The 144,179-nt window shown below is 36.0% G+C and overlaps 1 protein-coding gene across 1 annotated transcript; it reads left to right on the forward strand.

The window, feature by feature from the left end:
• Window positions 1–18,197: 18,197 nt before the first annotated feature.
• Window positions 18,198–113,242, forward strand: ITGB8 (integrin subunit beta 8). The gene is made up of 14 exons (XM_043462802.1): window positions 18,198–19,460; window positions 51,604–51,689; window positions 64,615–64,786; window positions 73,638–73,884; window positions 75,218–75,383; window positions 75,960–76,118; window positions 89,802–89,897; window positions 92,955–93,044; window positions 96,915–97,049; window positions 99,668–100,073; window positions 102,491–102,716; window positions 103,949–104,055; window positions 107,483–107,646; window positions 107,743–113,242. Exons 1-14 carry the CDS (start codon window positions 18,977–18,979, stop codon window positions 107,863–107,865), a joined length of 2,661 nt encoding a protein of 886 aa, XP_043318737.1. The 5' UTR covers window positions 18,198–18,976; the 3' UTR covers window positions 107,866–113,242.
• The last annotated feature ends 30,937 nt before the right edge of the window (window positions 113,243–144,179 follow it).

Raw genomic sequence — 144,179 nt, forward strand, 5'->3', positions numbered from 1 at the left:
TCTTGCTTTAGTTTATTGCCTAGACCTGCGGTTCTCAACCAGGAGTGATTTTGCCTCTCAAGGGACCTTTGGCAATGTCTGGACACAGTTAATTTTTGCCACAACTGCGGAGAAAACGCAACTGACATCTAGCAGGTAAAAGCTACGGATGCTGGTAAACATTGTACAATGCACGGCACAGTCCCTCTTACTCCAAAAAAGTATTATCGAGATTAAATAGCAGATTGAGGCCTTGGACCCTGACCTTGGCCCAGCAATGAGATACCCCATTCTTCCCCATGATTCTCTTCATTATATAGGTCTGGCTTTCTCAATAAGCAATGGAGGAAAAGGATGAACAGGGGCACTAGAGTTGGAACATCAGGATTATCTGTAAATATTCTCAACCTACACAAGTGAGACTGTGGTGCTTAAACCTGGCTATAAATTAGAATAATTTGTCAGGTTTCTTTTTTCTTTTGAAATACCAACTGTATTTAAATATCAGCTCAACCTCTAACTCAAGAGATTCTGATTCAAAGAATGCTGGATGGCAGGAGTTTTTAAAATTTACTTACGTGATTCTAGCATGTAGAATATTAGCCTCTTTACCTGGAGATTGTGACTCCTATATATATATGTATATATACATATGTGTGTGTGTGTGTGTGTGTGTGTGTGTGTGTGTGTGTGTATAGGTGGAGTCTAAAGAGTGAAATAGGAAAATCCTCACAGGTGATTATGTCAGCACTCCCCTTCCTCGTTGCCTACTGACAAACTTTGGCCTAAGCACTCTCGGGCACTTAGCCTGCCATGTTATGGCAAGAAAAGTACCTGTGCCAGACTCTCAGCTTACTCTTATGCACTTCTGTGGGACTGAAGCACATCCTAAGACTCAGTTAATGCTTGTTAGGCCAGCAAGAAGCACCATTTAGTAAATGTTGAACAGCCAGTTCAAGTATAATAGGATCACTCTGCTATGTACCTTTACTAGATTTTCATTAGAAGGTAGATATAAAAATATCAGTCAGTATTCTTAGAATTTTACCACCTTAATGTCAAGATCAATCAAATAATATATACAATTTACATAATTCAAGATGAGACAGAAGCTTTTGATAGGACGTTATCATGCTGTGATTCATCTCCTTCTACCTGGGACTTGTCTTGCCCCACCCCCCAAAAAAGAGACACTAGGTCAGTGAATGCATGGTCATCTGCCTCAGATGCTAAGCAATGGAAATCTGCTCATTAAAAAAAAGAGTTGGGTGGAGAAGGGAAAAAAGTGAAATAGGCTATTATTATAATAATTACTTTGGCATAACTGTGTTATTTTGTCATGACAATAAGCTTTTCTGAACATGTTATTATTGCATTACACTTGTGGTAAAAAGAAAAAAATCAAAACAATGTTTTTCTTTTAAAAATGTATTTGTTGAAGGAAAACACTAATTTAATAAATTAAATTTCTCAAAAATTATCAAGTTCTAACTTTACTGTTTTTAATTTTTCCCATTAAACCCAAAGCCAGAAAGAATCTTTAATGTGTTTTTTTACTGAGTAAAATTATTTTTTCACCCTCTTTAAAACACAAATGTATGTGTATATCTTGAAATCTTCTGTCCTAGGACCTGAAATAGATAAGAGAAAACCAAAACAGAGTAAGGTTTCTGGAATGGTTTTTCAAGCTCTTGCTATCCTTCTAAAGAAGGTTGTATGGCAATTATGCTTCGAGTTGTTACATCTCTCCCTTATCTAGAAACACATTGTTAGCTATCTGGGTAAAATGAACCTTTAAGTTCTTTAAACTCCTATTATCTTTTAACCTTTCTAACACTCAAAAAAAATACTTATAAATAGTTTCTTAAAGGTGCCAGGCCCAGTGTCTTACTGAACACTTTATGTAAATAACAAAACTTGTACAGACCTGTCATATGTATATCTTTGCTTGAGTGTCTGACACTTTGTGACCCCATGGACTACACAGTCCATGGAATTCTCCAGGCTAGAATACTGGAGTGGGTAGCCAGCCATTCCCTTCTCCAGGGGATCTTCCCAACCCAGGGATCAAACCCAGGTCTCCCACATTGCAGTTGGATTCTTCACCAGCTGAGCCACCAGGGAAGCCCAAGAATACTGGGCTGAGTAGCCCATCCCATCTCCAGTGCATCTTCCCAGCCCAGGAATTGAGCCAGCATCTCCTGCATTGCGGGGGGATTCTTTACCAACTGAGCTACCAGGGAAGCCCTGGGTCAAACTTATCTTGGTGCAAGTATCAAACTTAAATGTCCTCAGGACTCTGACATGTAACATAGATAAGCAAATCCAGTCTAGGTAAATGAAAAGCAGTAACATGATTACAGTGAGAAATGGTAACTGACTCTCAAAGAAACAACAGGGAATGGTGAAGACTGAAGCAAACTGGGGAGCCTCAGCTCCTTAGGTGGCAGCAAATATGCAATTCTAGCTCACTGCCTTGAAGAAATGTAAGCCTAGTTGTGCCCCACATTCTGATTGTCCAAGAGAAGCTGGAGTAGGGTTTTTTGAAATCTCTTGATTTTAAAACATTTCACACACACACAAAAAGCAATAATTCTTTGAACCACTCTATGAGTGGATAGTATGAGGGCCAAACAAAATGTGTTCATATTTGATGCTGAAACTTGTGTTTCACAGACTAGACGATTCAGGAAATCCAAGCATAAATAGGGGTGTATTTTAGAGGAAAAGACCTCAGCTAACAAAAATACAAAAGTGTAACCATCAGGCAAGGATGTGAAATTCAGACTAAAGAGCAAGTCTCATGTTTCTTTTGCTAATCTTGCCAAGATAGATTAAGACTATCTTAATAAAGCCACCCTCCTTTCCCTTGGTCATTTGATCTCTTTTAAAGCTAAATGTGTTGGATATTTTCCATTCACCCATCCAGCCCCCTTTTCTACCCTCTGTGTGTCCCAGAAAGCTGGTCAGTGTGGACTGCATTAAAGAGTTACTTCATCTCTGGCTTCTACAGTGTTTGTGTGGCAGGAGTTTGGAGGATAGGAAGAAACTGACATCTGGGCATTTATTTGCCTTGCTTATTCCCTGCTGGCTCACTGATTAGCTCCTTTCTCTTGATCTGGAGGCCGTCTATACACAGATCTTCCATGCCCTTTGTGGATGCATTTCTTGAACTATTTCCTCCTCCTGACCCTTCAAGACAAGGGTCCTAAAGGCTCCCCACTGTTATAAGGCCCAAGGGACTATACCATCACTTGCTCCCTTCCATAAAACCCATCCTGCAAACTTCAATTACCTAGCTTAACTGTGCTTTCTATTTCCTGCTGGGAGCCTGCCTTAAGATGTCATTTTAAAAGTCACAATCATTTCCCAGGGTTGGGATTTTAACTGGGCAAAGCTTCTCATCAAGCCCTTTAATTCTTATTTTTCTGGGTCCTTTGAAAAAAGCAAAGCTTCACCTTGGAAATTTGTTAAGGAAGAATCTTATTATTCAAGAATTTGAATAAATGTTTATGCAAATCTGTTTATTATTAAAGTAGCAGAAAAACAATAAACAATTCACATCCTATCTTAGGAGTATGCCAAGTCCCTGTTTTGTGTGTCCCACCAGTTTCCCACTATACTTTGCTCTCTGCCTTGAGGTGCTAGTCTTTCTAGAATCCACTACTGCCTGGCTAAAGGATGGGTTTTGCCAATTATGTGTCTTGATCAGAGAAGAGGGAGAGAATGAAGTAGGGGTAGTTATTCTTCCTGTCCCTCCCTGAAGATGACCTCAGGCTGGCTTTGACTTTTCAACAAAGATGACAGAACTTGTCAAGAAATATCCACACACTAAGTACTTCTGAGGTCCAGCAATACACCCTTCTTTTGCTCCTTGAAGCCTAAGGATAATGATGTATCTCCCCACAGTTTCTAACTCAAGGATAAAACACTATTACTGGACTCTATCCCCATGTTTGTGAATAGTCCTTTTATTGTCAAATACTCTTCAGATTACCCGGTTTAAGCATACTGTCTATTTCACTGCCAAAAATCTAGTGGAATCAGGAATGTATTTAAGTAGACTGAACTACAAACTCACTTAACAATAATATACAACATAGAAAGAGATTTACAACAAAACCTGTAAATCCAGTATGAACAAGACTACATAAAAATAAAGCAAATGAAATTCACCATGCAAATGTAATATGTTCTTCATATTTTGTTATAAAAACACATAACATTTTAAATAAAAATTTTCCTTTAAAGATTACTTCAAAGTGAAAAACATTTTAGATTATGCTTAGAGGAATCCAGAAAGTGGAGAAGGGAGTGACAACCCACTCCAGTACTCTTGCCTGGAAAATCCCATGGACAGAGGAGCCTGGTAGGCTGCAGTCCATTGGGTCGCGAAGAGTTGGACACGACTGAAGTGACTTAGCAGCAGCAGCAGCAGCAATCTAGAAAGATGTAGACATGGCAATAGAAATAATTCTTGAGAATAGAGTAGGACAAAGAAGAAAAATCAGGAAAAAAAAATGTTCAGCTGAGGGAAAACACTACAAAAAAACCAAGCAGAAGTGCTTGTATAAAACTCAAGATTCTGTTCTGTACAGCATGTAGCTGGAAACAGAAGGAGGCAAGGAGCATGCCACTGAAAGTAGTACCTAGAATGTGCTTTCAGAAAATTCAGAGTTTCATACCTGAGGCTAAGGGTCTTTCATGGCTTGGAGAGAGGTTGGGAATGGCATAAAATGAACCATAGATAGGTTTAAGAAAAGAATAACAAGTTTATTTACTTATTTACTAAATTATTTTCTCTTTGCCAAGAGTTTTATTTAATTTACTTTTTAATTGAAATACAGTTTACTTATAATGTTGTGCAAGTTTCAGGCAGGATGTATAGTAAAGTGATTCAGATATAGATACATACACACACACACACACATATATACATACATACATACATACACACACACACACACACACACACACACACATACATATTGCTTTTCAGATTCTTTTCCCTTACAGGTTATTACAAAGTATTGAGTATAGTTTCCTGTGTTATTCAGTAGGTCCTTTTTGGCTATTTGTTCTATATAGTAGTATGTATATGTTAATCCCAAACTCCTAATTTATACCTCTCTTTACTTTCCCCTTTGGTAAGCATAAATCTGCTTTCTATGTCTATAGGTCTATTTCTGCTTTGTAAATAAGTTCATTTATATCATTTTTTTAGATTCTACATATAATCAATATCATGTAATATCTGTCTTTCTCTGTTTGGCTTACTTCACTTAGTATGATAATCTCTAAGACTATGTTGCTACAAATGACATCATTTCATTCTTTTTTATGACTGAGTAATATACCATTGTGTACAGACACCGTATCTTCTTTATCCACTCATCTGTCAATGGATACTTCGGCGGGTTTGTCTTTGCTGCCATAAACAGTGCTGCTATGAACACTGGGTGCCTCTATCTTTTTGAATTACAGTTTGCTCCAGGTATACGCACAGGAGTGGGGCTACAGGATCATATGTTAGCTCCCTTTTTAGTTTTTTATGGAATTTCCATACTATTCTCTATAGTGACTGCACCAGTTTGCATTCCACCAACAGTGCAGAGGGGTTCCTTTTGTCCACACCCTCTCCAGCAATTATTATTTGTAGATTTTTTGATGATTCTGATCGATGGGAGATGATACCTTATTGTAGTTTTGACTCTGTTTCTCTTCTCTACTAATTAGCAATATTGAGCATCTTTTCATGTGCCTTTGGTCATCTGTATGTCTTCTTCGGAGAAATAACTTTTTAGACCTTCTACGCATTTTTTGATTGGCTTTTTTTTTTTTTTTTTTTTTTGCTGTTGAGCTGCATGAGCTATTTGTATATTTTGGAGATTAATCCTTTGTGGTTGGATCATTTAAAAATATTTTCTCCTATTCTATAGGCAGTCTTGTCATTTTATTTATGGTTTCCTCTGCTGTGCAAAAGCTTTTAAAAGTTTAATTAGGTATCCTTTATTTACTTTTGTTTCTATTTCCACTACCCTAGGAGATTGATACAAAAAGATACTCTGTGTTTTATATCAGATTGTTCTGCCTATGCTTTCCTCAAGGAGTTTTATAGTATCCAGTCTTACACTCATGTCTTTAATCCATTTTGCACTTATTTTTGTATATGGTGTTAGGGAGTATCCTACTTTCATTATTTTACGCATAGTAGTCTCGTTTACCCAGCACAAGTCATTGAAGAGATTGTCTCTTCTCCGTTGTATATTCTTACCCCCTTTGTCACAGATTAATTGATCATAAGTATGTGAGTTTATTTTCATAGAATAGTATGAAGTCAGGAAGCCTGATTCCTCCAGTTCCATTTTCCATGCAAATGGAAGTCAAAAGATAACTGGAGTAGCAACACTTACATCATACAAAATAGACTTTAAAATAAAGTCTGTTATAAAAGACAAAGAAGGACATGACATTATGATCAAGGGATCAATCCAAGAGGAAGATATATTTAATAACAACAACATAATTATAAATATATATGCACCCAACATAGGAGCACCTCAATATATAAGACAAATACTAACACCATAAAATGAGAAATCAACAGTAACACAATCACAGGGGGAAAATTTAACACCCCACTTACACCAATGGACAGATTATCCAGACAGAAAATTAATCAGGAAACACAAGTCTTAAATAACACATTATACCAGATAGACTTAACTGATATTTATAGGACATTCCATCCAAAAGCAGCAGAATACACATTCTTTCAAGTGCACATGAAACATTCTTCAGGAGATATCACATGCTGGGCCATAAAGCAAGCCTCAGTAAATTTAAGAAAGTTGAAATCATTTCAACCACCTTTTCTAACCACAATGCTATGGGATTAGAAATCAACTACAAGAAAAAAGCTTTAAAAAAAACACAAACATGTGGTGGCTAAGCCATATGCTACTGAACGACCAATGGATCAATGAATATAAATCAAAAAGGAAATCAAAAAATATCTAGATATAAATGACAATGAAAAGACAATCCGAAACCTATGGGATGAAAGAAAAGTGGTCTAAGATGGAAGTTTATAGCAATAAAACCTTTCCTCAGGAAACAAGGAAAACCCCAAATAAACAATATAATTTTACACCTAAAGGAACTAGAGAAAGAAGAACAAACAAAACCCAAAGTTAGAATAAGGGAAAAATCACAAAGATCAAAGCAGAAAGAAATAAAATCGACACCAAAAAATGAAAGAGGTAAATGAAATTAAAAGCTGGTTCTCTGAAAAGATAAACAAAATTGAAACCTTTAGCCAGACTCATCAGGGAAAAAAGAGCTCAAATCAATAAAATCAGAAATGAAAAAGAGAAGTGACAACTGATATCACAGAAATACAAATAACCATAAGCATCTGCTATAAGCAACTGTATGCCAATAAAATGAACAACCTAGAAGTAAAGAACAAATTCTTAGAAAAGTACAATCTCCCAAGATCAAATCAGGAAGAAGTAGAAAATACAAACAGTGCCAATTACAAGTACTAAATTTGAACCTGTGATTAAAAAGTTCCCAACAAACCAAAGTCCAGGACCAGATAGCTTCACAGGAAAATCATAGCGAACATTTAGGGAAGAATTATGCCTATCCTTCTGAAACTAAGCTAAAAAATTGCAGAGGAAGAAACACTTCTGAACTCATTCTATGAGGCCACCATCACCCTGATACCAAAACTAGACACAGATATTAAAAAAAGAGAAAATTATAGACTGATATCATTGATGAACATAGGTACAAAAATCCTCCACTAAATACTAGCGAACTGAGCCTAAATAATGCATTAAAAGTACCATACACTATGGTCAAGTGGGATTTATTCAAGGATGGAAAGATTTTTCAATACCCACAAATCAGTGTGATACACCACATTATCAAGTTGAAGAATGAAAACCAAATGATCATCTCAATATATGCAGAAAAAAGCTTTTGATAAAATTCAACATCCACTTACAATAAAAATTCTCCAGAAAGTGAGCACAGAGGAAACATACCTCAACATAATAAAGGCCATATATGACAAGCCAAGAGCTAACATCATACTCAGTGATTAAAAGCTGAAAGCTTTTCCTCTAATTTCAGGAACAAGACAATGATGCCCACTAGCCACTTTTATTCAACATAGTTTTGGAAGTCCTAGCCGCAGTAATCAGATAATAAAAAAAAAGAAAAAGAAAGAAATGGAATCCAAATTGGAAAAGAAGAAGTAAAACTAGTAGTAAAACAGTGTTGGCAGATGACATGATACTAAACACAGAAAATCCCAAAGATTCTTCCAGAAAACTACTAGAACTCATCAATTAATTCAGTAAAGTTTTAGGATACAAAATTAACATACAGAAACTGGTTACATTTCTATATACTAATAACAAAAAATCAGAAAGAGAAATTAAGGAAACAATCCCATTTTTACCACTGCATCAAAAAGAATAAAATACTGAGGAATAAACCTACCTAAGGATGCAAGAACCCTTACATAGAAAACTAAAAGACACTGATGAAAGAAACTGAAGATGACACAATCAGATGGAAAGATATACTATGTTCTTAGATTGGAAGAAACAATATTGTTAAAATGACTATACTACCCAAAACAATCTACAGATTCAACACAATCCCTATCAAATTACCAATGGCATTTTCACAGAGCTAGAACAAAAAATCTTAAAATTTGTATGGAAACACAAAGAACACCAAATAGTCAAAGCAATCTTGAGTTTAGATTTGTATTTTAGAAGGAAAACTCTCATAGCACTGTGGGAATGAGATATCTGGAAGTTCAAGAGAAAGATGAGAAAAGCCTGAACTAAGGCAGCAATAAAGGAATTCCACAAGAAGGAAAAGACTGCAGAAACTTCACTACGGTGGGATTAATAAAATTTGTTAACTAATGGAAGACAGGGGTTATACAGCATATATTTCTGAGAGAACAGTAATACCTAGGGCATGTCTAAAACAGGATACTCTGCTACTTTAGCTTTGAAAAGGGTTCTTTTAGTGAGTGAAAAACAGTTTGCATTTCGTTGTTGTTGTGATTTATATCATACTGAAATGTGCATCTTTATAAAAAACTTTATTTATGACTCTTTAGGAGGCAAATTTTCCAGATAGAAATTAATGTTTCAGATATTTTATCTCCAGGGGATCTCCCCAACCCAGGGATTGAACCTTGCTTTGTTTCCTGCATTGCAGGCAGATTCTTTACCATCTGAGCCAGATTTTATTCAGTTCAGTTCAGTTCACTTGCTCAGTCGTGTCCAACTCTTTGCAACCCCATGGACCACAGCACGCCAGGCTTCTCAGTCCATCACCAACTCCCGGAATTTACCCAAACTCATGTCCATTGAGTCGGTGATTCCATCCAACCATCTCATCCTCTGTCGTCCCCTTCTCCTCCTGCCTTCAGTCTTTCCCAGCATCAGGGTCTTTTCAAATGAGTCGGCTCTTTGCCAGATTTTATTACACGTTGCCAACTAATTGCAAGAAAATCTGAGTCAATTTACCATTCTAACATTAATGAGTTCCTATTTCAACCTTCTACTGTTAGACTAAGTCTTGTCATTTAAAAATTCTTTGAGCATTTAATGCGTAAAAATGGCATCTGTTTTGTCATTAATAATTTTTGGATAACAGATAACCCTGAACCTTCCCCCATGTTTTTAAGCACTTGTATTCCCTATCCTTAAAACATATGCTGATGCTTTTTTGCATATATGTCTAGTCTACTGTAGACTACATATTTTCTTATCCATTTGTATGAACATAGTCTGTGTTAAGTATTTTTACCTTTTTAAAAAATATTTATAAACACCTAAGTTTTAAAGAATCATCATCAAAATTGTTGATTTGTTCTTTTGAAATTAGATACACTATTTTTAGAAAGAACTTTTAGTACCAATGCCAGAAAAAAATATATATATGTGTGTATATGTTGTCTTAAAAGTTTTACACTAAGCTCTTTAATCCATCATGAATGCATTTTGGTATAAAGTAAGTTTCTAGTACGAAATAGTTAAGCAACAGGATATATTCTATAACACATGGAAATTTAGCCATTATTTTATAACAATTTTTTTTTTTGAAAGTCACTCAGTCGTGTCCTACTCTTTGCGACCCCATGGACTATACAGTCCATGGAATTCTCCAGGCCAGAATACTGGAGTGAGTAGGCTTTCTCTTCTCCAGGGGATCTTCCCAATCCAGGGATCGAACCCAGGTCTCCTGCATTGTAGGCAGTAGAGTTTAATACATAAAATATTGAATCACTATGGTGTACACCTGAAATTAATATAATACTGTAAATCAACTATACTTCAATTGAAAAAAAAGAAAGAAAAGGCTTAGTTTCACATGGAAAAATTAAAATGAAAAAATGCAATGTTTACAAATCCATGTTGCTTTTTTCTTAAATAACTCACAACTGTCCCAACACTATTTTTCACTCTCTCTGCATTGATATTCCAAGTATATTTTCTGTTAAATTACATTATCATGGTTATTAGATCCTATTTCTAAGCTATTCTATTTACCAACTCAGTCATCTTTTTTTTATTTTTGCATATCACTTCCAAATCAGGTTCTAATATCTTTGAGAAAAGGGACTGGGTTTTACTAATGCTTGTATTTTCCATAGGCCCTATCACTTTACATGTAGTAAATGTTCAATAAATATTAACATATTTATTACATAAATGTTTAAATTTAATATCCTGCATGCAATTTGCAAAGAATTTCCTCAGCACTGTAAAAGGTTACATTCTTCAAGGTGAAACATGAAGTAATTTTGAAATTGGAGAAGGGGGATGAAAATGGAAGCATTCCAAGTTTAAAAATGCCATGTGAATTTGATTAGAATAATTTAAATTTTGTAGTGACTTCATTCTCCAGAGGCGATGTGATCATGAGAAAATACTGAGAGAGGGAATTTAGTCGTGGGCTTACTCTGAATTACCAAAGCTCAGAAAAGCTTTAAGCTGTGTAATGATGTGCAAATCAGTCCACATACCATTGTGGCTCAACAGATGAACAATGTCAATGGTGAAATGTTGTCTTTACAATGTCTGCTGATACCTTTATTTGGGAGAACCAGCTGTGAATCCTTAACACTGCTATACATTTAGAGTATTGAGCAATAAAGCAATAAGATTTAAAATATATATTCATTTCTCCTCCTGAGTGCATTTGAGTTTAAACGTGCTAAATGTTAAATAAAATCAGTATTAAGTATGTTGTCCCTGTCATGTACAAATATGTGAAACTTTCACACAGTTATTATATCAAATTGTACAGGATGACTTCAGGCTGAAAAGACTGCGAAACAATCTGTTTGATTAAGGAGACATTAAACTAGACCATCATAAAGAATGCTAGGATTACAAACTTCTATATAAAGGCATGCTCACTACATCTATTAATGTGGGTAAAGAATTGTATAGTTCCAGAAAAGGAAAGTTATGTATTCAGCAAAGCCAAAGATATTTGATGTTATTTTTATGACAATATGCAAGTCTTGAAATAAGTATTTATGTATTTTCAATGTTGTTTACATTGTAAAATTAAAGCAACCTAAATTACCATTACAAAAGCTCTTGGGATAATATGTGATGGATTCTAACAGGTTTCATTTCCCTGTGATTCTCTTTTTAAAGTAGTTTTAGGTTCCCAGCAAAACTGCATGACAAAGTACAGAGGGTTCCCTTTTGCTCCATACCCTCCCATACTTTGCTTCCCCCACTATCGACATTCCATTTCACAGCACTCCAATGGATGAACCTACACTGACGTACCAGTATCACCAAAGTCCAAGGCTTACATTAGAGTTCACTCTTGCTGTATTTTGCATGGAATGTACAATGACATACATCCACCACTGTAGCATTATACAAAGAAGTTTCACTGCTCTAAAACTCTCCCATGTTCCATCAATTTACCCTTCCCTCCCCTTTTAACCTGGCAACCATCTTTTTCCTGTCTCCATACTTCTGCTTTGTCCAAAGCATACTGTATGGTTGGAATCATAGAGTATGTAGCCTTTTCACATTGCCTTCTTTTACTCAGGAACATACATTTAAGGTTTCCTCATGTCTTTTCATGGCTTGATAACTCAGTTCTTTTTAGTGCTGAATAATACTTCATCTGGATATACATCATGTATTTATCCATTCATCTGAAGGATATTCTGGTTGCTTCTGACTTTTACCAATTAAATAAAGCTGCTACAAATGCCCCATGTGCAGGTTTTTGTGTGGAGATAAAGTTTCCAACTCCTTTTGATAAACAGCAAAGAGTACAAGTGACAGATAATGTCAGCAGGGTGTGGTTTAGTTTTGTAAGAAACCACCAAACTCTTCCAAAATGGCTCTGCCATTTTGCATCCCCACCAGTAGTGAATGAGGGTTTCCGTTGCTCTACATCCTTATAAGCATTTGGTGTTGCCAGTGTCTTAGATTTGGAATATTTTAATAGAATTGTAATGATACCTGGTTTTAATTTGCAATTTTGATAGCTATTTTAATTTCATCAGTGCATAAATGAATAAATTCAGTCTCAGGGAAATTACATAATTTGCCCATGATTCTACAGCTATTAAGTAGCAGATTAAAAATTGTTTTTTACAGATTCCAAAGCCCTTGTGATTTTTATTCTGCAGGCTGCCTGTTAGCTAGACAAGAATAAAACTCAAATTCACACATGGAGAACACCACAGAGTAGTTTCCAGACTGATTATTACTTGTTTTAGTTTAGGTTCCTCCAGAAGAGGACCCTGAGATAAGGAAATATCAGGGAACAGTGGAGAAAGGAAGGAGGGAAAGGCAGTGAATGAAGGATGTTTGAATACACATATCTCTGTGGGCAACTGCAGCCTAGTCCTACAGGCAACCTAGGGAAATAGTGCTCAGTATTACTCAAAATACAGTGGGTGACAGTACCAGTGTTTGGACACATCCAGGAAAAATTATATATAAAAAGTAAAAGTAACAACTTAGAAACTTTGATAACAACTTGACATTTTTGTACCATCATTTTGTAATTCATTTTACTTTTTTCCAATCCATGATAGATTGAAAGTGAAAAACTGGCCCCAAAATTGTTTGAGAAGCACTAACATGGAACACAAGGCCCAATGTGACTCCTTTCAAGAAACAAGGGAGCTGGGGTATTTACATCTCACTTCCCATCAGGTCAGCCCTTGAGACAGTGTTCAGAAGTGTCCATTTCCCAGCACTTCTGGTTGGGTAGAATGAAGTGATATGCCTGTGGTGGCACATGAATGTCATTAACAATGGGGTCTGCTACAAACTTTATGAATACAAATTTTCACAAAGCTAATAAATTAATTAAAACATCACATCTCTATAATCACACATCACATCTCTATAATCATCCGGGAAATGAATTAAAGGTTAACTATGCTTTAATTTGCTACACGCTACATAGAGAAAGATAATAGGAAGCTAGAATTTGACTATGCACAGATAAAATATTTCATTCTAAAGTACCCATGAAAATAAATAATACTGCCAACCAAAGCATTGGTTAATAGGTAAGGTAGCTAAATTATAACCATACCATGAACAAAATCCAATTGTAGTGTAAAGGACTAGTCCATGGAATTCAGGCTATGTGAGTAATGAGTATTTGTCACTTTACAGGGCTTCCTTCATCAACCTAAGATAATTTTGTTATCAGCTTGTTGAAATATTTTATTTTCCACTAAGGAAGCTGAAGGCAAGAGTTTTTCCTTCCTTCTCTCCACTCTCAGAAAGCCAGAGGACTGGCATGTGAATAAAGACCTCAAAAATTAGATATTCTCAACCAGGATTCTGAACCTCGAAGCAAGTGGTCCAAAGACGAAAGGATGAAAATAAAGCATTCTTATTTTTTGGATACTTAACTGCTACTACTTATATCTTCCCTGGTTTCTGGCCTTATTTAATCTTAGGCTCTCACCCTTCTGCTGATTCTGTGAGCTCTCAATTTCCTTGCAATAATTTCCTTTTTTTTTAACTTATGGATAGTCCGACTCTCTTACTTGAAACCAAAAGTCATCACTGATGTGAGGTGGTGGTGAAGAATCAGAGCTCTGACTCATGCCGGCTCAGTAGTTCTCTTGAAGAAGTGAAATCAGTCTCTTCACCAAGCTGTTTTTTTTTGTTTCCACATTTCTACAATCGTTTTAGTTCAGCAGTGTTCTTTACGTAAAATTAGTCTGTGAGATGTTCCCTGAATAAAGGATTCTTCCTTTGGAGAATCTATTTGCATGTTGGCCTATTTAGTGATGGTTGCTCAGTTATGTCTGACTCTGCCACCCTAGGGACTGTAGCCTACCAGGCTCTTTGGCCATGGAATTCTCCAGGCAAGGATACTGGAGTGGGTAGCCATTCCCTTCTCCAGTGTTTCTTCCTGACCCAGGAATCAAACCTGGGTCTCCTGAATTGCTGGCAGATTCTTTACCATCTGAGCCACCATGGAAGCCTATTTAAGTTCCTGAAAATTTTTCCAGCAGAGGATTTAAGCTTAACCCAGCATCTCCTTAAACTCAATAATGGAAGTCTTATTTCCAAAAATATTAATGTCTCATACAATTAATATCCATAATATCCAGGATATTTTCATCCATAAATTACCTTGGAAAGAGACACTGGCTCTAGCAGTTCATTTTTCTTTGTCTTTGCATCTGACACTAGAGTTTATCAATAAGCACACACGAGTCCTTTGAGGAGTCTCTGCATTAATCTATCATGTTAGGGGCTCTTAAGCCACAGTATATAAAGCACTATTTGAGAAGTTAGTAACAATGCATATTGCTGGGCATCACACCACATCTATGAATTCAGTATCTCCTGAAATAGTACAGTAAAGAATCACTCTACAGGTGATTATGTTATAGACAATCTTCAGTTCACAGCATGAGGAACACTACTTTCTGTAACATTTCAGTGAGAAGTACTTCCTGATGGCTTCTATTCTTTATCATTGGAAGAATCTAGAAATCATAGTCAAAATAATATATCCCACTGGCTCAATCATTCATCATCTCCGAAAAGTTGTAGATGAAACAAGTTCACAGACAACATGTGAACATGAACTTAAAACCTCTGAATAAAACTTCGAATATCTTTGATCTCGACTGCAGGAAGATACAATATTAAAATGTGAATATGGCTTTGGTTGTAACCATGGGGTCAATGGGCTTCCCCAGTGGCTCAGCGGTAAAGAACCCACCTGTAATGCAGGAGCCACAGGAGACACGAGTTAGATCCCTGGGTTAGGAAGATACCCTGGAGGAGGGCGTGGCAACCCACTCCAGTATTCCTGCCTGGAGAATCCTAAGGACAGAGGAGCCTGGTGGGCTACAGTCCATAAGGTTGCAGAATCAGACACAACTGAAGCGACTTAGCAGAAGCAGCAATATCCAGTTAAAGGCTGAACACACACTAAAAGGAGCAGTCTCTCAGATGTCTCTCTCACTCCTATTTACTGTCTGCAGCTTATTCATTTCTCACCATAAACTGAGATATCAAGGTTAAAGGAGTAGGTTAGAAACTTAATTCATCCAATCTTATGACTTATTACAACTAAAGGATTCTGATTACAGGAAGCCCAAAATGAATAGCTAAAATGTTATTTTTAGACTATACATGAATTTCATTTGCTTTCATTAACACAAATAATGAAATATCAGCTGTCAGAAATTTCAAAGACAGCAGAACATGATAGAAACAAAAATTACTCAGGTCACTATCTTCTGAAACATTTTTTTCTTTCTTAGAATTCTTCAGGTAATATATGAAGAGAACAATACTACATTTATTCACAATAAATACTGTACATATTTTCTTACAGGAAAAAGGTGAGCTGTGGTGACAGTTTTTTGTTGTAAACAAGCAAACTTTGCCCCAAGCGACTAGCTATATGTGGTCTTAGAAAACCTTACAGCTGATTTGCAAGATTTGGGAGAATTCACTTTTGTCTTTATAGCCCCAAATGTACAGATAATTTGTTAGTAAATAGCTTGCAAGGATCACAGTCTTGCAGCTGGAATATTCACTTATTTTGATAACCAGGATTATGACCTCTTTGCAATTGGGGAGTGATGATATATGGAGGTGTGCTTATTCTTCCATGTCTCCATAAAACTGGCATCCTGACATATATTTGCATGAGCTCCATATAACACAATATGAAACTCTTTCCAAAGGACTTCAAATTTACAATCTTACAGATTTATATGTTTGTTTTATTCCTCTTGCTACACAGTTGTGTTGACTTAGTATATAGAGCATAGTGACATCTAACAATACAGAGTTTAAAAATTTCACTTCTCAATTTCACACTCATTATTTGCATAAATTTATATCTTATTTAATATGTAACTTCCATTTACATGTCCACATTAAGAGTTAGACTTTAAAATGTTATGAAACTCTGATGTGATAGTCACTCAACAATGCAGAGTGTACTTATATTAACACATCCTTACAGAGTTTATGGATTGATCTTTTTGCTTTATTGTAGTACTGGACTGTCTCAAAGGTGGCTGCATTTCTTAGAAAACCAAAAAACTAATCTCTGGAAAATACACATGCTGCTTCACCGAACAGTCACTAATCAGAGCTTCAGTATGTTCCTTTTGTGTTCCAATTTCAAATCCTCACCCCCATTCCAGCTGTTTCTCAGGATCTGTCCTTTAGGACCACCAAAGGCAAAACTATAGATGTTCAAACTTGGAAGTGAGGAAAGAAAAAATGAAGCTGGGCTGAATTTAATTTTATCTACTTAGAGTACATTTCCAATAGTGGAATTATATTTACAAGTATCATTTTTTTTCAAGTTTGGGTCATTCATTCAGTCTCTCAAAAGGACTTGCTTTGTAGATCCAGAACACTTGTAATTTTCCAACTAGGTTCCTGGCTTGCTTAGCTAATACCGTGGGCCCCAGTGTGCAGTCCACACCTGAAAAGGGGGAGTTTTTAACGTCGTGGTTTATTAACCAGGTACTTTCCATTCACTCAGTTAACAATTAGAAAAGAGAAAGAAAAAAAGAGAGAGAGCGAGAAACCCTCCTACTTGTTTTTTTACTCCAAATATGGAGATGGAAACTATTAAAAAAAATAAGAAGGAGGGAAACTCCCGCATATTTCACCTTGACCTGGCTGGAATGCTCTGAAGCCTGTAAGAGGTGGTGCTCTATAAAAAAAAGATCGGGCTGCTAGTGGAAAAAAGAGAGGTCAGACTTTACCACGGGGAACCTCTCCTGCCCCTAGAGGAAAAAGAGAACCAGCAGCCTGTCTCAGATTGGAAACAGCGCCTTGTTTTCATTCAGGGGGACTGGGTTCCCTCCCTCGGCCTAACGTCGTAGTAATGCGACCCAAAGAGGCGAGCGGCTTTCCCGACAGTTGCCGGGCATAACACCGCCTCCCGGCTTGTACCTAAATTTCTGAGCTGTAAACGCGCAGAAAGGCCCTCCCACCTCCTCTCCTTAGCCTCACTCTTCTGCTTCGCCGCCCTTTGTAACTTCTTTGTTCCGTTTATTCGGAAGGTGACGCTTAAGGTCAAAAGATCCATTGTGACTAGCAAAAGCCCAGGGCCACCACAAGACCCTGGGAAGAATAGGGCTGTCCAGCTCAGGGCTGAGGCTCCAAGCAGAGAAGGAGCCGTGAGAAATTTCAGCCGCAACTCCGGGTGCAGCCCCTGCGGACCGGCCCAACTCTCCAAGAGTTGGGAAGACGCTCGGCAATCTTGCGGTGGGGCAAAGGGTGAGCTACTAATTCTGCAAGCAAAACGGGCAGCGCGCACCATCGGAACAGAGGGTGTTGGGGGCAGGGAGAGGCCTCTAGACTCCACTTAGTCTGTGGTAGCGGCCGAGCAGTATCTCCCAACAAAGGGGCGCGCAGCGTCGGGGTCAGAGGCTGGGACTGTCGCGCAGCGCCACTCTTGCTGAGCGTGTCTCCGCGCTTGCTAGGCGAGCACTGGGATGCAAGGATTCCGGGAGGAGGGGGAAAGAGAACCGGCTGTGCGATTCCTGCTGCGCGGCTACGCATCAGGAGCTCTTGTGAACGATGGGAATGGCAACTATCAGAGCCAAGGGGGAGAAAAAGAGCTGGAGTGAGCAAAACAAAGAGCGAGTGTGGGCCGTGGTGACTTCATGCCTCACCAATGTCCCGCCCACGCTGCTCCGAGCTGTTGCTGCCGCCGGAGCCGCTGCCGCCGCGCCTGCGGGCGGCCGGGGCAAGGAGCTCTGTAGCGTGGGGCGGTTTCCTAGCAACTCGCCGCCCTAACGCTCCTTGCTATCCACACTTTGGGAGCCCCAACCCCCCTCACCCGAGACGGGGCCGGGGCATGATCATTCCTCCCCCTCCCCTCGCCAGCTTCGCCTCGCCGGAGTGCACCCCAGAGCGCGACAGCTGTCCGGGCTCTGGATGGCGGCACGCCTGAGCCGCACACTGGGGCCAAGAGAACCAGGGCACGAAGCTCCCGCCCCGTGAAACCAGGCTCCTGCGCCCCCGCGGAACCTCCCCTCCTGAGCTCTCGGTCGGTCGTGCGCTTCACTTCGGGTCAAGCAGGGAGCTGCGATGCCTCGCAGTGTGTCCGCCGACGCCGGCGGGGGCTTCTAGAGCGCTCAGGGGCCGCCTCCTCTGGTTGCTGGCACCTCAAGCTTCCTCCCTCGCTAACCAGGACGCTGTCGTTTCGACTTTGCCCGCTGCTCAGCTGACGAGGCTGCAAAGCTGCAACTAACTGAAGTTGGCCTCCCTACCCACCTGTGGAAGAAGCTCGAGCTGATTGATGCGCCATCGACTTTTTTCCCCTTCGGCCTCGCCAACGTCCCCTCCCACAGATGCAGCATCACCCACTGAATGTACATTAGGCTGGTTTTTCCCCCAGCTTCGGGCTTTGTTTGGGTTTGATTGTGTTTGGCTCTTCGCTAAGCTGATTTATGCAGCAGAAGCCCCATCGGCTGGGGAGAGACAAAAGCTCTTTTCTTTGTCCCAGAGCGGGCTGCGGAGCCTTTGCTCGCGTCGCCGCCTCGGGCCATTGGCCGTCAGAGGAGGTGCTTCTGCGGAGCTCTCGGGACCAGCAAGACTGCCGAGCTGGAAGGGCCGCCTGGGCCCTGAGATGCCGAGCTGTGACCAGGCCGGCGTACCTGCAACGTTTGCTCCGAGCCGCGGGGTCCGCCTGCTGGGCCTGCTGGAAACGTCCTAGTAACACTTGGCACTTCGCGCCGCGGAGCGCGAGCGCGCATCCGGTTAGCAGCCAGGCGGCGGGCGCGGTGCGGTGCGGGCTGCTTTGCATTATGTGCCGCTCGGCCCTGGTTTTCTTTACTGCCACATTAGTCTGCCTGCAAAACTGCAGGCCAGGTCCTGCCCCATTCCTCCGGGCGGCCTGGATGTTTTCAGTTGTTCTTGGACTGGGCCAAAGTGGTAAGTTGTTTTGTTTTCTTTTGTTTTCTTCCTTTTCTCCAAGGTCTTGGGCTGTCAAGAAGAGGCTAGGTAAGTGGCCGGGTGACAGCCTCCAACTGCGGAGAACTTAAGAAGGGCGGGTGTGTGTGGCAGTATTCTCCATCGCAGGCAGCCCAAGGGAGGCCAGGTGTCAAGCAAGTATTTCCTCCCTGGAGTGACAGCAGTAACTGCTTGTATCAGGAGACACCATGTGTTGCTCAAGGAGGCAGTAACAGAATGCAAGTTTGGAAAGGTGGTGGATATTTACAGAAGCCAGTTTAGGTGTTCCGCTTCATCTTTGAAGGTGTCCTCCTTGAAGGCATCCTTGAATATGCTCTCCATGTTTCTAGCATTTTGGGTCCACTACCCACTAGCTTGCAGTTGATTCAAGCCTGAGAATCAACTGGTATAATGAGAGTGATGGTCGGTGTTTTTGAGTCCCTGAAGGAAAAGGATAGCAGCACACGTTTATGCTACCTTAGTGCTTATCCTGAATTAACTGAACACATATGAAGAATATTCCTTCTTTAAGTCACTGTTTTCTCAGCTCAAAAAACAGCTGCCAGCTAAGTCATCCCTCAGTGAGATCAATGCCTGAGACTGAGACCCTGAGACAGAAGCCTAGAGCAAGACTGCCAGCTTTCATTCCAGGAAAGCCACTTTTGTCAGAATGACCTGATTTGGAGAGGATACTTCTTTATTATCTTCATTTTATAAATCACAAAGAACAGCTCAAGTCAAATAGTGCATGAAAAGGTGTTTTGGCACTTCTGAATTATATGCAAATTTAAGGTGGTATTACTGGATTGTTAACAAACAGTAAGACAAAGTAAGTAATAGTAATAATCATGAATTTAGGATGAGTTCTTACTGGCATTAAATAAAAGGCAAATATTTATTTTTACCAATGCAGTGATTATTGCCATACTTTTTAGAAAATGTTACTTTATCTGTGTTTGGTCATTGAACTTTTGAATTCTATTAGAGCCTTTCTCTCACCTCTCCTGTTAAAGGAGACTTGTAATTGTTTTGTAGACTAAACTGTTGCTCTATGCTTTGAATAGTCAAATTTCTATATGATTAAATAGAAATTAAAACCATGAAGTCATAACCATATAAATAAGAGTCTATAATGGAAAAATGCTATCAATTGGTTGCATATATAGCTGTCTGACATTTGTTTCAAAAGATTTACCCAGTTATGTGAAATGAGAGCAATTAGAATTAATTTTTAACTTGTGGCTGTTTTTTTGGCTTGTAAGTTAATTTTAAATAAGTGATACTTAAGGCAAAGGGAAATGTAACATCATTAATTGTCTCAAGTGAAATACTTGTTTGTTGCAAATTTTCTGGATTTTGTAAATACACACACACATATACATTAGTAAAATGATCAAAACTTGTGTCAACAAAGTATATTTTGTCCCCAGTAGGTAGATAAAAGAAAAAGTCATACATGCCCCCAGATTCTGCTAATAATAGTTTTTTTTTTTAAATATTCATTGTGTTTGTTAAGATTAGTCAGGTTCTCCTCTAATAGCTGTATTTCCATCCAGTGACTGTAGCTGATTTGAAGCAAATATTATGAATGGGCTCCCTTGCACCTGCAGTTGTGAAAAGGGAATGCTTATCTGAAATCAGAACAAGGCATCCTTTTCCCGGTCTCTGTCAATATACAAAGGTTTCTGATGTATACTGGTTTGCACTACAGTTAAAAACATGCAAAAAATTTAAATTATAGCCAGGACAAGTCAGAAAATTAGAGATCAGCGTAAACTGTTGTACTTTTGTGATATAGCTACAAGTCTCAAATTATATGTCTTCACAGTACAAATTAGATGCTTAAAGCAGAATAGAAATTTAGGTATCAGTTACAAAGGAAATCTTGTTCCCCTGCTGGGTAGTTTACACCAAGGAAATGTTGAGGGCAATAAAGCTAAACAACAGCAACAACAAAAACCATAAACTGCACAACTCTGGGTTTAATTTTCGAAGTAGAATTTACAAGTCCCAAATATAATGAATATATAGTGAGCAAGGGGGATGTTATTAGTAAAATCTGAACATTATTCTGATCTAGAAAAAAAATTATTTGAGTTTGTTTTTCAACTTTCATTGGTGGAAATTACCGACAATCAGAGAAACAATAACACCATAAAATGGTTAATGAGTAACTGGAAAACACTAAAGAATACCTAATGGTTAATATTTGCAGAGCTAATGTAGGGACACTGCTGTTTCTACCTTTGTTAGTTTTGAAAGGCTAAAAGTCACTTTAACCTAAATTTTTATATAACAATGAGAGTGAAAAATTTCAGAAATCACCATTTCTTTTTAAAAAATGGTAGCTATTACAATGAAATTTCATCTTCTGTGTATAATCAACTATTCTTTTACATAAAAATCAACTGGGTTACCATTGTTTTGTAAATGTAGTACTATTTTTACCTCAGAACATATTTTATAGAATACGTCTTTTCAGAATTCTTTATGCTTACCTAAAGTGAAAGGATATTTAAAAGAACCGATGCTTAATTTTTAAAAATCCAGTTTTCCAGATTATTTACACAATAAGCATGCAAAGTGCTTCTGTCTTAAAGTAACTGAGATACTTTTTGATAAAAAAAGCTTATGCTGTATATGAAAAGGGCTTCCCGAGTGGCTCAGTGGATAAAGAATCCACCTGCAATGCAGGAGATATAGACAGACATGAATTCTATCCCTGGGTCAGGAAGACCTTCTGGAGGAGGGCATGGCAACCCACTCCAGCATTCTTGCCTGGAGAATCCCATGGACAGAGGAACCTGGTTGGCTATAGTCCATAGGGTTGCAAAGAGTCGGACACAACTGAAGTGACTGAGCATGTACAAACACACGTATATGAAAAGGCAATGTTTGTGCTGTATATTTTCAAATCATATAAGTAGCTGTTATGATTTGGATAATGTTATAAAATTTATGAGCCCTCAAACTGTTCACCTATTATCAAATTATCAGAAATTTCACCATTTAATGGATTTCTTTGGATTAAGCATGGTATTGACACTCTGTTTCTTCTAATTTTTAACTTTATATTATGGAAATTTTCAAACAAGCACAAGAAGAAAGAAAGGTTTAAGGAATCACCATAGGTCCATAACCCAGCTTCATCAACTATCAACTCAAGCCAAACTTCTTTCATGTCTTCCTCCCACTCATTTTCTTTTCCCAACAAGACTCTTTTGAAGCAAATATCTCATATCATTTTGTCCTAAAATGTTTCAGTAAATCAAAATACTAATAGAGGAGAAGCACACAGTTAATCACCATAACATGAATTTTTTTGGCTGAAGTTTAGGGCCACAAGAACATCCACTATCTTTAAAGAATGTAGAAGTGAGGGAGGCAAGCAAAGACAAAGACAGTTTTAAGCATTTATTTTGCAGTGGTTCTATTATATAGCTCCACTAAAAATATTTGTTAAAGTATCCATGTATATGGGAAAAAAATGTAATTACTTTATTCTAATTGAATCACAGCAGGTATACCTTGTTTGAGTTTCAGTTTTAAAGATTGTTCCCCCTGTCTCTTGAATTGTCATTTTTCTCCTCTAAATCATTTATAGCATATGCATATCCATACATGCTGTAATAACTCTCATCTTTTATTCTCAGTCTCCTTCATAGCAAAAATTCTTGAAAAAGTTGTCCATACTTGCTATCTCCAATTCTCCTAACCTTCTCTTTTAAACCACTGCATTTAGGCTTTCTTTATCATCTCTGACGTTATGCCACTCTGTTATGATTACAGTGACCTTCCTATTGCAGATCTGATGATCAGTTCATCGTTTTCATTTTTCTTGACCTGTCATTGGTCAGCGAGTTGATACTGTTGATCACTCCCACCTTTGAGGCACTCTCCTTGACTTCCTGGACCCACATTCTCTTGGTTTAAGCTCCTTATCCATTCCTGATGTTGGTTCTTTCTCATGTTCCAGCCTCCAAATACAGGAGTGGCCCAGGATTCAGCCCTCAAATGTTATTTTCTAGATATATACTGGGTCTTAGGTGGAGCGATCCAGTCTTGGGTCTTAAATATCATTTCTATGCTGACAGCTCCAGTCCTGCCCTCTTATCGAATGTCCACAGGGTCTAGCAAACTGCCTATTCAACACCTCCACTGTAGGTCTGGGGCTTCCCTTGTGCTCAGCTGGTAAAGAATCTGCCTGCAATGCGGGAGACCTGGGTTTGATTCCTGGATTGGGAAGATCCCCTGGAGAAGGGAATGGCTACCCACTCCAGTATTCTGGTCTGGAGAATCCCAAGGACTATGTAGTCCATGGGGTCACAAAGAGTTGGACACGACTGAGCAACTTTCACTTCACTTCACTGTAGGTCTAAAGATAACCTTAAGATATTCAAAACTAAACTTCCCATATTCTCCTTCAAGTTTGCTCCTTTCACACTCTTCTTCATCTCAGTAAGTGATGTCAGTCTCCCAGTAGTTCAGGATAACACTTTGGCAGTGCCCTTGATTTCTCTAACACCTTCACTGTCAATGCCTGAGTTGGGTTGATTTCTCTGTTTCTCCCACATTCAACAGTCAGTTCACCACTTCAACTGCCTAAAAAGCTGACTTTGCGGTCTTTTTTTTTTTTTTTTTTTCCATTCAGAGTTGATAAAAGTTGAATTAATACTGTAAAATTTTTTTTAATATAGGATATCTTCAAATGGTAGAACCATATATAACACTCTATAAAGAATAAGAGGACTGACCAGGTAGAAAAAGTTCTTAGCATATTACCCGCTGATAATTTTTTTAAATGTATTTTTAAAAGTATGTTTAAGTCTTAAAGATATATTATTTATTCATGAATATATATATATGTACTAAGCTAATTAAATCTTGATTGGACTGAAAACATGATTAGTTAATAACAATAAAACAAGGGAAGTAAGAAGATATAGTTTAGCAGAGAAAGGGACATTGTTAAAGAGGATTTAATATAGACAATTAATAAGATAATCAGTTTCCACTCCAATTTGATATTTTTATGAGATGTAAAAGTACACGGTATATATGATATAGCAATATTATATTGCCTTTTCAGTTTTTCTGTACTCCATTTTGAATGATCCTTCCTTGAAGCAAACAAAGTATCTGAGATAATCTGGTTTGTGTTTAACAGTTTAGAGCCTTTTATGTCCCACCTGTTAAATTTCATTTATCCAGGTATAGTTTATGTTAAATTTCTTACTTTGTTCACCATGCCCTTCCCCAGGGCCATTCTGTTGACCACTAGATGGATGTCAGAGGGTACAGTTTTTATCTAAAGTTCTTTAAACTTCAATAAATGGGGCCAGGTATGCAGAGACAATCCAGTTTTCTTTAAAAAAGTAATAAACTATTTGCCTTGTGATACAATCTTTCTCTTGTTTGTACTTATTAAGCAAAGATGCTCAAAGCATTCTCCTTGAAAGTGTCTGTTGTATAGCATTCTCCATTATTTACATGACATCTTTTCACAGGTTTGATAGGTCTCAGTGAGGAACTTACATAAAAAAAATATTTTTTATGTTATTGAATCTTACCTTACCAAACTAACACAAGGAAATAGTCTTTTTAATATGTTCATTGAATGACCTGAAAACAGTCACAACCAATCCTGTATTGTTTATGCTCAGCCCTCCTTTGTCCTTAAAACTCTAGTCCCTGATGCAGCCCAAGTCTATACATTTAGAGTTTTGCCAGCGTGAGGACTGTAAGGCCCTAAGTATCTCCTCCAGTTCTATATGAAATATATTCTGTAAGCTATTTATTGATTATAAAAGAAGCTATAGAAAAAATAATATTTTATGCTTATGCATATTGCATTTTATTAAATCGAACAATTAGTGAGCTTCATAAGTAGGTGATCTAATTGTTAACCTCTAAAAATGTAACTTTTCCATTTGTATCCAAAAGATGTCATGTTAAGTATGGCTTCTATATGTAGTGGAAAGAAAGTGCAATGCTTATGTAATTTCACGAACAACTGGGTACTCTTTCTCTGTACCATGCACTGATATAAATGATTTAAATGATATTAATTTAATCTTCATAATAACACTGTGAGAGAGGTAGATTTGTTATTCCTGTTAAAGCAATGAGAAAACTGCTGAAACATAGAAGAGATAAGTAACTCATTCAAAATCACCTAGCTAGTAAGAAGAAAAGATGGGATTTGAACTCAGTTATGCTGCCTCATAATTCATTTTTAAGAAGTTTCTAGATGTTGCTTAAAGTTATACATTCATTGTGACTATCAGATAGAGGGCCTTTGTAAGGAGGCCCATGGCATATTTGGAAAAAGTTCTTTGATTCATCCCTTCTTAATTGTTGGTGTGCAAAGGGAATTGTGGTGGAAATCTGGGTGTTTTAGGGTTGTCCAGGAGGCAAGGAAGCAATGGCCACAGGTAAGGGCACATGGGAGGGCACAGAAGCCTAGAAAGAGAGACTGGGACTCCTTCCCTGGAGCCCGCTGGATGCCCTATAATGCTGTTGCCCTCACAAAATAAATGAAGAGAGGAGGATCAAGACTGGCGAATTGGGGTGTGGTCAAAATATGCTTCCAGTGGAAGCCCTCGAATACTCCCAACTCAACCCTAAATGCTTCTCACTGTTTTCGTATGGGAGTAAGAAACGGAAAAAACAAGTGGCCTTATGAGAGTAATCTGGAATGAAACTCCACCTCCCAAAGGATTACCAATGTGTTAAAGATGTGTATGACTTGTTATGAGACAGAAAGGAAAAGGGAAAGTTCGGTCAAAGAGTTCAAAGAAACAAAATCATAATACAAGGCATCACATAATTGATCAACATAGGGCACATCACATTCCTAGACACTTGGAGCCTCTCTGTTATACAGATTGATACTCTATATTGTTTAAAATATCATATTATTTTTTCCTCCCTGCAATTTTACAAAGTAGGTGTCCCTTCAGCTGTTAAATACTTGCAGTGATTAGTCACAGTCAATAGTCTAACAATACTGGTCATTTAGAGCGTGGCATTTCTTGTGTATGCCAGGCTCAAGGCATCTACTGCTACACTTTCTTCAGGCAGAAGTTTTTGCTGTTTTTTTGTGTGTGTGTATTTGAGTGTTTTCAGTTTTATAACTATTTGACAATCAGCAGTTAGTTCACATCTATGCTGACTGCCTACAGATTTCTGAAACCGGTGACAGGTATATAGGTAATCAGCATGTAGAGCTTGTTGAGTGAATCTTCACCCTTGTTTTCTGGACAACCACATATGGATATGGTATGGGACACTCCTTATTTTTTTGGTTCAGTCAGCTTTGTTAAATCTGGTATCAATGCAGATGTCTAGAGTTCCCACCTCTTTCATGGCAAATTTCCAGATATCTTTGAATGTCCAAAGGTCATGCTTCTTTTAAAGCCTACTCCATATATGCAGAGGATGCTGATGGTTTACTTTCTGGTCACCACCCCACTGATGGCAAGAATTGCCCTCTTGCTCACCAGTCTTTTCCATGGGAGTCATCCAAAAAGAGCAAGATACTGTGACTCTTCAGGCAGAAGTTTAATGCTGAGACATCAAAAGCTCTATCTAAGCACTAAGAATACAATGGTGCTTACATTCTAATTGAAGAGGACAAATACATATTCTATATCATGCATAAATGTGCATGATATACTAACATAATCACAATTTATAATATAGGATATATATCATACATACATGTATATGTGTATATATGTGTGTGTGTGTGTGGTAAAATGAAGAAAAAGCAGAGTGAAGACAGTGTTCTGAGAATGACTGGACAGACTATTATATACAAGACAGAGTAGGCCATTCTAATAAGGGAACACTAGATTTCTTAAATGTTTTTCTTTCTATGGTAAACTTAATACATTTTACAATCTTTCTTATAGTTTAGCTCCTTTTTGAAAATGGGAGGCAAAAAGATATGCTAGGATTTCTAAGCTGTTGACAGTAATAGGAATCTTTTCTCTTTTGCTATTAAAGGGGATCAACTTTTCACTTATGGCTAGGAAGAAAAGAGTTCAAAGGTTGTGAGGGGGTGACGAGATGATAAATAAGTGGGTGATTTTAAGATGACTAAAGGAAAATGGAGGTTTTTGGTTTTTAGCATCAATTCTTTGTTCATAATGGCTTATCAAATCTATCCCCTCCTTTTAATACAATGCCACTAGGGTAGAGATAGCCTGAAATAGCCTTCATTCCAGGAGGCAAATCTTTTGGCAAATTCTATACGTGTCCTAACCAGTCTCCATTATTTCAAACCTTTGTCCACATTTTATCTCCCTACTCAAAACCTTCCATAGCTTCCATTGTCTTCAGGCTCCTCTGTATGGTATGCAAAGCTCTTCCGGAACATCCCATGCCTAACATTGCGGCTCCGTGTTCATACCCTGTCTCCTCATCAACCTGTGACCTCCTTGAGAGGAGAAATTGTTCCTGTTGATTCTGTGTTTTCAATGCCTGGCACGCAACAGGCCCTAATAAATTATTTTTAGTAAATGACTCAATGAATGAGGTGAGGATAATAGTAATCAGTTTTAAATTGGGTAGGTAAGCAAATAAGCTGTATTTAGCTCTAATTCTCACTAGAATTTGATTTTTAAGAAATACTCTTTTCTTTTAAAAGTGAGTTCTACTATGAAAGGTTTAACATTATAAAAGATGTTTGTTTATGCATTCCCAGTCCACTCTGAAAAGCAGTCTCTTGACTTCATAAGCAAATCTTTAGAAAAGATCAAAACAGAAACTTGGTACTTTTTAATCTACTTTTTACAAATCTGTTTTGTTTTTCAGATTTCTGTGATTATTTTCATTTTTTTAATTAAATATGAAAAGTAACACTCATCCCTTATCCTCAATGTATTCTTTTAAATTGATAACTGTTTAGATGATAGAAACTGAAATTTATAGTCATTTTAACCAAATACCTAAAAAAAAATGTAATAAAAAGACCAATTATTCTAATAAATTTAATCATGATTCATCCAGATTTTCTTAAAGCATCTATAACTTATAGTTAACATTTACAAAGTATATTCTGTATGCAAGACACACTCCTATATATATAGTATGAAAACATATTCTTTAACGCCCACAACCCTCTGAGGTATATACTCTGATAATTGCCATTTTATAGGTAAGCAAACTAAAGAGTTGCTGAATAACTTGTTCAAAATCTCTCACTTAATAAGTAATAGAGCCAGAATTCAGACTTGCGTGTGTTTGACTCTGCACTCTAAATCATCGCTACAGACTATCTTCCAGGAGTAAGAAGAATCTTTATCATGGGCCTTTGGGGCCCTGCTCTGGCCCTCTCCACACCCAAGGAATGCATGGGGCATGCCAGTCCAAAGTCTTCAGTTCCCTTCTAGATCATCTTTAGAATTCTCTGCCCAAACAGCCCCAAACTACTTTCTTTAGACAGTGCCACCCATATGCCAATCCCTAGGAGAGGGGAAATAAATAGAGCTTGGACGTGCAGGCTGGAGTATCCATGCAGGTAAGTGATAGGCTATTTGTAATGCAGAATAAAGCTAGAAGTGAGAGAAAAGAGGGGCAGATTGAGGGCTGGAGGAATAACACACTGCCAAGTTCCCAACCAGAAATCTTAAAGAGTTCAAAATTCTAAATTGAGACCTAGCCTTCTAGGTCATTATCAATGCATGTTTATCAATGTAGGAAAACAGAACTTATTTTACTTAACAGTTTCTTAGCCTGGGTTTACTGTTTAATATTTAATCCTGTTATGCCTGCCATCATTTGTACTCTGGTTCCTGGCCCTAAAATAAGTTAAGGACAGGTCTGTCTAGTATATTAAATATTACTGGGGTGAGGATGACAGACAATGAATACACCATACATCACTCAATAAAGAGAACTACTTTATGTCAAGGTAGTTTTGGTAAAATTCTTAAAATATGTACAGATTACACTGAATTTTCTTGCAATTAGTGTCATAGAGGCTAGTGTATGTATATTTTTAATTTAGTTTTACTTTTTTATTTCCCCTTATTAATTTAAAACATTATAGAAAAGAACATTTTACTGACATGAATTAGCCAATTTGGTTGAATTATTCAGTTGGAATATATTTAATATCTATAAGCGAATTAATGTGTACAAAAAATTCTGCCATATTGCCTTTATGGACTAAAAGTGCTAGTTTTCAATTTAAAAATCAGTTTTAATGTGACTTTCTGTTTTGACAGAAAGTAAGTTAGTATAATTTACATATCAAAGGAAAATGTAATAAAAGTCAAAATGGTTTCCACTGGGATTTTATAATTTAATTAAATACTGTTCTACCTTCACCATAAGGACTGAAGATCCATCCTGGTGCTGCTGCTGCTGCTGCTCATGTTCAGCTCTTTGGGAACCTATGGACTGCAGCCTGCAGGCTCCTCTGCCCATGGGATTCTCCAGAAAAGAGTACTAGAGTGGGTTGCCATGCCTTCCTCCAGATCTTCCCAACCCAGGGATTGAACCCAGGTTTCCTGCAGATTCTTTACCACTGAGCCACCAGGAAGCCCTAATTCTTCGTGTTGGGAAACTACTAACATTAAACAAAAATGTATTAAAATGATCTTCTCTGACATTTTAAAAGATTCCCAACTGAAATTAGTTCAGGAAGAATAAGATCATTAAATTTAAATTGCAGTGTTAAAATATAATGGTCTTATTGGATATATACTCTTAAGATGATTCTAAAAGACACTTTTATTTTGAATACTGTTACTCAAAGTACTAACAGTTCATATTTTAAAATAGCACACAAAGTCTTAAAAAGTGGTCTTTCATGCTGACCTTATCAATGAGCCAAATATCATTACTAATGTTGTTTTGGAGACACTTGTTACTCTCTTTCCTAGGTGTTTTCCTTGATGCTTCATTTTAATCTACATATACTGTTACATTTGTCAGAGTCAGTTGCCATTCCAGATCAGCAGTGGTACATTTTGATTATTCTAGAGAACTGCCCCAATAATCACAGCCTCCATGTGGTATAGAATGAGGAACCAGAACAGTGACCAAAGGCTGTTTCAAGCTATAGTCCATGGGAGAGACTGAATTTGGAAGGGCTGAAAATGGGAAAGGCTGGCAATGAAGACAGAAGAACAAAAGACTAGAAATATGTCAGCCCTGAAGAAATGTGCCAAATACGTATTAGATATGTGAGGTGTGCAGTGGCTTTTGGTCAGGAATGTTTTGATGTTTTGGACTCAGCCTCCTTTTAGGATTGAAAGAGTTAACATGCTGATAGTAAAATATACCCACAGTCAAGGTACTGTTGTTCCAAATATACATGCGCTAACAGGGTTCTATCCTTAGAATTGAACCACATTTTCCAAGGCAGAAGCATTTTTCCTGATTTCAATGGGGGCCCATATATTCAGTATAATTTCCTAGTAACTGTTGCAGGTACTAGGTAGGGAAAAGAGCTTCATCCTTACACAATGAGGGATGACCATCATGCTCTGAAGGAACTTCAGAATATTATGAGTTTGAACAAAGAAAATATTAAAAATTCAAAATTCTACAGGATCTTAAAGAGGTCCTTAAAAAGTGCCAGACTAGAGAATGTCTTCTTTAATCACCTACTCAAGCCAGGCTTGGAGGTCGGGCTGGCTACACCCAATGGTATAAAGTATTCACTGACTGCAGTAGAACAAAGAATACAGGAGAGTTTTGGGGTGTGCAGGAATTGCTGTAGAATTGGCTGTTCTAGTTGAAAACAAAGAACTCATTGTAGCAGAACTGAATTATTGGCAGAAAAGAGACCTAGCTGGTCTCTTTCTTAATATAAGGCATACCTCCCAAGGTATCACTCTATTATTGTCTTTCGTGCATTTGGTTTTGATTTACACGGTGAACTGAGGACAAGTGAACCATAATTTGCAAAAGAAAACCCTCTAGAAATGATACATGAGGCTCAAGTTCCAAGAGAATTTATCTGGAAGATGATAACACTGAAAAATACACTCAAGAAGGAAGTCAGTTTCAGGAATCCTGAACTTCGGTTTAAAATGTCCCTTTCAATGAGTGTTCATCCACCACTATCTAGAACCAGAGCCCTACGGTGAAGCTTAATGTGTATAATTACAGTGCCCAACTCCTCAGGTTGGTAATGGAAACACAAGGACTAAATATTATTGGTACCAGTATTTAGTTCAGAGGATATGGCTTGTTTGATGCCTCTTGAAGACTTGAAGACCGCACCAGCCACCAGATGCTTGGTGTCATCTGATGGAACTAAGATGGGGTGTTAGAAGGAGTTAGGCATCCTGAGTATGTACCTGTGCCCCACTTAGACAGCATAGCACAGATGCAAAATAAAGCCCAGGGCCCCCTGTTAGGGAGCACATGTTGCTGACCCTTGGCTACTTGGAGGTCAGCAGAGCATTGATGCCTGAGATCATTGTTCTTGAAGAGCAAGGCTGCAGGATAGATTATCTGGTGGTACACTTGTTGGGGTAGAAACCAACTTATAGTCATTTTTAGAAATCACATGTCAGGGATTTTGGGACAAATTTTCCCTCTTAGAAATGTGTTTGATTTTGAAGTTAAAAAAAAAAAAAAAAGGACAATTGCTGTTTATGACTGAATTATTTGGTGGTGCAGAAATGTTTGGTCAGTTAGATATATAATTGGATATTACACCCTGCTTTCTCACAGGGCAGACTTCTCAAATACTACCCAGATAACATGGTTTTTTTTTTTCTCTTACATTGGGCACCTATAAATTTCTTTGGGTTTAATTTTTTAAACAGAAAAGACCATGTACAGAACTTGGATTTTCTTGGCCCGTCAACTAAATTACATACAGGTATACCTTGGAGATATTTCGAGTTTGATTTCAGACCACTTCAAAAGCAAATACTGCAAAACCAAGTCACAAATTTTTGGCTTTCCCAGTGCATATAAAAGTTATACTTACACTATTCTATAGACCATTAAGTATGCAAAAGCATTGTCAAAAAATAATGTACATACATTAATTTAAAATACTTTATTGCGAAAAAATGCTAAGTATTATCTGAGCCTTCAGTGAATCATCATCTTTTTGCTGCATGGGGTCTTGCCTGGATGCTGATGTCTGCTGACTGATCAGGGTGGTGGTCGCTAAAGGTTGGAGTGGTTTTAGCAGTTTCTTAAAATAAGACAGCAGTGAAGTTTGCTGCATCAACTGACTCTTCATTTCATGACGGATTTCTCTGTAGCATGCAATGCTCTTTGGTAGTAGATATAGCAGTATTTCTTTCAAAACTGGAATCAATCCTGTCAAACCCTGCCGCTACTTTATCAAATAAGTTTATGTAATATTCTATGTCCATTGTTGTCATTTCAAAAATTTTCACGACATCTTCACCAGGAGTAGATTTCATCTCAAGAAACCACTTTCTTTGGTCATCCATAAGAAGCAACTCTTCATCTGTTAAAGTTTTTTATCATGAGATTATAGCAATTCAGTTACACCTTTAGGTTCCACTTTTAATTCTAGTTCTCTTGTTATTTCCACCATATCTGCAGTTATTCCTTCACTGAAGTCTTCAATTCCTCAAAGTGATTCATGAGTGTTAGAATTAACTGCTTCCAAACTCCTTTTATTGATATTTTGACCTATTCCCATAAATCACAAATGTGTTTGATGGTATCTAGAACGGTCAATCCTTTTCAGAAGTTTCTATTGACTTTGCCCAGCTCCTTTGGAAGAATTGTTATCTATGTCAGCAATAGCCTTATTGAAATACATGTAAGAAATGTATTCCTTAAAGAAAACTTGCAAGTTTAATTTACTCCTTTACTCCATGGCTGCGGAATGATCTTGTGTTGCTGCTGCTAACTCGCTTCAGTCGTGTCCGACTCTGTGCAACCCCATAGACGGCAGCCCGCCAGTCTCCACCATCCCTGGGATTCTCCAGGCAAGAACACTGGAGTGGGTTGCCATTTCCTTCTCCAATGCATGAAAGTGAAAGTTAAGTCGCTCAGTCGTGTCCGACTCTTCGTGACGCCATGGACTGCAGCCTACCAGGCTCCTCCGTCCATGGGATTTTCCAGGCAAGAGTACTGGAGTGGGCTGCCATGGCCTTCTCCAGATCTTGTGTTAGGAGGCATGAAAATGAATTAATCTTGAATATCTCCATCAAAGCACTTAGGTGACTAAGTACATTATCAATAAGCAGTAATATTTGAACAGAATTTTTTTTTTGAGCAGTCAGTCACAAAAGTGAGCTAAAAATATTCAGTAAACCATGTCATAAGCAAATATGCTCTTATTCCAGGCTTTGTTCTTCCATTTACAAAGTGGAATAAGCAGAGGAGATATATCAAATTCTTAAGGGCCCTAGAATTTTTCAAACACTAAATGAGTACTGGATTCAACTTGAAGTTACCAGTTGCATTAGCCCATAACAGGAGAGTTAGCCTGTCCTTTGAAGCTTTAGAGCCAGGCATTGACTTCTCCTCTCTAGCTGTGAAAGTCCTAGATGACATCGTCTCTCAATATAAGGCTGTTTTGTTTACAATGAAAATTTGTTGTTTGGTGCAGCCTCTTTTTATCAATTATTAAATGTCTTAGCTAGATCTTCTGGATAATTTGCTGCAGCTTCTATATGAGCACTTGCTGCTTCACCCTGTACTTTTATTTTATGGCGATTGTCTTTCCTTAAACTTCATGAACCAACCTCTGCTAGCTTCAGACCTTTTTTTCTGTGGCCTCCTCACTTCTCTCTGCCTCCAAAGAACTGAAGAGAATTAGGGCCTTGCTCTGGATTGGGTTTAGGCTTAAGGGAATGTAGTGGCTGGTTTAATCTTTTATCCAGACCATTAAAACTCTCTTCATATCAGCAGTAAGGCTGCTTCACTTTCCTATCATTTATGTCTTCACTGGAGTAGCACATTTGATTTCCTTTAAGAACTTTTTCCTTCCATTCACAATCTGGCTAACTGTTTGGCACAAAAGACCTAGCTTTCAGCCTGTCTCGGCTTTCAACCTGCCTTTCTTACTCAGCTTAGTCATTTTTAGCTTTTGATTTAAATTGAGAGGCATGAGATTCTTCCTTCACTTGACTGCTTAGAGGTCACTGCATAGTTATTAACTGGCCTAATTTTATTTCTGTAGTGTATAAAGGAATAGAGAGGCCTAAGATGAGGGAGAGAGGTAGGAGAATGGCATGTTGGTGGAGCAGTCAGAACACACTTAATATTTACTGATTTTATTGTCTTATATGGGCATGGTTCATGGTACACCAAAACAATTACAATAGTAACATCAAAGATCACTGGTCACAGATCATCATAACAAATACAATAATGAGAAAAATAAATATTGTAAGAATTGCCAAATGCTGCAGAGAGACATAAAGTGAACAAATGTTGGTAAAGTGGTACTGACAGACTTGCTTGATGCAGGGTTTCACAAACATGCAGTTTGCAAAAACACAGTAACTACAGAGTGCAATAAGGTGAAGCACAGTAAGATGGGTGAGCCTGTAGATGCTTTCAGCTCTACGTTAAAGAACTCAAGCTTCAGAGTACTCCAGAATTGGGCCTTTGAGCCCTGGGGAGCTGCCACAGTGGTAGAGGACTTACTGACTGGTCAATCCAATTTAAGATATTTGTTCAGTTCAGTTCAGTTCAGTCGCTCAGTCGTGTCTGACTCTTTGTGACCCCATGTAGAGGCCCTTACTGACAACACAGAACACCCAGAAAAATCCCAAGAAATATGGGATTACCTAAACTTTGGTATTATCTCTCCAGCATAGCAGCCCTCCTATATATGACTTACCTACAGGGAATTTGGGTCCCCAAAAAGTTTACACTTAATAGAATAAATTCACCTTTCTAAGGTTTGGGGGATGCTGTACAATAAGTGGCCTGAAAACAGTCTAAATTAGCTGGTCATACAAAGAAAGCTATTGGATGTTGCCGAGATATATAGTGACCCCCTCTATCTAAAAGATACAGGAGATGCTATATGAACACTGGGAGACTAGCAAGGAATTCTAGAATCTGAGAGGGCATTATCAACAGCTTATATAACTTAATTTATATATTAAAAATGGCATATTTGGTAAAAAGGCCTTTCATTCATCTCCCTTTTTAACTGTTGGTGTGCAAAGGTGAAGTATGATGTAAAATCGGGTGTTTCAAGGTTGTTTAGGAGGCAAGGAAACAATGGCCACAGGTACACCTGCATGTGAAAAGGAAACCTAGGAACAGAGTTTGGACTTGGGTTGTTGTTTGTTTGGGAACAGAGCAGAACCTCCCAGGGAAGAAGGGGTAGATAAACTGACCTATCTCTGCATACTCAGTGGATCTGAAAAATGGATCTGACAGGGTGGGGAGGCACTCAAGAGCCTGGGACATGCTAAAGAAGCAGCTCCTATTTACCATTCAAAAATAATCGTACTTGATTATATATTTAAAAGGTGGCTCAGATAGTAAAGAATACACTTGCAATGTGGGAGACCTGGGTTCGATCCCTGGGTTGGGAAGATTCCCTGGCGGAGGGCATGGCAACCCACTTCAGACAGAAGCCTGCCCGGCTACAGTCCATGGGGTCAGAAAGAGTCGGACAAATGACTGAGTGACTAAGTACAAGCACATATATTTAAAAAGGCAGCTTGGGAATCTTTAGCAGAAGCACAAATGTTGAATGTGAAAGGGGTGAGACATGAGGTCCATGGGGAAACTGAGTGAAAAACAGATGGGTTCAGAGGTTAGACCTGGGGTGCTGCAGGATGATTTAATTTTTCTGAATGGAATGCTGCTGTTTTGCCATCATTAATTGATCCAGCTGAATGGACTGACTTTCTGTAGCAACTTAACAATACTGTGTGATCTCTAACAGATAACACATATTTGGGAGCCAGACAGAATAGAGATGTAATCATGTAATAAAAGGATCTAGCAAACTCCTCAAGGAAGTTTTTACTGATCTTCCTTTTAGGTGACATCCTCCTGTCATTTGCCACCATTGCATCCAGCCTCTTCTTTTCATAGCATACTTGTGTGATATGTTAGTTTTTGCCATTACTCTATAAACTTTACAAGGAGAAGTAAGATACCATGCAGGTGGTTTAGCTGAGCTTAGAAATTGTGTGAGTACATAACACAAAATAGTGATGTGGGGCTGATGTGGGTGATCTAGGGTCATTAGTGTTGCAGGGCTTTTGACTTCTCCTGAATTAGACAGGATATAGGTTAAGTGTATCCTGATGGCAAGAGAGAACCTTGAAGTCCTTTCTAAATATTAATACTTAATTTTAAAATTTCCTGTGCTTCAGCAGAGAATTAAAATGGAGAGCCTTCATTAACTGAAGGTTTCAACTACTTAAGTTTTACTATACATATGGTTCACCTTTTCAGGCACAATGTATTCCTAGAAACCATCATAAAGTACATCAACATAAAGCAAATTAAGGCTATGTATCCCTTACCCTAAAGGTATATGTGATTTACTTGCACTGTCTTTAGTTATTAATAGAAATTGTTAAGTCAGTGTGTATTTCAGTCTCTGTCTAAGACTGTAAGCCAGTCTTTGTTTAACAGAACAAAGAAAAATTTGAGTTAAAGTAATTTAGGTATTCTAGGTAATATAAAGGTAAGGTTGGATCATATCTTAAGTATGAGGACTTGGTAGAAGCATTTGTGGATTTGAAGAGAAAGAATTAGAATAATGAATGTGAGAAACTATGATGGAAAGTCAACAAGATATGAATCAGCAAGGCCTAGGGGTTAGGTAGGTGAGAAAGAAATTTGGAAGGAACAGTGCCCCACAAAAACAGCTTCAGATGCTGATATAAGCTGTTGCTTAGGGGATGCATAAACACTACTTCTGTGTATTTTCAACTTTATGTTTAGGATTCTTGGTTCAGGAGCCTGCTTTCTGTCTCATCCTCTGACTCCTCCTGAATTTGTCCTTTATCTTACTTCTTTTGGTCTTTGGGCCTAATAACTCATTCATGGTTTCATGATCCATTGGCCCCAATAGCTCATGAGAATTCCCTGCTGCAGTCCTGGACCTTAGGGATTCCCAACAATTTTGTCTAAGGTGGAGGTAGTGAGAGTGATATGGGTGATTTTATGGATTTGGGTAAGCTGAAAATCATGAGCAAGATAATGAACACATTGTAAACTTTAGAAAAGTGCCTGGTGATGATAACAAAGATTGGGAGGGGCATATTAAATAAGAGCTGTGAGCTTTGAAAGAATAAAAGTTGATACATCTTCGGAGGCAGGGAGGTGAGGAATCGGGGGGAGAACCCTACAAACAGTAAGAGCAAGATTAAGGTGTTGGTTGAAGATTTACCCCAAGAATTATGTAATTCTCCAGGCAAGAATACTGGAGTGAATTGCCATTTCCTTCTCCAGGGGACCTTTCTGACTCAAACCTGGGTCTCCTGCTTTGCAGGCATATTCTTTATCTTCTGAGCTACCAGGAAAGCCCCCCGAAGAATGATAAATTCTAATAAAGCTGAGTATTGACAAAGCAGAAGCAATAGCTGGACCATTTGGGGAAATATGGAGACTATGGAGTAAGAATTTCAAAGCACAATACATACTACAGTTCATGTTAGACTATCAATATAAAATGTCCTGAATTCCCCAACTGTTGGTGGTTTTGTAAGAAAATATCCTTGTCCTTGGAAAGTACACCTTGAAGATTATGACGTGAAGCACTGATCATTGATATACATGTATAAAGAAGTACCTAGTCAAAGTCCAGCCCATGGAAGTAAATTGGGCAATTAACTGAAATGGTTTCAGTAATTTAAATACTATAAAATATTAAATTTCATTCCTACAAGATAGAGCTAGGTGAAAATTTTAAATCATAACTCAGAATTTTCTTTGCTTCAGTCGAAAAGTAAAATGAATATTATAAGAGACACTGAAGTATTTAGAATAACCTTTAGCTAAAACATAAAAGAGATTTTACTGTAGAGAATGGAATATAAACATATTATTAATGTGTACTTCAAACTATAGTAGAAACTAATACTAATTACTAATACTAAGCAATAATATTAGTACTAATTACTAAGATACTTAATCTTACACTTGGTGTTAGTAACCACTCCTTTCAGTTTTTCATGCTGCTGAAGGCTTGCAAGAAATTCTAATTAAAATATAAAAATTAATTTTTGAATTTGAAAACTATTTTATCATCTCACAGCTGGGCTCAATCCATTTGAAGGAGTGTTACAATAATTCACCCCTTGATCTGAACAGAAGTTATATAAGCCAGGTAAATATAGTATGGGGATAAATGACTTTAGTTAATTGATTGATTAAATTGATCTGTAAGTCAAAAGATTTATATAATGTGCCACTGGCATACTTTTAAAAAATCACATAAAGTAATTTAATATTTTTATATGTATTCTCAAGAAAGGAATCTATTTCCCCATTGTGCTATGATTGTCCTTTATCTAACAAATAATACTCCATCAAATTTAATTTACAATATCAATATTAAATTTATTGACAAAATTTACATCAATAAGTCAACCTTACTGATAAAATTTATATCATTTAATGTGCCAACTGAACAGTTTTTGAGTTATGTATAGACCTGCCAAACTAACACTAGAAACAACATACAGAACAGTTTCATCCCAGCAAAAATTTGTTTGTGCTTCTTTGCTGACAAAGTTAAAATATAAAACAATGAGTGATTCTGTGTTACAGCCAACTGATAAGTAACTAATGTATCTAACATATAGAGTTTTGGATGACCTTTAAAAATACACCTTTCATATTATAAATTGATCTTAAAATGTCCCCACAAACTAACAGGAATGTACATGCTCTAAAGTGAGTTTTCCGCTAATCACGTCATTTAAACTCATACTCCACTTTTTAAAGTGTTTTCACAACATAGTGGATGAATACAGCATTTAAGAGGAGGAGCACTTTCCCTACTTCATCAGCAAGGAAGCAAAACCTCAGCAAAGTTAAATTATGAAGCTAAGGTCTGAGAATAGGTAGGGCAAGAACAAGTTGCCTGCTTCCCTGTTCCTTTTGGCTTCCAGGGCAAAAATGGAAATTCACAAATGGAAACTGCAACTGCAAACACCATTTCAAGTGCTTCTGCCTAATTAGCATGCAGCCCAGAACTGTCCCCTGGCAAGAGATTGGGGAAACACAGTTGTAAAAGGAGAAGCTCTCCCCCTTGCTGAAAAAGGGCCAACCAATCTGACTCAGGCACATGGTAAGACATTCAAGCTGAGGCTTTGGTGTTAAAACTCAAAGTTTCCTTGTGCATAGAAATAAAATGAATTTTGAAAAGGGCACCAAAGTACTCAGGGAAGTCTCTGGCACTGAGGACAGAAAATAATTCTACTGGGGAGAATCTAACATCCTCATCTCCAGAGTTGGACTGATGATAGGAAAAGTAATGACATGCTACTAATATGAAAGAACTGTCTTCAGCAACATGGGAATTATTATTGAGTCATCACTTAAGAATTAATAATAGTACTAATTAACAAGGGTTTTAAAATCATACTTTGGTATAACTGTCTTTATGTTTTCTTCTATTCTATATAGGACAGTGTTTAAGAGAAAAGATTCTGTATTCAGCATTAGATTCACACTTGTTCTCTGAGCTTTCTATTTATGTGACTTTGAAATGAGACTTTACCTTAGTTACTCTTCTTTAAAATGGGTATAACAGTGCTTTCTCCATAAGACTTTTATAAATTTTTAGTGAGATAATACATATGAAGTGCTTGATACAGGGCCCAGGAGAGAATAATCACTTAATAAATATTTGGAGTTTCCCCCCTTATTTTATCTTATTGTATATATAGAGTGGATTTTCAAGTGGCAGAGTCAACTATAGATACCTTTTTGGTCTCCAAAATGTGATTACAGGAAAACCAAATGCTGAATGAGCTAAAGCTCACTCTTTGAGTTTTAATTTACTTTTTTATTTAGAACAAAATTCTTTACAATACAAGGTGTTTCTCTGCTGCTCTAATCAAATGCATACCTACAACACGACTTCAGGATTAAAAGATATAATGAAAAAAATGTATTCCTACTATCCTTGGACATTTTTCTTTACCTCCTTAACTGAGAAATCAATAGTAATTGATTTTTTTTGGGGGGGGCGGTAGGAGAAAGGAAATTCATACATGCCAAGAGTTGGAGAGGAAAAATCCCTAGAACTCTAGTGTGCTAGATTAAAAAACATTATTTAGAGGAACAGAGTGGGAAACCGGTGAATATTTTGGCTTTTATAAAAAGGGAGTGTGCCTCATAAATAGGACAGTTGGAATGTATGGAAAAGTTCCAGTTAAAACAAGACACAGAGCACATGACTAATATTGCTTTTCCAAGTCAGACAAATGCAGCTTTAACCAGAATTTGTTTCAGAGGGGCCTCTGGAGCCCTCCTTGAATCTTGAGATTTTCATCTTTTTTCAAATTCCAGGTCTGAAATAGGAAAGCCATACTGAGATATGCTGTGTTTTTGTCCCTCACCTTTCTTTCTGAATTTCCCTCACTTTGTCACAAATTCTCACCAGGTGAGTGAATGTCAGAAGACAAACTGATATACACCGGCAAAGAAACAAATGCAAAACTGGATTTGAGCCTCTTCAGGAACTATCTTGTTTTATGTTGGATACCTGCGTAGCCCACCAAAAGAATAGAATATTCACTGTTTAGGAAATAATATGAACTGCAAAGTCATTTTCAAATGCAAATGACAAATATTTTTTATAGCCTTTCATCTTCTTGCCATTTCAAAGAAGATATCTAAAAAAAAATCAAACAAATTTTCAGCCAGATTTCTGTATTTTAGCTATCCTTCAAACCTGATGGATCTTCCTCAATGTGAAGAGATTCCTTCAATAATAATTCATGGTGTTTTATTTCTCCTTCTACATTTTCCGTCACCTGAGCATGAATTGCCTTGTGTTTTGTTATTATTTCTTGTTCTATGCACGAAATAACTGTGCATTTAGGATGCCCTGAGGCCTCAGCTTGCCTAAGGAGTTTCAGTTTACACCTGTTTCACCAGTGTAACTAATAGTTCCCCCTTTCAAGTTAAAAGGTGCTCTGGTGTAGAGCATAAATTATACAGTCACCCAAGGTGGTCTGCAGTCAGAACTTTTTCAAAGCAAAGGTGGTTAAAATGTATATAAATGAGCCACAATAAAAGTTTTAATATGACCCCTCCAGATTAGCCTTCTTGCTGTGTCCATTTCAACACAAATGAGTGCCATCAATGGCTTCATAATGGTTCTTGTAAATTCCATCATGAATTAAGAGTTTTGATTTCTGTCATCCCAGCACACTTTAAATACTGACTCATGTTGGGATTGCCCCAAACAGGGCAGGGCAGACTAATGGAATGTGAAGCATTGCCCTAACATTTCTTAACCTGCCCAGTGTTTAAAGTGGCTTTATTTTCTCCATTTATGCTCCAAAAATTTTTGTGCTAGCATAAAAACTGTATTGTATTCACATCATATTTTTTGCTGTGTACTAAGGAGGGTTTAAATTTGTCCCTGAAACAAGGATTACATATAATAAAAAAGCCACATATAATAAAAGTCTAATAAACCTAGTTAATGAGGCAAAAACATACTAGTGCTATTTCCTAACATTTGCATTATAAGGAAGTTCTGCTCAGTAAGAAGTTACTCAATCTCACAGGGGCAAAGAACATTTGCTGAAATGGAATTTGATTTATATCTGAACAATAAGAAAAATAAAATAAGGGCTTCCCTGGTGTTCAGTGGTAAAAACAAAATCCACCTGCCAGTGCAGGGCACATGGGTTCGATCCCTGATCCAGGAAGATCCCACATGCCTTGGAACAACTACTTGGCCTGCGCTCTAGAGACCCTGATAGCTCAGTTGGTAAAGAATCCACCTGCAGTGCAGGAGATCCCGGTTTGATTCCTGGGTCCGGAAGATCTGCTGGAGAAAAGATAGGCTACCCAAATCCAGTATTCTTGGGCTTCCCATGCGGCTCAGCAGGTAAAGAATCCACCTGCGATGCAGGAGACCTGGGTTCAATCCCTGGGTTGGGAAGATCCCCAGAGAAGGGAAAGGCTACCCACTCCAGTATTCTGGCCTAGAGAATGCCATGGACTGTATAGTTCATGGGATCTCAAAGCGGCACTCTGAGTGGTTTTTGCTTTCACTTTCACTTTCACGAGACCAGGAGCCCCAACTACTGAGCCCATGTGCTGCAAACTGAAGCTTATGTGCCCTAGAGCTTCTCTGCAATAAGAGAAGCTGCCACAATGAGAAGCCTGCTCATGGCACCTAGAGAGCAGCCCCTGCTCTCTGCAACTAGAGAAAACGCAGACAGAAATGAAGAACCAGCACAGCCAAAAATAAATAAATAATTTTTTTAAAAAGAGAAAGAAGGCTAGTGAATTTGGTAGGTTTGCATCTGATAATGGTAGCATTCAAAAGTGCTATTACAATTCAGTATCATTCCACTGAAAGATCCCCTGAGGAGGAAATGGCAATCCCATTCTAGCCTGGGAAATCATGGACTGAAAAGCCTGGTGGGCTGTATGTAGTCCATGGGGTCGCAAAGAGTCAAACAGGACTTAGTGACTAAATAATAACAACAACAAAAATCATTCCATCACATTTTCAGAGTTCTTTAGAAAGAAACTAACCTTGCCTTTTTTTTTTTTTTTTCCTAACCTTGCTTTTTAAAAAACCAGCAGAATTATTATCAGAAGACTAATGTAAGGAAAAGAAATTTGTCACTATAGGTATATTTGTGTTTTTTTTCACATTTGGAAACATCAACATAAATTCATCCAGATGTGAAATATTAAGTAAACATAGTTATATTGCCTTTTGCAAAAATATGTTTGAGAAAGAAAGATTATTTAAAAATGCAAATAATCAGATCTAGAAAGACATCAGAAATTAAATAGATAAACTCAATTTAGAATATCAATTTTTCGGGCTTCCCTGATAGCTCAGCTGGTAAACAATCTGCCTGCAATGCCTCATCACACATTTATGCCTCATCACACATTTATTGAGTGTGTACTGGGTGCTAGGCTTACACAATGAGGAAAGAAAGAAAACAGATATAATCATCTGTTTTCTAGGAACTGACAGTCTAGTAGGTTTACTTTTCCAAGGTAAAGCAAAACATGAAAAATCAGTCTCTTTATGATAGATGATCTGTTTTTTTAATGCTATGCTTAACATTTCTAAAAAAGTATTTACATTAATTCTACTCATTTTTCTCTTATTTTTTTCATTGATATATAGCTGACGTATAATATTGTCATTTACTGATATACAACATAGTGTTTTACAATTTTTAAATGTTATATTCCATTTATAGGTACTGTAAAATATTGGCTATATTCTCTATGTGATACAATATATCCTTGTACTTTTTGTTTAAAATATAATAATTTGTACTTCTTAATCCCCTAACTATATCTTGCTCCTTCCCCCCTTCTTTCTCCCCACTGGTAACTACTAGTTTTTTTTCTCTATATCTATGAGTCTGTTTCCTTTTGTTATATTCACTAGTTTATTTTATATATTCCACATATAAATTATATCATACAGTATTTATGTTTCTCTGACTTATTTCACTTAGCATAATACTTTCAATTCATTCATGTTGTTGCAAATAGCAAAATTTTACTCTTCTTTATGGTTGAGTAATATTCCATTACTCAGAATAATAAAAGACATAGAAGATGTGTTACATATAAACATATATGTATATAACATATATTAAAAATATACATAAATATATAAATGGAATATTTATACATATATATAGGCTTCCCTGGTAGCTCAGTTGGTAAAGAATCTGCCTGCAGTGCAGGAGACTCAGGTTCAATCCTGGGGTCAGAAAAATCCCCTAGAGAAGGAAATGACAACCACTCCAGTATTATTGTCTGGAAGATCTCATGGACAGAAGAGCCTGGCGGGCTATACAGTCCATGGGCTGCAAAAGTTGGACACGACTTAGCAACTAAGCCACCATATATACACATATATATCCCACATTTTCTACATCCATTCATCCATTGATGGACACTTAATTGCTTCCATATCTAGGCAACTGTAAATGATGCTGCTATGAATAGCCTATTAATTTATCCTTTGAAACAGACGAAAAATTATCTTAGGCATTGTGTTCATCTACTAGTAAAAGGGCCTTTAAAAACAGTGACTTAAGTAAGATTGGTGTGAATTTTCCTCTTAATGTCAGAAATAGTTCTGAGAGACAACCCAGAAAGAGGGGATGACTCCACAGAGATGAGCAGCTTGGGCTCCTTTACTTTTGCAATCTTTACTATCTGTCTGTCTGTCATGAGACAGACAGACTGTGGCTGTCATGAGAAAGTTTACCTCAAATCTGAAGATTGCTGCTGCTGCTCGGGACATCACATCCATGTTCTAGGCAGGAAGAAGGAAGACAGGCATAACGCAAAAGGGGCCTTCCAGCTGAATCAGCCCTCTTTTTTGAGGAACTCTGACAGAAGCCCCATTCAGCAACTTCTGCCTCCTCATCCTAGTCATCAGAACTAATCATATGACCACATAAGAGAGGCTGGCAAAAGTGGTGATCCAGATCTTCTCAATGCCATATTCAGCAAAACTAGGATACTGTTAGTAAAGAATCAGGCAGGCAAATAGCTGTCCTTTGCCTGCTACTCTAATTATTTATTGCTATTTAGGGTACATCATTATAGGAGATACTGATGGCACCCCATCCAGGGTCCTTTTATAGGCTAGCACACCATCCCCAGCTACTCTTAATCTTGACTGTTAATGCCTTCAAATGCCACCTTCTCAGAATTGGCTTCCACTGAAGTGACCCACATGTCTCAAAGATAAATGGGACTTTAATCCACCCTGTTCCCTTCCTATGCCCTCCAGGCTGCCTGCAACCAATGACTGGTATGAGGGTATAAAAGTCAGACCACCTTTGCCTCAAGGTGGAAAAACACTTTTGGTATCAATTTGCTATGACTTCTAGGTGGGATTAGGCTGAGATCAGACTTTGCACCAACATATTTGCTAAGCAAGTGAGCAATTCAATTTTATATTATATATGTGAACTCCCAAGGAACAAATGAAGAAAAAGATAAATACCAAAGGCTATATTCCTTGCTCTCCCTCTTTTGAGATACTGCTTCAGGCACTAACTTCCTTGTAATATATTTCTAAGCTTTACCCAGCTTCCCTACCCAGATCCATCTTTTCCAAAGAGCTTCCCACATTTCCATCTTTTCTCTGTTGCCTCTTTACTTAATCCTTATTAAAATTTAACAGTGAAAAAAAAAAATAACCATGACTTTGGTGGTTTTGTTTCCTCTGCCTGATTTTCTAAGGAAGAACCATAAATCACCTCCTCCCTCTCTATATTTTTTGAGGGGCCTTTAGTAAACAGTTCTCAATCAAAACTTGGAATAACCAGATAATTGCAAGTGATTAGAGCACAAATCTATTTCTTTGTTTTCATTTTTATATCAAATGATAGTACATTAAATTTCATGTACATGAGAGCTTTCAGTAATCAGGTAATATATTTCAAAAATATCTAACATTTACATGACTATGATATACATCTAGAACAAAGAAACTCTGAAGTTATATTCCAAACTTTATTCTGTGTGTGCTCAGTTTGCCTGGTTTTGATTGTTATCAAAATAGAATACATATCCATTATAATATGATTTGTTTTTTATAAAGGAGGCAGTTTTATATAATTACCCAAGTTTAATTTAATTTGTACTGTAAACGCAATCAAGAAGAGGATACCATCTGGAAAAAAAATGCATTTCTGCATTTTTCACAAATTATTCTGTCTAGAAGTAACAGGAGAATCTAAAATGATTAATTCTAAATAACAAGTACAATAATCTTTATTAGTTTTCATTGTTAATTATTCCAGATAACTATGGACATCCTTCGAATTTTGTTGAAATTCTGTGGTCTAGACTTTAGAGCACAAAAATGTTTTCTAAACTTCCACTTAATCTGATCATTTGATTTGTGGAAAGATCCCAAGTTAAACACTGAAATTTCTACTGTCTTTAGGTTATTTTTTCCTGGTCCAATTTCTTCCTCTTTTTTACTTCTATAAATTAAACATTCTCAAAATAATATTAATAAACATATCATTTAAAACAAAATACATAAGTCTCATGAGCATGTAATTTCTTGATTTTTGTGTACTCTATCCTATTGAAAATTACTATTTATTACACTTCATGACAGACAGTTATGGAGGTTTTCTTCACATATATCATAAACACTTAATTCTGGGAAATAATTCAAAAAGTATTCAGATTAAGTCAATGTTCACTTTGTAAAATTTGAACAAAATGAAGGTGTTCTACGAGATTTTCAGAAATCCAATTAGAGTCATGCCAAATTGTATTGTAATAGATTGGACTGATGTGTGTATATTTGACTAAATTGTTCGGTTTTTCTTTAGTTGTGGCAAGCAGGGGTTACTCTCTAGTTGCAGTGCATGGGCTTCTCACCGAGGTGGCTTACTGGGGAGCATGGGCTCCAGAGGGCATGGGCTCCAGTAGTTGAGGCACATGGTTTTAGTTGTCCTGAGGCATGTGGAATCTTCCTGGGCCAGGGATTGAACCCATGTCCTCTGCACTGGCAAGTGGATTCTTAACCACTGGACCACCAGGGAAGTCCAGGACTTTCATTTTAAAGAAAACCAGTTACATTTTAAACAAACTTAAAGACACACAATGCCTTCATTTTTTATTTTTTAAAAGTAGAACTAAACATATATACACAGATGTATGTGTATCCATTAGTCACTTAGTTGTGTCTGACTCTTTGTGACTCCATGTGTTATAGCCCACCAGGCTCCTCTGTCCATGGAATTTTCCAGGCAAGAATACTGGAGTGGATTGCTGTTTCCTTCTCTGGGGATCTTCCTGACCCAGAGATTGAACCTGGCTCTCCTGCGTTGCAGGCAGATTCTTTACCGCCTAAGCTATCAGGGAAACCCTACACAGATGTGTGTATGCACACATATAAATATATATGTATAAATATATACATCTGCATATATATATATATATATATACACACACACACACATATAACTTCTTATAATAACATTACAATAATCCCTTTATTGAGTGCCTAATATACCACAAGCACTATTCCTGGCATGCTTTTACTTGTGATGCATCTCATATAAGTATTTTGATACAGGTAAAGTTAGCCCCATGTTACAGTGTATGAAATGGAGCCTCAGAGAATTTAGGTAACTAGCTTGAGGGCACATAGCTGCTAAATGGCAGTGCTATGGAAAATTGGTACTTTGTTCGCAATAACCAATTAGCAATGCTACCTCATCACATCTGTTACCCCTAGGTGTAACATGATGAGAAAAAGTAAGACTTTACACTCATGGTCATAGATCAAGGAATTTGACTTATTCAGAATGTATGCAGTTACTGACAGTATGATGTTAAATCCTTTACTGATTTCTGTCATGGCAGCACATTTTCTAATAAAATAGGGTTTGTGAGGCACTTAGGCCAAAAACAAATGGACACAAAAAAGAGTTCTGAGGATATGTGGTTTATAATATTATTATTCTGTTTCCACTGGCTTAAGAATTTGATTAGAATCCATTAAAAATCCTTAATTGAAACACAGTGTTGGAACATAAAGAACAAAGTGATTAAAGCCACATAACTGGACAAATACCTGGATAAGTAGCCACCACTGCCATAGAGAAGGGACAAGAACCGCTCAAGCACATCCTCTAATGAGGTGTCAGCGCTGAAGGCTGCTAGGAGACTTTTGCTGGAAAGCAGCCTTCCTGTGATGCTGAATCAGGGATGGGAATAAACTGAGAAGATCTGGAGACTGACCACACACACACACACACACACACACACACACACTCCCAACACTTGGTGTCTAATAGCCCACATAGTAGCATGACCATTCAGTACAAACAACTGCTGACCAGTGTGATATTTTTATGGTAGGTATTAACTTACTTGCATACTTTAAAATTGAAAAGGAAATCCTTAAAATATGCTTACCAAAGTGTATCTGACTCATCTTCTCTAAAGTCTAACCATGACACTCTCTAGCAGTAGTATTTGACACTATCCCCGTGGAGTTCAATTTATGGCCTTACTCCAATTCTGCAGTACCAGAAGGCCCGCCTCCTTTATATCCATATATGGGAACATTTTTCTTGTAGTTAAGTAGACTCTGAGAAATGTTAGCCTTGGAACCTAGGAAATATTAAAAGAACCAAAGTCTCTATCTCTCTTGGTCATTATCCTTAGGTGACGAAGTTTGAAAACAGAAGTTGGGATTAGAACTTTTGAAACAAAACAGTCAGAAAGCAAAATTCAGAGACAACAGATGTTTGCTTATAAATTCATTGTTTACTACATGTGCTATAGAAGTAGGAGCCTGACTTGAACTTGAACTGGGTTAACTTAAGACAGAGTCAGACAACTATTAGAAACAAAGACCAGAGTCAAAGAATCTGCAGTTCCCCTTCCAGGAGACTGCGGTCTTCACTGCCAGAGCAAAAGTCTCACCTATTCAATGAAAGGCATGGTCAAATCTGATCTGAAATAGGCTTAACTCCATCTTCCAGTTGGGTCAAGCTTCATTTCAGTTCAGTTGCTCAGTCGTGTCCTACTCTTTGTGACCCCATGGACTGCAGCACGCCAGGCTTCCCTGTCCATCACCAACACCCAAGTCTTACTCAAACTCATGTCCATCATGTCAGTGATGCCATCCAACCATCTCATCCTCTGTCATCCCCTTCTCCTCCTGCATTCAATCTTTTCCACCATCAGGGTCTTTTCCAATGAATCAGTTCTTCACATCAGGTGGCCAAAGTATTGGAGCTTCAGCTTCAACATCAGTCCTTCCAGTGAATATTCAGGACTGATTTCCTTTAGGATGGACTGGTTGGATCTCCTTGCAGTCCAAGGGACTCTCAAGAGTCTTCTCCAACACCACAGTTCAAAAGCATCAGTTTTTCAGTGCTCAGCTTTCTTTATAGTCCAACTCTCTCATCCATACATGACTACTGGAAAAACCATAGCTTTGACTACACAGACCTTTGTTGGTAAAGGAATGTCTCTGCTTTTTAATATGCTGTTTAGGTTGGTCATAGCTTTTCTTCCAAGGATCAAGCTTTTCTTCTAAGGGTCAAGCTTAAGAGTTGGTAAAGGTCAAGTTAGGTCTGCAAATGTGCTTGATTTATAAACCTAAACTGACTTCCATTCTGGGGACAAAACTAAAAAGGTCACTCCTTTCCTAAATACTTTGGAAATAAGCAGGCTTCACAGTTTTGGAGGATAAGCCAAATGGAAAGTTTTTAGGTTATGGAGTCTTCATAGTTGGAAACCACACTCATAGTAAAGAGAGTCCAAATATTAGTCATTTTTTTAGTCCCTGGAATTCTAGATTAGTAAAGAAAATTCTAGGCCAGTGCATCTAAATCAGGGAAGATGTTTTGGATAGTGTATTTTAAAAGCTGATGTAAAGTCAAGGAGAAAGGATGAAGGGGACATAGAGAGGGATAATAGAACAATGAGATGCTAGGGGAAAATGTTTTTAGCTTACCTCATGGATGTCTGGGAAAATTTGGCAAAGAATGCGCACTACCCCCTCAGGTTAGCACCTCTCTGCTGTGTTTACCCTCCTGTGCTCCTCTCTCTCCACTGCCAGTGCCCATCCCATGCCACCTCCAAGTCAGAGGATTCCAGAATGTTGGAGCAAACTGAGAGAGAAGAAAAGAAGAAATCAATTAGATGGGAACAGCTAGAGATTTTGTAGGTTCTGTCCACTTCCATGTGTGACTGGGCACACACAGTCTTTTTTCATGCCTATTACATGTTTAAAACAGAGATAAACACAAATGAGAAGAAACAAAATGAGATGGCGAAGAGACATGCTATCTATCACTGCCTCTGGGGAGCCATCTTTAAACTTTCCCTCTTCTCTGACCCCTGCCCTACCCTCTAAGCAGAGTGAGATGTTGCTCACTATATTCCCATAGTGCATTGGTGATATCTTGTTATGCCTATCACTCTGTATTTTATTGTTTGCTTATATGGTTTTAGCCCCACCTGGATTGCAAATTACTTAGAACCAAGATATCTATGATATGTACTGTGTGTCTGAAGTAATGGGTAGAATACTGTGATTTCCCACATTTCATAGTAAAGGATGAAATATAGGAAGCATGTAACTGTTCAATAAAACCTTATGATAAAATAATTTATGACTCACTCTTTATTATATTTTAGGTATTTAAGTTTATAGTGATGAGCCTCTTTTTAGTGATCTGAGTAGTTAGTGGCTAGAAGGATAAAGGTAAACAGTATCCCAGTACAACTATGTTATTAACACATAATAGAAAAGTGTGGGTATCTATGCAAAAGTGAATTGGTCATGATATTAAAGTGGTTCAGTCACAGAAATTAAATTAGGTTATCTAAAACAACTCATTCATTTTAGCCATTTTACCTCTAAAATGATGAATCATGCCATTTTATCTGATTCTGATATCCTTCAAGTCAAAACAATCAATATTAATGCAATCAGGATTACCAAGTGAACTACTCTGTATGTCCATTAGGATTGTTTCACAGAAACTTCATTCACTATGACTCAACACATATTTACATGTTGAGATCGAGGTCTGTACATGATTATGTTTATAGGAAGAATTCTAAATCCAAAACCACCTCATTGGTTCAGATAATATGAACTATGGTGAAACTTTAGCACACTAAAAAATCTGGAGGATCCTCTACCATTGCAACAGAATTTCAGACCAAACCCCCAAGACTGATTAAAGTCATATTTTTATCACCTCCTTCTCCCTAATCTTATAAATCTAGATAATTAACTACCTAGAAAATATGGCACATATTAATTGCAGTGATCAGGTTAACTCTTCTCAAAGAACTTATATATTTTTGTTGTCACATATTTATAACTATGGGTAAGCTTATTTCAGTTTTCAAAATACACTTTGGTCTAGAATTGCACATACTTCCCAACGTGAGAGTAAACCATAATGCCTCATTTTATCCTCCATTACAGAAGACAATAGATGTGCATCTTCGAATGCAGTGTCCTGCACCAAGTGCCTTGCGCTGGGTCCGGAATGTGGATGGTGTGCTCAAGAGGTGTGCCTTTTTCCTTTCTTTCCCTTTTGGATCCTTTGTCTTTTCCTGAAAGTGACCTTGCTAGCATGATTTCATTGACCTAATATTCTGTGCCTTGAAGATGCATCAGGAAAAAAGAAAGATATTGTTGAACATCAGGAAAATGTTCTTTGGTTTTATGCTTGGAAACAGCATGTTTGGCTGACTATAAGTATAACCTTTTTATTAGGAAAATTATGGTAATTTTAAAATGAAGTGCAAACCATTTTATGTTTTCCATCTGTTCTATAGAGAGAATTGGCAAACACAGATAGTAACTTTTGATGGGTAATAGGCTTTGTGTGAAATTCTTACTGCAGCTTGGGGCATTAGGTTATATATCCAAGTTGGATCGTTGTTTTGTGCTTGCTTATTAAAGAAAAGCAAGCTAATTTATTATTCCATCTCATTTGTTTTTATTTGAAATACTTGGAGATAAATGATTTGCTCCCTTTCATAACACTGAACATCAATTCATTGACTACTTATGGAAAATTTGATGCTTTTCTTTGACATGTGACCCTATTCATGCAATATTGTGTACATTTAAATTCTGTGACATACAGAATAATCAGAAAATGTTTATTCTTCAGAATTAGTATTTTTGTAGTCAAATAAAGAGAAACATATCCCAATAGCAAACTTTTTAGGAAAACAATTACAGTGTTTTCCTTCCTTGTTGGGCTCTAAAGTTGTTTTCAGTTATTTCTTTTGTTGGTAATTTTCAATCAAAACTACCTTATATATTAAGTTTCAATGAGGAAGCCATCTGCTAATTTGGGGTTTTTAATGAGATTTCCTAGGTAGCTTACAATTATTTATGTAGTTCCTGGAAATTGAAACTAATAGACTTTTAATGGCCTTTTGCTTGGCGTGAAGAGAAATCTTTAGCTTTTGCAACCTCTTGATTTAGTTGAAAAAACTGTACCTATCACTATCTTTACAATCTCTCCTGTTACTGCTTGCCCTTATGCATCCCCCAGGAGGAAACAGAAAAATGAAAAGTAGCAAAGGATGATGGTCAATACTTTCTTCTATGCAGCAAGTCAGGAAAAAGGCAGGGGAAGGGCTCGTGAACAGGCACCATGTCTATAAGTAAGCAGTCCCCCTGCTGACAGCCTGAAAGCTTCCTGGATGTACCATGGGCTTTATCAGTCAGAAAAACAGATGCAACTCAAAACTAGGCACTGCTTTGCCAGAACTCATGGAGCCAAGCAAAATAATAGGACAATTCCAGAGTTTCCAGGATCAATTTCATTCCTCCTATGATCCAAATGACCAGACAGAATTCACTCTTTTCTCTGAGCCTCCCTTTCCTCATCTCTACAGCCTAGAGTTTGGAGTTTACTTGTAGGTTTTCCTTGTCAGGTATGCTTGATATTCATTGATATGTTGATATTTCCTGACCCTCACCCAACATTCCATTTTAGATTTTCACTGCAGCACTAAGGAAGATCATTGCCCTGGAGAAGGAAATGGCAACCCACTCCAGTATCTGTGCCTGGAGAATTCCATGGACAGAGAAGCTTGGCAGCTTCCAGTCGATGGGGTCGCAAAGAATCTGACACGACTGAGTACAAGGCACATGCTGAGTATACACAAAGAAAGATTATTGCAGTTGTGAAGACTGTGCCAACTTAACTTCAGTTCCTTAGAACTTTAGCGCTTATAGTTTAGAAGAATTTTCAAAACATGGCTCAGAAACCCAGTTGTCAGCTAAGTGCAACATGCCAGCCATACAGAATCAGTCAGCTTCCAGAGAGCACCCTTCTCCATTTCACACCTCTACTGGCACGAAAAATTGGAAGAGTCACAATTATGGGAGCAGCAATGTTAGTCCTGGCACAGAGGAGGGATTTTGTATATTCAGAGGAGGAATAGGTGGTCAACTGGAAGGAGGTAAGCCAAGAAGGAAAGGTAGGGTGGCTTCCAGAGGTGTTTGCTGTTGGTCCAATCTTCAGAAGGGGATCTCAGAAAACACCCACAAATGACTTGGCTGTTCATGTCCCAAAATATTCTTCTATGTGGTACAAGGTAGCCTAATATTTGTGTTGAAAAACCAGGCTCTGAAACGAGATCAACTGGGATTCAAATCCCAGTTCCATCAGTTTCCAACTATGTATACTTGGCCATGTTAACCTACCCACTGTGAACCTCAGTTTTCCCTAATTCTAAAATGGAAATAATAATTGAAACTATAACAAGTGATGGAGTTTAAATGAAACTGTATGTGGGAAGCATTTGGCACACAGGCATTGCTTAAGTTACTATAAGAGCTACAGTGAGACTCAAGCAATTCATTCAGACTTAAGAAAATTGCCTGAATTAAGAACATGTTAGAGGAAGCAACCTGTGTTAAGACTCAGTCACACTGGAAGATAAAATATTTGGTTTCCTTTGTTTGCTGGGTCAGTCTATTGTACTTTATTTTTGTTGGACTGTTTTGATTTTGCTTATGTGTGTATATTCAGTCACAAGTGTGTATATTCAGTCACATGTGTATATTCAGTCACACTTTTTATTGTTGTCATAAATCTCAGCCTCTACACTGGGCTTTTGCAGTTCTATGCAGTTTTCCTTTTTTTTTCTTTCTTCTTCCTTTTTTTTCCTTTTCTCCTTTTTATAATTTTAATTTCTTTAAACCTATTATATTTTTTCTACACTTATTCCTTTATTTGCCTTTCCTACTGTACTTTTCCCCTTGCCGTTAACCTTTGATATATATAAATCTTCATCCACCTCTATTTAACTTTGCATATCTATTCTTTCTTTTCTTTCTTTCCTTCCTCTCAACTTATTTGTTAGTTTTGTTTTCATTGCTTTATTTCCCACTTGGCACCTTGCTTTAATTTTATTTTCCAGTTTGTGCTTTAGTTTTGTTCTTAACTGGAAAATATAATTTTTTATTTCCTATGTTTACTGAATCAATCTACTGTACTTTATTTTGTTGAACGGTTTTTACTTTGCTTATGGGTGTATATATATGTGTGTATATTCCATTATTTTAATTTTTATTTGCCTGATTTTGTAACTGCAATTTATCTGGGGTTCAACTTTGGTTTTTCAGTTTTGGGTATTTGTTTTAATCTCACTTAATGCCATAACGAACCACTTGTGGAATCTTAGTTCCTGACCAGAAATCAAGCCCTGAGCCTTTGAAGTGGGAGCACTGACTCCAAGACCCTAGACTACCAGAGAACTAACTCTAGGGAGTATGAAATAGTGAGAACTCACACAGAGGAAACCACTTAAATATAAGACTGGGTGTCACCCAACCACCAGTAGCAGCCTGTGCAGGATGCCTCATCTGAACAACAAACAAAACAAAAATACAAACCCAATCATCAGCAGACAGGAGAACCACCTCACTCAGCCTTGCCCATCAGAGGAAAAACAAACAAAACTCAGCACAAATCTCACCCTGTGTGAAGCTCACACAAACCACTGGACCAACCTTAAGAGGACAGAAACCAAAAGGCAGAAAGAATTCAACCTTGAAGCCTGGGAAAAAAGAGACCTCAAACACAATTAGTTAAAAAAAAAAAATGAAAAGGGAGAGAAATACTACACAATTGAAGGAACAAACTAGAAACAGAGAGATCCAAATAAATGAAGAGGAACAGGCAAACCGCCTGAAAAGGAACTCAGAATAGTGAGAGTAAAGGTGGTCAAAACCTTGAAAACAAAATGAAGAAAATGCAAGACTCAATTAACAAAGACCTAGAAGAATTAAAGAATAAACACATAGAGACAAACAACACAATTACTGAAATTAAAGATACTCTAGGAGGAATCAATAGCAGACTGTCTGAAGCAGAAGAACGAATTAGTGAGCTGGAAGATAAAATGGTGGAAATAACTTCTGAAGAGCATAATAAAGTAAAAAGAATGAAAAGAACTAAGGACAGGTTCAGAGACCTCTGGGACAATATCAAACGCACCAACATTTGAATTATAGGGGTCCAGAAGAAGAGGAGAAAAAGAAAGAGAATGAGAAAATTTTTGAAGAGATTATAGTTAAAAATTTCCCCAACATGGAGAAGGAAATAGTCAATCAAATCCAAGAGGAACAAAGAGTCCCATACAGGATAAACCCAAGGAGAAACATGCCAAGACACATATTAATCAAACTAACAAAGACTAAACACAAAGAAAGAATATTAAAAGCAGCAAGGGGAACAGCAACAAGTAACATACAAAGGAAACATTATATGCTTAACAGCTGATCTTTCAGCAGAAACTCTGCAGGCCAGAAGGGAACAACAGGATATATTTAAAGTACTGAAAGGGAAAAATCTACAACCAAGATTACTGTACCTGGCAAGGATCTCATTCAAAATTGATGGGGAAATAAAAAGCTTTTCAGACAAACAAAAGTTAAGAGAATTCAGTACCACCAAACTAGCTTTACAACAAATGTTAAAGGGACTTATACAGTCAAGAAATACAACAGAAGAGAAAAGATCCACAAAACCAATCCCAAACAATTAAGAAAATGGCAATAGGAATATATATATATATATATAATTACCTTAAATGTAAATGGATTAAATGCTCCAACCAAAATACACAGACGGCTGTATGGTTATAAAAATGAGACCTATATATATGCCATCTACAGGAAACCCACTTCAGACCTCAAGACACATATAGACTGAAAGTGAGAGGATGGAAAAATATATTCCATGCAAATGGGAAGCAAAAGAAAGCTGGGGTAGCAATCCTATCAGACAAAATACACCTTAAAATAAAGAAGATTACAAGAGATAAGGAAAGACACCACATAATGATCAACGGATCAATCCAAGAGGAAGACATAACAATTGTAAATACCTATGCACCAAAAATAGAAGCACCTCAATACATAAGACAAACACTAACAGACATAAAAGAAGAAAATGACAGTAACATAATAAAGGTAGACTTTAACACCTCACTCACACCAGTGGACATATCATCAAAACAGAAAACTAATAAAGGAACCCAAGTCTTAAATGATACATTAGATGAGATGGCTCTTACTGACATCTTCAGGACATTCCATCCAAATGCAAAAGAATACACTTCTTCTCAAGTACACATGGAACATTCTCCAGGATAGGCCACATCTTGGGTCAGAAATCAAACCTCAGTAAATTTAAGAAAACTGAAATCATATCAAGCAACTTCTCTGACCACAACACTGTGAGACTAGATATCAATTATAAGATAAGTCTGTAAGAAACACAAACACATGGTGATTAAACAACACATTTCTAAATAACCAATAGGTTACTGAAGAAAGCAAAAGGGAAATAAAAAAAATTTCTAGAAACAAATGACAATGAAAACACAACTCAAAACCTATGGGATGCAGCAAAAGCAGTTCTAAAAGGGAAGTTTATAGCAATACAATCCTACTTCAAGAAACAAGAAAAACATGGAATAGACAACCTAACTTTACACCTAAAACAATTGAAAAAAGAAGAACAAAAACCCTGCAAAATTAGTAGAAGGAAAGAAATCATAAAATCCGAGCAGAAATAAATGAAAACAAAATGAAAGAAACAATGGTAAAGATTAATAAAACTAAAAGCGGGTTCTTTGAGAAGATAAACAAAATTGACAAACCTTGAGCCAGACTCATCAAGATAAAAAGAGAGAGGAATCAAATCAACAAAGTTAGAAATAAAAAAGGAGGGGTTACAACAGACAATGCAGATATACAAAGGAATATAAGAGGCTATTATGAACAACTATAGGGCAATAAAATGGATAACCTGGAAGAAATGGACAGATACTTAGAAAAGTTCAATCTTCCAAGACTAAACCAGGAGGAAAGAGAAATTATGAACAAACCAATTACAAGCACTGAAATTGAAGCTGTGATCAAAAATCTCCCAAAAAACAAAAGCCCAGGACCAGATGGCTTTACAGGAGAATGCTATCAAACAATTAGAGAGTGCTAATGCCTATCCTTCTAAAACTCTTTCAAAAAACTGCAGAGGAAGGAATACTTCCAAACTCATTCTATGAGGCCACCATCACCCTGATCCTAAAACCAGACAAAGACAACACAAAAAAAGAAAACTACAGGTCAATATCACTGATGAACATAGATTCAAAAATCCTCAACAAAATCTTAGCAAGCAGAATTCAGCTTCATCAAAAAGCTCATACACCGTGATCAATTTGGGTTTATTCCAGGAATGCAAGGATTCTTCAATATATTAAAATCAATCAATGTGATACACCATATTAACAAATTGAAAGATAAAAACCATATGATCATCTCAATAGATGCAGAAAAAGCCTTTGACAAAATTCAGCACTTATTTATCATTAAAACTCTTTAAAAAACGGGCATAGAAGGAACATACCTTGACATAGTAAAGGCCATATATGATAAGCCTACAGCAAACATTATTCTCAATGGTGGAAAACTGAAGGCATTCCCCCTAAGATCAGGAACAAGACAAGAGTGTCCACTTTTACTCAACACTGCTCTGGAAGTCGAGCTTCAGCAATCAGAGAAGAAAAATAAATAAAAGGAATCCAGATCAGAAAAGAAGAAGTAAAGCTCTCACTGTTTGCAGATGACATGATACCTTACATAGAAAACTCTAAAGATAGTATCAGAAAATTACTAGAGCTAATCAGTGAATTTAGCAAAGCTGCAGAATACAAAATCAATACACAGAAATCACTTGCATTTCTATATACTAGCAATGTAAAATCAGAAATAGCAATTAGGGAATCAATCCCTTTTACCATTGCAACAAAAAGAATTATATATCTAGGAAAAAAACCTACCTAAGAAGACAAGAGAACTGTACACAGAAAATTATTAGACACTAATGAAAGAAATCAAAGATGACATAAACACATGGAGAGATATTCCATGTTCCTGGCTAGGAAGAATCAATTTTGTAAAAATGACTATATTGCCAAATGCAGTCTACAGATTCAGTGCGATTCCTATCAAATTACCAATGGCACTTTTCACAGAACTAGAACAAAAAATTTCACAATTCAGATGGAAACACAAAAGACCCCAGATAGCCAAAGCAGTCTTGAGAAAGAAGAATGGAGCTGACTTCAACCTTCCCGACTTCAGATTATACTACACAGCTACAGTCATCAAGACAGTATGGTACTAGCACAAAAACAGAAATATAGACCAATGGAACAAGATAGAATGCCCAAGAAATAAATCCATGCACTTATGGATACCTTATTTTTGACAAAGGAGGCAAGAATATACAATGGGGCAAAGACAGCCTCTTCCATAAGTGGTGCTGGGAAAACTGGACAGCTACATGTAAAAGAATGAAATTAGAACACTTCCTAACACCATACACAAAGATAAAATGGATTAAAGAACTAAACATAAGATGAGAAACTATAAAACTCTTAGAGGAAAAATAGGCAGAACACGCGATGACATAAATCAAAGCAAGATCCTCTATGACCCACCTCCTAGAATAACAGAAATAAAAACCAAAGTAAACAAGTGGGACCTGATTAAACGTAAAACCTTTTACACAGCAAAGGAAACTATAAGCAAGGTAAAAAGACAACCCTCAGAATGGGAGAAAATAACAGCAATGAAACAACTGACAAAGGATTAATTTCCAAAATATACAAGCAGCTTATAGAACTCAATACCAGAAAAACAAACAACCCAATCAAAAAGTGGGAAAAAGACCCAAAAAGACATTTCTCCAAAGAAGACATACAGATGTCTAACAAACACATGAAAAGATGTTCAACACTGCTCATTATTAGAAATGCAAATCAAAACCACAATGAGACATCACCTCACACCAGTCAGAATAGCCATCATAAAAAAGTCTACAAACAATAAATGCTGGAGAGGGTGTCGAGAAAAGGGAACCCTCTTGCACTTTTGGTGGGAATGTAAACTGGTACAGCCAGTATGGAAGATGGTATGGAGATTCCTTAAAAAACTAGGAATAAGCCACCATATGACCCAGCAATCCCATTCCTAGGCATATACCCTGAGGAAACCAAAATTGTGAAAGACACATGTATCCCATTGTTCACTGCAGCACTACTTACAATAACTAGAACATAGAAGCAACCTAGATGAATGGATAAAGAAGTTGTGGTCCACATACACAATGGAATATTACTCGGCCATAAAAAGAATGCATTTGAGTCAGTTCTGATGAGGTGGATGAACCTAGAACCTATTATGCAGAGTGAAGTAAGTCAGAAAGAGAAAGGTAAATTTTGTATTATAAAGGATATATATGGAATCTAGAAAAATGGTACTGAAGAATTTATTTACAGGGCAGCGATGGAGAAACAGACATAGAGAATAGACTTTTGGACATGGGGAGAGGGGAGGAGAGGGGGAGACGTGTGTAAGGAAAGAGTAACATGGAAACTTACATCACCATATGTAAAATAGATAGCCAACAGGAATTTGCTGTGTGGCTTGGGAAACTCAAACAGGGACTCTGTATTAACCTAGAGAGGTGGGATGGGGAGGGAGCTGGAAGGGAGGTTCAAAAGGGAGGGGATGTATGTATGCCTATGGCTGATTCATGTTGAGGTTTGACAGAAAACAACAGAAGTCTGTAAAGCAATTATCCTTCAATAAATAAATTAATTAATTTTAAAAAAAGTCACTGGCCATATCATTAACAGAAGGAGCTATCCACTCCCCACATGCTGACCTGATATCATTGACAGGAAAAATGCTGTGGTTATTTTTGAAAGATCACCCACCATTTAGGCACATATGCAACTGATGATTTTATTTCTTAGCCAGCAAGGGTAGAGAGACAAGAAAGGAAGATTCACTTTTTTCTCTGCTCATGACAGAAAAGATAAGCAAAAATAACTTAAGCCTGGTTTTTATAATTCTCAAAGCTGGACAAAAGTAAAAGTTCACTAGAAAATTTACACAGAGTATAATCAGTTTGTCTGCATTCTTGTGTAGCATGTTAATCTGTGATTTTATATATTTTGACTTCTCTTTCTCTCCATGTTACATAAAAGTAACTGGGAAATAACTTAGGACAGACAAGAGTATATTAATATTATCTAGTTCAATGTTTCATATTCCTTTTAACATATATGAAAAACTTGAAATATCTATGTGGGGAAAAAGAGACAAACATATGAAAGTTTTAAAGGCTTCTCTTCCTCTTCTGCCTGAGTGTCAGACACAGGTTGTGATTGCATAGCCAGAAGTTTTCAAATCAGCCCTTGGAACATAATTAAACTGAAATATAATATTGGGCTGGCCAAAAAGTTCATTTGGGCTTTTCATGTCAGCTTACTGACAAACTCAAACAAACTTTCTGGCCAACCCAATACAAAAAGCTTTCACTGTTAAAACGGAAAATGATAGAATCTTTTCATTTCTATTCAGATTGCCATGCTTGGAGCATAGAAAAGACTCAGAAATGAGTACAAGAAAAACCTTTTCCTATTTATATCTCCAGATTATTACATTAAAGGGATGAAAGTAACAACTGATGAAAAGTCAACTAGGGGAATAACTTCAATCTGGGTGTTTCATCCTCCAGTAGGTTTTAGATACAGACAGTTGGGAGGATGATTTTGCTTGAGTATTTCTTGTAAAAAAAAGTAAAATATAAGAATTAGAAGACATTAAAATGACTCAAAACACCAAAAGTTAAAAGGGTGTGGTTTCAAATTCTTTTCTTTTATACAAAGTGGAAAGTAGGCCACAGTGGGTAGGGGCAACATTCCATTCTTTGTTTTGATGCCACGATCTTTTCTTCCCTTTTCAAATCTAACTGTCAAATTGGCAACGTACTTCTAACTTAGTTTTTATAGTAAAGTAAAAACAGCCATGCTGATTCAGACACTGCAAAACAATTGAGACTTTTTTGCCTATTTCAGCAAAATGATTTGACATTTAAAGGTCAAATGATATAGCTTGATGTATAGTTGCAATGAATTAGCCACACTCGCTTCTTTTTCATTCTATATATAAAAATCACAAAATTCTGGCCGAAAAGAAAAATATGAGTTATTTGTACCTTATTTACTTTCTTAATTTGAAGTCCTGCAGTTTTTACTTTTGTAAAACACATGTGGCCTTTGGTCTGTGGCCTGTCATGGGAGGCATGAATGAGCATACATGTACCAAGCCCTATATGCCCTCAGTATTCCCCAGGCTCTAAGGACAGATGAGGTCCCCTCATCTAGCCCCATAAATCTAGCAGTATGTGCCACTTTTCTTTGAGTAGTTCCAAGTTATTTAAGAACTAAATCTTACATTTTGTACCCCTAAGGTTTATCAACAGATAGGATAAATTTGGAAATGAGAAAATAAGTCTTTAAACATTTTAAATTCCAGGCTAAAATCTAGGTTTGTGGCCATTAGCAAGGCAATTTTTTTTATTCCCTTGAAGTCATTCACCAATGACACCTGGAGATCTTGACTGAAAAGAACATATTCTTTCTTGTCTTTTAGTTATATTTATAACTGTGCAACACACTCTAATTCAGGATCAGGACTGTGAAAGGTAACATACTAAACATTTTTGTGCCACATACTGTCTCTGTTGTGCATCCTTCTTCTTTTTTATTGTTTTACAGAATTTTAAAAATGTAAAAAGTATTTTTTAACACTCAAGCCATACATCAACCAGCTATGGTTGTGTTTGTCTCACTGTCTCTAGTTTTCCAACCGTTGTTCTCAATTGAGAGAAGAATTAAATTAAAACCCTTATTATCAGAGAAATGCAAATCAAAACCACAATGAAGTACCATTACACGTCAGTCAGGATGGCTGCTATCCAAAAGTCTACAAGCAATAAATGCTGGAGAGGGTGTGGAGAAAAGGGAAGCCTCTTACACTGTTGGTGGGAATGCAAACTAGTACAGCCGCTATGGAAAACAGTGTGGAGATTTCTTAAAAAACCGGAAATAGAACTGCCATATGACCCAGCAATCCCACTTCTGGGCATACACACTGAGGAACCAGATCTGAAAGAGACACGTGCACCCCAATGTTCATTGCAGCACTGTTTATAATAGCCAGGACATGGAAGCAACCTAGATGCCCATCAGCAGACAAATGGATAAGGAAGCTGTGGTACATATACACCATGGAATATTACTCAACCATTAAAAAGAATTCATTTGAATCAGTTCTAATGAGATGGATGAAACTGGAGCCCATTATACAGAGTGAAGTAAGCCAGAAAGATAAAGAACATTACAGCATACTAACACATATATATGGAATTTAGAAAGATGGTAACGATAACCCTATATGCAAAACAGGAAAAGAGACACAGATGTACAGAACAGACTTTTGGACTCTGTGGGAGAAGGCGAGGGTGGGATGTTTCGAGAGACCAGCATGTATATTATCTAAAGTGAAACAGATCACCAGCCCAGGTTGGATGCATGAGACAAGTGCTCGGGCCTGGTGCACTGGGAAGACCCAGAGGAATCGGGTGGAGAGGGAGGTGGGAGGGGGGATCGGGATGGGGAATACATGTAACTCCATGGCTGATTCATGTCAATGTATGACAAAACCCACTGCAATACTGTGAAGTAATTAGCCTCTAATTAGCAACTAAAAAAAAAAAAAAACCCTTATATGAATGTTTTTATACTGCCTACCTCCATTCCATCTAATTCTTCATCAGTGCTAGGGATTTTTGAACTCATAATTAGTGATCTCACATTCAAGTAATATTAAACTTGATAATCTCCTTTCTCCATAACACTATGACATTCTTTGCTTCCTCTAAATTTAATGCCTATGATAATTACATTAACTCACTTAATGGCTGAATTCTCTGATGGTCTGCTGACTTAAACAGGGACTCTCTCCGTCTTGTTCTGTTCTGCATCCTCAGTACTTAACAAAACTACTGTCCCTGAGTTAGTATTCAATCAATACTCTTTTGATTAAATTAATAATTGGTTGGAAATGCAATTTTTTAATCAGTTGAACTAGAGAAGGAATGACTGAATGCCAGATCAAAATAACCACTTCCAGGAAGATCACTAAGCAAATATTCAGCTAATACATAAGCAAATATCCCAAATAATTCAAGCCAACATTATATATAGTAAACTATATTTCTATACTTTTCAATACATTTCCTGGTCTTAGGGAGAAAAACTGGTTACATGAAAAATAAAAATATTAAATTTTTCTCAGTCAAGATAAATGTTAAGCCTGCTCAACTAATTCCAAGTTTACTGGATGGCTATGGAATTAGCATGAACTAACCAATGCTAAATTATAATGAAAGTGCAAGATTCAGGTGCAAAATCATGAGAATCTGAGCTGCAGTTTTATATCTCCCAGACTCACTGTACCATCTTCCTTGGTTTACTGAATTACTTACATGCTATTATGTGTATGAGAAGTGAGGGAATTTTTAGCCAAAGAAATATAGATTTCCAGTTCATTATTTTATGAATTTTGGTACCTAATTAGTCTCGTGATTTCTGAGGACTTGCTCCCACATTCCAAACATAATAGAATATAGTAAACATACCAGTTGGGTTCTTTGAGAATTAAAGCTTACATGCAGAACCACAATGAATGGTCTGTTTTGCCTAAATTTTCTCTTGGAGCAGTATTTCCAAAGTAAAATATTTAGAAAGAATTAAATTGGTATAATTTTACAGTAATCAGTTAATGATATTTAAAGTACTTGGTTTAAATCTCCTTTTTAATATTCATTTTTTCTTTCAAAATAAGATTCAGAAATTAGACTTATTTAAGTCAGATTTGCCAGTATTCTTATTGGAAACATGCAGCTATTCTTAATAGTCATATAATTTGTATAATACTGGAAGATATTTCCTTGGTAGTACGCATTATGTGGTTTTCTTTGGTTATAATTGGGATGATATGCACTAAAACATCAGTGATTTTCTTTCTTTTAAACAGGACTTCATTTCAGGTGGATCAAAGAATGAACGTTGTGACATTGTTTCCAATTTAATACACAAAGGCTGCTCCATTGATTTAATAGAATACCCTTCTGTGCATGTAAAACCAAGTGAAAATGAAATTAATACCCAGGTGACACCAGGAGAAGTGCTGATCCAGCTGCATCAAGGTATGGTTATTTCCAAATAAATCAGTGTTTATTCTTAAGTTAGAATTATATCTAGCCTTTGTTGCTGTACGTGTGCTCAGTCCTGTCTGAGTCTTTGCAACCCCATGGACTGTAGCCCACCAGGCTCCTCTGCCCATGGGATTTCCCAGGCAAGAATACTGGAGTGGGTTGCCATTTCCTTCACCAAAGGATCTTCCTGACCAAGGGATCAAACTCATATCTCCTATGTCTCATGCATTGGCAGGCAGATTCTTTACCACTGAGTCACCTGTGAAGCCCCTTTCCAGCCTTATTTGTTCATATTTAACATTTTATGACAGGCAGTATTGTTGCTGTATAAATAACAATGGGCTCAGAGTCAAGAAATCAGAATTCTAGGCTTTCTTGTGCCTACAGCTAGCTAGCTGTGTGTCCTCGGACATTCTCTGCAAACCTGACCACGCTATATTATAATTATGTGTTTCCAGTCTTGATCACATTATACTATAATTGTGTTCCTAGGACACTGCCAGCTCTGTATAAGAAGAAGAACATGTTTTATTCCATTCTGTTTTTCCAATGCCTATCAGGGTGCTGGCATGTAGTAAGCATTCCATAAGTGTTTGCTGAATTTGTTAGTTGATTAGTTGGTAAGAGATGTGAATTTGTCTTAGAGCCTTTGTGATAAGCTTTTAAAAACAAAACTATAATTCATAATTATCATAATTAACTTGAGCTGCTTTAGTCCCTGAGAGTAATGCACACTCTTCCTCCTATACTTCTCTTATACTTTTCCTCCCATACATTTGTATTCCACAGTTTGGCATATGTAGTAGGCCACTGGAAATTATTCATTTTCTTTAGTGCCAGAGAATCTCAACGAACAAACTGCATATGGCAAGATAAGTTCAAGTACAAAGATATGCATCACTAAATTAGATACATTTAGTTTTAAGTGGTATGCAGTTGCCTTCAAGCCTTCATTATTTCATTTTGGCTGGCCTTGTCCTGTTACTAAATTTTTGAATAACCATTATCGACAAATGCCCTGCCAATTCCAAGCTATTTTTCTCTAATCTTTGATTACCAGAATAACAAAGTCCATTTCTTTCTTGGCCCTAGGCATACTCTCAGCTTCAAATTAAAACTGTGCACGTCACCATATCAAACAATTATACAGACTAGTATGGACATAAATGAATGTCAGCTGCAAAGGGATACACAAAAATGAAAGTAACTAGGTTGGTATTATGACACTTGCCACCTTCTATTGCTGCCATAACGAAATACCATATAGTAAGGAGCTTAAACAATAGAAATCTATTTTCTCACAGTTCTAGGACCTAGAAAGTCTGCCATCAAGGCACTGCCAGATTCAGTTTCTGAAGGGAGAGACAGTGACAGATAGAAAAGGAGCTCCCTGTTGTATCTACATATCAGTGCAATGATTCCCTCACGAGGACCCGACCCTCAGAACATCATCTGAACTTAATCAACTCCCAAAGGCTCCATCTCCAAACATTACCATATTGTGAGTTAGGGCTTTAATTATATAAATTGGGGGAGGGGACAAAACTCAGTCCATAGTCCTTGATATATAAAATAATGTTTTCTGAGTTCATGAAACAGTTTCAGAAATTAATTTTATTTTATAAAAAAAAAACTGAACTCTAAAAAGTGAAACTGTTTTTATAGACCAACATCTCTGAACACCTTGCAATAAAATTTGAAACCAATATAAGATGATTAACAAATATTAAATAATAGAGAAACCAAGGAAAGCTTCTCCTAAATAAATTCTATCTCCAAGAATAAATAAAAATTCTAGTCATAGACAATTTAATTTAATAATAATGATAATAACAACAGCACACATCAGAACATAATGGGATATGTTCAAAGTTGCTCTCAGGAAAACTCAGAACTTTAAATGCTCTTATCATTGAAAAAGAATGAAGCATACAGATAAAGATATAGGAACAACAAAAACAAAGTAACTGTAAGGAAAACAAGAGGAAGAAATTAATTAGTTAAGAAAAAAACAAAATGAAATAAGAAATAGAAATTAAAAAGGAAATGAATGTATAAATCTAATAGCTAAATTGTTGGCAAAGCCAATTAGAAAAAGAAGACCCAAAGCAAATGACCTAATTATACAGACTATGACCAGAGAAAAAAAATTGGGGGAAAAACTTCAAAATATTAAAAATGGTAAAATATATAAATTATGATAAAAATAATTTCCTAGGAGAATATAGATGACTAAAATTGACTCAAGAAGAAGTAGAACCCTAAGAAATCTAATAAAGATACAAGAAGTTAAGAAAATTCTAAAAGAAACTCTCCCTAAAAACATTAGGTATAAATATTTTCATGGGAAATACACTTTAATGTTCACCTAAACATTCAAGGAACACATTATCCCTAGGCTACATAAATTCTCCCATGGTTTTTTGAGAAGGCATAGAAGCTACTCAATTTTTACAAGTTATCATAACTTTAGGATCAAATCCCTAATAACCTTTTAAAGAATCAAATTAAACTTCATATTATAATAAGAACAATGTCACCATACAAGTAGATTTAACCTACAGCAGTTGCTTATCCTAAAATCAATGCATTTTTTATTATCTTAGTTTGCCAAAAGAAGAAAAATATATATTGTTATCTCAAGATGCCAGAAATCATACAATTAAACTTAGTGTCCATTCCTGCCCAAACGAAATTGAAGAATACTTTGTTAATACATATTAAAATCCTTCTGAAAGTTTTATATAAAAGCAATCAGACAAGAAAACCAAATACAAGTGATAAACATATTGAAAAGATAAAGCGAAATTAATTTTATATGTCTACACAGAAATCCAAGCAAATCAAACAAAACTAATACTATAGTTAAAAGGCTGTGAAAGGAAAATTTTTAAATATTCAAAAATCAATGAATTTCCTATGTAGTATTTTTTTTTTTTTACTGGTTACTTGTTCTTCAATATTTCTATTTTATTTTTTTATATTTTTTTTTAGGTTTTATAAAATTGTCTTCTATGTAGTATTAAATGTAATCTAAAAGAGAGCATTTCAAAGCAGCAACCTAAAATGTAAACTGTCTGGCAATAAACTTTCTAAAAAATATGTAGAGTCCATTGTGCTACCTAAAAGCCAGTATGAATAAATGCAGAAGAATTCTATGTTCCTGAAAAGGAAAATAATATTATAACAATTACAGTTCTATACATATATATATATTCCAGTAATATAACAAAATCTAAGTCAATCAATAAATGTAAGACAATCCCAATGAAACCTGAATGCACTTTGTTGAAACAAATATTCAATGATACTCATTATACACGTATGTATCTATATTTGTCTGTCTCTCCATGTATATATAACAACCTACTTATTTAGGATACATTTCTAGTCATAGATTTACTAGGTTATATATATTATTAGATTATTCACAAGAAAAATTCATATCCAGTTAAGCTTTCCGGAATCAACTTCGCCTATTTCTCATTCTTTTTAATCTCTTCAGTTTGTTAAGTATAACTAGTCTATTAGCCATTTTCTTTTGTTTTGTTCCTAGTACTAGAAAGCTTGAACCTTTTCCTTAAGTTTATTAACTATCTTTACCTCTCTATTTTGTGTGTGATTTGCCCCATTCATACAAATTTGCTTATTTTTCTCACCGAATGTTAATTTTCAACAGCTTACAGATGAGGCTTATCATATATTATTTGCCTCTAAAAATATGGCTAATAGCCTTTTAAAATGTCTTGCTCTTTTTTAAATACTTAAGGTTTGAAAATTACAAGGTGCATTTTTTCTACTTGTATGTTACAGTTAAATTTATACACTTTTATGAATTTAGTTTGTTCTCTTTTGTAGACATAATGGTGGTTGAATCCTCCTGAAACTATAAAATGATAGTTCAAAACTTGAGAAATTGTTTCAGTGCTGTAGATAAGCAATGGCAGTGGTGGTAACAATGCAGGAGAAAAATGGCCAGACTTGAGAGAGAATGCAGAGGTTCTGTCCCCAGAGATTGGTGAAATCATTATGGGGCTTGATTTTAGCCAATACTGATGAATTTGTGTATGAAAATACTATAATTGTCTAGTGTGTATAAGTTATCCTTCCTATAGCTATGAAAAACTGTATTTTTATAATCTGCATATATAGCAAATAATTATTAAAATAGGTTTAATAAATTCATCCAAAAATGCACTGTGGCATCAAAGACATGCCAGCTTTGGGGCATAATATATAAAGCTGTATCTGGAATTTTACCGATTCCATATATATATATATACATAAACCTCATTCCTTATGATGTAAAACTCCTTTACACTCGAACACAGAGACAAGAGTTGAGGGTCTGTTACAATGCATCCTATGTGTAAAATATGTTTATTCCCTGATACTGATATTTATTTGTTAGATTTATTTACAGATAATCACTTTATTTTTGTCTGATAAAAACGCATGACCTTCTATTAAGAATTTTTAAAAGCTTTTATGGATATTTCTATTATATCATATACTGACTAAGCTTTTAAAAGAATATTAAGAATATGTACAAAATACACGCAATCAAATATTTTAAATGAGATTTTTAAAAGACCCTTCCTTTTACTTTCTATTTCTTAAACTATACCTCTTTTTCTTATTTTTACCTATCAATCTTATGGAGAAATAATAACAGAAATAGGCCACTGATCCTAGTTGATATTCCCTAAGAAGAGTGAAATGAGATGAAATCTTTAGGAGGGTAGGGAAGAGAAGAAAATTCTCGGTTTCTGCTTCAGAAGTAATATATGACAGGGATTAGTATAATTTATACTTCACTAACTGAAGAAAATGTTTCAAACTTGATTCATTTTAATAATGTAAAGAAAAAACTGATTTAATGTAGCTTAATTTAAAATGTAAAGACTCTTCAGGTATTCTTGAATTCAAAACTTAAGAAAAAACATACAGAATCATGCACTTTTGCTCAACACCTGGCCCATATCCCTTATTTTACCCCTACAGAAATCCAGAAATGTGCTGGAGTCTGTACCTTGCTGTTTCAAACCTGTCTCATTCTTGGACCTTCTCCTTCCCCTGCCCAAAGACAATGAATAGAAATTGGCAGCTCTTTCTTCCTGCTACATGTCTCCATATTTTCTTATGACTTGTTAGTTTCATCTTATGCAGAATATTTTTTAGTTATCTTTTCTTAGTGTCCAGACATGTTTGTTGCAACTAGTTCTTCAGAGATGCTCACACCATTAGTTGAGTGATTTAAAACTCATTCTAACAACTTTAGTTCTTTGGTCTATTCAAACCAATATTGGCAATAGCTGTAAGTAGGTCTCAACTTTCCTCCAAATCCTCTTTCTTATTCTATATCACAAACTTTTTTTTTTTTTTGCCTTTGAAGTTAATCAAGGGAATAGGATTAGAGCCTTTAAAATCTCAAATTATGAAGGTGAAGCTTTCCTGCAGCTAATGTAAGTGGTGACATAAATATTTGAGGGCCAGATGATACTCTTTTCATCTTATAGAGAGAAACTATTAATATTTAAGATCTCCTGAACTATGCAAAAGAAATTATAACTATCAAAATTTTAAAAAAAAGAAAAAAAGAAATTATAAATATCAGCTTCTTACTATGGTATATATGTGGGCCTTTTGAAATGCTGTATGAAAATATTCTTCAATTATAGTTTAAAGAACATTTATGAGTGGCTATGCATGTACCAAATCAGAGGCTTCAGAGATGAATAGTTCTTATCCTAATGTTGCTTAGAATCTAGTAGTAACAATAATGGTAATAATTACTAGTGTCTATATATAATTTGTGTATGCGTGGTAAGTCACTTCAGTCGTGTCTGACTTTTTGCAACCCTGTGGACTGCAACCCTCGAGGCTCCTCTGTCCATGGGGTTCTCCAGGCAAGAATACTGGACTGGGTTGCGATGCCCTCCTTCAGCGGATCTTCCAGACCCATGGATCAAACCGGTGTCTCTTATGTCTCCTGCATTGGCAGGCGGGTTCTTTATCACTAATGCCATCTGGGAATTTACTAGATGCCAAATATTGTGGTAAATATTTTCGATAGATCACTTCAGTTAGTAGCTCTTACTCACTAAAATAATCCACCCCCATGTAACTCCTCTCTCGGAGTAGCATTTAAGACTTTTCTGCTGGACTTTATATTTCAATGGTGATAGCCACAGATATTGTTTTTAGATTTGATTCTTTCTCATTCAGTATATTCAAAACCTTTTTAATGTCATTTTCCCTTTGAGCCCAGTGTTGGTGGAACCCCACTATGAACTGAATGAGGATTTTATCCAGGGACATAGTATCCATATTCCCATGAAAAGGTATTTATTTCTACTGCCTATATGAAGAGAAGGTTTCTGCTTCATATCCAATTATTTAATCCAAAGCCAATCTGAGAGCATAACAAGGGAGTGTCATGGAGTGTCATTTGCTCATTGGCAAAATGTGGTGATCTAAGCTTGGCCCCTTCAACTTTTTCCTTAACAAGCAGAGTGGTCTGGGGTCAGCCTATTTAGGGCTGCCCACCTTAAGCTTACTGATTAAAGCTAAAACCTTTTGGGAAACTCAAGTGCCTTGCAATTTTAAAGTAGTGATTATTGTTCTCTCCTGCAATGAGTAAAAGGCCTGTGTACAGAAAGATTTTCCTTTCTCCTATAGTGAAAATTTGTCTTACTGAGGTGTCAGTCCATGCTGAGGTCTTCAGCTGACCCAGGTACATGTGCTAATGCCAGCATCTATGTAATCCAAAATCAAGCCACAGCAGACTACACCCTCTAACCCTGATCATCTGGCAAGGGTTCCTAAAAACCCTCTTCTTTGCTGAGGCTAGTGAGCCTAGGATTTGCTTGCTCAGCTGTAAGCAGTTGATATGTGCTGAAGGCCCCTGAATGGCTGGAGCGCCCCGAATAGCTCAGGCCTCCAAGCACTGTGCTTTTGTTGATTCTGTACAGGCTCTGCCTGTGGCTGAGATAACCAACCAACAATATAACAACTCACACAACACACTGAGTATCTGATGTATTTTTCAGTGACTCTGTCAAAATAGGCAGCCATTCATATTTAGGCAGAGCCAACATAAACTACAATGATCCATCAGGGTGAAAATACCATGTGGCCAGTGCCTGATGCCTCCAGCCATATGCCTCAGTCAACAGTTAAAAAACTACACAAATTAAAAAAGAAAATTAAATGCTGACCTACATATTAAAACACAAGCTCCTCCACATGAACTACACTTCCCAACATACTCCATTTCTATTTTTCATCAATTCAGCTCTGTCTACCCGATTCTATCATTCTCTTGAATTAAACTTCTCTACCCAAACTTCAGGTCACTTCCATGGGGAGGCTTTTTCACCATATACTTAGAAAGCAGAACTGAATATATGCTCTCTGTAGGCAGCCCAGCTCCTAAAAAATAGGTTGTAAGAAAGTTGACTGGGCTGGGCTATGCAAACCCAACTTCTCCTCCCAAACTCAGGCTGATGAAACAGAGATGTTATAATAAAGAATTTTCCTGCATGTAAAGGCAAATTTAGGAATAAGTAAATAGCCACTTTCTCCCATAATTAATATTAATAAACCAAAAAGCTTACTGTTTTGAATACATTTCATAATCTGGCTGAAAAACATCTGAACTACTAAATAAGTTTATAATGTTGCTATTCTTATGCTATATTGTGCTGTTATTATGCTTAAAATATCCCATATGTTTAAGCATATTAAGACTGAAAATGATTTGATAAATTATAGGATTCCTTTTCATAAGTAGATCAGGCTACTAATTATGTACTCAAATTGGTATTTATTCATTTTTTTCCATTCAAAGTATTCCCCATATACAAATAATTAATGACTTACAAAGAATTTGCTTTATTGTTTAAAAAAGTAAAATTCACAAATTGTCTGTATTTAAATTGATAACTTTTTACCACATACTTTAAAAAGTTAAATACAGAAGTACTCATTCTGCAAGGTACCAGATCTTTGTATCACATGATAACGGCCAGAGAACTAAATAAAACTGTATTGCAAAGACAGTTGTCTTTTGGAGCCTCCAACAACTCTCCTTATGGTGACCTCTTCTCATCCAGTTCCTTTGCCTCTGTGCTCCCCCTTCAACATATACGCTTATCAAGCACTCATTATGCATTGGACAAATGCGGTCCCCTACATAGCTTAGCTTCTCATGTGGCTGCTGCATATCATTCGTTAGACCACTGTCTCATTTTTTCTTACAACTAATGGTCAGGAAGAATCTTATCAAACAACTCATGATGAGATAGTAAGTATTCTGAGTAGCTTAATGTACTTCTTAGTACCAGAGTTTCTGCATCTCATATATAAATATGCCTTAACCCAAATTAATTAATTTACACCTGCATCCAATAAGGGGTAAATTTTCTTAGAATGCCTTTCTGGATGTCTTCAAACCTAAAAGTCACCTGCAAACAAACACAATCGTCTAGTCTCTCATAATAGAATGCTGCCTAATGTCTGGGCTGTGCTTTACTAGACACTAGAAAAGCAGGTTCATACGGTGATAAATATATTCCCTATTACATTTATATTGAGCTAGTCTGTTTCCTGTTATCTTTGCCCCATAGAATTATGAAAAATGCTTTGTAGAAGTTGGAGAATAAAACATTGGTATGTTCTTCTAACTGTCTTAAAATTATTCCAGAATATTCCCAATTTCCTTCATTATGTACAAATTAGTGATCACTGTTCTATACCTAAAATGTGACTGATTTATTGATAGCTTAACCTCAGATGTTAAAAATGAATACTACACTATGTTTGTCTTTCTTTGAACTAGGAGCTGAAGCTAATTTTATGCTGAAAATTCATCCTCTGAAGAAATATCCTGTGGATCTTTATTATCTGGTTGATGTCTCAGCATCAATGCACAATAATATTGAAAAATTAAATTCAGTTGGAAATGATTTATCTAGAAAAATGGCATTTTTCTCCCGTGACTTTCGCCTTGGATTTGGCTCATACGTTGACAAAACAGTTTCACCATACATTAGTATCCATCCAGAAAGAATTCATAATCAATGCAGGTACCTAATACTAGACATGGACTTCCTAATGCTAAACAAGTTTAAAATCTTGTAAAATCTCATTTTGGTTTTATATCAAGGACTTACTAAATTATCTATTTTTGTTTAAATTAAGTGAGAAATAAAAATATTTATAGAGGAAGGACGTTCCTCTGAAGACTTCTAAGATTGAAGGGGGCTTTTATTTTTATACTTTTTCACTTAGTTTTTATTACAAACATCCAATAATCAGGCTACCATATATATAAATACTTGTCTGAATATTCTGTATTTCTCTTTGTTATTGCTCCAAATTTGCTGAAGCAAGGCTTACCAATTTTAAAGTACTTATTTTGCCAGCATTGCACCTACATTTCCATTACTGTACTGTGACTGTGTTTATAATTATGTTGCTTATAATGTTATTTCCAAGAAAACTCAGCTAGCACATGGAGGGTAGGTAGGTCAAAAGATGAGAATTTGTTTGCTAGAAAGAGCTCTTTTTCTTGTCATTTTGGAAGGCTGATTATAATTAGTGTGTGCCCTACCATGAAAGGAAAACCAGCCTTTAAAATATGAATTTCTCACACAACATTTAGCCTGTTGAATTTACGGAGAGCAAATATAAATGTGTTCAGTTCTTCCTTAACAAAACATTTAATTTATTATCTTCTCTCTGACTTCCATACGTTGCCCAAATCACTTTACAGTGTACAGTCTAATTTACCAAAACAGCCCGGCTGTCTGCTGCAGTGTTAAAAGACTGATGCATCTCCATATGGAGCTTCATACACCTTCTCCCCAAGCACAGAGGCACCTGAGAAATAATCCTTACCTTTGAGGACATCATGGATTCTCAAAACAATTTTAATGAATTTTGACCATTCATCAATGATTCTACAAAAATCACTTTAAAAGTAGCAAAATATTTTAAAATATCTAACAAAAGTATAGTATTTTAACTAAATTCCTAAAAATATTTCCCCAAAAGTGTTTTTCAGTTGTTCCATGAACAAATCTGATAGGAAATCACTGAAAATTCTCATCTCCTGTTAAAAATTAATAGTGTTTATTAGCATAATAAAAGCCCTTAGGTGTCCTATATTAAAGGAACATGCTTAATCTTCTTTATGTTTTGAAACCAAGCCATTATATTCCTACCTGCAAAGAAATATTCAGCAATATTGAGCTTTTCTCTGATTTTATAAAATATAGATTTTTCTCTAAAAAAGTTTTATTGGCAAAAAAAAAGTATTCCCTTCTCACATCAACCACACACTTTTACATGAGTAATATTTTGGACCTTTGAAGGACACATAGCAAAACAATTTGCATTTCTTCTGTACCCATACAGTGACTACAACTTAGACTGTATGCCTCCCCATGGGTATATCCATGTGCTGTCTTTGACGGAGAACATTACTGAGTTTGAAAAAGCAGTTCACAGACAGAAGATCTCTGGAAATATAGATACACCTGAAGGAGGTTTTGATGCTATGCTTCAGGCAGCTGTCTGTGAGGTAAGAAGTTTCATATTATTGAGTGTTTGCTCAGATATAAAATTCCCCAAGAATTTATGATTTCTCTTTGATTTATGGAGTGAAACATAGCATAAAAGCACACATTCTTCTCCTATCTCTTGTTTGTCACCAATGATACTCATTTTGGTATGTGTTCAGGACAGAGGGACTAAATTAGAAGTTTATAAATAGGAAAAGATAAAAGGGAAAGAAAAACTTATGTTCTTGGAAAATCATTTCCAAAAGGGCTGCTCTTTTCACTCACTACTCTGAAAGGAAGAACCAGAAATAGCTTGTTGTCCTACTCACATCACATTAGGCAGTCTGCACTTTGTAAACCTGGCCTTTTCCTCCTCTGTGGTAACACCAGAAGTCTCTTGCCAGGAACAAGTGTGGTTTAATGGCTGTGGAAGAGGATATACAAATAAAAGTTAATGCTATTTGTGAAACAGCATTGAATTTATGCACATAATTCTAGCCTGACTTAATGTTTGTTAACTTATATTTAATGTTTTCTTGAGACCACAGTAAAGATCTATGTTATTGTACAAGATCTAATTACATGTTTATTTTAAGAGTCATATTGGATGGCGAAAAGAAGCTAAAAGATTGCTGCTGGTGATGACAGATCAGACATCTCATCTTGCTCTTGATAGCAAATTGGCAGGCATAGTGGTGCCGAATGACGGAAACTGCCATCTGAAAAACAACGTCTACGTCAGATCAACAAGCATGGTACTGTAACAATAGCCTATTAGTAGCTATGACTCTTTGGGTTAGTATAAGTTTAAATTAGCAAATTCAGCTGTCCCTGCACCAAGAAATTACCTAAAGGGTCATGATGCAGAGTCAGGACAAGTTGTGAGAGACAAGTTACAGAACAGTGCAATCTATAAATTTTGGTCAATAAAATGTAAGGCTGAAATACATGGATAACATCTAGTAGCTGACTCTCTAATGTCCTACAAAGCAATGTATAATTTACAAAAATAAAAGTGATAGAAAGCTTACTTTTTTATGCAACTGAAGAGCCTTCAAAGGAAAAGAGCATATACATATGTTTGCCTGACTACTTTACTTGTAGCTAGTTCTACAGGGTTAGTATTGAAAAACATATTAGAGATGAAGAAAAGTGTATTTGGCCTGAGGAATCCTCAGGGTAAAACAGAATCTAAGTAGAGAGTAGGAGAAAAATGGAGTAAAACAAGGTTGGCTTTCAATATTTTATACCTCATTTCTTCCTTCTGAAGTTTATCTGTATTGGGGCTTCCCTGGTGGCTCAGATGGTAAATAATCCACCTGCAATGCTGGAGACCTGGGTTTGATCCCTGGGTCGGGAAGATCCCCTGGAGAAGGGAGCTTCCTGAGGGTTAGTTTCACCTCTAAATCATATATTTAAATACAATCTCCTAGAACTGTTTTTCCCAGCATTAGCTATTCTACATGTAGAAAATCAATTGCATAAAGCATCATTTATTTGTGATGTGATCCCTGTTTATACATGCATGGAAATGTTAGAACAAAAGCTTCCAGTCTTTCTTATATTGTGGCACCTAGATCTTAGTAATCTTTACCCTGGTACACATAGGCAAAACAAAGAACCTGACAGTTCTGTTAATATTAAGTAGTTAGGGCCCAATAACATAACTATTTATGTTCTATAAACCTAGTAGCCAGTTAAAACAATAATACAGATGAATCATATATATATATATATATATATATATATATAAAATTTGTGTCATTCTTAGTAAACATATTATCATGGGAACTTCCCAAGCCTTGGAATCAAACAGGACATAGCCACCCTCATTTTCTGTTACACACTGATTTTCATGCTGCTTAGTTTTGCTAAGATATGACATCACGTAAAAGAACAGAGCCAAATGTAATCATAAAGCGGTGAACCCCTTCCAGCTGGTAGTTCATGGATACCTGACAGATGTCAAGTATTGCTATGCTTCCCTTAAATATTTAAGATGTTCTGCGGCACCCTGGTGAGTGTACCACAATGCTTGAAGACACCTCATGCACAGTTTGGGAAATGTAATATCAGAAGCATACAAATTATGCTGAAATGTGTGTGTTTCCTATAAATGAAATTTAAATAGTTTAAGTTAGTTAATCTGAAATGCCCTACCAGACTTTTTGAAAGTCTAAAGGAACAACTGCATTACCACATAAAACAAGATCAACCCTTGGTTGGTTTAGATTCTCAAAAGCAACCTCAACATTTAAAGATTTTTTTAAAGTAGCTAGAATTTGAATTTTAAAATCTAGGATTTGGAGTTATTCCCTTAGTGTCTTTCTCATTGTTGCTTCTCTCCTACTCAGTCACATTTCACTTCAGTAGATTCATCCATTTTAGTCATTTCTTATCGTTCTTTCTGTTCAATCTCTTTTAATCTGAGATAGAGTGCTAATTCATTTACTGGGAGTTGAGAGAAGACAAGAGGAACCATTCTATTGTGAGAAAAGTAGAAGCTTTTTTTTTAAGGAAAAATAATAATTACATTATTCTCAAACTGCATTGCAATTATCCTTTTAAAGTTTTGCCAAGTCACTGAAGTCAGCTCTCCACAATTGTACTTTAGATGGTGCTGCTACTCATCTAGGAAGGATTCCTTAAGGCAAAGAAATGTTCTCATAGTCTTAGACATATTCCATGCCATATAACCTTATAGAAACAAAGTATAATTCTGGTGGAATTTTACACAGTGTTTGGACTTATATATCAGGAATTTGGACAAACTATCATGATATGTATTTGCCTTCTTGAACACTGTTTTACCTACTTAAAAGAATGAACATGTCACTGATAACCTTCCACATGTCACTGATAGGTACTGAATAAACCAATATTGCTACTACCTTAGAAGAATATTTTATCTCATTTATCCCATGTCTGTGTTTTAAGGAGGCCTGTCCTAAGAAGTCTCATTCCCTTCATTTCCAGGGACACTGCCCTAAAACAAAAGAAACTGAAGCATTTTGATTGACCCCTTGACTGTATTTATACACACAAGATGTACTGCTGCTCTGAAACCTCCTCTATCCAAAGCTACCCTGAGCCTAACTCTAAGCATATTTATCTGCTCATTTTAAAACGACATCTGTTCTCTCCTATTCAGCCATTATAGAGGAATTTGAAAAGATAAAGTTTAGACAAGCAATCAAATATTTTGCTTCTTAGTTTTATCTCCAGCAGCCAATACCAGTAATGTTGAATAGTATCTGGGCCTCTTGGTCCAAGACTCTGGTTCTTTCATTTATAAAAGGTAATAATTGATAAGAGGCCTTTCATATGTCTAATTTACATCATCCAGAGTTCTACTGCTTATTCACATAGCTATTTCATGAGGATCAATGTGAATTTCAGAATAGTAACATCTACCATGTTTTGAGGTTTTATTAACTGAAATCACTGTTGCTACATACAGTATCAGTATATTACATATAGTACAGTGCATACTGTATGAAATTTATCTTTATAACAACCTGGTAAGGTAGTCATAATTATCTTTCTTTTATAAACAGAAAAACTGAGGGTATAAGAAATTAAGAAACTTGACTGAGGACACACAGCTAAAAAGTTAATCAGTGGCAGAATCAGGGTTCAATCCAGTTCAATCTTTTAATAAATATGTATTCTTAACTACTTTGCCATACTGTCCTAAGGGATACCTAGAAGAAATAGAGTGGTGAAGTTCTTGGTGTAAATTTTACTCTGCTTTCGAGTTGCAATCTTACTTATAGAAGAAATAAAGTTAAGTAGATAATTTGTCTTATATATATTACACAATGAGATAAAATGTTAAATAATTTATATTTAAACATTGTTATATTTTATATCAGAGAAGGCAATGGCACCCCACTCCAGTACTCTTGCCTGGAAAATCCCATGGACGGAGGAGCCTGGTAGGCTGTGGTCCATGAGGTCACTAGGAGTCGGACACGACTGAGCGACTTCACTTTCACTTTTCACTTTTATGCATTGGAGAAGGAAATGGCAACCCACTCCAGTGTTCTTGCCTAGAGAATCCATTGGCAAATAATGTTATAGTATTAACTAAATTACATTTTCTACTGCTTTTTCTCCAAGTGCCAGAATGAAAAACTTGAGTAGTAATATAGTTTTATAATTTACCAGTAATAATAACCATTTAAAATTTTAAAATTCATTCTAAAATGGTAGAGGTTAGTATAAAAATTATCAATGGTGTAGAAGACAAGTTGTTGATACTGAGGCTTTAGAATTTCATCCTGTTTCCCTACCCAACCTCATACGGAGCCCTCTTCACAACCATTCACCCCACCCTCAACCACAAGTAACGCCAGAGTCTCCAATAACAATGAAACGGGCCCAGGGAGCAAGTATTTGGAAGAGGCAAACAGGTCACACAATGAACCACTATTAATGAGATTTTCAAATATTGCTGTGACTCTTGAGTCCTCATGGAGAGATGCAAATAGGCAAGATCCTACCACACTGCTAATTGTATTTTAGTAGCTTAGATTTGGTGTTTCTTTCTCTGAACCTTTTTTTTCTCTTTGTGCCTCATTTTAAGGTCAGTGATTCTTCACTCCTCCTCTCATTTAACTCCCCAGAAGTCCTTTAATTTATTTAGTCTCACAGAAATTACTAATATGTCATAAGAATAATAAAGTTAATTCTAATATGGCTAAACTAAAGCATATAATCAAAACTTTCATGCTATTTCCTGATTGATACTTTGTTTTTCTCTGCTTAACACTGTATAAAAACTTTCAAAATTAAACAGATAAGGTTAGTTTAGAGTGTTAGCACCTCTGGGTTTTATGAAAATGCACCATCAGCAAAGTAAAGGGAATTTCACCCAGGCAGAAAGCACCTAGAAAGTTTTAAGTTTATATGCAATTGTTTGTTTGTTTAATATTGTTACGACTTTTAGTTTAAGGTAAGAGAGAACTTTCAGCAAGAGAAAACCAGAGTCATATACAGGGAATACCCATAAGGCTATCAGCTGATTTTACAGCAAGTTTTGCAAGACAAGGGAGTGACATGACACATTTCAAAGTGTTGAAAGGAAAAAAACCCTACAACCTAGGATACTCTATACAGCAAGTTATCATTCAGAACTGAAGAATATATAAAGAGCATCTCAGACAAGCAAAAACTAAGAGAGTTAATCAATATTTTCCAAACTCAAATGTTAGAGTGCTCTTTACCACCACTGGTAAAGGCAGATATATAGTAACGTAGTAGTTCAACTACTTAAATAAGCGAGTGACAAGGTTAAAAGACAAAATTATAGAATCAACTAAAACTATAATAAATAGTTAAGGGATAGGCATGAAAATGTAAAACATGATATCAAAAACACAAAAGGTGGGAGAGGGATATTAAAAAATTTAGCTCTTCTACAATATGTTTAAACTTAAATGACTAGCAGCTTAAAACAAGCAGACATAGTTACACGTCAACATATATGAACCCCATGGTAACCACAAATCAAAAACCTACAATAGGTATACAAAAGCTAAAATGAAAAGAGATGAACTAAAGTCTACTACTAAACTAAAAAGAGACCAAAACTAAAAAGAGATGAACACAAGCATACTACTAAAGTAAATCATCAAACCACAAAGGAACAGACTAAAGCAAGAAGACAAAACAGAGAAACAACCAGAAAAAAAGTCACAAAATGGCAATAAGCACATACCTACCAATACTCATTTTGAATATCAATGGGCAAAATGCTCCAAATCAAAGGGCACAGGGTGACTCATTGGATTAAAAAAAAAAATCCATCTATATGCTGCTGTAAGACACTCACTTGAGAGCTACAGATTCACAGACTGGAAGTAAGGGGTTGAAAAAAGATACTCTATACAAATGGAAACAAAGGAAAGCTGAGGCAGCAGACCTGTGTCAGACAAAGTAGACTTTAAAAGAAAGTCTGTGACATAAGACAAATAAGGGCATTAAATACTATATAATGATAAAGGGATCCATACAAGAAGAGATTACACTTATTAACATATATATGCCCAATATAGGAATACACACACACACACACAGAAATAAAGGAAGAAACAGACAGTAATACAAAAATAGTAGGACACTTTAACATCCCAATGACATCACTGGGGAGATCATCCAGACAGAAAATCAATAAGGGAACAGAGGCCTTAAATGAACCATTAGACCGGCTGCACTTAATAGATATCTACAGGACATTCCATCCAGAAATAGCAGAATGCACAATCTTCTCAAGTATACATGAAACATTCTCCAGAGACCACATGCCAATTGTCTCGACAAATTTAAGAAGATAGAAATTATATCAAGCATCTTTTCTGACCACAATGGCATGAACCTAGAAAGCACTTACAGACAGAAAAGTGGGAAAAGAACAAAGACACGGAGACTAAACAATATGCTAGTAGGAAATCAGTGGTCAATGAAGAAACTGATGAGGAAATCAGAAAATAACTTGAGACAAATAAAAATGGAAACACAATACTCTAAAATCTATGGGATATACCAAAAGCAGTTCTAAGAAGTTTATAGTACAGGCCTATATCAAGAAATTAGGAAAAATTTAAATAAACAGCCTAACTTACCATCTAAAGGAATTAGGAAAACAAACACAAAGTCCAAAGTCAGCGAAAGGAAGGTTATAGTAAAGATTAAAGCAGAAATAAATAAATTGAAGTTTATTTAATTTATTAAACTACAATAGAAAAGAACAACAAAACCAAGAGCTATTTTTTTTTAAAGATAAAATTAATAAGATGTTGACTGGGATAATTAAGAAAAAAAAGAGAGAGAGTACCCAAATACACAAAACAAGATATGATAGAGAAGTTCTGCTGTAATCACAGAAATATAAATGATCATAAGAGAATACTAAGAACAGTTAATACAAACAAATTGGGCAAACTAGAAGAAATAGGTAATTTCCTACAAGCATACAATATTCCAAGACTGAATTAGGAAGAAATAGACAATTTGAACAGATCACTAGCTAGTATAAATACTGAATCAATAATCAAAACCTCCTAAACAAAAGTCAAGTACCAAAGATCTTCAGGAGAATGCCACCAAACATACAAAGAAGAGTTAATATCTATCTTTCTTAAACTATTTCCAAGAATTGAAAAGAAGAAAGCACCACTTCCTGAGCGACTTTCAGTTTCATTTTTTTCACTTTCAAACACTTCCAAACTGATTCTATGGGGCCACCTTTACCCTGAAAGCAAAATCAGACAAAAACAATACAAAAAAAAAAAAAAATACAGGTCAATATCTCTGATCAATATAAATGATTATATCACTATATGCAGATAACATGATACTATATATAGAAAATCATAAAGTCTCCATCAAAAAACTATTAGAACTAATGAATTAATTCAGTAAAATTTCAGGATACAAGATTAATATACAAAATCTGTTACTTTTCTATACACTAATAATATATTAGTATATATTTTCTCAGGAACAGAAAGCAAGAAAACAACTTCATTTAAATTGTATCAAAAGGAATAAAAATACCTAGGAATAAACTTAACCAAGAAGGTGAAAGTCTATGCTCCGAAAACTATAAAACATGATGAAGCAAACTGAAAATGACAAAAAGAAATGGAAAGATACCCCATGCTCTTGAGTTGGAAGAATTAATTAGTATTGTTAAAATGGCCATAATACCCAAGCCATCTACCCAAAGATGTAACGCAAATTCTCAATTACCAATGGCATTTTTCACATAACTAAAACAAATTATTCTAAAATTTATATACAATTACAGAAGACTCCAACTTGCCAAAGAAATATTGAGAGAAAAAAAACAAAGCTGGAATTATCATTCTCCCTGACCTCAGACTATACTACAAAGCTACAACAATAAAAACAGTATGTACTGACACAACAAAAGACATATAGATCAGATACATAGACAGTCCAAAAATAAACCCATGCACATATTGTCAATTAATCTATGACAAATGAGGCAAGAATATACACTGCAGAAAAGAAAGACTCTTCAACAAATGGTGCTGGGAAAACTGACAGCTACACTCAAAAGAAAAAAACTAGAACATTCTTTTTTTCACATCATATTCAAAAGTAAACTTAAATGGATTAAAGACCTAAATGTAAGACCAGAAACTACAAAACTCTTAGAAGAAAACATAGGCAGTATGGTCTTTGACAAAGATCTTAGTACTATTTTTCAGACCTGTCTCCTCAGGCAAGGGAAACAAAAGCAATATAAACAAATGGAACCTAGTCAAACTGAAAAGCTTTTACACAGCAAAAGAAACCATCAATAAAATGAAAATGCATCCTACTAAATGTGAGATGTTTTCAAATGATATGTCTAATAAGGGATGAATATCCAAAATATATTAACAGTTAATATAACTCAATATCAAAAAATAAACACACAGGTAGAGAGGGAGGTGGGAGGGGGGATCGGGATGGGGAATACATGTAAATCCATGGCTGATTCATGTCAATGTATGACAAAAACCACTACAATATTGTAAAGTAATGAGCCTCCAACTAATAAAAATAAATGAAAAAAAAAAGAAAATTAAAAAAAGAAAAAACAAACAAACACACTGATTTAAAAAATGGGCAAAAGACCTCAATAGTTATTCTTCCAAAGAAGAAATACAGATGGCCAACAGACATGTGAACAGATGTTAACATCACTAATCATCAGTGAAGTGCAAATTAAAACCACAATGAGATATCACCTCACACCTGTCAGAATGGCTATCATCAAAAAGACCACAAATAATAAATATAGAGGAGGAATGTAAAGAAAAGGGAATCATAGTGCATTGTTGGTGGGAATTTAAACTGGTACAGCCACTATGGAAAACAGTACTGAGATTACTCAAAAAATTAAAAATAGAACTAAGATATGATTCAACAATTCCACTCTTAGGCATATATATCTGAAGAAAATGAAAATCAAAAAGATCTATGTACCTCACTGTTCATAGGAGCACTGTGTACAAAAGTCAAGATAGGAAAGCAATCTGTCCATCAAGAGATAAATGAAGTTTGTGGTATATATATATACATATATATATATATACCACATATATATATGTTTGCATGCAATGGAGTATTACTCAACTCTTGAATGAATTATTGCCATTTGCAATAACATGGATGGATCTAGAGGGTATATGTTGAGTAAAATGAGTCAGAGAAAGACAAATACTGCACATTTTCACTTATACATTGAATCTGAAAAAAGTACAAATGAATGACTGTAACAAAACAGCAACAGACTCACAGATACAAACTGGTAGTTACTAGCAGGGAGAGGGACGAGGGAGGGGCAAGATAAGATAAAAGGATTAAAAGGTACAAATTATTAGGTATAAAATAAGATACAAGATGTAAAGGACAACACAGGGAATATAGCTAATATTTTGTAGGCTAGGCTATTATAGCTAATTGCTTATAATCTATAGAAACAGTGAATCACTATGTGTACACTATATGTACATCTGAAAGTAATATAATATTGTAAAGCAACTACACTTCAATTAAAATAACATGTACATGTATATATATATTACAGCCTTTAAAACTAATGAAATGCCTGATTTTAGCTTGCTACTCTATGATCTGTTTAGAACTGCAAATGCCATGTGAACAATAAGGACTTCAATAATAACTTTCAGTTCAGTTCAGTCGCTCAGTCGTTTCTGACTCTTTGCAACCCCATGAATCGTAGCACGCCAGGCCTCCATTGAGTCGGTGATGCCATTCAGCCATCTCATCCTCTGTCGTCCCCTTCTCCTCCTGCCCCCAATTCCTCCCAGCAACAGGGTCTTTTCCAATGAGTCAACTCTCCGCATGAGGTGGCCAAAGTATTGGAGTTTCAGCTTCAGCATCAGTCCTTCCAATGAACACCCAGGACTTACCTCCTTTAGGATGGACTGGTTGGATCTCCTTGCAGTCCAAGGCACTCTCAAGAGTCTTCTCCATCACCATAGTTCAAAAGCATCAATTTTTCAGTGCTCAGCTTTCTTCACAGTCCAAATCTCACATCCATACATGACCACTGGAAAAACCATAGCCTTGACTAGATGGACCTTTGTTGGCAAAGTAATGTCTCTGCTTTTTAATATGCTCTCTAGGTTGGTCATAACTTTCCTTCCAAGGAGTAAGCATCTTTTAATTTCATGGCTGCAATCACCATCTGCTGTGATTTTGGAGCCCCAAAAAATAAAATCTGACACTGTTTCCACTGTCTCCCCATCTATTTCCCATGAGGTAATGGGATCAGATGCCATGATCTTAGTTTTCTGAATGTTGAGCTTTAAGCCAACTTTTTCACTCTCCTCTTTCACTTTCATCAAGAGGCTTTTTAGTTCATCTTCACTTTCTGCCATAAGGGTGGTGTCATCTGCATATCTGAGGTTATTGATATTTCTCCCCAGCAATCTTGATTCCAGCTTGTGCTTCCCTCCAGCCCAGCGTTTCTCATGATGTACTCTGCATATAAGTTAAATAAGCAGGGTGACAATATACAACCTTGACGTACTTCTTTTCCTATTTGGAACCAGTCTGTTGTTCCATGTCCAGTTCTAACTGTTGCTTCCTGACCTGCATACAGGTTTCTCAAGAGGCAGGTCAGGTGGTCTGGTATTCCCATCTCCTTCAGAACTTTCCACAGTTTATTGTGATCCACACAGTCGAAGGCTTTGGCATAGTCAATAAAGCAGAAATAGATATTTTTCTGGAACTATCTTGCTTTTTCGATGATCCAGAGGATATTGGCAACTTGATCTCTGGTTCCTCTGCCTTTTCTAAATCCAGCTTGAACATCTGGAAGTTCATGGTTCACGTATTGTTGAAGCCTGGCTTGGAGAATTTTGAGCATTACTAGCATGTGAGATGAGTGTAATTGTGCAGTAGTTTGAGCATTCTTTGGCATTGCCTTTCTTAGGGATTGGAATGAAAACTGACCTTTTCCAGTCCTGTGGCCACTGCTGAGTTTTCCAAATTTGCTGGCATATTGAGTGCAGCACTTTCACAGCATCATCTTTCAGGATCTGAAATAGCTCAACTGGAATTCAATCAGAGTAGACCTAATCTGAATGCTTCTCATGCTTGCAGAAAACTAGCCAGGAAATTATTTCTGCAAACAGTATTTAGGTGTTCTTTTTTCTAAAAATGAAAGCAAAGTTGCACATAGAATCACCTGGGCTAGGATGAAAGTAGACTCACACTGCTTTTCTAATGCCCCTGAAAATGAGAAAAAATAATGATTTTCCAAATAACTCAACAAAAACAAAAACTGATGAAAATATTTATGAAATAGAATGTTCTAAATAAATTATGTTTGGTTAAATCATGTTTAAGCAGAAAATTTTTTATTACCATTCTCATTGAACAGCTTACAAAAAATGATTAGTCCATGCCCCTCATTCACTAACAAGGATATCAAGAATGCAACGGACACCATGTTGACAGGAGCCACAAATTCAAACACTTCAGGAGCCAGGTGCAAAAGGTAAATCCATGAGGCAAGTCAAAGCATATCCAAGAGCCCAGCATCTAGCCTTTAGTAATGGTCTCCAAATGTCTTTTACTGAAAGCTGTCTTTTATTAAGCAGCTTTGGTATTTGCTTCTTTACACTTCGGGAGCACCATCCATCATCCCAGTGAAGTATAGATACTGCTGTTACCTCCATTTATTAAGTGAGAAGATGGAAGCACTAAAAGAATCAGGTACTTGTCTGTGGTCACACAGCCCAACATAGCAGTGCCTAGGTAAATGACAAGCAATGTGACATCAGGACATGAGCCCCTCAGTTGCGTTCAGTTCAGTCGCTCAGTCGTGTCCAACTCTTTACGACCCCATGAACCGCAGCACGCCAGGCCTCCCTGTCCATCACCAACTCCCGGAGTCTAGCCAAACTCGTGAGCCCCTGCTTATCATTAATTTGGGCTTAATAATTAGAAAATGGTAAATTAAACACATGTTAACCCATTTAATCCCCACCATAACTCTGAGAAGTAGATACTAGATACTAATATTTATACCTCTTTTACATATATAAAAACTATATCACAGAGAGGTAAAGACAGATTCCCAGTGTCATGGAGCTAATAATTGCAGAACCAAGAATTGAAGCCCCAGGTGGTCTGTTTCCAGGGCCCCTGCTCCTAGTACGGCTCTCAGCCAGAAAAATTTTGTATCCTGCCTCCACGAAGATATTTCAATGTCCAGAGATAGTTTGGTTGTTATACCTAGGGGAGGAGGGACATATTGGCATCTAATAGGTAGAGGCTAGGGACATCGCTGAGTATCTTACAACACGCAGGACAGTTCCACACCACAACACAAAATGTAAATAGTGCCACTGATGAGAAACACAGGCCTATGATATTACTGTGCAGCCATATGGATAGAAAAATAGGCCAATGGGAGAGATGGAGACTGACAACACATAAGTCTTCATCTTTAAATAAATCTGTGCTGTCAGATTATTTTCATGCTGTCATCTAAAAATTCATTTATAAAAAGTAATGAAAAAATAATCAGATAATTGATAAGCTTTCACTTAACCAAGACATTTTTTCATATCTTATTATGATATGCAATAGTTCAAATTCTATATTATTGTATAATAACTTTTTTTAATGAATCTCACTTTTATGGAGAGTCTCAAAAGCTTATTTTTTGTCACTGCATAGGTACATTATTAAAATTCATACATCTCTACACAGTTATTTCATTAACCAAAACTGTTTCCATTTAATCTTTCTTACCTCCTCTTTCCTTCTGACATTTTAAGTTATTTCTCACAAATCACAGTGAAAGTGTTGGTGAAGAAGCAAAATGTGAAAGGAATCCTTTTGCCCTTAACTACTTAGGCGCTGCCTTGCCACATTGCTTTCCCTTCTCCCTTTTGGCCATGAAATTCTTGTTATCTCTATTAGTTATTTTCAAAGTTTAGAGAAACAATATGTAAGGGGTTAGACAGAGGGGGAGTTAAGGCTGAGGAGTAGTGACGTCACCAAACAGGACAGCTGGCTGAGAGGGAGTATTCTGCTAGTGAAATACAAGACATAAAAGGTAGAATACTTAATACTTAAAGATACTGTGCTTCATGGGGGAAAGGGGAAAGGGCTCAACAATGGCCATTAATCCACAACTCTCTTGTTAATAATGGTTTATTTAAACATCTGTTAAGCATTTGTAACTTTAACAAATTGGCCTCGAGGTACTTAGAATTTTCTTTTAAAACAGTTCTTTCTAGGGTTAAAAAATGTGTTCTTTCAAGCTTAAAAATACACTGACCTTCTTAATGATCTTCTGAGAAAAAATAATTTTCTGGATTTAAATTTTGTATATTTTCAGGCAATGTTACTTCCTGTTTTTGAGAAGGAGAAAGAGATTAAGAAGGCTCCAAAAACTGCTTACATTTTGGACTGCTTTTTAAATATTGATTTTATGTGTGTTAAGTATAAGCTGGTCAAAAATATGTGGATTAATTTTTCCATAAAATATGAATGGTTTAAAAATTAAGAAGGGGGCATGCTTGGCAAACTCTGATTTTTTTTGTCAAAGCAAAAATATTTGAAAAGCAGTTGTTGCCATTAGAAAATATTCCCAATGCAGCTAGATATAATTTTTATCATAAACTGACAACCTAGGATTTGAATATAGGATTTTCTTCTAAATAGACTTTGTACTACACCATGTTACATATCAAATATATATTTCATGCATGCATGCTAAGATGCTTCAGTTGTGTCTGACTCTTCGCAACCCTATGGACTGCAGCCCACCAGGCTCCTCTGTCCCTGAAATTCTCCAGGCAAGAATACTGGAGTGGGTTGCCAGGCCCTCCTCCAGGGGATCTTTCCAACCCAGAGACTGAAACCTGGGTCTCCTGTGTCTCCTGCATTGGCAGGCAGGTTCTTTACCACTAGCGCCACCTGGGAAGCCCATCAAATATATATGCACATATACATTAATATACTTGCATTTCAACACTTGTTACAGAATATCACCTCAGAATGTGATTGTCACTAATATACCTCTGTCTCTGAATATTAGATAATCTTTTAATTATGTCACTTGGAGTCCAGTGTTAACCTAAAAGGTGCTAAAAACTTTGTACAATGTTGAATGCAACCCTCTTCATTTTTCTGAGCTTCTGATATTTTTATGGCACTTTTGTCTTTAAAATATCTTTAATACTTTGATGTTAACCTAATTTTTTTTTAGTAATTTAAATGCCTCTAGTAAAACAGTAATCCTTTCCAACCCAATACATTTTTATGTTAATCATACATATGGTTCTCCTTATAACAGATGTTTGGAAGTGTGTGGAACTGATCCACTAAATTTCACTCCCTTCTTTATCTCATTTTCTCATTTCTCATTACAGGAACATCCCTCACTAGGCCAACTATCAGAAAAGTTAATAGACAACAATATTAACGTCATCTTTGCAGTTCAAGGAAAACAGTTTCATTGGTATAAGGTATGTTAACTCCCAAAATGTAAAAATTAAAATGTTAGCATCCATAGTTAAAATTAGAATACTTCTCAGAACCCCAGGTAAGGATTCTGGGGTTCTTATGCTTTGTACAATCTAAATTTAATACTGTATTAAGTAATGTATACTACACAGCGTCCTAAGTTAACATTTAAGTATAAATAAATACAAATTCTATGTTTGCAAACCTAAAATTAGAATCAGTGAGGGCACTGATAGTACTTGGTACTAACTGTGAAAATATTGGAGTAGACTTTTATCAGGTAAAACGTGGCTCACACCCCAAATATACCACGTCCACATTTCTGCTTATTCTAGTCCATGGCCATATCTTTATAATAGATTAGATTGGGGAGCATCAGTATATTTCAACAAATCTAGCACCAACATAGCTAGGTTTCGTCTAGGTCATCTAATAAAGGAACAGGAGGAGCCACGGAAGTGGCTGACTCAGCCAAAGCCTTCCTACATAAGAATCATTTTGGTTTTGTCCAGAATCTTTTCAGCCAGGTGAGTCCTACAAGCAGAAGACATTTGACCCCTGTGTCACTGTGGCAGCACCCCATGGGATTCCTCCTGTCACCCCCAAATAGAACTTCTGTGACCCTGCTATAGCTCTCTCTGCACAGTCTTTTAGGTTCTTTTTTCCAGGAAACTCTCTTTTCTTCATTTCTACAATGGTGTGATACCCTAATTTTCTTTACACATGTCTGGATCTTCATCTCCCTTGTTGTCTTTGCTTTTACCTTGTACCCACAATGTCCTTTACTTATTTTTTTTTTAATATTTCAGAGAAACTATTTTTTCTTTTGGTTTCAACGGCTACTTGAATTCATTTGCATTTGCCACAAAGCTGGTGTTCCCGTCACCAGTTTCCCTAATATCTGACTACTACATTTATCATCTGAAAGTGCTACTTTAATTATATCATTTCATCCCTTAGCAATTGTATCATTTCTTCCCTACAGTGAAGATGTAATTCCCTGTTTTCCAAAATTTACATACCATGGAATTCGTTTTAAGGAAAGAGCTGTTAATATCCACAGAAGTAGAGCTCGGACTCAAATTAAATGCCCAAATCACTTTATTAACAATAGTAACAGCATCCACTTACTGAGTACTTACTGTTGTCAAGCACTGAGTTTATTAACATTAATCCATTTGATACTCTTAAAACTCATAACAAGAAGGATAATATTACTAATATGCCCACTTTAAAGATGAAGGAAACAAAGGCATTTAGGGAGGTTGTATACTTTCCTAACAGCCTAAATCCTGTGTTCTTAACCTCTAAGCTTATATTTCAAATTGAATTTCAACTCACTGAGCAGTTTTTTATTGTTTTACTCTTTTTACTCTGCTATTTATTACTTCTTGAATTACTTGCTCTAGCAGTTTCTTCCTATTCCTTTAAGAAAATTTCCACTGACTGTTAAACCATAAAACCAGGTTTATAATTAACTGAATTGCATGCAAAGTAAAAATCAACAGGTTTTAAAAGCGTAACAACCTCTGCTGAGTCCTGTATATGCCATGCCGTCACCCAGATTGGTTGCTCACAGACATTTTTATCAATCACCTTGTCTGAGTTGTGACAGCTTCCTAACCCATCTCCCAAATCCACCTTTCACCTGGCTGCAGGGTGTGCTATTTGAATCACACTTTGAGTAAAGTGCTCCAGTGGTTTCCTCTGATCTACAGGATCAAGCCTTTATTACGGCACATGATGCTAGCGGGTCCCTGCTGGCCTCGCTGACCTCATCCCCCAAAGCTGTCTGCCTTAAACTTGTCCCTCCAGTCACGCTTCTAATTCTCCTGTGAACACACTCACCAGGCTCTTTCTTTCCTTTGTAACCCTGTTCTTGCTATTTATCTCCCATCCCTGGAAGCCTTTCTCCATTATTATTAACTCTTACTCATCCTTGAAGACACAACTCATGATTCACCTCCTCCAGGAAACAGTCCCTGACAAATTTCCCCGGCCCTCAAATGCCTGCTCAGTATCCCTCTCATTAGGGTCCATATATGACTATTGCTTCATGGGAACGTCATTTTTTGAAACTGTCATTTACATTCCTGTGAGATTCTTAAGGGTAGAAACTATGTGGCCTAGTAATTTAGCATTTCCAAAGTGGCATATGATGTTACTTAATAAAAGTTATATAAATGAATTTTTAAAATATCTGACAAATATATTTCCCTTTTACTGAGGTACTAAATTATTTGTAGTTCTTACTGTTCAAGTAGTAGCTGGCATACAACAAGAACTCAGTGATACTTGTGAATGATAAAGTGAATATATAAATGCATTTCAAGACTTTTCATAATCTGATTCCATATAAATATGCACCATTCACTCTAGTAAAACTAGTTACTTCTCTATTCTTAGTTAATCTACAACTTCGGTAAACCTTTAAGCCTTTACTAATTCTCATTTTCTCACTAGGAGTACCTAGAGTCCATTTTTTATGGACCATCAGAACACCTGTTTGATGAAACTTCCATTTGTGACTTTGATTTTTTTTCTCCTGTCTGGACAAACATGTCCTAAAGACCGCTCCATGGAAAAGCAGTTCTGCAAAATATTTATGTTACATGAGAAAAGAATTTTGTAATTAAGCAAATGTTAGAGAATGTGGCAGTTATTATAATAATGCAATTATTTCTGAATTGCAGGGGTATACATTTTGAGTCTCTATGTGGAAGAAACCATATGCAGAACTTATCAAATTCATTTGCCCTCATAACCGTTTTCATTTTAAAGTCCCTCGGGACCAGGTTCTGTGGTCTATACTTTAAGGTTTAGGTCAGCATGTAATTTGGGTCCTTGCACACACTCATGCACATACAAATACATATCATTTCAAGTATATATGTTTTAGCTGCTTTAGTTAGTTGCTTATATTTTTTCTTGTGTTTTAACTTTTTTATTCATGTAATGACTCATCTTCCATTGATACCTATAAGATTTTTAAATATTTTTGATTGCTAAGCCACTGTACATAGTTGTAATTTAGTGAATGTTATTGGTATGTTTTCTAGGACCTTCTACCCCTCTTGCCTGGCACCATTGCTGGTGAAATAGAATCAAAGGCTGCAAACCTCAATAATCTGGTTGTAGATGCCTATCAGGTATGTATATATTGTACACATTTTTTTTTCAAATAAACTTTTAAACCCAATTTCTACAGCAAGGTACAAACTAATGCCCTATCATCTTGAGAGGGGTGGTGGAAAAACATTAGAGTAGGAATTAGGAACCTGATTTAGCCCTGGCTCTACCACTAACTAGTTACAGAACCTTGTTAAAGTCATTTCAGCTTTCTGTGTTTCACTATGTCCTTTGACACAGTTTACTAAATTCAGGTTAAGTTAGAGACTATCTAAATTTCCTTATCAAATGTTCAGAGAGGCACCAAGTCACAGCCATAGAATATACTTTATTACCAAGAAATATCATACTTTCCAGGACCATATAGATAATCAATCCACTGTGTTATTTCAACAGCAACTTTCCATAAAAAAATGAACTGAGATATGGAGGCTACTAGGAGAATTTTGTTGGGGTCTGCTAGATCATCACAAGGTTGTTCAGTTGTTTGATTCAAAGAATTACCTTGAGAGATATACTATTTTATTGAGATGACAGTTGTATGCTGTTCCCAGGTTGTGAAGAGTAGGTGCTAAATACAAAGTTAAAGAAATATCTGCTCTCTCAACCTAGGTCATTCCTGGATAGAATAATCTCTTTTAGGACACTGTAAAAACAGTAACTGTCATTTTACTAGTTATTTTCCATACATGACCTCACTCAGTCCATTCAACCCACCTATAAAGCAGGTGTTAGTACTCCCATTGTGTATTTGTAGAATTTCAAAGAAGCTAAGCAAATTAACCAAAGGTCAAACAGCTAACAAGCAAAAGAAGCAGAACCAGAACCTAGGTTTTCCTAAATTCTAGCTTTCAGGTGCTTCCTTCTGTATTATACGGTCTGTTTTCTTTTTTTTTTTTTACATGGTGTTCAAAGATATGCTTTGTTCTATCTTGAATTTATGTGCCATCGACAAACTCTCACTTCTTCAAATTCTCTTATTGCCTTCCTGACACAGTAGAGTTGAACGGTATTAACAGTAGCCCAAGTATTGTTAGAAATCTCAGGCTTCTCATTTTCTTCATGGAACATCTGCCTTCAACTCAGGTATGAAAGAAAAAGGCAGAAGTGGATACAGGATAGAAAGTGAAGGACTTGTTTAAACTTTTTTTCTTTAAAAGGAAAATAAATCTTGCAAGACTTTTTGTTTGTTTGTTTGTTTTGCCAAGACATTGTTCTATGTCTCAAGACTGTGTTGGATTAAATAGGAAAAGCAACTTTAATTACAATTTCTTTCTCACTGTTACCAAAAAGAAAGTATTAATAGGACTGGAGGGACATGTTATCAAGGAAAATCAAACCTGTGTACAACTCATTTCCAACAGTAGTTTGTTCCCAAGGATAATCAAAATAAGAAAAGAGCTTACAGTATTAGAAGTCACCCTATTTTTCCTAATATGAACCCACATATTACCCCTTAGAAAAAATATGTTGATAAACTTTCCTACATATCAAATTACACCCATGGAAAAGGAAACAATAGCTTTTTTTTTTTTCATGTTCTTTATTTGCTAGGCTAGGTCTGTGATGCATTATTGTAGTTCTGATTAACCTTAAACAATTTTGAAAATACTAACAAAATCAGCAAAAACTCTGACTAACCAATATCCTGGGATTCTGTTATAATTTTATATGTTTGTACTTTAAAAAATTTTCTGAAAATTCATTTCGTCTTCACAGTCCAACAGAAACCATTCATAATTCATTGAAGAAAAAACTAATATTTTATTCTACTTTGTAATTCTTGGCATTTCATTTTTAAGACTTTTGTAAAATTACATACAAATTTAGCACATGGTGAATGTGATTGCATTTTATTTTTTATCCTTTACATTGCCATCAAAATACAAAACTATGTAAAAATTTATATAAAACTATATAAAAATAAAACTAAAAAAACTATATAAATTAAAACTATATATAAAGTATATAACTACTTAATCATAATTAACTGAAATTAAAAAATAAATTATATTGACTAAAAGGAATTATACTTCATAGAAAATAATTTATGTCTCTGCACCTGTTAGATATTAAAAGACAAGCTTAAGACTGTCTGAAACTTGGGGAGGGAGGTGGGAGGGGGGTTTGGGATGGCAGACACATGTATACCCGTGGCTGATTCATGCCAATGTATGGCAAAAACCGCCACAGTATTGTAAAGTAATTAGCCTCCAAATAAAAGAAAGAAATTCATTTTTAAAAAAAGAAAAAAAAAAAGACTGAAAATTTCTTAATCTCAAAACTGGGCAAAATTTTAGATATTTGTCTTCATATCACGCTTGAAAAAACACTGATATAACTAGCTTAAGGTTTTAAGGGAAGCAGAATTTCAAAAGGGCGAAAGAACACTGACGGTATTAAGCAGTTCCTTCTGCTTTGTCAGACCATCACCGCATCAGCACCGTTAGTGCACTACCGCCTGGGAAGCCCAGGTGGCTCAGTGGCAAAGAATCCACCTGCAACACAGGAGATGCAGGTTCCATCCCTGGGTCGGGAAGGTCCTCTGGAGAAGGAAATGGCAACCCACTCCAGTATTCTTGCCTGGAGAATCCCATGGACAGAGGAGCCTGTCACCCTACAGTCCATAGGGTGACAAAGAGTCAGACATGACTGAGCAGAAGTTTCTATTTTTTCCTGAAACTGTTTAATTAAGTGATTACAATGTATGGATTCTCTAATTGATAAAAAATGTGACTGATATAGTCTTACCTAATTCAAACAGAATTTACTAATTTGAGGAAGTATCTTACTCTAAAGATTTACTACCATAATTCCATGATCAGTTATTAACCTCTTTGTTGACTATACAGTTGAAAAAGAAAAATTACTCAAGTAAAGTACTAGAAGCCATGGGGATATCTTTTTCCTTCATACCATGTTGCTCACACTCTTTTCTTACATACTTCATCTTTTCCCTTTCCTTTTGTTTACAAACATAAGTTAAGGATTTTTGCATGTGGTAGACTCTTAGTTTTATCAGATGAAATTCACACAGATCTACTGAATATATTTAATGTAGTTGTAACTTTTGGAACTGAGATGGGGAGAAATTAGGATATGCTTGATACACATAATCAGCATAATTGGCAATACATACATGTTTTTGAATGACTGTATAAATAAGTGAATAAATGAATGATATAAATAAGTGAATAAATGAATGAATGATTTTCTGCCCAGTAAGAGGCCCTATTTCAGTATTAAGAATTGAAACAATAAGCAAGCTTAAGGGATTTGGCAAAAATCCTAGGCCATTCTTGGAGAATTTACAGGGCCATAACTGGCAGGTATTTCTTATACCTACAGTATAGAAATGGCCTCCACAAAATTTACTTTTCAATTCTGTATCAATAAGACATTTTAGTTTCCATGATAGTCTTAAGCATCTGAAACTGAAATGTTCTTTAATAGCAGTAAATGTCAGAAGCGTGTTCCAGATTTTAAGCTGTTAAGATTTATGTGCTATGATGTATCATATTGTGTATGTATTCTCAATGCTTTATTCAAATTTTATCATAAAATATAAATATTATTGGATTAAAATGATTATTTTTGTAACACAGACTGAGTGAGAAATGTCTCTGAAGTGATCATAATGCAGTCATGGAAATACGTGAAAAAAATAGAGCAATTTAAACACAGATAATCTAATCCTTTAGTATTTTTTATGTATTTCAAATGTAGCTAGGTCATTATGTGGAAATACTGTTTTTAATCAAGATTTTACAAAGACAGACTCTTTGATTTAGTTAAAAAATTAAATCTAGAATGATATGATAAACTTGACTGTTTAGTTGCTTACATTTGAAACTGCTATAGTATACAACTAAAAAATGTCATCTCTGCAGAAACTCATTTCAGAAGTGAAAGTTCAGGTGGAAAACCAGGTAAAAGGCATCTACTTTAACATTACTGCCATCTGTCCAGATGGGACCAGAAAGCCAGGCACAGACGGATGCGGAAATGTGACAAGCAATGATGAAGTATGTGGGTGTGGATTTTTCCGATTTAAAGTAAATTAACTTGTTTGGCATGCTTTCTCACAGAAAACTCAAACCATTCTGAAAACTTTGCTTACTACTGACCTTAAGAATCTCATTTACACTTCAAAGTAACTTTCACTGTCTATTCCTAAAGTTCCTACTTGTTGTAACTCATTTGACTGTTCTCTCAAATTCTCTAGTACTTATTTTAAAATAAATATGTATCATATTAAATACTTATTTAATAATAATCTTTGTTATTATTATCGATGACACAGCCAGTATATATTAGGAAATCACATCTCCTCGAACAAGAAGTGTCTGTTCTTATGATGATGATAGTACCTTTTTGTTTCAAATCTGAAAATTCTCAGAGTAAATGTGAAAGCTGAGGGTAAAAGCAATACAGAAGAATGGGAGTGATCGAGGGGTTGAGAAGGATTAAGAATTATAAAATCTTTCACTTTGTGATTGTCCCTGGACACTTATATTATCTCAATACAATGATCTAGGAGGAAGGGAAATTTATTAAGGACAACAACAACAAAAAGAAGTGTCATCATTTAACTAAAAAGGAATAAAATATGGAAAAGAGATTCAGATTATAGCAGCATGAGGAAATAGGACCATGGGAGATAGGGATTCTCCCAGAATTGGCACAAGAGAGAGTAAACACACAGAAATATACTTTAAAAAGAAATTCTTGTAGAACAAGTGATTTTCAGTGAGTCATTTACCTCAGTGAGGCATCAGTTGCCTCATTTTTAAATAAATAACTTGAACTAGAATATTTCTAATCACTCTTCCATCCATCTCTAAGGTTCTATGATGTTATTATTTTAATATCATGATATACAGAAAGAGCTACTGAAAGATTAAAAATCCTACTATTCTGTTAATAAGGTTGAATAAAGAAGAATCTTCCTTTCTTTCTAGTTAGAATATACTTTTCCCTCTTGGAAAGTTTAGAATCTGCAGGTAGTATAGTTGCTCCAACAAACTGTATATTTGAAATTAACTATTTCAAATTCAAGTTCTGTAGGCTTCTCCATAATCACTCCTTGAATTTTGTCCAAAAGATATTTTATACCAGTTTACAAAAAATAAATTTTATTTACACTGAGTATAGAGAAACTTTTTCTTTTGTGCTCGCAAAAAATAATGCAGTTATTACTTTTTTAGAAAGGATTACCTTCTTAGAAGAAGCTCTTTCTTTTGAAATCAATTTTGGCAAAATGGTTTAGCTTACTTCTTTTTCTTTGTCTAAATCTATTTTTTTCCCTCAATTTCAACCAAGTGATATAAACAGTTTGACTATCAAGAAGAGTCATTTGACCTCAATTATAGAAATCCCAAGTTTTGCTCTACTTAATTTTGGCAGTGACCACATTATCTTACAATCTGTTACTCCTTAATATTTTAAAGAGAAAAATACATTTCAAGTGTGACACCAATTGTACTGATTTTAATACTATGAGACTAATTCTAATTCTGCATGGATATGGATAACATATAAACCTAAATTTAGATCTTTCTTTGTGTGTGTGTGTGTCTGTGCTTGTGTGTGTATGTATTTGTGTTAGGCTTTTTGGTTGGGATGGATATCTATAATCTACATACATAAGAAAGAGGAAATCTCTATATATTCACATATATATATATATCCATCCATATCTATTTACCTAATCTATCTCCATCCCAACCAAAAAGCTTAGCACAAATTATTTTTAAATTGTAATATATCTCAGTCTAACATGGAAGAAAACTATAAACCTTGTTTGCCAAAATACCTGAAGATTATACGATGAATTAACAAATATAAATACACACACTAAGCCAATCTTATTGTGGAGAAAAAAGTGAGAAAAATTTGCGAGAGAGAGCAATTATGTAGTTCATGGGGGAAACCAATGCCTACCAGGCCAGATCATTAGTTGCAGACTAACATCTCCACTGAGGAAAATGTATGACTTTGTACTGAGACCTTAGGACCTAAAAGTTGAGAGTCCTGAATCTTTTTCCCTTGAGTAACATCAGGGAAAGCCCCATGTTTTCCTCTTAACATTATGTATAAACTAAAATTTAAGTCCAAAACTTTACTTGGGCTCTAGGAAAACAGAAACAAAATAAAAACTGTTCATTTGAACCAATTGCTCATTTCAGGGTTTTAAACCAGTAGAGCAGAAGCCCTTGACTTTAGTTTATTTGATCTATCTCTAGTGCCAAATATTTGCCGTAACTCCACAAGTTAAGGACTGGATCTAGAAAATGGTCTATTCTCTCTCGTTTGCTAAGAAGTCATCTGAGGATATAAATGAATGATTGGAAGTAGATACCTTTCTAATAGATTTGAATCCATGTCCATTTAATGGTGCATGATAGGCAAGCCTCAGTCATTGCATCCTTTAACTCTCCAGTTCCTTAATAAGGAAAAAAATGAAACTAAAAGGTAATGTTATGTCTACATATGAAAAAAGAATGCATGTGTAATTTATAAATATTAATTTCTTATAGATGGTATAGTATTGACTTAAAATATCATTAACATATATAATATTAGTAATAAAAATAATCAAAGTATATAAATGTATTTTCTCCCCTCTAACCCACAAATTTAGGTTCTTTTCAATGTAACAGTTACAATGGAAAAATGTGATGTCACAGGAGGAAAGAGCTATGCAATAATCAAACCTATTGGTTTCAATGAAACCACTAAAATTCACATACACAGAAACTGCAGCTGTCAGTGTGATGACGGCAGAGGACCTAAAAGAAAGTGTGTAGAAGAAACTTTTCTAGATGCCAAGTGCTTCCAGTGTGATGAGAATAAATGTCATATTGATGAGGACACATTTCCTTCTGAAAGCTGCAAGTCACACAAGGATCAACCTGTTTGCAGCGGTAGAGGAGTTTGCATTTGTGGGAGATGTTTATGTCACAAAATTAAGTTTGGAAAAGTGTATGGAAAATACTGTGAAAAGGATGACTTTTCTTGTCCATACCATCATGGAAATCTGTGTGCTGGTGAGTATAAATATGTACATGCAGTTATTTATATAGTTGTATATTAAGCTAGCATATATGTTAAAGTATCTTTAAATCACATCTTTATAATTACCAACCCTGAATCTGAATTTGATACTTAAACTTTCAAAGTCTGTGAAATTAGGACATAGCCACAGATATACTGCACATGATTCTGATATTTATAGTTTAAATTATTTTGTACAGGAAATACTTAAAAATTAAAACCAAAAATTAATTCGTATTTTCAAGTACGCCTTGACCTTGTAAAGACATATACCAGAAAAGGAAATTATTGACAATGTTTGACAGATTTTCTATAATCTGGGTATTCTTCTAGAAGACTCTGATTTATCCTCATAAATGGTCACTCCCTTCATCTTGTTCAGAGAATAGTTAGCCATAAAAATATACTTTCAATTCACTGTAAAATTCTTAATGTGTTATTAGAGATGGCATTATAAATCTGTAGTAATATAAACCTGTCTACTTTATTTTTGGAACAACACCAGCAACAGAATTGTCAAAGGACAGTACTCTTCAAGAAAATACAGGTTTCATAAAAAATCAAGATTAGTCCCAGAGGCCACATACAGACCAAATTTTAAAATGAAATAATTTAAAACAAAAAATATCAAAAGTATGTTTTGGCTAATTCAATTTACTGCCACCTAGAGGTTAAATTCTAGAAAATATATACAACATTTGAAAATTAATGCAAAATACTTTTTTAATTAATTTTTCTATGGTAGTGTACTAAATCCATTTATTGTTAAAGTACCTTTTCAATGTTTGCATTCTGGTAAGCAAATATTAAATTATTGATAACATGAAATATTTCATTTTAATAAGCTTATGGAAAGTAATAAACATATACAATATAAGTTTTTATTCTTGTATAAATTAAAAATGTGCCCTATATCACATAAATATGGGATGGACAATTTCCTTTATATCTTATACACATAATATTTTATATTCTAAACATTCATTCAGCTGTACTTGGCATCTAGGTAGAAAGGGTTATAGATGACTTTAGAATAAATCCACAATTATCATCTAAGTTTTTTAGTGCTAAAACTGCTTGGGACAAGGAAGAGAAAGAATTCTGAGGTCATCATTTCCTACAGCTGTCAAACTCTCAGTGAAGTCTGAAATATTGAGACACTGAGAATTCCAGTCTCTGTTAACAGTAAAATATTAAAAATCAGTCTACTGGTCCTTTTACATGACTGTGATAACTACTGTTCCAGAGGCAATTGAGAATCTGCTTTGAATTATTTGTATATAAATCATAACCACAAACTGTAGGCTGACAAGTATTTTCTTCACTAAGGTCCTTTGAAAATAATAACACATGTTCACAGATCTGCTGGCTAGTATTAGGCATGTAGCCCATATACAGAGAATTGAACCTGGCAGGCATTTGCTTGGCCTGGATATGATTAATTTTACAATTAACAAATTGAGCTGATCCAACAGTAGAGGCTATGGAACAGTTACCCTGTGAGGTGTTCCACAATACAAGAAGAGAGGGCATAAGCCAGAAATTGAGGGAACTAAGAAAAAGAAGGGTAGGAGGAGGGAGAGAGAAGAAAGGAAGGAAAGAAGGAAGGAAGGAAAAGTGTTTGGTCAGATAAACTTGAAAAACATTATACAGCCCTGAAAATGTACCCTCTCTTGAAAATATTAAATTTTGGATACCTTCTACAGGCTAAAACCCACTTAACTAAGTATAATCAGTGTTCTTCCTCAACTCTAACATGCACAAACATACCACCCTGATTTCTCTCTTGCTTTCTCTCATTTACCACCTAATAACATTTCACAACATACCCTAAGACATGCACCACTAACCTGCTACATAATGTGCTGAAGATGTGAAAGGATTACTTCAACTTCCCTGGAGATCTCATCTTTAATCAAGGCACTAGCAGAACTGAAGCTCTTAGAAGAGTTTGCCCAATGGACCTTCAAAGTTATCCCAGGCCCTTAGCAATAATGAGCGACTAGGGGAGAAAATTATGGAAGCTATTCATAAAATACCCCTTTCTTTCCAATTTCAAATCAGACAACACTACTTCAGCCTCTGTTACTTCTTTGTATCTGTGTCTTTTTACTTTAGAACTGAATATACAGTGACCTTCAAGGAGCTGGGCAGTCACTGCAGCAGGGCAGAATTCACGACGGTCAGCACAACAGATTAGCATGGGGAGATTATCTACAATAGGACAGCTTTAAAAATAGTCACTCCTGAGTCCTGGGATTGTTTATGTCAGACAAATAGAAAATGATGCTGTTTCCATTCACTTGACTGTCAGTGTGTTTCCACTGGATGGAGGGGAAATTCATGTTTGGAAATGCTTCACAAAGTCAGTGATCTCGGTAACTTAGATCTTGGAGTATCTTTGTTGCAGGGCATGGAGAGTGTGAGGCGGGCAGATGCCAGTGCTTCAGGGGCTGGGAAGGGGATCGCTGCCAGTGCCCGTCTGCATCTGCCCAGCTCTGTGTCAATCCAAAGGGCCAAGTGTGCAGTGGGAGAGGCACATGTGTATGTGGCAGGTGTGAGTGCACCGATCCCAGGAGCATCGGCCGTTTCTGTGAGCATTGTCCCACATGTCACACAGGCTGCAGTGAAAACTGGTATGTGTTTTCTGGTTCCAAACCTATGTAAAGCAGTCCTTCATTTAGCCATGTTTAATCTTTTCTATTTTGCCTACCTTAACCAAAAAGTTGCTGGATCTTCTCCAGACAAATTATCATCATGCTAAAAAAAGAACCGAATGATGAATTTAAGAATTAGAAGACTTAGATTCCAATCTTGGGTCATGCATGAGAATTTATCTAGGTATTCACTGCCTTTTTTTGAAACAGTTTTTTTTTAAAGAATAATATTCAGTGTTGATAAAGATTCAGTGGGGCTGTCCCCCCAGCTTTCTTGAGATGTAATTGACATATAATCTTGTGTAAGTTTAAGATGTACAATGTTATGATTTAGGAGCTGACTGCTTCCCAGCTTACTATTAATTAGCTTTTTGATCTAGGAAAAATTGTTTAAATTCTCTGTGCCTTAGTTTCATGATATCAAAAGTACAGATAATAATAATGCTGTGCTATAATTCTGTGAAATAATTAAATTAGATGTTCATGCAAAAAAGCCCTAAACTTTTATACTTGCTGCACAGTAATCATGGAATAAATGTTACCTGTTATTATTGTTTGATTTTTATTCTTTTAAAGATAAAAGAGCAGTAGCTATGAAGCACTCTAGAAAGAAGCGATGGATAAGTAAAAGGTTACATTAAATAATGGCAGCATTGTTGTTTTGTGCCAGTAATTAACTGCTCAAAGACAACTACTCAAAATATCACTATGGCTTACAATTTGTTTTAATCATTTTTTAAAAGATATTCGCAAGTTTTCACAATTATGCATGAGGTTATGTAACTCATTAGGAAGATGATGATGGAGGTATTTCTAGTCAACTCAATCAAATTTTGAACTGTATATTCACTGCAAAATTTTTTCCAGCAGTATCATAATAGTCATCTTCTAAAACATCTGTGCTAGATGGTTTTGTTTTTGATTTTATAGTAAGGCTATCTTATTCATTTCCTGGAAATTTTATTTTCAATACAAAAAATATCATTATGTTGATTTTATACATTACAATATTTTAAGTGACTAGAATGTAATTTTTCTTGGTATTAAATTCAGCCAAGATTACAAATAAATGTCACAGGTTTCTTTCCCTGTTTAACAAGTTTGCTGTCCTAAAAAAGTGCCCTATTTTGTCATTTTATTGTTTACAGAAAATACTACAAGCTACAACCTTTTAAAGAATTAAATGTTTTCACTTCTGTTTCCCCTTATAGGAATTGTGTGCAATGCCTTCACCCTCACAATCTGTCTCAAGCTATACTTGATCGGTGTAAAACTTCATGTGCTCTCAAAGAACAGCATTATGTGGACCAAACATCAGGTAAACAAAAGTTTAATAATCAAAGTACTGAAGAGTATCTGTAGAGAGCCATGTCCCCCCAAAAAGCTCAGCCATCCTAAAAACAGAAATAACTGCCTCAATGTTTACAGTCTCCCAGAAATGGTACTCTATAAAACCGGTTGAGGATATTTGCCATGGTGTGACTAAACTATTAGATCTCTCATCTCAACTACCCAGCTAAATTCACATGCTATGCAACTCCATGGAATTACACCAAACAGATTTTCTTGAGAGACTTCATGAACCAAGAATAGGCGTTTCCTATGTAGAGTCCATTTCACCTTTAAAAACAAGGTCTGTTTTTCTGTTTTGCAGAGGATGGGGTGGGGAGGGAGGTGGGAGGGGGGATCGGGATGGGGAATACATGTAAATCCATGGCTGATTCATGTCAATGTATGGCAAAAACCACTACAATATTGTAAAGTAATTAGCCTCCAACCAATAAAAATAAATGGAAAAAAATAAAAATAAAGACAAGGTCTGTGGAGCCATAATTATCCTTCACAGCCCAAACATGCTTCCAGTCATAAGCTTCCTCATGTGAAACTAACATTTACTTTCATGTTTCAGGTGATGCAAAAAAAAAAAATTCTAGGTAATAATGATCTGTTTTTGAGAAGTACATAACTTCAAAAGGCAATTCCTTCCTTCAAAAGGCAATAATTTTCATTCTGATGCAAATATAATCTAGAGTTGAATGAGAGTTTTCCAGGTGGCCCTAATGGTAAAGAATCTTCCTGCCAATGCAGCAGATGCAAGAGATACGGGTTCCATCCCTGGGTTGGGAAGAACCCCTGGAGTAAGAAAAGGCAACCTGCTCCAGTATTCTTTCCTGGAAAATTCCATGGACAGAGGAGCCTGGCAGGCCACAGTCCATGGGACTGCAGAGAGTAGGACACAGCAGAGCAGAGCACAGCTTTTTTTTCCAGGGTGAATAGATATAAAGATGGCACAATGGAAACGGTATGGAAATCTTAGTCTGAAGACCTTGGCTTAAGCATGTTTATTGATACTCTTAATAGTAGCTAAGCTGTATTAGCCCTCTTATAAAATTTCCCTGAGCCTCAGTTTTCTCATCTATAAAATGGAAATAATATCAACCTCAAAGAGTTGTGTCAATTAAGCCAGTGAACATGAAAAAAATTTTAAAGATAATATATGAATGTAAGAAGCATGTGAACGCTGTCTTCAAAGACCATTTTGGACAAAAGTTCACTAGAACCGAAATGCCAGTGCCCTCCTTTTGTTCAGGTTTAAGATGTTAAACTGTATAAGAATTCGAAATGAAGCCTGAAATTATGTATTCATTGAGAACATTCCTACTGCTACTATTATTTCTGGTCTCTCTTCCAACCTGTAAGAATAATTATAGGTCTTAGAGATATTGCACAGAAGAGTAAACTTTCTCCAGAGTTTTGTTTCCTCTCCCCTCATATCCATACTAACCTTAGCCCATAATAAATTTAGATTTGAAAAGAGCCCATGTGCTGCCAGATGTGGCTGCAGCAATTACACCCAAAAGCCAAGTGCCTTTTCTAATGAATAGAGCACTAACTGTCAACATGTAATTTATTATGTTAAGTAAATAAACCTATTTTGACCTAAGTGTGGCTAACAAATGTATTCCCTTAAAGCTCCTTAGGAAAATCCCTTGCTTGACCTAAACTAAGAAAAGAGGCATGGCTGGAGCTAAATTTTTGGTTCTCCAAAATTAAAAATTTTTAAATGCATATAGATTTGAATCCTGAAAAGGTCTTCCATCCTAAACCATTAGAAATATTTATAAAATGTATTAGTAATAATAGCTAGAGGGCTCCCCTCCCCTTCACAACTGTTGTGCAAGGAGAGGAAAAAGGGCATTTGTTAACCACCTCTATTATCTATCCACTTGATCACACTTAAAGGGTTATTTTGCTTTTCCTGGCTAAACTCCTACTAGGCAAGAAGCCAGAAAGTGAGATCAAGCCACGCGCCCCCTTAGCTGATTACTATTCTAAGTCGGCCAAGGGAAATGAAAGGCGTGCATGTCATGAACCTGGGCCCTACCAAAGGTAACACCTTTTAATAGAGCATCTTGGATTCTCTCTATGTATGAGACCATAACACAGGGGGACTCACACTTGGATTTGGTGCTTCTACTCCAGTTAGTGGTCCTCCAGTCTCCTTTTAGCATTTCTTTCAAGGAACCTTAACATTATGACCAAAAAAAAAAAAAAACACTGGCTCTAAGTCTTCCCACTTGGAGAAGAGCCCTTGCCCTTTTTACTGAATTCTTGGCTATTTAAGAGCATGCTTGGTCATCCGTGGGAATTCAAACAGAAATCACTCATGACTCGGTGACTGCTTTTCAAAGTCTTGGCAGGTCCCCTCCCAAAAGCCCTTCTCAAGGAGACTCTCAGACAGTTAGATGAAGTCCCCAAAGTCTGGAAAATGTGCAGAAAAACACATGACACTTTAGGCTGGGAGGTAATTCTGTGAGTATGGGGCAGCTGATGAGTTCTGTGGAATACTTGTGTATTATGCAACCATGTTCCTCTTAGATTAGGGTAATACCTCTGGCAGCCACAGAGGCTGTAGACTTTCCAACTAGAGTTTGCCAAAGGTCTAGTGCTAAAACAGAGACCTAGCATGCCCCTCTTAATACAGCATTTCCTTTTCCAGCTAGTAATTATCTGTTCTTGAAAAAACAAAAAGTGGTATTTTTAGAAGCAGAATATGATAGATTTAGTTAACAGACAAGTAAAAAATAAATTAATAAAAATTGAGGAAAGAAAGAGATTTGGGTATTGTCCCAAATTGTACACTCCCATTTCCTGGAGAAGCTATGCGTAATAATAATGAAAACTTACACTACAGTTTCAAAGGAAATATTTACTCATCTATTAGAGTAGTACTGATTTTAGCTTCTGCAGATGTTTACTTTATTTTCCATTCCTGATGTGTAACAAATGAGGAGTAAGCATAACAAGAAAAACATATGTTAATGCACGGAGCTGTTAAATAATTCTTAAATCCTATTTTCCACTTAGTGATCCACATCATACCACAAAAACTGTCCTTCTCTCTGTCATGGTTGAAATCATATTTAATTAAGGATTTGGACATATTCTAATTAGTACAAGAATCAAGCTGAAAAAAATAATCTTATTGAATACCTTAATTGTGGCTATTCTCTGAAGGAGAGTTTTTTGTTGAAAATACTTGAATAATAAATGTGTAATAATAATTAGATTACTTTTGAATCAACAACAATGGAAGTCCTTTGTTTTGAAAATGTAGATTTGCAAATATCTCTGATTCTATTAATTGAGATGATAAACATTATTTATTTCTAATACTACTGTTAGAATCCTTTGATTTACTCATTCCAGTTTTTTAAACCATGTATTTGTTTGCTTCTTTACAGAATGCTTCTCTAGTCCAAGCTACTTGAGAATATTTTTCATCATCTTCATAGTCACATTCTTGATTGGGTTGCTTAAAGTCCTGATCATTAGACAGGTGATACTTCAATGGAATAGTAATAAAATTAAGTCCTCGGCAGATTACAGGGTGTCTGCCTCAAAAAAGGTCAGTGAATTCTAAAAATGAATTACTATCAGTGTGTTATTGTCTACTTTCAATATTTAGGCCCTTAATTAATGATAATATTTCTTCCTTATCAAGGACAAGTTGATTCTGCAAAGCGTTTGCACAAGAGCAGTAACCTACCGACGTGAAAAACCTGAAGAAATAAAAATGGACATTAGCAAATTAAATGCTCATGAAACTTTCAGGTGCAACTTCTAAAATGATAAAAAAAAAAAGTACCTTATGGGAAACTGGATTTTAAATAATTGCTCCTAAAATTTACTATTTTAGAAGTCACAGGAGGGGACAAATTTGCTAGATCATGCCAGTTGCTGGTTGTCTGCTCGAATGAAGACTGACAAGCATCCTCATCATCATGTGACTCACACTGCTGCTGAATTTTTCAGAGAAAAATGTGTCTTACTACTGTTTGATACTAGTGTCATTGTAGCACTTTACTGTAATATATAACTTATTTAGATCAGCATAGAATGTAGATTATCTGAAGAGCACTGACTACACTTTACAGGTACCCACCATTTGTACACTTCCCAGAGAGACAATGCTGTGAGATAGTTTTGGCATTGTGTCACTACAAGGATACAGTAATCCCTGCACCAAACATGCAGACAAACAAATAATGCAGTTATACTAATGTTGCCAAACACTTCAACAACTGGCAGCAGTGAACAGACAAGACCAGAGAGATGAATAAATGAATAGTGTTTCATTCATTCAAGAGATAAACAGATAAAACCTTAATCTTAAGGGATATTGCTTTTGAAATAGTAGTTTTATGCATGTGTGTTTGTTTTCTTTGACAAGATGAATACTAATTCTAACATTCTTTCCTCTTTGCCTTTATATTTTGGTTTTCTTTCTTACAGGATAAGTTTATATATGTCACAGATGACTGGATTAATAAGTGCTAAGTTACTACTGCCATAAAAAACTAATAATAATACAATGTCACTTTATTAGAATATTTTTCAAAGTTCAATGTTTAATAAGGGACACTTCAAGTAACATCAAAATCTGAACAGCTTCATTGTTTGCTGATGTAGAGTTTTAGATCTTCTTACCTGGTAAACTGGATGGATTATTTCACCACTTCATTTGTCTAATCATCAGGTTGAAACTCACAAAATATTTAGAAACTCTGCCTCAAACAAAGTGCCACACTTTTGAATGCGTTTTCTCCAATATTTATTCAAAGCAGATAGTAGTATTTTTCAAACTAAAACTAAATTAAGCTATATTACTTTTGCCCTTTGAAGCAGTCTAAGGACATTCTTTCCCTGAATCACCTCAGTCCAACTCACCAGAATTCTAAAAATACACAATTAGAGAAGAATAGAAAATATCTTTAGAAATAAGCTAATTCACCCTTGTGGTTATTCAGGGGAACTGAGGCTCAGAAAGTTCAAATGATTTTTCAAAAACCCCTCAGTGACCAAGTGGCAGCACTCAAAGAGAACTATCTTATTGCCAGGCCAGGGCTCACTGAACAATGTAGTACTACCTCTTGAATCTTTAAAATAGTCAATTGGCAAGTGAATAAGCATGAGACAATTCTCAAACAAGGCAGAAAAAAGTAATTCAAACCAAACTGTCCATGGTTGGCATCCAGTCTTTCTGCTAATCAGCTTCTAAGAGACTGCCAAATGGCCTAACTAGAGGGAAGTCCATTCACACAGGTTGTGGTGAGCAGCATTTCCCCTGGGGTCGTGCAGTGCTCAGTCCAAGAGCTTGATACAGAGGTGATGAACTTTTATCTTCCCTAACAGGAACTTCATCACAACTACCATATCCTTACAGATTTATTCACTCTGATTTTATTGGCTAGAAGTCAAAGAGTCCTGTGTACAGCACAGAGCTTTGCCTATGACAACAAAGGAAGTTATTTTAAATTCCTTTTAAATGTCCTCTTACAATCAGCTTCCCCGATTTTCTGTCTTCCAGCACTTGAGTTAAACAAAGTACCAAATATCTACATTCCAATGAAGACTATATCCCATCCATCCTAAAGAAGATTAAAAAATGTATAACAAGTTGTTCTAGAGCCAAAAAACACAGTACTCCCATCAGCTGTCCCCTGAAGCCAGGCAATTATGATGCTAAGTTGAGCAGTATTTCCTTCCCCAAATGAGTGATCAGCGGCATTGACATAATTCAGTATTGTGACTCACTTATGTAAAATACCTTTGATCACCAAGGATAACAAAAATTGTTTTAGCAGCTTGCCTGTCACACATTGCATCATTTTAAAAAAGGAAATAAATGAATACCTGTCAGCCCCCAAAAGGAAAAGTGGAAAATATCCATTCATTGAAATACTGAAAACTCTGACACATTTAAAATTTTTAAAACATTACAAGGTTCATTAACTAATGTCTATGTGGGCTGAATTATCCAAAAGAGGATAATAAAATGAAATCCTTAAAATAAAGGGACGGATATTTGGACACTGTCATTAGTTTGCACTAATTTATTATGAAACAAGGCTCTTCTCATAGGAAGGGACAAGCTTCCTGATAGGCAGTTCGATGCTAGATGGTGATTGCAGTTATGCTTGTGATGTCTTGTACTTTCCTTTTTTATTTAAAGATCTAATCCTTAAAGATTTTAGAGTTTATATTTACTTGAATAAGTGATATTTTCCTTGTGAGAAGATAATTAATATTTGATTAGTTAGAATTAATGAAAAGTTAAGGGAAAACAGGGTATTCTTAGATTAAATAATCTATGTAAACGAAGCCTATTTCAACTAATATGACCACAGGAGCCTTTTGAGATTCACTGATATTAAACACAAGTAATGAAACTTTAAATGGTTAACGAAGTTAAGAACTTGAACAACTCTTTAGGTACGACAGCATTTCTGTGCCCTAAAGTATGTCATGATTTAGAAATAGGCTATATATACACTACAATATAACTGTATGAATTTTACTTCTCTGGGGATATCTTTATACTGCAATATGTGTGGATTTATAAGCATCTTTTTTTTAATTTATTAATATTTATGTACAGACACTCTCTGAAAGACTCAAAAATTTACTAAAACTCTGATTATGTCCTCAACATTCAATTTAGTTTGGTTTAAACAAATACAAAAATCTAAGATTACATAGAATAGATTTCTCTAGAGGCAAATTTTTCAAAACTCAAAATTAAAATTAGTGGATGCATCAGATACAATAGTCCACTAAAGAATAAATTTCAAACATTTTTAATATACACTTTATTGCTATTGAATATATTCTTATGCATGACAATGGGCATCCATACAATGTTGAAATATAATTATGATGGATTATGAAAATTCTTCTCCATAGAATTATATTCCTTATGATACCTTTATAATAAGTTAAACTCAATGGCTTTTCCTTCCTTTTCTTACTCCTATTTGTTTTCTACTTACTTTTCCTAAGAGATTGCCCCAAAACTTCAAGCTCAATTAGCCTAATTGTGAAAAATAACTGACTATAATAATATAATGAAGTTCTTCATTTCCAAATATCTCTTAATGATTTTAAAAGTCATTTGAATCTATGTACCTAAACAAAGACCCATTAAAAACTGAGAATTTAAAATTTTTACAACTGTTCAAGCTTATTTCAATTTTAAGGGATTTGAGATCCATATATTTTAATAAAAGTATCTAATGAAATACAGGTACTTGGGAGTTCAATCTTGTGCATATATATTGTTTTATTTACTCTTAACATTTAATTTACAACTATCCTTATTTATATTGACCTTAAGAACTCCACTTAATGCAATGCCATCTGAGACATATTTTCAAATAAATATGAAACTAGCATTCTTTCAGATCATTCTCTTATAATTCTTAAACGGCCAATTTATTATGGGTTATACATGTTCATATTTCATTAAGTCTAAGATATCTACTTTTCAATTTAACATCTCTGAAATATATCTTGCGATTATTGGCCTCTAAGATGCAGTTTTATAATTTTACTTAAATAAATATTACACTAATTCATCTTTAACTAAATGTTCACGGGTATAGAGACATTCATTTTTATATAAATATTTAAGAACGCACGTACGATAACACGTGAAGTCAGTTTTCAGTACATCTGAATCACATTACCACTTGCTATGGAGCCTAACCATCTGATTATGAGTTTAGATTCTGCAGACCTTTAAGTTATAAAAGCTCTTTCAGCCTTCTGTTTATACTTTATGCTAGTTGCTACTGTTTCAGCAAACCCTAACCTAACTGACAAGAATGAGTGAGTTTCTCCTACGTTTGTTAAAAAATGTTTATTCTTTCTATTACTCTCTAAAGAATACTTTCATGTGATCATCTCACTCTTAAACAGAATTAACTGGAAAAATATTACATAACATCATCACATTTAGATTTTGCAATTTTAAGATTTTGAAGCATTTTATGTGTCTTATGTCAATGACAGGAGAAAAGTATCATACAACCTATCAGTGTTGTAAGGAAATTTTCCCTTAAAGTCCTCCTACATTTTTATTTTTCTATATCATTTCTGTTCTATATCATCTCTGTTCTGTTCTTTTGTTTGATTTTTTCCTTTGGCTTTAATAAACTCACCTTAAGCCCATGTAATGACTCATAAAACTGCATATTTAAATTATTTGACTTACATGAAACGATTGTTCAGCTATCTGGACAGCTGTCAATGAAATACCTGAGAGTAATAACACTACTCCTTTATCTACCTGGATTACTTTCCTACAAAAATTTATGTTCATAAACTAACTCTATTAATCAGGTTTCTAAGCTCCATTACCTATTTCAGTTAAAATCATCTATCCAAAAATAAAAAAAAAACAACACTGCAATCATCAAGGATGGAGATGTATGATTTGTATAAAAAGTCTTTACTAACTTTACACTGTACCATGGATAAATGTGATTTTGATAACAGTTCAATACAATGACAAATATGGCACATAGATTTTCTTTAAAATACTGAATATAAAAATATTTTAATTCTAAATTATAATAAAATATAAATTTGCACATATTAATATAGAAATTCATTTTGTATATATTTAACATAAGTTTAAAACTATTTTACATTTACCAGTTACTTCATTAAAGTTTTTTAAATCTGCAAAAAATTAGTAATGTTTTAAAATTATCAGTAATATAACCTATGTGTTTCATTTAACAACTCCTGCCTCTGTAGAAAACATTTTAATATAGAGTGTATTTTTAAATTAAAGTATTTGAAATCAAAATAGTTCTAAGAAAGAAACAAATTCTCATTAAACAAGTTTCTTACTATTTCTGACTTTGAATTTTACAGAAATTTAAATTGCCTTAAATGACATAGAAAATTGGTAATACAATAATTTCACTTAGATACTATGAGCCTGTTCATATAATTCTGATTGACTACTAACTTTGGTTTATGTATTTATTAAAAAGCTGATACTGTAGTTTGTTGTGAGATGTTTATTTTTCTAACAGAGCTTATAACAGTTATGACAAGGCATTTAATTAATGCATCATTTTTGTTTAAAAGTAGGTGTTAACCAATATGAAATTCTATGTTTCAAAATAAAAATGTGAAGATCTAAGAATGCACAGGATGTTTCTTTATTTATCATTGTGTGCTACATGACCCTGAGCGCTGCCAGGAAATAGCACATTGTCACACAAGGAAATGTAGTAACATTCATACATTCTCATCAGTAGAGGACATTAAATTCCAAAAAGCTCCTAATCACTGGAAAACTGTAGAGTCAATAATAAAGATGTAAGGTCATTCTCATTGACCTATTTTCCTTCCATAGCTGCCCAGTGGTGAAAGCAGAAGAAATATCCTAATTACAAAGAACTGAAAAATTAGGTAAAAGACAAATTGGGCTTTTTTTTTTTTTAGCAACCAAAGGCTTCTACCATCACCTTGATACAAACATAACATGTTCATAATCTTCAACTGCACATTCTCCAGAGCCATATTTAAACAAGTGAAATTTATGGGATACCCTTGTGTTGTGATTTTTCTTTGTTTAATCTAGTGGAGAAGGCTCTATTTATAATAGCCAGGACGTGGAAACAGCCTAAGTGTCCATCAGCAGAAGAATGAATAAAGAGATGCGGTGCATATACAGTGGGACATTTGAGTGGGGGGGTGTGTGTGCTTAGTCGCTCAGTCATGTCCAACTCTTTGGAGCCCCATGGATAGTCTCCTCTGTCTATGAGATTTCCCAGGCAAGAATACTGGAACAGGTTGCCATTTCATTCTCCAGGAGATCTTCCTGACCCAGAGATCAAACCCACATCTCTTGCATCTCCCACACTGGCAGGTGGATTCTTTAGCACTGCACCACCTAGGAAGCCCCAGAATGGAATATTGCTCAGCCATATAAAGGAAAGAAATGGGTCATTTATAGACACATAGATGGACCTAGAGACTATTATACACAGTGAAGTAAGTCAGAAAGAGGAAAAAAAAAAAGAAATACTAACACATATATGTAGAATCTGAAAAAAAAAATGCTATCAATGATCTTACTTACAAAGCAGAAATAGAGTCACACAGGTATAGAAGAAACCTATGGATACCAACTGGGGGAATAGGAATGGGATGAATTGGGGGGCTGAGACCAACATGTATACATTATTGATACTATTTATAAAATAGATGGGCTTTCCTGGGGGCTCAGATGGTCTCAGATGGTGAAGAATCCACCTGCAATGTGGCAGAACTGGGTTTGATCCCTGGGTTAGGAAGATCCTCTGGAGGAGGGCATGGCAACCCACTACAGTATTCTTGCCTGGAGAATCCCCATGGACAGAGGAGCCTGGCAGGCTACAGCCCATGGGGTCGCAAAGAGCTGGACACAACTGAGTGACTAAGCACCCACATAAAATAGACAGTCAATGAGATACTGTATAACCCAAGGAACTCTACTCAATGCTCTGTGGTGACCTAGTGAAAGCGAAAGTGTTAGTCACTCATTCGTGTCCATATCTTTGCAACCCTATGGACTGTAGCTCTCCAGGCTCCTCTATCCATGGAAATCTCCAGACAAGAATACTACAGTGGGTACCATTCCCTTCTCTGGGGTTTCTTACTGACCCAGGGATCGAACCAAGATCTCCCACATTGCAGGCAGATTTTTTAAAGTCTGAGTACCAGGGAAGTCCTAAATCAGAAAGAAATCCAAAAAAGAAGGGGTGTATTTGAACTGTGCTCCTGGAGAAGACTCTTGACAGTCTGCTGGACTACAAGAAGATCAAACCAGTCAGTCCTAAAAGGAAATGAAAACCATGACTATTGATTGGAAGGACTGATGCTGAAGCTCCAATACTTTGGCCACCTGATGTGAAGAGCTGACTCACTGGAAAAGACCCTGATGCTGGGAAAGATTGAGGGCAGGAGGAGAAGTGGGTGACAGAGAAGGAGATGGTTGGACAGTACCACTGACTCAATGGACATGAATTTGAGCAAGCTCTGGGAGATACTGAAGGACAGGGAAATATGGCATGCTGCACTCCAGGGGGTCGCAAAAAGCCAGATGCAACCAAACAACATATGTATATATATGGTTGATTCACTTTGCTGTACACTAAAAACTAATACAACATTGTAAAGCAACTACATTCCAATAATTTCTTAAATAAAAAATAATAAAGTAAAGCAGATGACGGAATACACTGACAGCTAAATAGGTTATGTAGACAAATTTCCTATCTTTAAAGAGTTGTAAAAGTTTGAAGGAAAGGGTGTGTGTATCATGTAAGTGAAAGTCGCTCAGTCGTGTCTAGCTCTTTGTGACCCCATGGACTATACAGTCCATGGAATTCTCCAAGCCAGAATACTGGAGTGGTTAGCCTTTCCCTTCTCCAGGGGATCTTCCCAACTCAGGGATTGAACCCAGGTCTCCCACATTGCAGGCAGATTTTTTACCAGCTGAGCCATCAGGGAAGCCCCAGAATACTGGAGTGGGTAGCCTATGCCTTCTCCAGAGGATCTTTCCAACCCAGGAATCGAACCAGGGTCTCCTGCATTGCAGGCAGATTCTTTACCAGCTGAGTTACTAGGGAAGCATGTGTAGCATAGAGAGACAGGTTTCACTGGAGAGATCAAATGGAAGCCATCAGGTTTAACAAGGCCTTTGTTTTTGAGTATTCATCTCATTTGGGTTTGGGCTACAGTCTTTTAGGCTCAGAATACTGGTTTTGTTAGGAGTGCTATTTGGCCTCCTTCTTGTCTTCCCTCCTGAGCAAAAGGACCCACCCCCCGAGTTTGAATAGAGCACACAGCTGAGACTTAACCATCCAGACTCCTTTGCAGCTAAAGTGGTTACAGGACTAAATGTTGGCCAATGTGACAGATGGGAGAGGAACCTAGGATCTCACTTCTTCTTTCCATGTTTGTTATCTGGACAACTGGAGCTATCTTGGCAAAGGAAACCCTGTACTGAAATATTCAGAGCTTCCCCTCAACCAACAACTGCCATCCTCAACTGAACCCTAGTAGGGAAAACAATCTTTCTCAGCTAAACCACAGCATTTGATGTTATAGCAGATAATCTGTACTCTAATAATGTGCTATTTATAAAACTATCTCACTAATTCTTCAGCAATACTAAATATCCTTTCTGTCAATTTTTCAAGGGAAATGAAGGCACAAGAGGTTAAGCATCATGTCTAAATGCACGCAGCCTATAGGTGGCCAAGGCCAGATTCACAATCAGATTTGTTTTTCACTCCATAAATTACTGATGATATGCTTTGTGAGGACAGATTTTACTAAATTAACTAGTTTTACTAGTTTAACTATGTCCTTATGAACCAAAAAACATGTGCAATAAATAAAGGTGAAGAGCTAATATATGCACAGAAAAACTACACAGAAAGAATTGAATGGAATCTAAAAATGAAAAACAAAATGTTAAGCACACTCAGATGTTGTAATTAGACTGACGTAAGTCCATGGACATTAGCATTTGGCCTAGGCCTTGCAGAAAAGGTGAGTGTAGACATGCAGAAAAGCAAGGTCAGGGAGTGGTAAAGGAATGGTAAAGTAGAAAAGAGTGGGGATTCTATCCAAGGACATTGAAAGCTTGTTGAGATGCAGCATTGGATAATGAAAAACAGTGATCTGCAGGTAATGGTCTATGGAAAGCTTGCTTCCCTGGTCAAACAATTCGAAATTTGGTTACAAGGAAAAAGCAAGCTCTAAAGTTTTTGCACAGAAAAGTAGTATTATTGGAATTACACATGGTTTGGCATATACTAATATAAATTAAATATAATCTTTAATTAAAATGAATTTTAGCCCTTCTAATACTAACTACTACATAATAATATTAAATATTGATTTTTAATGCTATTTAATAATCAATTTAAATACCATTTAGTACTAAAACTAAAGTATACAAAAGGAGAAAAAATTGAAAATCCAACTTCCTAACAGCAATCACTCTTACACACAGGCATATTTTCATTTCATTTTTCTATGCCCTTTATAACTTATTATGCAGATAACACATATTTGTTGTAAAATATCCAAAATATCTAGACATTAAAATTAAAATATTTTTCCAATCCAACCACCCAGAGTTGACCATTGACATATATTATGTGTGTGCGTTTGTAATTAAGAAAGAAATATGCTATAAATAGTATAGTATAAAGACACTTTTTCTTCAAAAACATTTCAAACATTTTTCCATGTCAAGACTTAAACTATAGTTTTAATAGGTGGATATTATTCCATCCAAGAATGTGCCACAATTATAGCTCTTATGTTCAATGAGAAAATGAATGACCAAGAAATGGTACCAAACATGAAACAATGGTTAACAACTTTAGTATTCAATAGGAGGAGATTGGTTAAGTAAACTTTTTGAATGTGAGAGATCTCCACATTTATAATGGCAGATGAGAAGGAGCCAACAAAAAGAGAAATGTTTATATTGGGAAGGTTTGCATTAGTCTAAGGTATAATAGGGGAGTATTTCAAATTATGACAAAGAGGAATCAGTGAAATGAGCTTGGGGAATTTTCATGAGGAAATAATGGTTTAGACAAAAGTTCAAAGACAGGGAACAAGAGCTACTCTTACAAGGAAGATTAGTGAGAACATGGAGACTAACTAGATATACAGCTGACAAGGAAAGAATTAAGTTGAAGAGAATTCTGATGTATGGTCTAAAAGTCACTATAGATGTCCACCAAAATTGGATAAAACCCTGAATCTGGTCTCACAAACCACATTGTTTTTGCCATTCCATGACTTTTAGACTAAATTCTAACTTTATCAAAATATTTGGCCAGACAAAACTAAAGCTGCAAAATTTTAAACCATGTCAATGGTAATGCTTTCAATATTATCAAAATAAGCCCAAGTGTGATGTAGGCATATTTCCTTCTAATCTTGTTATTTATATATGAATATTTTGATCATAACTAGAAACAGTGTCAGGCTGCACAAGAAAAACAAATGGCACCTTGACTTTCAACTTTGCAAATCCTTTAGCACTTATTTGGACTGGTGCATTGTTTAGGGCACAGTGCTGTTTAGACTTCTTCCAATGAATTGCTTAAAGTTTACTAAAAAAAAGAAAAAGAAAAAATGTCTATAATAGTGAGAGGAAAACACTCTTTACTGGGCTTTGTCATACTTTATGCTATTTTTCCATTGTTATGACTACAAAATACATTCTAACCATCATTAAAGTCATGAATAATAATTATCCACTAAAGAAAATCTTAATTTGCCATTAACAACATTTTTTAACATTCTGTCAAATTAAGGATAATCTATTATCAGTCCATGCTTTTTAAAGAGTAGTTCCCTGACCAATAGCATCAGTGTCACATGAAAACTTGTTAGAAATGCAGATTTTTAGTCTCTACACCAAATCTTCTGAATATGAAACGGCCAAGCAGTTTTAACAAATTCTCTAAGTAATCCTGATGCCTGCCAAAGTTTAAGAATCAGTTTTCATAAACAGTATGAGTAAGCATCAGGAAACCAAAAGTTATAAATTATACTTTCTCTTGTACAGCGGTCAGTACCTGATACTGAAAACTCAGTCCAAGTACTTACTTATTAAGTGTTGAGTGAGTCAGTAATGTTGTTTTCTTTGAGCCCTTCGGAAATGTCCCCTTGAAAAGACTGTGCTTAAAATCTGCCATTTGTTACATTAATAGTTAAAATCAAAGTAATATTGTCTGTCATGTTGTTTAAAAAACAAAACTGACCTCAATAACTCCTTCAAACAAGCCTAACATATTCAGTACATGTAGAGGAAGCCCACATTAGAAATTATTATTATCTATTCCTGTTATCCATCTATAGTTCTCTTTTTTTTCTGTCACTTAAACACTTGCTGGGCTTCCCTGGTAGCTCGGCTGGTAAAGAACCTGTCTACAACGCAGGAGACCCCAGTTTGATTGCTGGGTTGGGAAGTTCTCCTGGAGAAGGGACAGGCTATCCACTCCAGTATTCTTGGGCTTCCTTGGTGGATCAGATGGTAAAGAATCCACGTGCAATGCAGGAGACCTGGGTTCGATCCCTAGGTTGGGAAGATCTCCTGGAGGAGGGCATGGCAACCCACTCCAGTACTCCTGCCGGGAGAAGCCCCACGGACAGAGGAGCCTGGAGGGCTACAGTCCATGGGGTCACAAAGAGTTGGACACAACTGAGCAACTGAGCACAGCAAACACTCTCTCAGTTCAGTTCAGTTCAGCCGCTCAGTCGTGTCCGACTCTTTGCTAAGTGAAAGAGGAGAGTGAAAAAGTTGGCTTAAAGCTTAACATTCAGAAAACTAAGATCACGGCATCTGGTCCCATCACCTCATGAGAAATAGATGGGGAGACAGTGGAAACAATGTTAGACTTTATTTTGGGGGGCTCCAAACACTCTCTATTCTCCTTAAAAGTTACATGCATGTAGATATATGTGTGGGTATATGAGATAGCAGAGAATCTCTACCACTGCCCTAATTAATTGGAAAATTCCTAACATGGTCTGTGGAGTTGCATCTTGGTCAGAGGACTAAATCTTCTCCTCACACTCTCATGTCCACCAAAGTATACAATTCCTCTTCTCCCTCTTTGTCCAGAGACACTTGCAAGTATCCAGGTCTGCTGGCTGTCTATCAAAGACAACTAGGTATAGCCTCCTTTCCATTCCACTCCCTGGTCACTGGAGTAGAAAACCCTTCTACTCCCTCTTACTTTGAGGAATCATATTTGTTTACTCTTCTTCTCTGGAAAAAACATCTATGTTACTCCTTTCTCCCTTACCCCAGATCTAGTTTTATCTCATCTTAAAAAAAAACAAAAACAAAGTAGCTTTATAGTCATGTCTTCAAATTTATCTCTATTCCTCTAAATTTTTCACTTAGTTTGGTAGCATTTCTGCTTTAGTATTGACTTGGGCAAGGGAAAACAACCTGTACAGTACCAATGAATAGAAAAAAAGGAAAGAAAATACATAGACATGTATATAGGAGTCAGACAGACCCAAGTATTAAAAAATGGTACTGAGAACATATTCTGGGACTCTGGACCCCTCAGGCCAAGTAGGATATAAGAGAAGGCAGATTCAGGAAGAAATGGTTACTGTTAAAAATAATTTCTGAGAGACCCCTATTTGAATCTCCACTTCAGCTCTCTTTGGGGGTTAGGATAGCTTACTCCCTCCAACTAACAGCCTAGTGGGACTTCAAGAGAACCCTTTCAGTTCAGTTCAGTTGCTCAGTCGTGTCCGACTCTTTGCAACCCCATGAATCGCAGCACGCCAGGCCTTCCTGTCCATCACCAACTCCCGGAGTTTACTCAAACTCATGTCCATTGAGTCGGTGATGCCATCCAACCATCTCATCCTCCGTCGTCCCCTTCTCCTCCTGCCCCCAATTCCTCCCAGCAACAGGGTCTTTTCCAGTGAGTCAACTCTTCACCTGAGGTGGCCAAAGTATTGGAGTTTCAGCTTCAGCATCAGTCCTTCCAATGAACACCCAGGACTGATCTCCTTTAGGATGGACTGGTTGGATCTCCTTGCAGTCCAAGGGACTCTCAAGAGTCTTCTCCAACACCACAGTTCAAAAGCATCAATTCTTCGACGCTCAACTTTCTTCACAGTCCAAATCTCACATCCATACATGGCCACTGGAAAAACCATAGCCTTGACTAGACGGACCTTTGTTGGCAAAGTAATGTCTCTGCTTTTTAATATGCTCTCTAGGTTGGTCATAACTTTCCTTCCAAGGAGTAAGCATCTTTTAATTTCATGGCTGCAATCACCATCTGCAGTGATTTTGGAGCCTAGAAAAATAAAGTCTGACACTGTTTCCACTGTCTCCCCATCTATTTCCCATGAGGTGATGGGACCAGATGCCATGATCTTAGTTTTCTAACGTTGAGCTTTAAACCAACTTTTTCACTCTCCTCTTTCACTTTCATCAAGAGGCTTTTAGTTCATCTTCACTTTCTGCCATAAGGGTGGTGTCATCTGCATATCTAAGGTTATTGATTAAGACCTTTTAAATGTAGTCCCTACACCTGGGAGACACAGAAATCTGATGCCTGGCTCATGCCAGAGAGAGGCTTCATCATAGATTAGTGCTCATAACACATAAGGCTATGACCTGGGTCTTATCTCCTGCCAGGAAAACCAGAGGGGATCAATGACTAGTACTAGGTATGTCTGTCTTAATTCTAACAAAGTGTGATTCTCACTCTAGAGGTGAGAATGCATACATGCATACACTCATATATATAATTTGAAACAGTGCCATTTTCTTTCCTTTCAAATGTCAACACAATACTATCAGACTCTTCTCAAAAATGATGTTATATGTAACTTAAACTCCCTCTCCCCTGACCAGAGAATCTGAAAACAACAAAAAACATGTATTGAAAACATTTGCAATAATGTTTATTATATTTTATGACTATTTGAGTTCACTTTTAGTACATTTAATATGTATGAGGTTACTGTGCATAAAAAATATTCACCTTAATCTAAAATTGATTTTGCAAATATTGGTTACTTTTCACTTGGCAATTTTCTCACTTCCTTTGGTTTGACTAAGGTTTCTATTGTTTTCAAAATTACAAATACAGAATTTTATTCAACATTTAGAGGCCACAGTTCTCTCTTTTGTCCGTGGAGAATTTGTGAATAGGCCAATTATTAAGCTTCAAGATTTCATTATTTTGTCCTTTGATGACATTGACTCTATTTGGGTAAAGAAAAATATGTAGGGCTCTTTAAGTCAAAATTGTTTAACCAGAATGGTAGCTATTTATGTCAGCTTTTAAATTTCCTTTATTAATCAAAGAAATATATGCAATTTAAGCTTCTTCCTAGCTCTTTGGTCAGTTAGTAATAATAAGCATATATCTTAACTCTCTATTCTGGTAATGAGTAGATAATGGCCTAATTAGTCAGTAAATCATTTGAAAACAAAAGCCAATAGAAGGAAAAAACCCACACACTTCCAAAGATATGAAGATAAAGTAAATGCATTCTTTAAAATGATGGTGAGTAAAGATATCAGTGAGTTTTTATGATGGGTGTAGGTGGTTCAAGAATAAAAGAGAGACAAATGGTGAAGAAAAATCACAGCAGGAAAAATCTCCATCACTTACCTACCAGCCCTTACACACACACACACACACATACACACATACACACACACACCCTTAGGCGTAGAACTGTTAGGTCAAATGGTTAGCGTACAATTGTTGTTTTCAGAAACAACCATTTGGTTTGCAAAGTGGTTATACCACTTTACATTCCCAGCTGCAATAGATGAGTATTTCAGTTGCTCTGCAACGATGTTAGGAGTTTGTAGTGTCAGGTGTTTCTTTTTTTTTTCCCCAAAACTTTAAACTTTCCATTTTGTACTGGCGTATAGCCTATTAATAATGCTGAGGTAGTTTCAGATGAACAGCAAAGGGATTCAGCATTGCATGTACATGTATCCATTCTCCCCTAAACCCTCCTTCCATCCAGGCCAGCATATAACATTGAGCAGAGTTCCATGTGCTATATAATGTCCTTGTTGGTTATCCATTTTAAATATTGCAGTGCATACATGACCTTCCCAAAGTCCCTAACTACCCCTTCCCCCCAAAAACCTTAAGTTTGTCTTCTAAATCTGTCTCTTTCTGTTTTGTAAGCTCATTTGTATCATTTCTTTTAAGATTCCATATATAAGGGATGTCATACAATACTTCTGCTTCTTTGTTTGACTTACTTCACTTGGTATGACACTCTAGTTCACCCATGTTACTGCAAATAGCATTATTTCATTCCTTTGAATGGCTGAGTAATATTCCATTGTGTACATTACCACACCTTCTTTATCCATTTTTCTGTCAATGGACATTTAGTTTGCTTCCATGTCTTAGCTATTGTACACAGTGCTGTAATGAACACTGGGGTGCATGTATCCTTTTGGATCATGTTTTTTCCCTCAATATATGCCCAGGAGTGGGATTGCAGGGTCATAAATAGCTCTATTTTTAGTTTTCTAAGGAACCTCCATACTGTCCTGGATAGAGGTTGTACCAATTTACATTCCCACCAACAGGGTAGGAGGGTTCCCTTTTCTCCACACCCTCTCCAGCATTTGTTGCCCATGGACTTTTTAATGATTCTGATCAGTGTAAGGTGATATCTCACCGTAGTTTTGATTTGAATTTCTCTAATAACTAGTGATGCTGAACATCTTTTCATGTGCCTATCTGTCATCTGTATGTCCTCTTTGGAGCAATATCTATTCAGGTATTCTGCCTATTTTGTGAGTGGGTTCTTTGTTTTGATGCTATTAAGCATCATAAGCTGTTTGTAAATTTTGGAGACTAATCCGTTATCAATCACATTATTTGCAAATATTTTCTCTCAATCTGTGGGTTGTCTTTTCATTTTGTTTATATTGTTTCCTTTGCTGTTGCAAAAGCTTTTGAGTTTAATTGGGACCCATTTGTTTATTTTTGTTTTTATTTCCATCATTCTGGAAGATGGGTCAAAAAAAGATGTTGCTGTGGTTTATGTCAGAGAATGTTCTGCCTGTGTTTTCCTCTAGGAGTTTATAATTATTGGTATCACATTTAAGCCTTTAATCCACTTTGACCTTATTTTTGCGCATGGAGTTAAGGAATGATCTAATTTCATTTTTTTACATGTAACACAGGCTTAAATGACACTTTAGATGAGTTGGACTTAACTGATATTTTATAGAGCATTCTAGCCAAAAGCAGCAGACTGCATGCATATCCTTCTCAAGTGCACACAGAACATTCCCCAGGACTGACCACATTCTAGGTCACAAGGCAAGCCACGGTAAATTTAAGAAAACTGAAATCATATCAAGCATCTTTTCTGATTACAAGGCTATGAGATTAGAAATAAATGCTATGAGATTAAAAATAAATAAGAAGAAAAAAACTCTAAGAAACACAAACATGTGGCAGTTAAACAATATGCTACTAAACAGCCACTGGATCACTTAAGAAATCAAAGAGGAAATTAAAAAACAGCTAGAGACAAGTGAAAACAAAAGTACAATGATCCAAAACTTACAGGATGCATAAAAAGCAGTTCTAAGAAGGAAGTTTATAGCAATATAATCTTACCTCAAGAAACAAGAAAAATCTCAAATAAACAACTTAACTTTACACTTAAAACAACTAGTGAAAGAAGAACAAATAAAACCTAAAGTTAGTAGAAGGAAGAAAATCATAAATATTAGAGCAGAAATAAATAAAATAAAGACAAAGAAATCAATCACAAAGATCAATGAAACTACTGACAGAAGACAACAAAATTCTGTGAAGCAATTATCCTTCAATAAAAAATTAATTAATTAAAAAAATCAATGAAACTAAAAGCTGGTTCTTTGGAAAAATAAGCAAAATTGATAAACCTTTAGCCAGACTCATCAAGGAAAAAAGGGAGAGGACTCAAATCAATAAAATTAGAAATGAAAAAAAAGAAGTTACAACTGACTCCATACAAATATCAGGGATCATAAGAGACTACTATGAACAACTGTATGCCAATAAAATGGACAACCTGGAAGAAATAAGCAAATTCTTAGATACAGTCTCCCTAGACTGAATAGGAAAGATATAGAAAATATGAACAGACCAATCACAAGTACTGAAATTGAAACCATGATTAAAAATGTCCCAACAAATAAAAGTCCAGGGTCTGATGGCTTTACAGGCAAATTTCATCAAACATTTAAAGAAGAGTTAACATCTATCCTTCTGAAACTATTCCCAAAAGACGCAGATGAAGGAAACCTTCCAAACTCATGTTAATGAAGCCATTATCACCCTGTTACCAAAACCAGACAAAGACACCACATAAAAAGAAAACTACAGGCCAATATGGCTGATGAACATAGAAGCAAAAATCCTCAACAAAATACTAGCTATCTGCATCCAACAATACATTAAAATATACTATGATCAAGTAGGATTCATCCCAGGGATGCAAGGATTTTTCGACATCCCCAATTCAATCAATGTGATACACCATATCAACAAACTGAAGAATAAAAATCACATGATTTTTATTTATTTATTTATCTCAATAGATGCATTAAAAAGCTTTTGACAAAATACAGCACCTACTGATGATAAAACTCTCCACAAAATGGGCATAGAGTGTACACACCTCAACATAATAAAAGCCATAAAAAACAAACATACAGCTAGCATCATACTCAACGGTGAAAAGCTGAAAGTATTTCCTCTAAGATTAGGAACAAGACAAGGATGTCCACTCTCACCACTTTTATCAACATAGTTTTGGAAGTTCTAGCTATAGAAATCAGAGAAGAAAAATAAGTAAAGGAAATTCAAATTGGAAAAAAAAGAAGTTAAACTGTCACTGTTTGCATATGACATGATACTATACATAGAAGATCCTAAAGATGCTACCAGAAAACTACTAGAACTCATCAATGACTTTGGTAAAGTTGCAGGTTATAAAATTAATACACAGAAATCTATTGCATTTCTATACACAAACAGCAAAGGAGCAGAAGAAATTCAAGAAGCAATTCCACTTAAGAACACATCAAGAAAATAAAATATCTAGGAATAAGCCTACCTAAGAGACAAAAGAACTGTCCTTTGAAAACTGTAAGATGCTGATGAAAGATATAGAAGACATAAACAGACGAAAAGATATACCATGTTCGCGAACTGGAAGAATCAATATTAGCAAAATGACTATACTACCCAAGGCAATCTACAGATTCAAAGCAATCCCTATCAAATTACAAATGGCATTTTTCACAGAACTAGAATAAAAATCTCAAAAGTTTGTATGGAGACACAAAAGACCCCAAATAGAAAAAGCATTCTTTAGCAAGGAAAACAGAGCTAGAGGAATCAGGCTCCCTGCCTTCCAACTATACTACAAAGCTGCAGTCATCAAAACTATGGTATTGGCACAAAAATAGAAATATAACCAAAGAAACAGGATGGAAAACTAGAAACAGAAATAAGCCCATGCACCTATGGTTAAATAATCTATGACAAAGGAGGAAAAACTACACAATGTTGGAAAGACAGTCTCTTCAACAAATGGTGCTATAGTGTCAGGTTTTTCATAACCCTTCTAGTAGTTGTGTACTGCTCTATCTTGGTGGTTTTAATTTGCACTTCCCTAATGTTTAAAAGTGCAGAACTTCTTTTCAAGAGCTTCTTTGCTATCTGCAGTGGTCAGCATCCAAGTTGCCCTCCCCCCCACACACACACCACATGATCCTGAGTTACTGGTATTCACATCTCCATGTACTTTTCTCCTAAATTCAATAGGGCTTTGTAGCAAACAGAATATCATGAAAATGATTCATCGTGACTTCTGAGGCTAAGTCATAAATGCCATTGTTGCCTCCTCGATTGCTCTTAGCTAACAGACTCACTCTGAGGTAAGCCAGCTGCCATATAATGAGGACATTCAGAAAACCCTATGGAGGGACTTTACTTCCACTGCAGATGCCAAAGATTCAATCCCTGGTGGTGAAACTAAGTTTCCACACAGTGGACATAGAGGCTAAATTTAAAAAAGAAAGCTTAAAGGGAAAACCCTATGGAGAGATCCACTTGATAAAGAACTCAGGCCTGCAGACACTAAATTACCCAGCACCAATTTGCCAGCCATGTGAGCCATTCTGAAGGCAAATCATCAAACCACAGTTAAGGTTTCAGATAACTGCAGCCCCAGTTAAAAAAAAACAAAAAAAAAAAAACCAGAACACCACCAGTTAAACTGCGCCAGTTTAACACCACCAGTTAAACTGATTCCTTGATCTACAAAAGCTGTGAGACAACTTTTATCATTATTTAAAGCAATCAACTTATTTAGTAAATTATTATGTGATAATAGATAATTAACACACCATTCCTATATCTTTTTTTTTGGTAAAATGCATGCTCATGTCTTCAGTCTATTGTTTTTAATGGGCTGTCTTCTTAGTATTGAGTTAAAAGATTTCTTTATATATATATCCTTTGGGTGTAAATCCGTTTTAAGGTAAGTGTTTAGCAAATGTTTTCTCCCAGCATTTTGGGTTGCTTTCTTTCATTTTCTTAACAGACTCTTTCAAGAAAATAAATTTCATATTTTGATGAAGCCTAATTTGTCTACATTTTTATTTTGTGGTTCATGTTTTTGGTGTCACAGCTAAGAAATCACCCTATGAAAGGTCAAAACAGTTTTCTCATATTTCCTTCTGGAATTTTTATAAATTTAGGTCTTACTTTTGCATATACAATCCATTTTTAAATTCTTAAAAAATACAGTGTTCATTTTTTTCAGTCTTAATTATTCTACCAAAGACTATTCTTTATCCCTTAAATAAATTTGGTATCTTTGTAAAAAAAGAAAATAATAATCAATTGACTGGAGTGGACTCTCAAAACAATGCAGGGGTCATGGGAACTGATCAGCTGCACAGTCCAAAATATGGGCATAATTTATAGTCAGCCCTTATTATGCATGATTCCTCCTTGTCTGTGATTCGGTATCTGCATATTCAACCAACCATGGATCATGAAACACTACAGTATTTACTACGGAAAAAAGTCTATGTATAAGTGGACCTGAGCAGTTCAAACCTAAATGTTGTTCAAGGGTCAAACATACATGGATGTGGTTCTATTTCTAGTCTCTATTCTACTTCGTTGGCCTATTTGTATATCCTTTACCAATATTTTATTACTCTAGCTTTAGAGTATAAATCTTGAAATCACTATGGATTTTCCAACTTTGTTTTTCTTTATCAAAAGTTCTTTGGCTATTTTTAGTACTTTGTTTTCCATATGCATTTTAAAACATACATTTTTCAGTTTCTGTAAATAAGTCTGATGAAGTTTTAATCAGGACTCTATTAAATATATAGATCAATGTGGGTGAATTGAAATCTTTACAATCTTGATTCCTCTAGTACGTAAGCAAAATATATCTCTCCACTTATTTAGATGGTCTTTGATTTTTCTCAGTGATTTTTAGTTTTCAAAATAAAAATCTTACACATATTTTATTAGATTTAACCCTATGCATTTTATATTTTAATTCAATTTTAAAGATTTTTAAAATTAGGTTTCAGTTTTAATTTTCCATTCTCAGTCTAGAAAAATGCAATTGGTTTTTGTGCATTCACCTTTTATCCTATGACTTCTAAACTTACTTCTTAGTTTTTCCACCTTTTTTAGATTTTTTGTGATTTTCTATTTAGGCAATCACGTCACCTATAAATAAAGATAGTATTTCTTCCTTTCTAATTTATATAGCTTTAATTTATTTATCTTATCCAACTGTACTGGCTTGGACCTCCAGTACAATGTTGAATAAGAATAATGAGAATATGCACTTTGCACTATCTCCAACTCTTGGGCGAAGGCATTTGTCTTTCACCATTAAGTAAGTTATGAGCTGTAGACTTTTATATTTATGATCTTTATCAACTTAAGGAAATTCCCTTCTGTTCCACATTTGCTAAGAGTTCCCTCATGATAGTTATTGACTTTTTCAAATGTCTTTACCTCATCTATTGACATGATCATATTTTTTTTTCTTTCAACATGTTGATATGGTAATTTGCATTTACTGATTTTTTGAATGTTAACTAACCCAGCTGTTTGTAAAGACTCTCCACAATATAACCTTACTCTATATATATTCAGCCAAATTTTGCAGAAGCTGCAATCACAAACCCTAAGCTGTGGGGCCTCCCTATCCTGATCAACTGATGCTTTTTCCTTCACCTATCTGGATCCCTGTCTCCCTTCAAGGTCCAGTTCAATTCCATCTTCTCCATGAGCCTTTCTCCAGTTATCTAAGTTCTCTCTCCATGGGTCAATTATTTGAACATGAGCACTCCTCCAAATATTTTATTAGCAAGAAGTAATATCAAGAAGAAAGAAAAATTGCTGGGGGTCAGTAATGGAGATAAATGCCAGTAGAAGAGAGTAGGGTAGAATAAATATCTGAGTATCACAATTGGCATTTTTCTCCTAGTACAATAATACAGGGAATTTCTAGTCCTAGTTCTGGGGAGATTCCAGTCATGTTATGCTCATAGATAATCCTCCTCCCACCCTTACTGTTCTTGGAGAAATTCTGAAAGATTGTGCTCATTTGCTTTTTTTTTTTTTTTTTTAGTAGAACTGTAAAGACAAAGAAAACCTCCTGTTTCTCTGAAAATCCTCTCTAAAATTACGGATAAAATAAAGATAAATACTGCATTTATTTATTCAGTAAATGCCCAGCAGTACCTCGTATGAAACACTGTGTTAAATTTTGTAGGGGAAACAAAGATAAAAACTGTTTGACATCTCTGAATTTAAATTACACATATGCAATTTATGTATACTTATGTTTACTTATTGTTTCTTGTGTTGAAATCTCTATTCCTCTGTGGTTCCCCCACCCCAGAAACACACAACTTCCTTCCACCTATGAAAAAGTACTATTCAGTATAAAAATACTAAAATATATTATCACAAAAACACATTATTAACATCTATTTTGCATAGGTTTACAAAGCCAGTTTTATTATCAAGCAACTGTGAAATATAATCCTTAAACTTTAAAAATCATTTTGAATATTTTGTCATAATCTTTGAATAGAAAACCCACTTAAAACATAACAAACTGTTTTTAATAAAAATTAAAAATAAAAAGCACCTTGTTTAAAGCCAGCTTTTAGAATTAAAACCATATGGGAGCTCTGACAGTGCAGCTTTTGGCTCTGTCAGGATTCCCTGTGATGAAACTGGCACCTGTTTTCATGGAAGTATTTTGCCACTTATGCTTTTGGACATTTGCAGTTCTGGCCTTAGTAACAGTCTCCAGATGATTATTAAATTACCTGGATAAGGAACTGAAAATTTTTAAATATTTATTTTTTAAATTTATTTGTCTTAGTGTGGCAGACATAGTACAGAGTAACTGCCTGAGCAAACAAATATTGCCAAATGCTGGATTAGCACTACCCCCTCAGATCAGAATCTCAAGACACAACAGTAAAACTTTGGTGATTTCCATGATCCAAGATGAAAAACAAAGAAGAAAGTCTGATACTGTAAATGATAGTGGGGATTTTTCTCCTTTATATTAAAACTCTGCTAATTAAAGTTCAGCTGGAATTTACAGTACTCAATGGTCAAAATCAAATGCATGACTTGAACTACAAACAGAAGTCAACTGCATTGAGTTACAGACCAGGATACTGGATGAATCCCAGTTTTACACATTATTCATTATCAAATTCTGTGTGCAAGTCTTAATTCTACCTTGAATAATTTAGGAATCATCTGCATGAAAAAGTCTGTGTGAACAGACTTTCTTCTATCCCCTGACACTCTGATTTTCTGCCATGTTTTTCTAGTTAAGACTTATCAACTTGAAGTAAATAATTCATTAGTTAGAGTTAAGATATGATGGTAAAAGGAAAAATAACATAAAACAGTTTATAAAAGGAATGGTTCAAAAGTCTAAGCTATGTAGAGTCTTCTTCAGTGACTATCTGTAAGTCATCCATGAAAACCGGTATAGAGAGTTCAGAGTATTTGAGCTGAGAGGGAATATAGGAATCACCCACAAGGAAGAATACCTTATTCACCCTTTTCCAACTCCTGCAGAGCCATACCACACTGAGGAGGAAATAATCTCCACAAATGCTGTCTTCCCTAAATATAACCTTTGATTCATTCCTGTAAGGTGTGTTTGTTAGGTATGTTTAGTGTATTATTTAAGAATATTCAATTCTTCTATGGAAGACAAGAAAAGCAAATGGAATCAATGAAACTCATGAGAACTATTAAATATAGACAGTAAGTATAAAACTAGCTGTGAGACACAGGACAAACTCATATGCTAAACATGGATTGTAAGTTAGTAACCTGTGAGATACATTAGACACAGATAAAATAAGAACGACATAATGATAAATACAGGTAGAGATATAAAGAACAAAACACCAAATATTCATATGGCACATAAGACACTAAAACTTAATACTCTACCTATTATTTATGAGGCAAAAGAGAAACCAAATATTTATGAGATACTCAATGCTCACGGGATTTAAAATTGCTCCCCACCCACTGGTGATACTCATTCTGGCTCACAAGACCTCTGCCTAAGAAAGGCAGATAAAATCTACAACTGCTCAGCCAGAGATTGGGCAAGTTACAGTTGTGGCCAGAAATATTTGCCCCTGTGCCTCTCCTATAACATAAGAATTTATTGACTTCAGGCACTTTTCATTGGCTGAGTTCCTTGCTCACTCTCAACTCTGGTCCTTGCAAATTACCCTAACAGTGGGTATGACTGATAAGGCAGAGAGAAAGATAAGACATAGAAAAAATGTATAGCACAGAATTCACATAAAGTGGTCCTTCCAACTCTCTACCCTTTCCTTAATGTATAAACCTATCCAATCTCTTTCTCTTATTTCTCACTCATCGTTTTAAGTTGATTCAACAAATCATACGCTTTGATGATTTGAGTTTAGTTTCTGAGTCTTTCTGCTATGTGACCTCTGGGAAAGCTTCTCTGGTTGTATACTTGCAGGCTTCCATTGAATCAAGGTAATTTCCCGATATAACACCCCATGCCCACCACCTCCAATGTTGACTCTCATCCTTGCTGTCCTGTTTGGTGTAGAATATGACAGGTATTTAAGGAATCCAGAAAGTTCTTGTTGATGCTGTTGAGCTCTTGCCTTAGACCCTCTTGCTGTCATCTGCACCTTAATAACAAAGCACTTTCCTATACTTGAGGCACTTTTTATGTAAGTAGATTAATTTTCCTTACATAATCTCCCATTTCTTTCTGACGTTTAGGTTGCCAGTTTTCCATTTTATTAGTTTTGCCATAAATATTTCTTTTTATATTTTAGATCATTATTGGAAAAAACTTTTATTATATTATTGAGAGTCTTCCTCCCACTCCTATTTCTAGTCACACAGTTTCCTCCTCCACAAACACCGAATATTTTCAGTTTTTTGAGTAGGAGAAAGTAGACCAAAAAGAATGACCCAAGTCACTCAACCAAATTTAATTTTTACATTATTCCCAAGTCTAGAAAGGATAAAAGGAAATAATTTAACCAATTTATACCAAAAAGCATTTAAAGTATTTTATTGTTATAGAAATAATTAAGAGTGGCTTTTGGGTACTTTGCATCATGTAAAGGAATTTTCAAATTATGTTTTGATAATCACTGAAACTCCTTGAGATAGAAATATAGTAATATTAGATGTGTGATCAAGTTCTTTAACCCCTATGTGCCTCAGTTTCCTCATTTCATAAAAATGAATATACTGATAATACCTATCTCATAAGGTTGTTATAAGTATTAAAATAACTAATGCATATAAAGTGCTTAGAATAAATGCTTAGTACTTAATCATTTGAATCTTTTCTTTTGTAAATTGTTCCTATCCTTTTATGATTTCTCTACACATGTTTATTTTTCAAAATAATGCTGTAAGCATTCACCACTTATAAAAGATATAAAGCTAATACTACTTACAGTTAGACTTTATTGAACTCTTGCCATTTCCCAGGAATTCTGCAAAGTACTTTATCTAGATAATCTTATTTAAAACTCAAAACAACCTTATGAGTAGATATGTTATTATGTCACTTTAACAGATAAGAAAATGGAGATTTATCATGTTTAATTAGTTTCCCCAAGGCCTCAAAACTGGAAAATAAAGACATCTTACACCAATGAATTTATCAACTTCTGTCTCTAAAGTTCATAGTATTAATATTGTGTTTAGTACCCTTTGTCAAAACATTTTCTTTTTCTTTTTTTTTTTTTTTTGTGGAGGCACCGCATAGCATGTGGAATTCAGTTTCCAGAACAGGGACTAAACCCATGTCCCCTGCAGTTAAGCACTGAACCAGCAAAGAGGTCCCTATCAAAACTTCTTAAATATTTCACACTCTATAATTTGCCTTTTAGCTTTCCTTAATTATGACACACAAATGTTTCATTTTATGTAGTAAGGTTTAACAATGTTTTGTAGTTTCTTTCATTGTTTTTATGATTAGAAAAGTCACTTTCCACCCCAAGATAAGATATTCTGCAATGTTTTCTAGTTGCTTTAGAGTGTTTTTAAACCACATTTAATTCATTGATCAATTGGTATTTATGTTTTTAATGTGAGGTTAGGGATAACTTGATTTTCATTTCCAAATAATTAACCAATTGTCCCAGCATCATTTATCACATAATTCTTTCTTTTACTAATATGTAAATTCACTGTAATCACACAAACTGAAGTACATTTTTCTTTATAAATTTGAATTACAGGAATATGAGAACATATTCTACTATGAAAACATTAGCAAAGCATCATTTGAGCAGAAAATTCAATACCTACACTTTAAAATCTCAGAATATGGCAATTGCAAAAAGAGAAGTAGGAAAAAACGATAGACCATCTATGTCCCCATGCTGCAGGGTGCCTATAGCACAGTGCTATGTATTCTAGTAAATGATGACGCTGGCCTGTGCAACTCTGGTCTGTGAAGCCCTGTAAACAGCCACTGGTTAGTTTGGGCTCCCCCAGAAGCCACCTCCCTCTCTCCTCAAAATACAAATGGAGGTGGTTTATTTGAGAGGTAACCTGAAGAAACACTGGTAGGCAAATGGGGAATTGAAAGAGAAATGGAAAATGACCAAGGAAGAATGCCTTATAAAACTCTATTGCTATGGGCAGTGTAAGCCTAAGTCACGGTAGACCTCACTCCTTGGAAGTGTCTACCCTAAGGATGAGGAACCTGGATATTTTATGCAGCAAGTCTCATCCATCTGGGGTTAAAATCTATTGGCAGTGGTGTCACTTCAATAAATCCAGATGCTTCTGGAGGCAGACCTGGCTTCAGCAGCCAGACGACTGCAGAGAGAATGTAGGGTGCACTACAATAGTGAGCTTGGGGAATTGGGATAGGGACCTCAGGCTTCTTTCTGCTCCACTGATAAATAAAAATGCTATTAGTCAGCGTTCATCTTAAATGAGTCCCATGTGATTGCAGTGATAGAAATATGACTACTTTTCAGTATGATCTATCCATCTACTCTACCCATTCTATCTATTCTAGGGTGATTACTTATTCTGATCTATCACTCTGTCAATCAACTCTTGTACTACTTTGATATTTTAACCACAACAGTTAGGTATTTTAGGACAAATCCTTCCTTTTTATATTTTTCTTCAGAATGTTGTTAGTTAATTTCATTCTTCCAAGTGAAAATCAGATTTTTTGCCTCAAGTCCCACACCCATCAAAGACAGAAATCCTGTTAGGGATTATACATTAGGATTTTTTAAAAAATGAATTTAGTAACAATTAACCTCTTAAGGGACAAAATCAGTCTTCCTGTACAAATCTGCAAATTCAACTCTTTTTTTATACCTCTCAATATATTATTGTAGCTTTATTCGCAGGACACACAAATGCTTTGGAGGATTATTTCTGGATATGCCATAGGGCTTTCTTTTTTGCTATTCAGTAAAGAATATCCCATATCCTCTCTTTATTATATCTTTTAGTTAGGTATAAAGCTGCATATAAGAAAGTCATTGATTTTTAAAACTTCCTCTTATTTTATCCCATCTATCTTTTTAATTCTAAGCATTTTTTTATTATTTTCTTGTGCTTCGCTAGGTTATAACCAAATCATATGTAAAAATTATCATCTTCCACCTTCATAAAATTCTATCATTGTTTGTTTCTTTGAATCAAAGCAGTGTTTCTAAGGAGTAATATCCTTCTGGGATAGTAAGAACTTATTTGGGTTTTATTAAAATCATTATCAGTTTATTAATGTGAATTTACTAATCAGATCCTTTATAGGAGGATATTTAATTGAGATAATGTATTAAAGGGGAAAGAAGAAAATATACCAGTATTAAGAAAATGCTGGGGTTGTTTTAAGCCTGTGGAGGTAAGATATAAACAAACCTATTAATGTTGGCTGGGGAAATACCAAACAAATCTGTTCTGTCTTCTACAATGATAATTAGGCAAGGCTCTGATCTCCAGTGGCCTCCCCACTTATCAACCTGGCCCCTGTCCAGGTCTGCATCTAGCTACTGCTTTCACTCCATTTGATGACAAGAAAGAACAGAGCAAGAATTGCTTTCACAAGGAGCTTGGCTCAATACCCACACATTTTTCTGAACGGCCTAGGGCTGCATGCTTGGGATATGAAGAGTATAAAATTCTGGATTTGATTATTACACAGCTAGATTATAAAGCATTTTGCTAAGCTTCTGGAAGTACGCTAGGGCATAAAAAATAAAGAGATTAAAAAACAGCTTCATTGTTTTTACTCAAGAATACTAAGTATTGAGTATTTTTTTCAAAAAGTACAGAAATTTAACTTACAAAGATAAACCTTTAGGTAGAATATTAGCATTTTAACTAACTATAAATGACTAAAAGGAAGAAAGTCTCTATTTGCAAATTCAAAACTTCTCTTACTAAGCACTATTTGATTGAAAATAAGGATGGAAGGAAAAAGGGAGGGAAGGAAGAAAAAAAATGGAAGAAATTCTTATATAACCAGCAATTCAAGTGATTTTTTTCAATGAAAGAATCAGATCTAATTCTCATTTTTGTATTTTATTTTCCTTTAATACGTATGCCTTTCTGTAAGACATCTTCCTGAATATCTTTGAGGAAAAATTACTTTGGGGATTCTCCAAATGGAAGAACCATTCTGAAAGCTAAAAAAAGTCTGAGAAAATTATCACCTTTAGAAAATGTAAAGCTTTTGTGTGTGAAATGACTGACATGCAAAACTTGTTTTTAGACCCAATAAACTAAGATTTTCCAAAATTATTCAAAACTAGCTTTAATTATTGTCTTTTTGGTAAATGAAATAAGATTAACACAGTCTAATGTTTTGGAACTCACTAAACAGAGAATAGAAAGTCCTAAAATGTAAAGGTAGAGGCACATATTTCTTAATTGGAACCAAATTAACACTGTCTGCTATGTTTTTATTCAGCAAAGTCAAGCCCTTAAAATCCCATATATTAAAGAATAGTTTATTAGACAACAGTATATGAAATGTTGTCTTAAATATTTAATTAGAAATATTTAAATATAAAACTCAGTGAATAAATATCATTAAATCATAATCATAATTTAAATATATTTTTAATAACTTTCAATGGATCATAGTTCTTATGCAAAATGTTGATGAACACAAAATAAGTCAGAGTTTGAATCGTCACTTGCTTTCAAAAAACTCAGATTAACTTACACAATGAAGCCAATTTCAAATCAAAAACTCTTTTAAATATATTTTACTGAAAAAAATTTGCCATATTCTCTACTCACATAAAGGCATCTAACACTTTCAGTATTTTGTGCTATTTTAGTAATTCAAGTCACTCTTTATAGAATGAAAATGGACTTTGGATACTGGAAACTCTCAAAAATAACAGAGTTATTAAAAAAAATTTTTTTTCCTACCAGTCAGTGCAATAAATGCCTAGCAATACTTTCACCATTCTTGTGGTTGAACTCATTAAGTGCTCCAGAATAACTTTCACAATTGTAATTACACAGTTAATCTAAAAACTCAAGTGTAGTATCAGATTTTAAAATCTTCTTTTTTTATAAGGCTACTATTCTATAATATTTTGGTTCCCTTTCATTTAATAATGAATTTGTCTGGCCTTCGTCCCCGGTTACTAGGAGGTATCCTCTAAAGATTTGCATTTTTTCAATTATAGGGGTATTTTTGCTATTCATGGTGGGCCTTTAAAACCACACTCAAGTTTATGCTAACTAGGTGACTCTTGGTAGACCCTTTGATAGTTTATGCCAACAAGATGACTTGGGTTGGCCATGCCAGAAAGACAAACAAGGTGATTACAGGGTCAGGGTTTTTACCAGGTGACACCACCTCAGCCACTGAAGAAGAGAAAGGGACTAGAGACTGCGTCTAGTCATGTGAACAGTGGTTCAATCAACCATTCCTATGTTCTGAAACTGGTGTGAAAATACTAGACAAAACTGGGGTGAACTTTGCTAGGTGGCAATATATAATTGTCATACGCTGCTGTGCTGGTAAAGTCACATGTCCCGACTCTTCAGGGAGAGGACAACTGAAGTATTGTGTTTGAAAACCTCCCAGACCTTACCCTTCAGATCTCTCCCTTTGGTTGGATGTGATATGTATCCTTTGCTGTAATAAAACTATAATAATAAGTATAGCACTTTCCCTGTGTCTACAAGTCATTCTAGCAAATTATCAAATGCTGGGAGGAGAGAGGGAGTGAGAATCCCTAAATTGGTATCTAGCTGGTCAGAAGTGAAGGTGGTCTAGAATTCCTTTGTAGTCTACGTCTGAGATTAGGGTAGATTTTTTTTTAATTAATTAATTAATTAATTAATTTTACTTTACAATATTGTATTGGTTTTGCCATACATTGACTTGAATCCTCCATGGGTGTATATGTGTTCCCCGTACTGAACCCCCCACCCACCTCCCTCCCCATCCCATCCCTCTGGGTCATCCCAGTGCACCAGCCCTGAGCACCCTGTCTCATGCATCGAACCTGGACTGGCAATTCGTTTCACATATGATAATTTACATGTTTCAATGCCATTCTCCCATATCATCCTGCCCTCGCCCTCTCCCACAGAGTCCAAAAGACTGTTCCAATACATCTGTGTCTCTTTTGCTGTTTCGCATACAGGGTTATCATTACCCTCTTTCTAAATTCCACTGATGCATTAGTATACTGTATTGGTGCTTTTCTTTCTGGCTTACTTCACTCTGTATAATAGGCTCCAGTTTCATCCACCTCATTAGAACTGATTCAAATGTATTCTTTTTAATGGCTGAGTAATACTCCATTGTGTATATGTGTAGGGTAGTTTTTAAAAAGGACTATGCTCCTAATCTGTGAAGTTAGGCCTGGTTGGTATCAGAATCCATTGCAGTCCTTTTTAAATTAAAATCATGTCACATTCTACTTATATTCTAAATTACTATGTCTTTTCTTCTTTGCTTTCTTTCTTCTATTAGTGATTTAATAGCCAACTGTAAGACTGGATATAGTGAGGGTTTTTTTAAGTATAATTGGGTTAAGGAGGTCACATCTGGTACTGTTACTTTTCCCTGTTTTCTTCCTAGGTGGTGGGGTGATATTCTTACATCAGGATTAATTTATCTAAGCCATGTTTCTACACAGCATCTTAACTATCTCAATCTCCTAAAGATAGCTTTTTAATCTTTATTTTTTAGAAACCCTTTACTTCTAAGAGAAGCTTCTAATCATAATTTCTTACAATTATCAAATAAATTGACTTTAAAAGAAGATTTTTCTTATGATTTAGCATTCTTTTGCTAATTTATTAGATCAGCTCTATTTCAAAGGAGAAATTCTTCTGCCTGACAGCTAAAAGAAATGTTTAACTATACTGTTATTTTAATAAACATCTTAATTTGTATCAATAATATACAGTAATAAATGGCAATAGAATAATGAACCTCTAGAATTACTTCATCTCTTTTCTCTGCTAGGACACTCAGATATTACCTAGGAAATTATTCAAGTTACAATAGTCTCTGAGGTCCACAAGAAATATATATGAACTACTGACTACAAGAAGTAATTTGCCATTGATGGGAAATGCATGAGATTCGAAGCTCCTTAGGTTATGTAAAAGGTTCCCTTATCAAATAGTGTTCTCAAGGAAGATTCTAACTGCAAGAATAAACAAAGAAATCCTGGCATTTCCCCCACCATTATCAAGGAAGTTCATGTTTCTTATTTTATTTTTTAAGACGAAATTTCAAAAAAGTAAATGATCAAAAAACCTTACCATGTAGAATAGGATCAGAGAATGTAAATGTCTTTGATATGCACACAAGGAGCAGTCTATCAGGAATGTTAGCAGGAGCACACAGCTCACTTACCCAACCAAAACCCAGTGTCAAAAATTTTGTTTTTGAAGAATCTAAAAATGATGAACCTATGTGATTCATGTAAATGAATTTAAAAACTGTGTCAGGAAATGTTTGTTATTTAATTTTCACTCCATTTTTGTGTCTAGTAACTTCAGTTACACCAAAGGTCTAAAAAATGAGGAACTGAGAAGCAGAGTCATACCAACTTTACAGAAGCAATTTAACATTGCATATTGCTTCATTTCTCAGGAGATGAATCCCTTGAAGTAGTTATTTAAGGATAATTGTCTAAGAGGAAGAGAATGTGGAAGACTAACTAAAGCATGGACCATGTGTCTTCTCATTCATGGCTAGCTTTTCTTTTTTCCCAGCTTGCTTCTTAGACAAAAGGTAAATTTTCAGGAAAAGACAAGTGCACTCACACTTTCTTTTTCTGCCCAGCTAACTGTTACTTCAAATAGTCACAACTGTAACTCAGTTGGTAAAGAATCTGCCTGCAATGCAGGAGACCCCGGTTCAATTCCTGGGTCAGGAAGATTGTTGGAGAAGGGATGGGCTACCCACTCCAGTATTCTTGGGCTTCCCTTGTGGCTCAGCTGGTAAAGAATCCACCTGCAATGCGGGAGACCTGGGTTCAATCCCTGGGTTGGGAAGATTCCCTGGAGAAGGGAAAGGGTACCCACTCTAGTATTCTGGCCTAGAGAATTTCATGGACTCTATAGTCCATGGGGTCACAAAGAGTCAGACATGACTGAGCGAATTTCACTTTCACTTTCAATGGCAGAAAACTGGAGGGAAAACAACAAGATGATCAATATTTGGGCATACTTACCTCCCTTTAGAGTAAGAAATTTAAACATGCCCTTGGTAAACCTAAATCTTTGTTCTTCATGTTTATTTCATCTTCCCAACAGACACTATTCCTATTTATTTGGTTTGTTTGCTCACGAAGTCCTGCCTTGTTCATCAAAGGAGTCAGAACAGTTTAAAGCCAGAGTATACCCAATAAAAATACCTATAGAGTATGAATGAAAAGAGAAAATTTACACAGACAAGCATGCAAATAGACAATCTAGACCAAAAAGCAACCTTAGTTCCCTTAGTTGGCTTTCTGAGTTTCGAGGTAAAATAAAAGAAGAATATAATCATTCAGTTCTCACTTTAGAGAAAGAGAAGGTCATAAGTCAGGTTCTCTAGGAAGGAGACTTCCAGGCTAAGATTTGTATTTAGGAAGTTTAATGACAGGGGTGGGTGCTCTTCAGATTAGCACCTATGAGGGAGTGAGGGAAGTCCAGTGGACAAAGAGAGAAGTTGGACTGTGAAGCCAACAAACATAGACTCTCCTATGGGGAGCACTAAAGCTGGGGTGGCTCTTCAGAGTTGTTCCAACTGGATAACACAGGCTTTATACCTCTCACTCCACCCCCTTAGATTGGGCTGTCACTGATGCAAGCTGTTTCTGGGAAGTGGAGTAAAGTTAGGCCAGGTGGCTCGCTTCAACAGAGTGCAATGAGGGTAGATGGGAAGGACCTTAGCTGCAAGTCATCAGCTGTCAATTCTCCCAGGAGATTTGTTATGTGGGCTTCAATCCTGAAGGTCATGCTTTTGGTTGCACCCGTACTGTTTACTTACAAAAGAAAGAAAACAGATTACTCTCTCTGGGAAAGCAAAGTTATTCCAAAACAGGATGAAAAATAAATTATTTTTCATTACTTGGTATACAGAAAACAGAGTAATACGATGGAAAAAATTCTCACCAATTGCCCTGCAGGAAACATGGTTAACAGATTTCATGGGATTGTTTTCCACAGTATTCTTGATAAGAGAATGACACTAATATGTCTCTCCATGAGATTCTGTAATGGTGAATCACAATCCTAGGACCTGCTGGTGATCCAGCGTCATTCATTCATTTGTCCCTCTATTCAAGAAATATTTACTGAGCTCCTACTGTGTACAAAGCACTGTGCTAGACACAAGAAAAATTATGAGATGGGGGAAAGATCCAAAATTGCAGACTTTAATCAAAGAATCACATAATGAACAAATGTGAAATCACATCTTTGAAAATTACACACAAGAGAGGCTCACTCTCCAGTGAGCTTCTAACAGTGAAAACAGACCTGGTTATGAAGGTCAGAGATGCCTCACTGAGGAAGTTGTTATTTTTCTGAAAGGTGAAGGCAGAGGAGGGGCAAGCCAATTGTAGCAGAAAAGGGCAACAGACTCAGTATTAGAAGGGATCACAGAACACCAAGAAGGCCGGTTTGGCTACAAGTGCAGACAGATGCTGAGGGCAAACTTGAAAGAAAGATAAAACAATAGCAGTAGGGAAAAGCAACCAAGGCAGAACCTTGTAAGTTACGTAATGGAATGTGGTCTTCATCTTGACAGGAATAGGAAAATCATTCAAGTGTTGGAGTGAGGAGGTAGTGCTCATAAGAAGGTACTGAGTGAGAAGAAACTGCTTGTAAGACTTATTTGGAGGATTATTAGTTCTTTATGGTAGCTATAATACATTAGCACAAATTTGGTGCTTAAACCATACAAATTTATTACTTAAAATTTTGTTGTTCTGACGTTTACAATGAGTCTCACTGGGCTAAAATCAAGTTGCCAAAGGGGTTCTTTCCTCTCTGGGGGCTCTAGAAGAGAATCAGTTTTCTTGCCTTTTCCAGCTTCTAGAGACTACCCACAATCCTTGGCTTATGGCCTTCTTCCATCTTCAAAGCTAGCAATGGCTAGTAGAGTCTCATATCACACTGCTCTGCCACAGATGAACGTGCATCCCTCTTCGACACATAAGTACCTTTTTGATCACACTGGGCTCACTCAAACTATCTAGGATAATCTCCCCAATCTCAATATTAGCTAATTAGAAAATTTAGGGCTTCTTTGGTGGCTCAGATGGTAAAGAACCTCCCTGCAATTCAGGAGACCTAGGTTTGATCCCTGAGTCGGTATGATCCCCTTGACGGGAATGGCTACCTACTCAAGTATTCTTGCCTGGAAAATTTCACAGACAGAGAAGGCGGGCGGGCTATAGTCCATGGGGTTGTAAAGAGTTAATTCCATTTGCAGCCTTAATACCTCTTTGCCTTATAACCTAAAACAGTCATAGTTTCCAGAGATTAGGACATGGACATTTTGGGGTCTACCTACCACAGCACGGACCTGAGTGGAGACAAGGAGAACAAAGGGAGAGGGCTTTGGACATGGCAGGGTCAATATGCAGAGCTCTGGACAGATTGAGGAGTAACTTAGGCACTAAGACTGAGAGGACTAAATCATGGTTGTCCTGGGAGTGAGATCTCCAAGTAGCAACATAATAATTCACACTTGAATGTATTCATTTACTCAATATTTCTTTTTGTTCAGATACTTTGTAAAAAGACATTGTGCTATTTTCTGGGGATGGAGCACTGAGTAATTCATAACAGCCCCTGCCCTCTTAGAGCTTACCTTCAAGATGAGCTGCTTATGCCAAGAATGATTGTCTATAAATATCTTTTTTTTTTAAGCAGACATTTGATGGGCACTAGATAGTCACTCCTTTCAGATAAGGACATGATTGAAGCTTTATGCTGTATTCTCATTCTCTGTTGGCTACAGACACAGGCTATCTGAATTTGAATTACAGTTTTGATATGAGCTTATGTGCACGCTAAGTTGCTTCAGTTGTGTCTGACTCTTTGCAACCCTTTGGACTATAACCTCCAGGCTCCTCTGTTCATGGGATTCTCCAGGCAAGAATACTGGAGAGGGTTGCCATGCCCTTCTCCAGGGGATCTTCCCAACCCAGGAGTTGAACCCATGTGTCTTATGTCTCCTGCATCAGCAGGCAGGTTCTTTACCACTAGTGCCACCTGGAAAATAAGCAATTGTGTGATTCAAGCAAACACTGTCCTCAATTTACCACAACTGAATTCTTCATCTCTCCAAGAGTGATAGAAATCTGCCATAAACCTGCTCCTTAATTCTGATTATCACATGGTATATGAGAGTCTTAAGAGAAAAGCCTTTTTGATATTCAATAAAGGGCTTCACAACGGACTGGACTTCAGACATTTTGTCTTACAGGAGATATTTTGAACCTTATAGAACTTGTCCACTTTCATACAGAGTCTTTCATAAGAAATATACAAATACCCCTCATAGATTTTAAGAGTAAAAGGAAAGAAAAAATTATCTATTGTAGAGATATATGAAGCAACACCAAGCAGAGGCCTTCTGAAGTTCTGAATGTCTTTTAGGTTCAATAATGCCTGTATTTCATGCTGCATGATTTAGTTCCTACCTCCTGAAGCAGATATGGCATTACATATCACTAATCCTTTTCCTTTTCACTAAATAATTCTGCTACAAATTAAGATAAACACAATATGCTTATAACATAAAAGTTTCATGCTTGCATTTGTTCAAGTTTTACAAACTAAAAGTATATAACCCAATTCAAGTCATATTATTTTGCTTCTCTCCTTTTAAAAAAAAAATATATATATATATATATATATTTATGGGAAATTATCTAAATTTGTTTGGCTGCACCAGGTCTCAGTTGCCACATGCAGGATGTTTAGTTGTGGCGTGTGGGATTTAGTTCCCTGAGCAGGGATTGAACCTGGGCCATCTGCATTGGAAGCGGAGACTTAGCCACTGAACCACCTGAGCAGTCCTTGAAAATCTTAAAATTTAAATCAGCTTTTGAAAGCAAGGAAGATTAGAGAGACAACTCTTACTCCTAAGGGCTTACCCTTACATGCAATTTCAGATAGTTGCCAAAACTTTCAAACAGACTTGTTAGGACTAAAATTACTAAAAAAACAAAAAACGTTAACTTCCATGAAGTTGACTATGTCTTCTCCTGCATGGGGTTTGCAATTCTCTGGTAATACATCTCTGAAAATTACTTTGTTAACTATAAATGATATAGGTAAACAATGATTATTCTTCAGTTATAACAATTAATCTGGACAGAAACATGAAATTTGTTAAACAATTTCTACACACACTCACACACACACACATCTCACACATCAGATGTTCTACTTCAAACATGCAACATGGAGAAGT

Source organism: Cervus canadensis, chromosome 3, assembly GCF_019320065.1.
Source record: "Cervus canadensis isolate Bull #8, Minnesota chromosome 3, ASM1932006v1, whole genome shotgun sequence".
Taxonomy (NCBI): domain Eukaryota; kingdom Metazoa; phylum Chordata; class Mammalia; order Artiodactyla; family Cervidae; genus Cervus; species Cervus canadensis.

What these genes read in the sequence shown, in the direction of transcription:
- ITGB8 (XM_043462802.1), top strand. Translation starts at nt 18,977, where the DNA reads ATGCAGCAGAAGCCCCATCGGCTGGGGAGAGACAAAAGCTCTTTTCTT. An exon ending in AGAATTCATAATCAATGCAG is followed by an intron (nt 73,885 to 75,217) that starts GTACCTAATACT and finishes GTACCCATACAG; the next exon opens with TGACTACAACTTAGACTGTA. An exon ending in TCATGGAAATCTGTGTGCTG is followed by an intron (nt 100,074 to 102,490) that starts GTGAGTATAAAT and finishes TCTTTGTTGCAG; the next exon opens with GGCATGGAGAGTGTGAGGCG.